Source organism: Pezoporus occidentalis, unplaced genomic scaffold (assembly GCF_034315485.1).
Source record: "Pezoporus occidentalis ecotype Australia unplaced genomic scaffold, CSIRO_AGI_Poc_V1 ctg16, whole genome shotgun sequence".
Classification (NCBI taxonomy): Eukaryota; Metazoa; Chordata; class Aves; order Psittaciformes; family Psittacidae; genus Pezoporus; species Pezoporus occidentalis.
In genome coordinates this window covers 2994248-3116143 of record NW_026913425.1, presented here as the reverse complement: position 1 = coordinate 3116143, position 121896 = coordinate 2994248, and the positions used below count along the sequence as shown (strand labels likewise).

General features: G+C 40.2%; 3 protein-coding genes across 4 annotated transcripts; 2 read left to right on the top strand and 1 right to left on the bottom strand.

The window, feature by feature from the left end:
• Positions 1 to 381: 381 nt before the first annotated feature.
• TENT2 (terminal nucleotidyltransferase 2) lies at positions 382 to 35073 on the top strand. Of its 2 annotated transcripts, XM_062612351.1 has the most exons (14): positions 382 to 578; positions 1145 to 1261; positions 3621 to 3870; positions 4847 to 4961; positions 5078 to 5169; positions 5940 to 6006; positions 8520 to 8589; positions 13783 to 13859; positions 15940 to 16068; positions 20362 to 20405; positions 24504 to 24640; positions 30804 to 30895; positions 33841 to 33920; positions 34812 to 35073. In XM_062612351.1, exons 1-14 carry the CDS (start codon positions 424 to 426, stop codon positions 34884 to 34886), a joined length of 1500 nt encoding a protein of 499 aa, XP_062468335.1. In that variant the 5' UTR covers positions 382 to 423; the 3' UTR covers positions 34887 to 35073. The 2 variants fall into 2 exon arrangements, with proteins under 2 accessions (XP_062468335.1, XP_062468336.1); XM_062612352.1 differs by lacking the exon at positions 15940 to 16068.
• A 5252-nt stretch (positions 35074 to 40325) lies between these two features.
• Positions 40326 to 86865, top strand: CMYA5 (cardiomyopathy associated 5). The gene is made up of 13 exons (XM_062612400.1): positions 40326 to 40624; positions 48125 to 59468; positions 61710 to 61805; positions 62490 to 62723; positions 64443 to 64465; positions 66383 to 66504; positions 70928 to 71077; positions 72070 to 72216; positions 75410 to 75554; positions 82904 to 83037; positions 83807 to 83906; positions 84993 to 85169; positions 86237 to 86865. Exons 1-13 carry the CDS (start codon positions 40455 to 40457, stop codon positions 86487 to 86489), a joined length of 13095 nt encoding a protein of 4364 aa, XP_062468384.1. The 5' UTR covers positions 40326 to 40454; the 3' UTR covers positions 86490 to 86865.
• A 7324-nt stretch (positions 86866 to 94189) lies between these two features.
• Positions 94190 to 95316, bottom strand: LOC134160338 (E3 ubiquitin-protein ligase Topors-like). Its single transcript, XM_062612275.1, has 2 exons — positions 95072 to 95316; positions 94190 to 94753 (listed from the first exon to the last, which is right to left on the bottom strand). Exon 2 carries the CDS (start codon positions 94748 to 94750, stop codon positions 94190 to 94192), a length of 561 nt encoding a protein of 186 aa, XP_062468259.1. The 5' UTR covers positions 94751 to 94753; positions 95072 to 95316.
• Positions 95317 to 121896: the final 26580 nt, after the last annotated feature.

Genomic DNA, 121896 nt, shown 5'->3' with positions numbered 1-121896 from the left:
GTTTATTCCCATGTATTGTGACTCTCATTGTGGAATGTTTGAAGCAAGAAACATATACCACTGCAATATGTTACGTTTCCTTGAGATGAAAACTCCTATGTTTTGTGTCATGTAATTTTTCTAAAATTAAAATGGAGGGGAGCAAATAATAATTCACCTTTAAACATAAAGTGCGTAGTAATTGTAAAACATAACAGCATGTAGTATTTTTATTTAGTGTCATGTCCAGAAAGGAAATAAAACTAGCCTACAATCACAATTCTTTTCAGCAATCTCTGAATATATATCCTAGATTATTTGGATTTTTAAACTAAGTGTTTAGAAGGTAACTAGTATTTCTTGTTGGCTAATTTATTTATTTTTTTTTTTCCCTCCTTTAAGTGTAGGTAAAAAGATACATGTGCACTTCAAGTAGAAAGGAGCATGTTCCCAAATCACTCCAGCTTGGGTTGTCCACCCTTCCCTCCAAAACATCAACAACGGAGTAATTTCTTCAGTAAGATTCCTGTGAATGTGCTACCCACTCTTGTCTCTCAGCAGCATCTTATTGAGACTCAGTTTAATTTGCAGAATGCAGTGTAAGTACAGTAAAGTTTTGATAGGTATTGGCTTCAGACTGTCTTTTGAAAGAAATATTTCTGTTTATGAAACATGTTTTTCACTGGCTTTAGCATTAATCTGCATTCAACTTTAAAATATAGGAAGGTGTCGTGTAAAATAGAGCTATGTAATTTCTGTTGATGACTTGCAAGTTTTAATGCTCTCTTCCATTGTGCATAATGCATAAAATGCCATTGCATTGATTAGAGTTAATAATCCACGCTTTAGTTTTAAACATCTTCAGTTGTATTTGTCACCATAGTCTTCTTTAAGGTCTTAAATTTAACAGTACCTTAAGTTAATTTGTTTGCTAACCCCTTCTTACACTTGTGCTGTGAAGAATTACCTTCAATTTTTTTTAAATGAAATATGTATGCTGAAGTATCTCTTTGTTTGAATAGAAAAGACAGATGTACTGCGTCGAAGAGAAAAAAAAAACAAAAACCAGGACTTGCTGAGTTTAACATTTGCTTAAGAAAAACTACCAACCCATAAAAAGCACCTTAGTTATATGAATAATTGTTACTGACTGTAATATTTTCAGGGCTGTTTTGAGTGATAACCTTGCAACTACTCGAGATGCTACACTGCGGCCAGTGGCTTATGTAAGTGGCAGTCCAGTACGTGTGTCTGATGCCCCCATGTCATTCCGAGGAAGAAAGTAAGTTCTTTGTGTGTACAATTAACTCCAGTCGTAATGTGCCCTTGGTGAAGCTCATCTCTTAAGAATTTCTCGTGCAACTTGCATGTTGTTAGAAATTGCAATATTGAATTTTTTTTTGATGGGCCATGTCATAGCCCTTCAAAGCAATCACGTACCTGCTTTTGAGAATTTTGATATTAAATGCCTTAGTATGTATTGTTTTTCTTTCCCGGCAGCTGTAGCCTTACAGAATTGTGATTTCTGTGTTTTATTTTAATACTATAGTAGACAGTAGTCTGTATGTGTTAGCAAATTGAGTGTTGTCTTCCTGTTAATTTGTCAGGTTAGGAGTAAGAGTGCACCTTCAATATTTTGTGGAAATTGTGATGTTTTTCTGGACACTAGATACACTAGATGTTTCTCCTGATTGTCTGAATTGTGTTGCCTTTTTTTTTTCCCCCAAATACGAAGTCCTAAATTCAAGTCATATGTAAGTTCCTTTTAAAAAGAAGAATTTTATGGAGTCATATTTTTTCTACTTTTAAAAAAACTGAACTTACTTGAAATTACCTATCTTCCTTTGTTACTTTAGTTACAACAGAGGAATTTCAGATGAATGTACAGTTTTACTTTTAACATTCTAGAAAAATGGAAAGTTTCTTATCAGTTCAGAAACAGTAGCTGATACGTGTTTGTAGGGATTTCCTCTTGACCAGTTTGGCTTATGGAAAGTTATGCTGTGTTAGGAGATTTGCAGTCAATTAGCAAATCCTTAGATCTTGAGTGGACTCTTAAGATATTTTTGGTGAACATGAGTTCATGCAAGTTCTTCCCAGTCAAAATAGGTTGAAACATTGTTATGTCTTGATTTAGTGTTACATTATGAGTTCTTTTAAGGTTGTGGGTAGGTATCGTTATCTGAAATTCTCTTAGACTTGAAAACTGAAATGATGACTTGAGGTCTTTTCAGTTAAATTGATGAAAACAGTTGAATGCTATCTTTCCAGGTCCCCAGACTGCTTTGATGCTGGCTTTTGTAACTACAAGAAATGACCATAATTTTATTCACACTTAATTCATTGATATATATGAATATTTGATTTCATGATTTTTTAATTAGAAAAATGGGTGAGTACCCACGTACAGGTTAACTTTGTGATATTTGGTGTATAAACAAAATGTAGAATAGTTAGGGTTGGAAAGGACCGTAAGATCATCTAGTTCCAACCCCCCTGCCATGGGCAGGGAAACCTCACGCTAAACCATGTCACCCATGGCTCTGTCCAGCCTGGCCTTGAACACCGCCAGAAATGGAGCATTCACAACTTCTGTGGGCAACCCATTCCAGTGTCTTACCACCCTAACAGGAAATAATTTCTTCCTTATATCCAATCTAAACTTCCCCTGTTGAAGTTCTAACCCGTTACCCCTTGTCCTGTCACTACAGTCCCTAGTGAAGAGTCCCTCCCCAGCATCCCTACAGGCCCCCTTCAGATACTGGAAGGCTGCTATGAGGTCTCCACACAGCCTTCTCTTCTCCAGGCTGAACAGCCCCAACTTTCTCAGCCTGTCTTCATATCGGAGGTGCTCCAGTCCCCTGATCATGAATGTCCTTGCTTATTCTTACTGTGGATGTGCCACAGTATTCAACACTGGCCAGCTTTCTGTACAAATTCTTAATGAAGAGTTCAGATGCCAAGGGGTTGTCTGTAAGATCACTTTAAATATATCTTTTCAAGTGTATTTGAATTCTGTGAGAAATTACTTAATAAGGAGATACAGACTACTCTCTGGAAATGAGACATGATGTTTATGACTGTGTAGCTTAATACAGTCATTAATTTGATTTGTCAAATAACTTTCTTTTTTGCCCAGATTATACAGTTAACTTGTCTGTACAATCTAAGAAACAGACAAATGCTACATTTTGAATGGCTATTGCGATGTTTCTGTTCCTTCCCTCCCCGCTACTGAATTTATTTTATTCATCACTGGGTATTCAGAACTCAAAAAACTTCTCACTGCAGTTGAATTGATTTAAAACAAAAGTACCTTTATGTAGTCTGTGCATATCTTTGACCAAAAAAAAAAATGTTGTCAGTGAAATGGTATGACCGACTTTTGCAGTTGTGTGTTCTTTCTTCCCATACCACATTTATTTCATCTAATGTCTAGGATGAGCATGCCTTTTGTTCTGCAGAATACTTGCTTTTAATAGTCGTGTAATTAAGGTGTGGTGTTTTTAGTTTGTAGCAACTGTCTTTTAATCATAATTTGGAGTTTGCAAACTAGAGGAATTACTGTCTCCCCCTTTTGTGTTTTTGCTGGGGGGTATTTTGTTTGGTTTGCATTTCATTTTTGTTTGTTTGCTTTTTAGGAGACTAAGTGAACAAAGTGTCCCATATAATGTCAAGCGGCACCGACTGCATTCACATCATTCTGAAACAGCTGGAATTAACCAAGCAGTGCTTTTACCAGAAGAACGTAGATACTCTTTTCCAGGATCATTTCAATCTCCACTCTTTCATGCACATCACGTCCCAGATTTAACTGGATCTGTACCTCTGGTTCGATATACTTTGTTTCCAGAACCTACACAAACCACTCTCCCTGTGGCCAAAGATAAGGTAGTATCTTTGTATGTCTGTGCCTTACATCTGCCTTCTGAGTAGGCAGGGTTCGATATCAATGAGGAATATCAGTAAATGTGGCTGCCACTATGGTGCTATGTAGCCTTCCTGTGTGCTTGGGTTTGGAGCACATTTTGGGGGTAGGAGATTTAGTTTCAGTACTAATGTCAGGAAACCTGTATGTCTGCTCCAAGAAGTAGAAATTGGAGGAAAGTTCTATTTGTCACCTGACTGAGGGTAGTGAGAATACTGATGAAAAAAGGCCACCCTAGTAATGTCAGAGAAGCTTGTTTTGAGTACATAGGATATTGGGCCTGTAAAGATGTTTTGTGCCTCTCATCAGGAGATAAAAGTCACTATTTTAGCTATGCTGTAATAGGAAAGAGGTTGTCTTATTTAGGTGGACGGTGGAGTTGCTACTCTGATTTTTTTTGTTCTTTTTTAGTTAAAAAACCCAAAACATGGCTCATCAGTCTTCATACTTCTGCTGCACCAACATGACAGATTTTTTTAGTATAAAATGCCTGTTGATTACAGCATATAAGTGTCATGAAAGAGAAACAATATCTCCTTCCACCAAAGATCTGACTTCTACCACATCTTCATTAGTTTCTGTGGGATAAAAAAAAAAAGCTAACTTTAATCAGTTTTAATACTTATTTTTCTTCTTGTTGCTGGTAGGCAAACTGTTGATGTTAAAGTCAGGAGATACTGCTTATTCCTTGAAAGGCTGCAGATGTTAATAATGCAGAAAATATTTTTCTGTGGGTAGACATAACAGATTGAAGGAATTTAAAAACTTTGCAGGATTTTCTTTTGGGGAGTTGTTCAATATGAATTCCAGTGCAGTTTAACTCTAGACAATGTAATAGGTCATGCAAAATACAGTCTTCTGTATTTCATGTAATTGCATCTCTTTCAGGAAAGGATGTTCATTTTTCTGTATCTTTACTTTTTGAATATGTATATCTAGTTAAGTCAGCAGGTTTTGGAGTTATTTCAAGCATGTCAACAACAGACTTGTGATTTGCACAAAAAAGAGGTCTGCAGAACACAACTCCAGAGAGAAATTCGGCGACTTTTTCCACGTATGTTTTGAATTTGTTTACTATCAATTTGAATGTTCTTTAGGCTTGTGGTTCTTCCTTCTTCTTGAACTATGATGCGTCACATCAGTTTTTATTCTGTGATTCCTCTATTACAGACAGCAGACTCTTTTTGGTTGGGTCCTCCCTGAATGGGTTTGGCACTCGTAGCAGTGATGGTGACTTGTGCCTGGTGGTTAAAGAAGAACCAGTAAGTAACATAAAACATAAATAAAGTATCTTTTTAAAATGTCTGTGCTTTTATAAGGCTGGATTCTAAAATGTGAAACAAATGCTCATATCCTTTTGATTATATAACGTATCTTTGCATTTATAATACCTATGAACTGTGGGACAAATAATGTTGCAGATACGAGTTTAACCCTATAAACCCTTTAGGCCAACAAAACATTTAAAAAATAAGCATTACCTTGCTCTGTATGTGGAAAACACACAGCAAAACAGGGAAGTAAGTTGCCTAGAATCATGAAGAGAATTTAGAGAATGCTGCCTCATTTTAGATGCAGGAAAAACTTGTAAGTTTTTTTTGTTCATTGTTTAGATTCATTTTAGTGAGCAGGTGTAAGTATGAGTTTGATATACAAAAAATCTGAAGTATTTTTGAGTGGAAATGTTTGAGTTGAGTTTATGTTGAGGAAAAGATGTAACAAAAAATCTAAAGAAAGCATAATTTTGAAAGAATGGAAGTAGCATTGCAAAGGAAGGAGAGGACTTTTTTGTGTAAGTGGGGCTATGTTTTCATAAAATTCTTTGATTTGTGAATGTCTGATAGTAGCTTTGCATATCAAATACAAATTGTTCTCTGCGGTGTTTACCACACTAAAGGTATATGTAGACTGTGGAATGTTTTGGTATACATGCTTATGTCTTACTCTGAGAATTAATTTTATTTGAAAAGCAAAGTGTGATTACTTGGAACATTTAAATGAGAGATACTGTAATTTTAATACCATATTCCAGGTAAATCAGAAGACTGAAGCAAGAAACATCCTCAGCTTAGTCCAAAACCTCTTCAGTACTAGCCTTTGTAAGTTCCTGGCTACAGTGAGGTGGTAAGATTACTGGCAATTCTGAAAGAGATATTGATGCACAGTTGTAACTAATGTATGTAATTGAATCTTATCTAGCTTCTAATCACAGTATTGTTTGGAGAAAAGCTATAAATGTTTAGTAATGCCACCTATCTTGGTGCTGATGGATAGTAATCAAAAAAAGTTAACATTTGCCTCGCAGACTAGTGGACTTCAAGAATGGATGGCATCTAAAATGACTGAATTGTGGACCCTGGTGGGATTGGAGGGCATGAGCAGAGAAGTAGATTTCTGTTAGGGACACCTCTGTCAGTGAAGTCCTTCTGCTTCTTTAGATTGCAATGCTTTCCTGGGAACAATGCTCTTAAGAATTTTTAAAATGTCACTCAGAGCAGACTGTGTAGAATTGAGGAGGGTGGGGGATAGGGAACCTTGATACCAGTGAAATAATTAACATAGCTGCCTAGTGAAGAAAATACTAAATGTTGACAGTACCAGTGCATATAGGCAAAACAGGTCAATTTATAATTCTTGTAAGTTCTTGTTTTGGGCAGTTCCTGACTTAAATGTGAGTACCCTTAACTTCAGATCAGCTTTTGTACCATCCTTGTGGAATTAGAAAAGACCCTGTCATTTATTGATATAAGTGACTGCCCTCCCCTTACTTCTCAGACTTGTGGTATGTTCTTTAATGCCACTCCTTATATTGCTGTTCTGAACTGTCCTGCAATGGTAAAAGGAAAGGACAAACAATAAGTTTAAATGCAGACTTCAGAATTTCTTTAGTGGCAAATGTGTGTACCTGGATCTCAGCAGCTTACTTGGAGAGACTTGACAGATCCATTATAGAATGGGTAGCTGATACTTAATGGCTTATTACTATCGTATATTGATGTTTACATTAGGAAGTCCAGAACTTAGTTTGGTTTAGCCCAGGATACAAGTCATTCTGGTGCTTTCTGAGAAGTACAGTGATAAAATTGTTGTGTTTTCAGTAATCAGAAAGAGAGCATCTACATAAGCTTACTTGTTTTCCAAGAGGCTGTATTCTGCGACAGCGCTTTAGACAAAATCAAGTTTGTTTGCTGGGGAATATGAGTATTGGAAAGACATGTTTATGTGTGTGATCCCTGAAGGATTTTTGTTTGTGCCATTGCTCATTTCTAATGCTTTTTTTGATGTTTTTTTTGATAATTATCTGCTTCTTGCAAGTGGCTTTGGTCAGCTTCATTTAATCAAAATGTTCTTTGGAAAGTAAGGCAGGGCAAAACACTGCTGATGCTACTGCTCTTGTCAGACTGTCCTAGTTGTGGGTATGTAGATCCAGAACCTCTTGGATCATCTCTTTATGATCTTAACATGGGCATGAGTTCTTAACATCTAGCCATCTGTCAGTGTGTTTGTGTATAGGTGCTCTGTGGACAGAGCTTATAGATGTTATCTGAAAATGTTCACCTGATTCAAAAATGAAAGGTTTTGCCATATGGGTCTTTCCATTTGGATTTAGTTCATTTACAAACCGTATCTCGACTGTGCTAAGGTTCATGCCTTTTGCCCAAATTCATATGTGACCTACAGGCTCTGCTTTTCTTTGTCTTTTCCATTACTTTCTTGGCTGCATTTCTTATTCAGGATCATGGGGACTACTAAATATACCCTGAGATATCGTTAAGAATAGGGAAATTTGCGGGTGATAACGACTGACAGAACAGTTTCAGGGAGCTTAGTGCAAAGGTGTATTTGGTGGAACTGTATGACTCTGTCACACCTTAGTATGTTCGGGTTTGGATGGTCTAGCATTAAGTCTATGTGTCAATAATGTGTAGATAATCACCTGAGAGGCAGTCCTGTGATTATATGTCTATTGCATGTCCTGTCACCGTTAAAGCAAAAGGCAGACAAAGCTTATATTTGGAAAGTGTTACAATTCAATAAGGTATGTATTTCTTGGTATGTACTTTATAAGTCAGATAAACAGTTTTTAAAAGGAAGTTTTAAGCATAATCAATGCATAGTGAAGAAAGCTGCATTAATTATTTATCAGTAAAATATATATTTCAACTGTAAGCAAACTAAGCACAATTAAATTATGTGGCTGATCATGTGCCCATTGCTGTAAGGTAGTGCTGGGTGTTAAGTCTCTGGCTCCCTTCTTTTTGAACCTGAATTGCAACTCTTCAGGACTTCTGTTACAAGTACTGCTCAGTGAAAGCACTGTAGAGCTGCATTCCTTATGTTCAAATTTCTTGAATATGCTTCCCACAGAAAAATCTTCCACTTATGTTTTTCTCTAAATATTAGACATTTTTCCACACACATTTTCCTAGATTGTATTTTTGCTGCAGTTGCTAAAGCTTACTTAGTTTAGCACAACCCTTCTGAGAATATTTTTTCTAAATTTAATAAGCTACTATTTGCTAGAAATCAGTCAGTATGACTCCACTTTAGGGTTTTTTTTTAAGATCAGCATCTTACTTGAAACTTGATTGCATATTTTTCTCCCTTTCAGCAACCTACATTGAGAGACCTCAGCTGATTCGGGCAAAAGTGCCAATAGTGAGGTTCAGGGATAAAGTCAGGCAAGTATTCTGTTCAAAACAATTTTTTAGATTCTGATGTGGTGAAGTACTCTGTATGTGTGCTGTCCAGGTGAGTAGTACCACTGAAGTCATGGTTTGTTTATCTATCTGTGTTGTCCTATAGTTGTTATATTGCAAATTTGTACACTTAATGTGCAGTCAGCTGATTTCTTTGGTGGCGTGAAACACCTCTCATGGTTAAGATGCTGTTAAGTTTGTGATGTGAGTTAGTAGCAGTATATCACACTTCTGTGGGTTATTTGTACACAGTGGACTCCAGTTGACAAATAGTTTATGACAAAACAATGGTGGGAAGAGAACTGTTGTGAAAGGTAATTGTGCTGCTTTGTAAACATAACTATTGAGCGACTTAAGGACTAATTCACAGTGTTTACACACAACAGTAAACTGTAGTTTCTTGTGATTGTCTTCTTGATTAAAAAAATTGTTTATTATTTAGAATAGTATATTCTAAAATAGTATATTCTGCTGTCTTCTAGGGAGGTATTCTGCATTTAACAAAGTAGCATTGCATGTTCTATTCAGTATGTCATTTTTTTTTAGGAGGTGGAAGGAATTGAGAGAAGTGGATGTGTTGTATATTACTGTGTTCATTGTATCTTCATTACAAAAAACATGAAAATGAGTAATCAAGAGGGATGTACTAGGACAGAGAACAATTTTCTTTCTTACTGTATGTGATAAAAGTATCTGACAGAGGAAAAAAGTTGTACAAAGCACTGAAGTTGGTTGGACGTCTGAGTAATGTTTAAATCTCCCTATATTTATGGGCTTTGATTTTATAAGGCTTACATGTATCACCTTCATGTAATAACATAGTTTGACTATTCATTGTCAGTAGGACTTTGAAGAACTCTCTTGTATCTGTCTCATCCTGTCTCTATGCTTCTGAAATTTTGCAGCCCTGTCTGTCTTTAAAAAACAAATAAGACCACTGTTCTGATCTCTCTTTATAAAAGCATATCACAATATGCTTTAAGACGATACACCTTTATCAGGACACAAGCCCTGGGGTGATAAAACTGAAAGTGTCATGTTCACAATTTAAACTAATAAATATCATCCGTTTAAGCTTTTCTTGCATCTGAGATTATGTAACACTTGTCAGAATTTTTCTTTATACTTTCAGTTACATCTGTTTCCATATTTACTTCTGTATACTTTCTTACCTTTTAAAAGTTTGAATAATTTTTATCTTCTTTCTCATTTAATAATGCAAATGTTGTTTCTCCCACACTTTCTGAAACTGCTGAACTTGTCAAGCCAAAGTTTGGGTTATACAGCTATATATACTATATAAAGTGCACATGAAGTAGTAAATTCCTGATACAAATACTGAATAAGTAGCGATTTTGTAGCAATTTTAAATTGGAGAATAAACTTTAAAAAGAAGCCTTAAGTATGGAAGTGGTTATTGCAGCTACCAGCCAGTCAGTTTCATGTCCATCCCTGGAAAGGTGATGGAACAGGCTGCTCTGGAGGTCATCACCAAGCATGCAGAAGAAAAAAAAAGAAAAAAAGTCATCAGGAGTAGTCAGCAGGGGTTCACCAAGGGGAAATCTTGCTTGACCAATCTAAGACTTCTATGATGACATGGCAAGGTAGTTGACGAGGGGAGAGCAGTGGATATTATCTGCCTTGACTTCAGCAAGGCTTTTGACACTGTCTCCCATAACATCCTCATAGGTAAGCTTAGGAAATGCAGTTAGATGAATGAACAGTGGGGTGGATTGAGAGCTGGCTGAATGGCAGAGTTCAGAGGGTTGTGATCAGCAGAACAGAATCCGGTTGAAGGCCTGTAGTCAATGGTGTTCCTCAGGGATCAATACTGGGGAACTGGGCTCCTCAGCACAAGACAGACAAGGAACCACTGGAGAGTCCAGTGAAGGGCCACAGGGATGATCAGGCCTCTGGAGCATCTCTCATATGAGGAGAGACTGCAGGAGCTGGGCCTGTTTAGCTGAGAGGAGACTGAGAGGGGATCTCATTAATGCATATAGATACTCAAAGGTGGGTGTCAGGAGGATGGTGCCAACCTCTTTTCAGTGGTGCCCACGGACAGGACGAGGAGCAGTGGCCATAAACCAAACCACAAGAAGTTTCACCTCAACACAAGGAAGAACTTATTTGCATTGAGAGTGACAGAGCACTGGAACAGGCTGCCCAGGGAGGTTGTGGAGTCTCCCTCTCTGGAGACATTCAAAACCCACCTGGATGTGTTCCTGTGTAACGTGCTTTAGGGGGCCCTGCCTTGTCATGGAGGTTGGGCTGCATGATCTCAGAGGTACTTCCCAACCCCATCAATCTGTTTCTGCATTTGTAGTCCATACTATCGCCACTTGCAAAAAAAAAACCAAAACCAAAAAAACCCAAACCAAACAAAAAAGAAAAACAAACACAACAACAAAAAAACAACAAAAAAAAAACACAAAAAAAAAAAACAACCCACCAACAAAAATCCAGCTGGTAACAGTCATGATATTCATATACCTTACAGACAGGATTTAAAGAATTCTTTATTTCCTACTAAATCAATGTATAATCTGCTTAAACTAGAAATTGCCCATTATATTTTTTCAGAAGGAAAAAACCCACAGTACTATTCACCATCTGGTTTCCTCCATTTTTTTTCTGGAAGAGGGGAGCAGTGGGAAATGACATGACTTTGGGTTGAGTTGTAGTGTTTTGAGTTTTTTTTGGGTGGAAGGGACTGTTGGTTTGGAGTGGGTTGTCTTTTTTGGGGGCTGGGGTGTATGGGTTGGTTTGGTTTGGTTGGTTTGCCCCCTACACCTCTTTGCAGTTATCTTTATATTACTTAACCTGCTGGCTCACCTGTGTTTTGTCTTTTTATGCAATTTTCAGTCTCTTAATTTCTTACCAGCCTTTGTCTTTCATGGACTTATATACATGCATGCTTATTCCATTCTTCACATTGGTTTTGAAAATGGGTTGGATATTCTGTACCCTAAGCTTGTTTTAGCCAAAACCAGAAACTAAACATGACAAGCTCCCTGTAAAAGCCAGATTTGATGCTTGTCTGCTGGGAGAATATGGTGGAATTCAATGGGTGGTGTCTCTGCATCTGGATCTAATGTGTTGCCAATGGTCCATATATTCCAGTAAATTGCCATTTCCCACTTGATTTAGTGAATGAGAAAGCATTCAGTTTGTGTTTGTTTTCCTTTCTCATCTTAAAGTTTTTTTTCTAGCGCTGTAGCATAAGGAAGATCCATTGTACCTAAAGACATATCTTGAATGCAGATTCTGCTGCCAGACAAGCCTTTGATTAATTAACAAGATTTCTGTACTACAGAGGATGCAAAAACTGCTTCTACCACATTCGATGTGCAGTTAACTTTTTTTTTTTCTCCTGTAGTGCTTTTAGTAGAACTTGAGTCCCAACAGTACAAAATCTTCACCTGCCATAATTGTAGTATCTATTAAATGTTCATATTAAATTACAAAATAACTGCAATGGAACTTGCTTAATCAGTATCTAGTAAATAGTAATCTTGTTAATTTGGGTTAATTGGAATTACACATGCAGCCTAACATTTTTCTTTATTATATTTGCACATACAACTAATATTATTACTGGTGTTTATGCTTGTTTTTACAAATGTCAAACAGTAGCTCTAGGTTGTTTATTTCCTATTCTATTATGTACTGTGCTCTTAAATCTAAAAGTCATGCTTGATATTAATTCATGTTTAAAATTATGTAGTATTTTTGATGCAAAGAACAACTTACTAGATTTAATGGTATAAAAAAACTTTCATGGGCATCACATTAATATTTTATCCAGTTTAATAAACTCAGTACAATAATTCAAAACAATCTAAAGGAGTATTCAAGCAAGAAGATACTATGTGAATGAGGCTTGGATGAATAAAATGGAAATAGCTGTACATTGCAAATAGCTACTTCTTTGTCAATAATAGGCTACTCTTGTTGGGAGATACGGTGTTGCTGTAGCTTACTGACTATGAATTTAATATCTGTTTTTTTAGTATTGTGTGTCATTAAGCTCTAGATGTGGTATGAGATTCAAACTTATTGTGATATAAATAAAGCAGGGAGTGCTTGTTTTCCTCTTTCTTACTTGCTGCTAACAGCATGAAACAGTTAATGAAAATTGTTTTATCACAAAACATGCAGTGTTTACTAGTAGACATTTCTAGTTTTAAAGTACTTACTGATTATCTCTGAAAATCATTGCAAAAAAGAGAGTCTTACTGTTTGACCTCTTCCAGTTCTCTATCACAGTTCATCAGCATGTTTTTCTAAACTAACACTTCAGAATCCTTCCTGGCTTTGAAAGTTGTCCATAGTAAATCATGTAGTGCAAGTCTAGTTTGGAGGAAGATTTGTTAAAAATCAAAATTTGGCATATTTAGTTATCCTAAGGTCTAAATTTGGATCTGTGTGTATTCTTTTTGTAAACCAACAAGTATATTTTTTTTCTAACAATGGAATTCACTCACTTGGAGTACTGTGTACAGTTCTGGTGTCCTCAACATAAAAAGGACATGGAACTGTTGGAACAAGTCCAGAGAAGGGCCACGAGGATGATCAGGGGACTGGAGCACCTCCCGTATGAAGACAGGCTGAGAAAGTTGGGGCTGTTCAGCCTGGAGAAGAGAAGGCTGCGCGGAGACCTCATAGCAGCCTTCCAGTATCTGAAGGGGGCCTATAGAGATGCTGGGGAGGGACTCTTCACTAGGGACTGTAGTGACAGGACAAGGGGTAACGGGTTAAAACTTCAACAGGGGAAGTTTAGATTGGATATAAGGAGGAAATTCTTTCCTGTTAGGGTGGTGAGGCACTGGAATGAGTTGCCCAGGAAAGTTATGAATGCTCCATCTCTGGTGGTCTTCAAGGCCAGGTTGGACGAAGCCTTGGGTGGCATGGTTTAGTGTGAGGTGGGGGGTTCCAGGGGGGTTGGAACTAGATGATCTTACGGTCCTTTCCAACCCTAACTATTCTATGATTCTGTGATTCAAGTACTATAAAAAAATTCAGAGTAGAAATCGCAGCATCAAAACTCTGAAGACAGTTTTTAGAGTACCATCACAAAGTTATATTCTCCACCTCTATCACCAAGCAGGTAATAAATACTCTGAAATTTAATACCATGATATCTGATTCTTTTTGTTTTCTCCTTCCCAACAGCTGTGTGGAGTTTGACTTGAATGTGAACAGTGTTGTGGGAATAAGAAATACATTCCTTTTGAGAACCTATGCATACAGTAAGTTTTTAATGTATTTTCTTGTTTCTATAAATTCTGCTTTTTGAAATTACATTTTGGTATTAATAGACTATTAAAGCTCAGTTGGGTATATTAGGTTACTATATATGTAACATTACCTAATTGGTTGCATCAGATAGTTTCAAGATACATTCATGTTACTCATTCTAAATAAATAGAGAAAACCAATATATGTTTTTAATTGAATATTATATTCAGAAGATAACAAAGATGCTTCATATTAAGGTCCGCATTTATACTACAAGGGTGCTAATTGATTCGGAGAAAACTCCAGGAACAAACTTGCCAACAAAGTTTTCAAGCTGACAAGCAGGTATTCTTTATTGCGGCGCCGGGAGACATGGGGGATAGCTCCTTCTAACGTGTGTCTCCCAGTTGCCACACAAGCCGTCCTTTTATAGTCACTGGGCATACCTACATATTCATGAGGCTATGTATGGATTACATAATTTTCCAGAAATTTCCCCGCATGCTAACAGAACTGTGGTGGTGGTCTCTGAGGGTCATTTACTTCTTCCAACAATCTTCATCACTTCTGGCAGCCTTTGAAGCACGCCCAGTAGATGCTCATACCAGTTTAATTGGTTCATTAGCACCAGAGACATAATAATCCTCCTATTTATCAGTTAGTTTAACTGTAGCCTATCCTGGACATCTGCGGTTCCCAGATACTCCTTATTCCTTTACCACCTTCTTCAGCTCTTGCATACTTCCATTTAGGGTAGAATGTGATTAGGAGAAGTTACCTTTACTAGTTAACTTTTTACTAATGTTTCAGTCAGAGTAGTTTCAGTGTTTTGTATTCACATTACTAGGAGAGTCTGCAACTTGTCCTGGATCAGTTGGTTAACTGTGATTTTTTTCATATATTCAGGAAGGCATATGCCTGGAAAAGGATTTCCTCCCAGGCTTAAAAAAGTTACGGAAATGTCCCTTATTCCTCTCAGCAAATCACTGTAGGACAGAAAACTTTCCAGCTGTGAAAAGAGCAGTGGAAGGGGTACTCGTGTCCCACCTTTTTTTCTGTTCTGCATTGCTGTCCACTTTTATGAGGCCAATAATTTTTTTTTTATAAATTTATTAATTTATATTTTATATATAATTAGTAACTTAGTTAATTTTATCCACAGATAATGCAGGTAGATTAAGCAGAGCTAGAAACTGAGGTCTGTGCTGTTGTATTACCAATTTTCTGCCTAAGGAGGCATGTCTGCAACTCAATTAAACTGTGTCCAGTTCTGGGCTCCTCAGCACAAGAAAGACAAGAAGCTACTCGAGGAGGTCCAGCGGAGGGCCACAGGGATGATCAGGGGTTGGAGCATCTCTCTTGTGAGGAGAAACTGTGGGAGCTGGACCTGTTTAATAATAAATTAAATGTACTCTAGGATGGTGAGTGACATCTCCCTGCAACAGACTGCTACTTTAATTAAAAGGCTGTCGATATTCCTCAGAAGTTTGGAAGATCATTCCTGATATATGGCTGTATTTATGTCTTTCCTCATGAAAGCATATATCTTGATTTGATGACTTCTTGCATCTAACGTCTCATCTACATAAAAGCCATTGAAGCCAAGGCAAATTTAAAATTAATGTTTGTATGCAGGGGTTACTACTTTTATAGATTTTGAGGAAAACTTAAGAATGAGCTCTGTGTCCTCCAGCTGGGAGAGTTCTTTTCGCTGCCCTTGAGGTTTTTAGAACCTAAAAAAAAATCAGTTGTAATTTGCCCTGACTTCAAGTTAATTAGGAAAATTAGTATAATGAACTGGACAGAACTTAAAAGTAGAATGTGACACTGCTGCATTGACTGATGCATCCAGTTTTGTCTTTTCTGCAAGTTACCTGACATACCCCTTGTAATGTGTTTTCAAATGGAAATATTGTTTTCTGATTTTTATAAGGTGCATAGTAATTGTAGAACAACTAAATAAATTCTATAAAATGATGGAAAAAAGATAACTTTGGAATAAAAAATATTGTGTTGATCAAGTAGAAACAAACATTGATTGCTGTCTAGTTAAATGTGGGTATTTTTGTGATGTATTTATTTTACTTGCAGTGGAAAATCGAGTTCGTCCATTAGTACTTGTTATTAAGAAGTGGGCAAGTTTTCATGACATAAATGATGCCAGTCGTGGTACTTTAAGCAGCTATAGTCTTGTGTTGATGGTTTTGCACTATTTACAGAGTAAGTATATATATATATATATATATTTTTATTGTTTTACATGTTGAAACTGCCCTTTGTAAGTTCATATTTATATAGTTCTCCTGTTCAATAACATTAAACACTGGCAGGAGTCATCTTCAACACAGAAAAATACAGAGGTAATGTGGGTTTACTCCCATTTCCTTAATGCTGCAAGTTGACCTGTTCTCTGAAGGCAGAGTTGCCACCTTCTGAAAGGTTGAAAAATAAAAAGTCAGTTTGCCTGCAGGATACTGTATAACTTGTGTTTCTTTTAAAACTCAATTTCTAGTTAACAAAAATCTGCTTTTTAAGAAAGGGAAAAACCTAAACATAATTTGGGGGGGTTTGTTTTGTTAGGTTTCATTTGGGAACTTCTAAGAAAATTCGAAGGGATAACAAATGCTGTGGGGTCACTTTTCTGTCATCCTTTGAAGGACTGAACATGGAAGACAGTGTCCTCAATGACACATGGGAGTATAGAATGCACTACCATGTGATTACATTTTTCCACTGATTAGTGTCTTCTGTAAGGTGACAGATGTCAAAGACCATTGTATCCCAACCCAAAAGTTGGGATATTTGCCTGTCAGTGGCAGTATCTTTTCTTGCTACTTCAGTATGTTGAAACATTGAATATCTATGTGGAGCTAGAGAGCTTTACCTCTGGAAATTCAACAAACCCATGCAGTCCAGAAATGTTTTCAAGGAATAGACTGAAACAAGCTGATAGAATGATGATCACAGAATGGTTAGGTTGGAAAGGACCTTAAAGATATCTAGTTCCAACCTTAAAGATCATCTAGTTCTATCCCCCCCTACCATGAGCAGAGACACCTTCCACTAGACCAGGTTGCTGCTCAAAGGCCCATTCAGCCTGGCTTATCCCTGTCTTTCCTCCTTTCATTAAAGGAAGCACATGTTTGTGATTTTTGTAGTTTGCAATTTTTGCTTAAGACTTAAGGCATCATTTAATAGATTGTTTAGCTTAGCATGAGTTTTTTGTTTTACTGCAGGACAGGTGTCTTTAGAAAGGAGCACAAGGAACCCCAGAGGTGTACATCTTGTGGTGTAGCATGTCTGTAGAAATATTTTCTTAATTCTTGTTAGTTTTGTAGTATAAACTGTGTATTTTGCTGCTTGTATTTATTTTGCATCTTTATTTTAACTTCTTTGTAACATGCTGATTATTTTTGTGTCATTTTAATGACAACTGGTTATTAATGTTTTATGGTCATATCTGTGGACAAATTACGTAGGCTCTTACTTTGGATCTTTCCTCTTTGTTGGTTTGTGTGGATTTTAATTTTTTGTTTGGTTGGTTGGTTTTTTTTTTTTGTTCGTTTTTTTGGGGGATTGTGTTTTGTTGGTTTTTTTTTTTTGACTTGGGTAGAAGCAATGTTTAACTCTTCTGACAGGTTGTTTGGCCTGGAAAGTAGATACTAGCTGTAGAGTGGATAGTCAACTATTTGTGGGTCTCGAGATTGTGTTACACCCACTCTGTACTAGAGTGGAAAGCCTTACATGATAGTTGACTTAAGCTGATGGCTTGCTTTCAGCTGAGCAGTATATGTGTGGCAGAGGGACCTAGAAGGGCATTCTGTGTATTTGAGATACAGTTGGTTTGATTGTTTCTGAATTCTTTGATGCCCATACTTGCGCTTGTTGTTAATGTTACCAGTCATGAGGACAGTAGGACATAAGGTAGTCTACTTAATGACTGTGTTGGGTTTTTTTCTCTTCATCTGCTGTGGTGGAATTCCATGGATTTCTTTGTTTCTGTGGAAAGAAAATGTGGCCAAGTCTGTGGTCACAGCTCTGAAACCATACTATAGGTGATGAAGTACTTCAATGTAGACCCTCAATACACATCAGGAGAAGAGGGGAATCAAACAAAAAATGTTGATTCGGAGGAGATGAAAATACAATGAACTTTAAAAATGCCAAAGTGATTCTGGATGTGAAGATTTCTATGCAAAGGTGAAGCATGAGCAGAAGAGAAAAAGAATCTTTACGTAGTAAAGATACATCTAGGCATTAGTGACCATCTTAACAGTGACTTGGTAAGCATTTGGTAGTATTACACATTTAATGGAAATAGGACTTTTTACTTGGAGATTTATTCTCCAAATCTTATTTTCATTGTATCACGGTTACTCTAGAGACTTGTATTGGGTGCTGTGTGCAGTCACGGATAGCCAATTACTGAGCTGTGCATTAAAGTAATTCACAAAAGGGAAGCATGTAGGAGTTACAAGGAAGTATAAATGTGTGGGCTTGCCAGAACGTTAACAACCCTGCAAGCATGAGGGCATTTGCTGTAGTTGTCTGTGGCAGCTGCCACAGCTGTCACTACAGTGAAGGGGGAAAAAAAAGTTCAAATAATCCTTTTCATCCTAAACTGTCATCAGTTAGCTGCCTGGGAAGGATCAACAGTCTGCAAACCAAAGAGGAGCCTTTTACCTGTGCCTTTGTCAGCCTTTTGTGATAAAAAAGACTGACGTGTGGCTCTGGATGTGTATCTAGCAGAAGCTAATTAGATTCTTGTGCAGATTTTAACCTGTAGTAGTTGTGTTGCTTTGGGGGGTTTTACATTTCTGCTACATGCATGTGATGCTACTGAGAGTAGCTTGTGTCCTAGTCATAGAATTTCTAATAGCAGAATTTCTAATAGAGATTTTACTGGTGAGGGTAAACAAACTAAAATTTAAAGCTTCCTTTTGCAGAAAATAGTGTCCCTGTCTTTACTAGGCAAATTTCTTTCCTTTACTACTTATCCATTTCCATGTTCTTATACTTGTAGATGTTTTTGGACCTAGAATTAGCATGTTGTGAGTTTATTTTGTAGATAGGTCAGTGTCTTGTACATGAACTTCCCTCCAGGTGACAGGTCCAACTATCTTGTACAGTAAGAAAATAAAAATTCATGTGGCAAATGCTAGTGGTAGGTGATAAGTTTTTTACCCTTAATTCCATCCTCTTAGTATAGCATACAGACCAAGATAAAATGTCTTGATTGCTTGTATTGCTCAGAGGTTTTTTCCTTTTATTTTAGTGTGGCAGAGAACTGGAAATTATCCAAGATGCTTCAGAAATAAGATGCTCTTGCATATTTTTAAACACCCACAAACAAAATAAAAATATTAAAGCAGCTGTGATCATATTCTGAGCAATCCCACTAGCTAATATAGTATACTCTTTGAAGATAACCTAAGCACATTCTGAAAATTCTGTCATTCTGCTTCTAAGTCCCTATGGGAAAAGGATCTGTAACATCTCTTCCCCTATGACACCTTGTCTTAAGGGTAAATTAAGTGCCAGGTCAAAATCCTGTATGCTGAACTTAAGATCATTCTTCCTAGTGAATGACGTAGACAAATCATTTAAAAAACTAACAAAAACATGCTGATAACATGATGTTAAAGTTTTAATATGAGGAGTGCTCTAACAGTTCTCTAGCTGCTGTAAGGCTTGAGTGGGATCTGAATACTTTCGGATTTGTTTCTGTCGATCTGTAGGACCACCTAACCTGCGAGACAGGGTCTTGTGTTTTGTTTTTTTTCTCCTTGTTCTTCATATCCCTATTAAGTGTGTAATAGATGCTCTCCCCATTCACAACATTAATGAAAGTTAAAACTGTTCAGTTCATTTTGTTTGTTGGTATCATTAATATATGCCTTATCTTTATAACCTATTTGCCATTTAGTAGAGCAGTTAACAGCATTAGACTTTTTATGTATTTTGAGGGGATTTTGCTAGCAATGCCTACTATGTATCTCGGGCATTTTATCTTTAGGTTACTTATGACAGTATGTAATACTTTGCAGCTGAAGAATGATGTGTGCTTTTGCAGTATCTGGAGACTTCCTATGCTATGATAGAATCATAATGTGTTAGACATCAGGAAAAAAAAATGAGTAAAGCTTTTTTTTTTTTTTTTTTTAATTTGGGGAATCTAGATGAGTTTCTTCTAGTGATGTTGTACCCAGCTGCTGTAAATTTTTTCATGTCTTCTACAGATAGCGGTATCTGAGTAACAGCTTCCCTTAGCTGAATTAACTCCTTGTACTCCCATATACAAAATATAGTAATAGAAAGATTTGTTGAATAACTTTTACTTTACAATATGCATGAAATATATAGATCTTAAGGTCCTTTCTGACCCTAACCATTCTATGATTCTATGTTTTTTAAATGGAATTTCAGTCCAACAGTTTAATGTAGTTGATACGATATTGTTTGCTGTGAATTACTTGAATCACAGCAACTTTATTTTCTTTTTTTTTTTTATAGCCCTACCTGAACCTGTCCTTCCATCTCTCCAAAAAATTTACCCAGTAAGTGTTTCTTATGAATTTACTGTTTCAAATGTGTATGAAGCTGCTTATCTAAAATACATGAACTCTTAAATATCACTAGTGGATTAAGTTAAACACAGTCTGTAAGCCTTATCATTAATACACTGAATATAAGCATGAAAAAGGCTATTGCTGCTTTTGATAATTTTTTTAGTGAAAACAGCCTGTTACATATGAGAAAATTTCACATGCAGTTGAAAATGAGTGCTAATGAGAGCCACTGACCTAGTTCTCTTTATGCTTGCCTGAAAATATCCCTGGGTCATCAGTAACTTTATGATTCTTATTTCATAATATGTCAAGTTACATTTTTCCATCCAACTGTGGTGTTTCAGAATTCCATACCTTCCCACAGCTGTTGAGTTGCCTGATATTTCTGAGTGCAGCGAATGAATGATAGATGTTTACTAAGGAGACCTTTGAGACCTCACAAAATTGGACTTTAGTCCAACAAGAAAACACCTTGTGGTACTTTGCTGTTATGTGCACATCATACCCTGTTGATCTCCAGAGAACTCTGTGAATCAGTATGCTTTGATCCTCTGCAGAATTAGGACTCTAATTAGTGACACTTAATCTAAGGAAGGTTACCTAGAAATAAGAGCTAGCATCTTAAATATTTGTCTGGAAACAAAAGAGCTGTTGTGGAATAGTTCTGTGCTGTAACTAACAGAAATTTCTCAGTTCCTTCCTCCTTACGTTTCCTGTCATATGCCACTTTTAAAATTTTTCTTTATATATAGTTGCCGTAGTTCAGTGTCCCTGCCTATGTTGGTTTCTGCTGTTCCTGAAAATTGTGCTGAGGTAGTATCAGAAAGTCATTCTTTCTTTGCATGTATTTCCTATAATGCTGAAATGGGAATATTTGATGACACTGTACATCAGGGAGGAGATACTGTGGTGTCAGCCATTTTGGGTAATTAGGTTAATCAAATGCAGAGGAAAGCTTTGAGATATAGTACTGCAGTTTTATTTCTATTTTGTAAACTTATGTAGGCATACCTGTATTAAATCTTTATGGTCTTTATATTTTCCTCTGATTCTTTTACCATACTAAGTACCTTCTTATTTCTTCATTGTCAGCACTCAAAAGCATTTAAAGCTGTTCTTCATTTCTTGTACATTTGGTTTCATTTCTTGTACACTTGGCTTTATCTGATGGGGTTTTAGAATTGCTAAATATGCTAATTATGTTTGCTTAAATCTCATATGCTGTAGTATTTTAAGTTTGGAGCAGCATGTAATTTAAAGAAAACAACTGTAAGAATTGGTAACTTTTTACTTCTTTGTTAAAATAATGCAAATATTTATATTTGTGGTTTTTACTTGTATACAGGCCTTCTGAGTACTATATAAAATTACTTAAATGATTAAAGCAAGTATACAATACCATAAGCTGAAAATGATTAAAGCAAGTATACAATATCATAAGCTGAAAAATCTAATGAATTTGTACTAAATGTAAGGGTTTATCCTGTGTCATGTGAAAGTGGTAATCACTTGCAGGTTCCTGTGTTTCTGGAACACTGTTGTAAGAATAGCTTTTTTACCCTTTTCAAAGTAGGGTTTTTTGTTGCTGTTGTTAATTACCTTGCCTTTGGACTAAATTTTCTAGGATTGCTAATAAAATAAGAATAATATTTTATACATGATTACTATAAAACCAGATCAAAACTATGGATTAATACTTTTTTTAAGTGTGTTAGAAATTGGGAGATATGTATTCCTAATGGAAACAACCAACCAAAAATAATTGAATTGTGAAAGTTACAGTTTCTTAATACTGATACTGCAAAGAATTTTGAAGTGAAAATGAGAAATATGCCAAAGCAATTCTGGTCTTGTTACAAAGCATGGGCATTATGGTTTCTGAAATGTTTTGCCTGTGTATTCGCCAGAGGTCAAAGCTTACAGAGAATGTTGCTTTTACTTATCAGTCTTGACCTTAAGGACACTTTATTCATGATTTGTATATTGATCACAACTATTTAATTTCCATTAGTGTTTGTAGAGCATTTGAATAATAAGAAAGCACTTCAACAGTTACAGTAATAGCAAAAGGCAATATAGCAAATAGAGGTTGTAGTAAAAGTTAATAGCAAAAAAGGGAAATGCATGTGTGTCGGTGTGTATATGCTTACATCCAGAAAACAACAAAGAACAGAAGGATATCAAATACAATTTTCAATACTTTTTCAATAAGACTTGTTAGCAGTTAATGAAATAGACGTTCACCCCAAGCTTGTAATACTGCTAAAGAAAATAGATTATTTATTATTCTGAACATAGTATCCCAAAGTCTAACTTTCTAGCTGCTCAGGATGCCAGCGTTTCTGTGGTGGCAGATTTTTCTTGCAGTTCAGAAGTTTTTTTTGAACATTCAAAGTTTAAAAAAAATCCACCTTGTTCTCCTTTGCAGAAGTATCTGTGGCCTCCAAATACTAGCTTACTTGTTTTAGTAGACATCTGTTGTAGTAATTGAATTGCATTTCTTGTATTGTATGGAGGTCAGCAGCCCTTGGTCTTGTTCCTTGCTTTTGGTGTCCATTGCCTCATGAGTTGTTATGCTGCTAATACTAAGTTCAGGTTTTGTGGCTCTTCTACAACTTTCTGTGGGAATGGGCAAGGAGTGACTTTAATACCTGTCTGATTAACTTTAACTGTATGTACTGTATAAGTACAACTGTTCGTTTTAATGATCTTTATATGCTCCATATCTGCTTTTCATGTTTGTCTGTACAATTTTGGTTTGTTGGATTGTAAGCTGTTAAATTCTGAGCTCTGCTAACTATAATATTTTGTACGTAAAGTTATATGATGTGAGAACAAGACTTGAAACTTTTTCTTAGCCGAAAGAATAGTCTTTTTTCAAAGAAGGTATTGCTCAAGATTCCAGGATCTTTTGCTAGAATTTGCAAAATAGGATGGGAATACCAAACTTTCCAGTCCTACTGGTTTCATTGCATACCTTTTTTCAGAGGAAGCACTGCCAGCTGTGAATGTGGAAATAATATCACAGTGTATAGTACTTCCAGTGATTTTCTAGTACTGTAAAGTTTGAGTTGTGCCTGAAACTACTCAAAATGCAAGGGATGATATAATAATGACTGAATAGGTCCCTACATTTAAATAGATATATTTATTTATGTGAATGTAAAGCTTGCTGTTGTCTATCTTCGGTTCATTTTTCTTGAAATATGCAACATTGCTCTAAATGTAGCATGAGGCTTTAAAAATTCTTCGTTTAACAAGAGAGCATACAGTCTCCTGCATGTACTCCAGTCTTTTAGAAGGGCCTGAAGGATATAATGAACACCTAAACAGTATAGCAGATCTAAACCCATGCTGATTTATTCTTGTGTAGATGCACACAAGCTGGCAACTGTGACTTCTGTTTTTAGAATATCTGACCTTTTCTCTCTCCTTTCCACCTCCCCAAGAAAAGCATACTTCAGCTTAAATGCTGCATTCTGTATATTCAGGGTATTTTGGATAACTAATTTCTGTTTTATTATTTCAGATAGGTTGTCTAGAGGAGGTGCTGTTGTAGTCCTTGAACTCATTAAGTGGGAGGATGCAGGTTCATACTGGAACTATTGGGTTTCGTATCCAATTTTACTCTATGCTGTGGGCAAAATAAGTCAGGCCTTCCATTTGGATTGTTTTGGTACCACAGTTACGGGATCTTGGTGATAATTGCATTAGCTTCACCTATCCTACCTCACTTAGCTGTGGCCAGCTCAGTGCAGGCTACCTTACTCAGCTTCTGCTCATGTGGTTTTGCTAGTGTGTAAGTGCAAGTCCAGTTCAAAGATTCTCAGTTAAAATTCTTAGGCAAATAGAGGCAAGGGATAGTCTCACATACTCCTATGCAAGATGATTCTGCCTGAATTCAGGGAGAATAACTAGCATCCAACAGAGGAGTACAAGAAAAAGTGTCCTTTGCTTATAAGTTGTCCTTGATTTCTAATAAGCGAATGACAGGCATCTCTTTTACGGTGACAAATACATCCATCTGGATTGCGGCTCGGGGAGGGAGGGGGTGTGTGTATCTATTCTCTGATTTTATTTTGGCAGGAATCTTTTGATCCTACTATGCAGTTGCATCATATTCATGAAGCTCCACGTGCCATTCCTCCATACCCCTCAAAAAATGGATCAAGCCTTGGAGAATTGCTAATAGGCTTCTTCAAATATTATGCCACAGAATTTGAGTAAGTAAAAGCTCATCTTAGTGTTTTAGAATATGCAAAGCTTTGATTCCTTCTATTCAATATATCAGCACTTTATAACTCTTAAGAGAACAGCAGTAATGCAGGAGTGATAACTAATATAGAGGAAATGAGTGAAAAGATTAAAGGGCAACTGGAATGTCCGTTAATCATAAAGACTGTCTGACATCTTCTGCTTAGCCACACATCCTATTGTCTAAAATAGCTGCTGGAAGTTAGAGAGCTTTAGCCTTTAAAGTAGCTGGGTTTTGTTATATTACACTATTCTAAAACTGCCTAGCCGTATGCGAGAAAGGTCTAGTCATCTTACTGGTAGTTTAAGTTACAGATTATGGTATGGATTACTAATGAATTATTAGTATCTGCACTTGTCATCTTCCTCCCAGGTCAACAGAAGTAACTGACCAGGAGGTAAATCACTAGGCCACACCTGGAGAAGAATTCTCCTATATACTTGCTAAGGCTTGCTAACCTTGTTGGTTTGCTAGAATCTGAGTTTAATTTTGGCATCTGGACTTTTCTTGTAGAAGAGAAGGAGAAGCTGAAGTTGTGAGGGCATCTGAGAAAGCTGTATATTACAGACATTCTTCCAAACTGTCACTTGAGAATTTTTTAGAAAAATGCTTGTATAAAATATCAAATGGTTGTATTTCAATAAGCTTAAAGATCTTCTGAAGAACTTGTTTGAGGCAGTTGGTTCATATATGTTGCTGTCCTGTGTATGTGCCTCATAACTATTTCCTGGAAGGAGAACAAAATGTGTAACTACTAGATATGCATTATAATTTTTGAAGTGTTCATATTTTAGTTAATGTTAGAAATGATCATGAAATCCTTAAAACATCCACATATGTAATATATAACCTAAATCCATATGGCCTGTGGCAATTCATGTACTAATTGCACTTTGTGCATGCTTACGCCTGATTCTGAGAGATTTTCACATAAAGGATTTTTCTTCAGTCTCTGCCGATAAGGGAATGGTCTTTTGTCATAAAAGTTTGTCCTGAGTACCTGTCTTTTCAGCTGGCCAAGGTGCTGTTTGCTAAATAGGTAAATTAGAAGACACAGCTGGAAGATAATCAAGTTGGACTAGAAGCTGGAAGATACGTTGGACTAGATGCATCCTTTACTACTTGTCTGTACAACAGGCTGTTAATCTTCTCATATGTGAAAGTAAATATCTTTTCCATTATTCTAAGAGATATGAAGAGTAAAAAGGCTGCCATCAGTACTTGAACTGATGGTAATTTCTAAGTATTATCTTTCATGATGTTCATGAGGAAAAAAATATCACCTAATCAGAGAGGCACAGGGGAGCTTCTGGTTAAAACCAAGTTTGAAAAAATGGACAACAAAAATAGGATAGTTGCTGACCTCAAGGGATGAAAAGATTTTTTTAAAACAACCAACCACCACCAACAACAAAAAAAATCTGGCTTGTTTTTCAAGTGTTAAGTACCTGTTAAGTATTAAAACCTTTGATACTCTGTTTAAAAAAAATTAAGTAAATAATACCCATTAGAATTCCTATGTTGAAAACGTTACATGGCTGAGAAATCTATCAGGAAATGATGCACCTAATGCAGCAACCTATATTATTTTTAACACTTTCGGCTACAGAAATAGAACTCAGTTAGGTGTACTGCTTACTTAACCATCTGTAGGTACCTGATAACTATAAATCCTGTTTGAAAGGAGTAGAATGTGTCTCGAAGATAAGAAAAGTCTGTATAGTTTCATAAAACCTAGTAACTGCCTGGAGAAGAGAAATCCAAATTAATGACCAAGTGGGGGAAATGTGGGCAGAACATGATGTTTAAACATTTGTGAGTTTGTCTGTGATAGCCAGCAAATGAGGCAAGTACAGTGTCACGCAGGCCACAGCTGATGGAAATGTTATAGGTGGGAATGAGGATAAGACTTAAATACACATAACACAGGGCTCTTGGTTTTGCCTTTTATGGAGGAACTAGTATTTTACTCCTGAATGTGTTAAATAATTCTTTGATATAATCAGTAATTTTTTTTCAGCGTTTACTTTCCCTGTAAAATATTTACTAATGTACAGAAATTTTAGATGATACTTCAGATGCTGCCTGTTAAGTTAGGTTACATTTAATTAGAATAGAATCATCGAATAGTTAGGGTTGAGAAAGGACCTTAATATCATCTAGTGCCAATCCCCTGCCATGGGCAGGGGCACCTCACACTAAGCCATGTCATTGACCTGTACTGTGACAGTAAACTTCCATTATTGAACTGTAATGTGTTTGATGAAAAGATTACTAAGGAAAATACTACTACCATTTTCATGAAAGTGACTTTTGTAGTTTCCTGTCTATGGAGTAGGACACAACACTGCCAGGTTTGATACACAGGATCTGATTTGCTGAAAGAAGAGCATGTAGTGAAGAATGATCAGATCATGTGTGGAGACTGTCATTTTGGACAGATCCAGTCATTGATGCCACTTGCCTGGAACGCTTAACTGATCAACCATTTCACATGTTTTCGTCAGAAAGATGAAGGGAAGATGGAGATGTATTTTTAAAACACATTTTAAACATAAAAGAGGTTGTTTTAAATTTCCACCTTACTCTAGCAAAGGCCAGTAGGTATTTCAGTTCAGATTCTGTGTTTTATTTTACTTGATGTAATGAGTAATATTTAAAGGCAGGATGGGCCCAAAGAGCAGAGCACAGAGGAAGAAAGAGGAGCCTTGCATGCTCTGCAGCCATGAATAAGTTCATCTCCTTGTGCTCTGTTAATTTTTGTTTTTTCTTTATGCTTTTAATCTGCTTTATTTATTTAGACTACAAGCTGTTTCAGAAAATTGATGATTACTATGTATTACCGTACAGGACCCATTCCACAGTCCTGCTCTGGGGTTTTCAGTGTGTCCATAAGAAGTAATTTGTATTCTCCTTCGTAAGTTACTGGAAATGTGATTTGGAAATTGCTGCATATGCTGGACTTACTATGTATGGCAGAGCTTGAATTGCTGACATTTATAATTAGCTTACCATAAGAATCCAGGTCTGCAAAATGTTTCTCATGATACAGCTGGCTAGAAGTATGCTTATAACTCCATTCTAACTTTAAGTATTTCAAACTATCAATGGTCTGCTGATCACACAGTGAATGTGACCAAGTGAGAAAATGTATGGAGGTGTTCTCAAAAGAAGGTATTTGGAAACTGGTCCATGTTTACCAGGCCCTCTGAAAAGAGTGTCTGATTTCATTTCTGTGAGTGAAGGCAGCAGGTTTTCACTTGGCTGTCTCTTTACAAAGTGAGACCTTGAAGCAAAGCCTTGCTCCCCTGAAGTTACTGCTGGGGAACCTAGAGACTGTCCTTTGGGACGGTACTTCTCCTCAATGTGTTATTTCAAGTTCTGTATCAGTTGTTTGAGATCACTCAATGATTAAGTTGTATTTGGTGGACATGATAAAAGACTGGCTACACCCCATGGCAGGGCCGTGGAACTAGATGATCTTAAGGTCCTTTCCAAACCTAACTATTGTACGATTATTGTGACAAAATATAAAATACAGTTGCTCATGGCTGTCTTCAGGGTAAAATTGGTCAGGAAATGAATCATGTGTTTATTAGTATACTGAATTAAATATGCTGGCAATCTGTACCCATCTTAGTGTGTTTGTGCAAGTGGCTTTGGCTTTTAAGAAAGCTCTGGAAAGATAAGCCTTTTAATCTATTTGTGGTGTATTCATACACAAGTTACACCTGGAAATGCCTGGTCTTTTTCTTTTCAATTCTTGATTTCTCCATGAGAAGCACATACCTGCTACGGGCAGTGACACGAGAAATAACTGATAATTGAAATAGCTATTTAAATGGTTATTGTTATCTTATGGACTGAAAGTGTGTATGCAGCGAATATTTGCTTTGTGCTGTATCGTGGTTTAAGCTGAACCCAGGACATGCTGACACCAACGAAGTTATTTTGTGCAAGCCAAAATGGTTAAAATGTATGTACAAATCATTCACTATTGGCAATTCATTTCTAATTCAGGCAGATTTTAGTACCAAGGCAAGGCTAGTGAAGGTTTAATGAGGCTATTAGTAGCTGGTTTCAAGTTTCATATTAGAAGCTGTTTAGATAGCTAAAAATGACACTTTTTTTGTTGTTGTTGTCATTGGCTAAACCAGTATATTATAAATGCATATATTTTTTGCTGAGGTATCAGGCCAAGTATAACCTAGAGAAAAAGGAAGTCGAGAAGCATTACATGTTCAAAGTGAAACAATACTGCCTGGTTTAACCAAACACAGATCAAGTAACTTCATTGTATGCCTTTCTCCAAGCGCCCTTCCTCTCCCTACCCCCACCTCTTCTCCCTGGCGTGGATCTCTCTGATTTTTAAAAAAGCTTTCAGAAAAGGCAGTCAGTTTCTCTTCATGACCAATGTTCTGGAACTGCAGTTAAAGGTTCTTTGATGCTCTAGTCAAATACTTTTTCCCTTTAGCCTTTGTTTGTTTGGGGTTTGGTTTTTGTGGGGTTTTTTGAGCAGTTAATCTGAATTTCTTGTTAAGTTTATGCTGATGACAGTTTATTAAAAAGACATGATAGGAAAGTATTTGGTGCTTCACAATGCCTCTTACTTCTGCAGAAGTATTCTACTATGAGAATTAAGGACAGCGAGAGTGATGGGTTAGAATGAAAATGTTAGTTTTCATTGAATTCTAGAAATGATCATATCCTGTACTACTTTTCTGAAGAATGTATGAAGAGAAATCGACACACTACCGTGGATGAATAAGTAATCTGGGGTATCCTAAGACATACTTCATGTACTGTGTCCTGCACCTTTTTGAAATAGGCCCTATTCATATTCTTAAATAGAAAAATAATGTACACGTTCTATGGAAGCGTGGTTATTCGAACAGCTGACTTTCTTAAGTAGTTGTAATCATGAGTTGTATCCAAGATAATCTGTACAATTTACAAGCATGGATTTTTAGCTGGTGTAAAATGCCTGATCACCACCAACCTAATGAAGTTATAGCTGCTAGTCCTTGGCCTGAAGAGCACAGAGTTCTTCCAAATATAAGTGATGAATTACAGACTCTATTTTCATTTACAATTGAGATTTACTGCGGGGGGTTGATGCACACAGCCAAGCTCCTTTCTTTGCATTATGCCAAAAGATTGATTCAGTCAGATCGTGTCAGGTGTATATAACATCACTACATCTAGAAATATGTTGTCTGGCAATTTCAGAGCACCATTTAGTGAGGGCATTTGGTGACACATAACTGGTGATTGAAGCGTTTCGCTGGTATGGTATTTCTCTGGTTTAGTTAAGAGCAGCTGAAAACTGGCTGGGTAGGTAAGAAAATAAAACTGCAAGTGGTTGCTTTGGCTTCTGTTACCTTTGGTGTATTGTTGGGCCAAGCATCGTAACAATTATAAAGATGCTTGGCATATGGTAAAGATTGCCTTGTAAGCATCCTGCTGTTTCCTCAGTGTGATAATTTCCTATGGTTCTGTTATTATAAAACTCTGTGCAGAAAATGGTAGAATATCTTCAGACATATATCTGAATGTATTGGAGTTCTGCTGTTGTACTTGTAGGAGGTCTAAAATTCATATCTAAAATTTCAGTATTAGAAAGTATTAGTGTGTTATAATACTAGGTTCGTTGCACCAGGAATTCTGTAAGCAAGCTACGTTTATATGGTTTTATACTTTTGAATATCTTCTTAATGGAATGCAGTATGTGACTTCATCTGCACTTTAACTCTTTGTTTCTTTTCTCCCTACAGATAGATTTTAGGCTGTAATTTTTTTAACTTTGAAATAAATGTAGGTGTCCATATTAGAACTGATGCTGTTTTTTGAAAAAGTTACTCTGTTGTGACTATATGATACCTGTGATGTTCTGGTTTGCAGATGTTTTTGTAAGCAAACTTCTGTTTGGAAATTATTTCCTAGCCATTATTCCTTGCTTGCATAGTGAATTACAAAGCTAAGACTGTCACACTAAGTTACTGATAATTATAAAGAACTGTGTTATCCAGGCTTATGATATAGCAAATCGACCTTTTTTTTTTTTAATTTAAACTGATATTAATTTAAAATCAAGAGTGAAAAGTTCTGTAAATTGTTTTTCTTTTCCATAGTTGGCGCAATCAAGTGATTTCAGTTCGTGAGGCCAAAGCTATTCTCAGACCTGATGATAGTGAATGGAGAAACAGATTTATTTGTATAGAAGGTAAAATGAAAGCTGCATTACCATTTTTAACTGTTAAGACACTAAATGCATAAATTGGTCAATTAAACTTTACCTTGGTTATGTTTTAATAATGCAAACATATTATATTTATGTAGAAAATTAAATAACCAGTGTAAACAGTTCTGGAAACAGTCCCACCAAAAACATTTGAGAAGGAAGCTTTTAGTTCTATAGCGTTTAAAAATAGCTCTCCTGACCTTTTCTTCAAGAGCACTCATTACCCTGTTACTTTTGGAACAGGGATTAGGACTTTGACAAGGAATGTCCTCTATGACAGTAGTGTACGTTTTCCTGCTCTGCAAACATAATCATCAGTTTTGCCAAAATTAAGCTTCTGAAAAATCATAGGCACATATTCATATTCACTCTCTAAGAATATTCTTTGTGCTAGAAATGTTCTGGTATCCCAAGTCCTAGCAGTGACTAGATTATGTGTATGTTGATCCCCTTGTGGCTACTATTTTTGTCTGGCTTATGAATGTGCAGTTTCTGCAGACTCTTTGATGACTTCCAGAACTGGAGGGTAAACCCAGCCTAAGTTTTGGAGTTCAGCCTTCTTAGTTAAGTGCAGGCTGAACTGGGCTGTAGCACTATACAGCTAACCTGCTTCATGGGATCTTGATGGCTTTTCAACTGTTCTGGGAATCTACATGCTAAAGCTGAACAGTTAGCACACATAAGAGAGAAAGCTTGGACCAAGGAAAGAAAATATAATAAACCATGAGAAGAATTCAGTTGTTAGGAAAACAGAGTAGAAGGGAAGGAACTGAGAGGTGCTGTGTAACTGGAAACAACACAAAGAATGAGAATTGGAACACAACAGGGGAAGGATAAAAAAACAAGGTGGAATGGGAGCAGAATTAGAAGTAGGTGATTTAGGACACTGGGTAAGGAGCAAAGTTTTGAAGTAGGAGAGATGGCCTGGATTCTGGCCTTACATAAATGCAGGCTATTAGGATCAGGTCGAAGTTTTAGGATAATGCTTGGGATATGTCCCACCTCGGCAGTGCTCAAGGCCAGGTTGGACAGGGCTTTGAGCAACCTGGTCTAGTAGAAGGTGTCCCTGTCCATGACGGGACTGGGGGGTGGAATGAGATGATCTTTAAGGTTCCTTCCAACCCAAACCATTCTATGATTCGGTGACAAAAAGAAGAGGAGCAAACTACCAGTCATAAGGGGAAAAAAAAATACTCTGAAAGATAACTGCATGTTTGACTGCAGTCTTGAGAGTTGAAAAATGTGAGAATTGGAGTATCTGCACAGCTGAAATGATTCAGGAGAGCATAGTGTGGGCTTTGGCAAGGCTCTGGTCTGAATGTGGGAGGTGATAATGCTGGGCAGCTGTGTCTGCTGCTGTCACATGATGCTGATCCACTGTGTTGTGGGGGGAGCTGTGTGTTTTAACCTCTCAATTTTTTAATGAAATTACGAAGTGGTTCAGTATTTAGGTTTTCTTTCTTCAGGTTGGAAATAGAATATCAGCATGGAAAATAGGCACTTTAGAATTTTTATTAAATAAGCTTGTTTACACACAACTTTTAATAAAAAGTGCATTTTGCATTTGAACTATCAAAAAAGCAAAATTATCTAGAAGATGGTATATCTGATTCCTCCTTATTACAATGTTCTTCAAGACTGTATTGAGAGTGGGTTTTAGCCTCACATACCAAGCTTTTACTTCTAAATTGGAAGGGAAAAAATAATTTCCTATTTCATCTTGAAGTACACTTCATGCTTTTACAGCTGTTAAGCTAAACTGGTTTAACAAATTCTGTAGATAAAATTCTGTGTACTTTGAGAAGAAGCTTTTAAAAGCTAGCTAAACATGTTATTATGTTTTCCAAGTCTTTGCCAGATTTTCCATTTAGCAGACTAAAATTTCAGTTATTGGTATTACTACATATATTAATATTTTAAATGTAGTTGTTTATAGCTTACACAAGTCTGTAATTCTGCATGGAGCACTGATTTAGGCTCACTGAAAGAAAAAATTGTGCTCTGTTTTTATTTGTGTTAAGGTGTATTTCTGTGGTTCTGTGTCCCTTAAGGACTTTCATACATTCTGCCAGTGTGAAATATACCATGTTTCTTAACCAGTTCTCTAGTAAGGCAAAAAAACCTATAAAATCTGTTTTGTAGTGGATTGTAATGTTTAGTCTCTGCATCACAAATTTTTTAGTATCTATTGCTTTAACGTTGGCAACCCTATCAGTGGCAAGGAGTACTTTTGTAATCTTTCAGTTAAAAAAAAAAAGTTCCAAAGTATTAATGATGTTGGCAACAGGAAAAAACAGGGGTGGGGGAAATACCGCATAAATGTGCATCTAAAGTATGTTAGAAATCCCAAATTGTTGATTTATGAATGGAAACTGTAGAATGGGGATGAACTGATAAAACCTATTTTTACAGCAGTTGAAACATCTTATGGAAAAATTTATTATAAATAGTTTACTGTATATCCTTGTATTTCACTAAGAAGCTGTTGAATGAGATGAATCTGAAGTGAACAGTTCCAGGAGGCATGTGTAGTAAATTTCAAAACATTTTAATATGCAAAATCATATTCTGCTGTGTCAACACAGACTATTAAACAGTAACAAACAGTTACAGATGCATAACTTTATCACAGGAGAAGTATGCTTCAATAGATATAATAACCTGACTTTATTATGAACTACATACCATAGGAGCATCCAGGGTACAGGGCTTGTTTTTTTTTGGTTTTTGTGGGTTTGGGTTTTTTTTCCCCGTTAATGTTATGTAGAAATAAAGATTGAGGAGCAAAGTGAAATCAACCACTCAAAGCAGTCTTGTGAAGCAGCGATATGTTGACCCTTACAGGTTTTGTCTGAATACTTGATGGGTGAAGACAGCCTAGCTGTAGATTTCTTTAACACTTTCAGTATTTGTGGTTTATCTTGCAGAGCCCTTTGATGGGACAAACACTGCTAGAGCTGTACATGAAAAACGGAAGTTTGATTTAATCAGAGGTCAATTTCTGAAGGTAAATATTGCATCTTGTTTAATTTTTCCAGTCACTTTGGTTTTCAAGGTAGTTAGACAAACACTAGCATTGAGCCTGTTTCTCATGTTTGTTTTAAGAATATTTCTAGGTTTTGTACTATATATAAATAGAAATATTTTTAAAAAAACATCTGGAAAATTATTTAGTAAGAGTAATGGCAGACATTAAGCATCAGGCTTAAGTCCATAAGGAGTGACAGTTGCATAAAACTGCAGTTGTAAGATTAATATCCTGCACGTATTTTAAAGAAGCCTAAGGAATCTGTTTGTCTCATTGCCCTTGAGAGATTATTCTTCTTGTGGTTTTCATTGTACATTGTGGTTTAAGTGTATCCTGCATAAAGACAGGAGGGTCACTGCAGTTATTTGCAGGTTCACAGCCTTTAGATATGTCTTGGAATTCACACTAGAATATAGAAGAATATTGAAATAACCTATTTTAAAGCCAGTAAAGTTCTGGAAATGTCAGTGTGTAACATCTCGTATCAGGAAATTTGATATGTACGAATTTGCAACAATTATTTTGCAGTCAGAATATCAATGTAATACTTAAATAATGTTACAATCTGAGTCTCCACAAATCCACTCTCTTCTTGAAAAGCTGTACTTTTCTCAATAGTTCATTGCATTTTGTATACCTTTTGGGGTTTTTTCTTCCCTGGGAAAAAGAAAAAAAAAAGCCAAAATCAAGAGCCAAGCCACACAAAACACTCAAACCCCCCTCTTTTTCTTTTTTTTTTCATGAAGGGTAAAATACCAGCCTATATTTGTGGCTCTGTGAGGCTTACTGCTTACAATGGTATTTAAGTATTAATGGCAGAGATTTATTTTTTTTTTCTCCTTTTAAAACCTTGTACTTTTTTCCCTGCAGTCTTGGCATTTATTACAAAACAAGAAAGACCTGAACTGTATATTACCTTTAAGAGCAGCCATACTGAAAAGATAACCAGCTTCTTTCTTCTTACTGGATCCTGCTGAAAGAAAAAGTCTCAAAATCAAGAGGCAGTTACCCTATGGGTAGTTGTCTTATAATGTGTTTTTCCTTGTAAACTTTAAGAAAATCTTTATAAGAAAGATTATGTATTTCATTATTGTTAATACAGCTGGTCATTAAAAGATAAGTTTTCTGAAAATTCTTGTGTTGTCTATTTCTGGAAGAAACTTGCAGCAAAACAAAAGGTTTTAAGGAAAATATGGGAATATAAACATTAATTCAGACATTTTTAACCATGAAATAAAGATATTTAGAGCTAGACAGTGTGTATCTGACCATATCCTTAAGGCACTGCACACAGCACCTGCTTCTTGATGAAGAAACAGCCCATGCTTTGCATCTGCTTAATTGCAGTAAGCACTTCTGCTCAACTTGGCACTTTCCAGTTTTAAAAGCTTCCCTTTTACATGAAATAACAAGAAACAGTTTCTGAAAATCAAGCTAGATTTGGGTTTGTGGTGTTCTAGATAACATAAACTGTAATCTAAACTGGAATTTTAAGCAACAATTCTACTGCTAAGAAGTTGAAATAAAAAAGGACAAATCGATATACATAAATGCTTCATATTCACACAGAGTAGCCAAGATACTTTTTAACGCTTACTTTTAAATATTTGAATTAGTAGTAATGCCCGCTTTGGAAAACAAACAAAAACATCACAAAAAACCCAGTCAGAACACCCCACAGTCCTACCTCTGCTACACTAAGCTGGGCTTATATTCTGATTTTGTGTGTTTTTAAGTTGGTTAAATTGAATTTAAATGAGTAACCTTAAATTTTAGCTTTTCCAAAAAGGTTGGGAACTTTTTTACACCTCCTGAAGCACAATTTATGCTTCTCATGTATTTCTTATTGAAGACAAATTAATTGCTAAAATTGTACTTCTAATTTATTTTTTTAAGTTTAATATTTTGTATGGTGTCAAATGAAATAAAATTTATATATTGAAGATACATCTTATTTTTCCAGTATTTATACTGCTTATTTTAAAGTATTACCTATAATAATGTAGAAAAGGAAATGGTTTGTAAAGCCCTTGTTACAAATCATAAACTTCTTTCTCTGTATTCTACATTGTGTCTGGGTTGAGGTGAATGTTGTATCCATTGCTGTCTTTAAAGAAATTGTGAAAACCCATGTAACTGTAAAAAAACAGTATCTTGTGCAAACTCTTAAAGTTTAATTTATTTAAAGTTTTACAATTTAGAAGGTCTAGAAATTGTAAACTATTTTCCTGCTGTGAGGTTACTTATTACATACTTCATCATGATCTAGTCTAGGTAAGATTTTGGCTTCTTAAATGAGCTTCCTTCTGGAATTTAAACAATCTTTCAGTTTTAATCTGACTCTAGCACCTCAATAAAATGTTCTCCCTCCATGTGACTGTTTCCCCTAACTGCCCTTCCTCTGTATAGGCTGGTAGACTTGGTTTCTGTGAAACATTCACTTTGATCTGCTTTATGTAAAATGGAAGCACGAGGTTTTAGTACAGCATGATGTCTGGATTCAGAGGTGCTCTACAAGCCATAGGTGGCTTCTGGGGAGAGAGAAAGCTGGCCTGTTTTTTAAAAAGGTGCTGGCTAGCTGTCTAGAAAACTGAAAACTACCAATGCAGGCTAACTAAGAAGGGACATACATGTTCAAACTTGCCAAAAGTGTATTTCAGGTGAGCTGGACATGCAGCACCAAACTTTAAGCATGTCTGTCTTATGAGTTTGCATTGCATCACCTAATGCGTGAGTATCTCACACCTTGAATTATTTATGTTTGAAACTGTTTCTTCCTAACTTAAAATGGACAGTTGAAAAGATTGCAGTACCACTGTGCAACTCCATAAAAATTGACACACCAGCTCAGTGATCTTTTCAATACAATCATGATCTGTAACCAAGGTGCCCTGTGTCTCTCAAAGCAATCCTTCTGCGTTGGATTTTTTTTTTTCCTCAAGTTTGTGAACTTCTGGTAAGCTACATCAACAATTAGAAATATAAAGCCTAGATGGTAGTTTTCCCTAATTGTTTAGGGTCAAGTCTGTTTGCTGCATCCTCTCTTAATAACAGGCATCTCCCTGGTAATTTACTGTGTTACCTAAACAAGGTACAAGGTGGTTTAGGTTATAGAGAAAGAGGCTAGTGGCAGGAGGACAGAAGTAGCAGTGCTGTTGCATGCTATTAAAAAAAATCTGAGAGTTCTGGAAAATAAACCTCACCAGATAGTGCATTGTATTGTTTTCCTGTCAAGGCAAACAAGAGCAGCACAACTTTCTGTGGGTGAACATAACGATATTTGTTAAATGGTAGGCTGCAACTTTTGTCAGAGCAATCCAAATAAAATACCACAAAATAAATGGTTTTGGGGAAATGAGTAGGAGCTGAACTTTAACTAACTTTGGATTCAGTTTTGTGTAGTCTGAAGTTGTTCAGAGATTTTATGACCTGGATTTTCATCTACTCCGGGCCCACATCCAGAGCAAGAAATCCACTAATGGCTGTCATTAATCTTAGTGTTAGTGTGAAGTTTTTCCTTCTCAACTTCAAAATAAAGGCATTCACACACCTATCCCTTGGCATGCACACTAGCAAGAATATTTTTTTTTTCCAAGGGACCTTGGGTAAAAGGTATTTTTCATGACTGACCAAGATTTCAGCATGTGTGCAAGATGCTAACTTAGAATGGTTTGGGTTGGAAGGGGTTTAAAGACCATCTAATTCCACGCTTCTGCCATGGGCAGGGACACAGAAGCTTCTCTGAGGCTTCTTACTGCCTTGAAATAAAAATGCTTTTCTTCAGCTCCATTATTTTAGGATTAGATTTGACTGCTCATTTTGGCATTGGGTTTGCCTATCATTTCTCACTTTATATAATGTCATAAACTGCTACATTCTCATCTAGGATTTCAGGAACAATCTTTAGTTCTCTAGCAGTGCTTTTAATTAACAGGCTCAGAGGTGTATGGGAGGACTAATCATTAGCAAGAGCTATTCCCATTCAGTAACACTAGCACCAGAACTGTCATAAGTCATATACTGTGAAACTTGAAGTTTCTCTTCTAGCCCTTTTGCTTTCACTTCTTCTAAATGTGATTTTTAAGTGTGCTATCTGTACCTTAAGGTGTTCTGAGAGTATGAGAGGTTATTTTTAAGAAATCCTTTGTGAAGAATTCAATATAAACCAATTTCAAAGCTCGAATTATGGGCTGACATGGTTGTTAGGGAGAAATGGGCAGCCATGGTAAAAGGATGCAAGATGATTTGTAGATAATCTGAAGTTAGCATTTGTCAATATTATCCCAAATGCTTATTTCAAACCAATGCTTTACTTGAACTTGGGTCACTGGGCTCTATTCATAGTATACTTGGTGTTAAATTTGAATCCCTCGGAGAATGTCACTCTGGATTTAATGGCCTGTACTGGCTCTGAGTTGTCTTGTGCATTTGTAGTGTTTATTTTTGTTAAGTTTGTCTTGTTTTCTCTAATTCTTGTGTGTTTTGATAAAATCTTTCCCTAGTTGATTTTAGAGGATAATGTTTGTAGGAAGAGTATGAAATAACACACTATTTTGGTCAACTTATGGGTCAGATTAAATTATGAAAAGTACAGAAGGGAAGGCACTAGGTCTAGACATAATTTATTCTGGTAAAAGTATACTCACATTCCTCTTATTGTGCTGAAGACATCTTCCACTAGACCAGGTTGCTCAAAGCCCTGGCCAGCCTGGGCTTTGTAGAACATTGTAATGCTCATCTTTCACGTATAAAGAATGTCAAGCCCTCTACATTAATTTTCATTGTGCTGTCCACCCTGTCTCTGTGCTTATGATAAAATACAGAGTTTAAGTTAGTATCTGCTTCAAGTAGAATCATTCTATATTCATCTAGTTCCAACCCCCCTGGAACCCCCCACCTCACACTAAACCATGCCACCCAAGGCTTCGTCCAACCTGGCCTTGAACACTGCCAGGGATGGAGCATTCACAACCTCCCTGGGCAACCCATTCCAGTGCCTCACCACCCTAACAGGAAAGAATTTCCTCCTTAGATCCAGTCTAAACTTCCCCGGTTTAAGTTTTAACCCGTTACCCCTTGTCCTGTCACTACAGTCCCTAATGAAGAGTCCCTCCCCAGCATCCCTATAGGCCCCCTTCAGATACTGGAAGGCTGCTATGAGGTCTCCACGCAGCTTTCTCTTCTCCAGGCTGAACAGCCCCAACTTCCTCAGCCTGTCTTCATACAGGAGGTGCTCCAGTCCCCTGATCATCCTCGTGGCCCTTCTCTGGACTTGTTCCAACAGTTCCATGTCCTTTTTATGTTGAGGACACCAGAACTGCACACAATACTCCAAGTGAGGTCTCAGGAGAGCAGAGTAGAGGGCCAGGATCACCTCCTTCGTCCTGCTGGTCACGCTCCTTTTGATGCAGCCCAGGATACAGTTGGCTTTCTGGGCTGCAAGCGCACACTACAGCTGGCTCATGTTAAGTTTCTCATCAACCAGCACCCCAAGTCTTTTTCCACAGGGCTGAGTTTGACTGATCTATAGCTAGCTATTTATTTGAAGAAAAAAAAAAAAAGGGGGGGGGGGTATATTAGAGGTATACTGTGTTTACAATATTCCATACCTGAAATAACTTAGAAGTTCTTTATTTAGAATCAGAGTTTTGATGGCTCTCCTCCTTTTCTAAAAAAAGAATTAAAAAAAAACCCTCATTACTTTAGCTAGTACAGGTTGGAAATATTTCCATTTTATCCATGAAAAGCAGTGCATTTTCTGTGGAATAAAGTGTAAGCAGGGCTTAGCCTAAGCCCTACAATGTAATGTAGTTTGTATTTGCTTTAAATTAAAATTAGCTCAAATACACTCAAAGAAGACATTTGAAATGTTCTGTGATTTAGCACATCAACAAATATTTGGGTACAGATATAGTCCATGTGTTGTTAAAAACTAGAGTGCATCTGATACCTCTTACAGTATGGTATCATTAAAGGTATGTGTCCTAGGCTTATCCCCTAGTAATTACAATTATGGAATCGTATTTGACCCCTCCAGCTCAAATTTGAGGTATTCTGGGTGTGTTCATGGATGGAACTTGCTTTTAAATGTACTAAATGCACTTTTTCTTGGGGCCACAAGAATTACCCTTGTGCTGCATCTGTACCATCCCCCCGAGGGTTTGCTAGAGGTGGCACGGGAAGGTCTGAGGGATCCCCTTCCTCCCTGCCGCTGCCCGGCTGCCCCGTCTGGGCTGCAGCACAACCCCAGCGGCAGTGCTGGGCAGGTGAAGGGAGTGAGCAGCCGGATCAATGGACGTCAGGTTTTGCCGCATGTCCTGGCACCCGGTTGGTGCTAGGACCCAGGGTAGGATCAGCAGCGGCTCGCCGCTGTAACCTCGCTGCCTTCTATTTAAAGACTGCCCTGAGTCAGGAGAAGCGAGAGCTGCTGGGGATGACAGTTGCTTCAGGCAACCCTGGGGAGGGCAGGGTCGAGGGTAAAAATCACCGGCGAGGGCCTGAGCTGGGAAGGATATGGAGCGGAACCACAGTGCCGAGTGCGACAGGGCATCTGAGACCTCCTCCTTCATAGGGGATGAAGAAGAGGGAGAAGAAGAGGAGGAGGAGGAGGAAGAAGAAGAAGAAGAAGAAGAGGAGGAGGAAGAGTCTGTGGACCCAGAGGAAGCTGAGGAGCTGACTAACAGGTACTGCTTCCCCAGGGACTCACAGCCTTGGGGGGAGCTGGCAGTTGCACCCCAAAGTACGAGCCCAGCGAGATGCCAGGACTGGGGTGCAGTGCTGGTTGTAATGCCTTTCCCCGTCCTCTTCCCCAACTGCTGTGGGGATGTGGGGGGAGAGAAGGGGCTGTCTGTTAATTGGGGTTTTTTGGTTGGGTACGGCCGTAACTGAGTTTGTGCAGTAAGTGCCTGCCCTGAGTTCCCTACAGGCTTTTCTATTTAAAGATCCTTTGGCGTGCCAGCTGAAGTGGCATCTCCCTCTACTCCTCCCTCCCTGGCTGACTGTTTGGCACATATCAATCTTAAAAATGGTCTGCAGATTAGCTAGTCAGGGAGAAAATGGTCAAAGATTACAATAGTGCATTGATTTTTTTTTCCTTTTGACGCCCATTCTTCCTTCCCATTTGTCCCTCCCTCCTAAGTCTCTTCCTCCCAAAAAAGGCAAAAACCTTCCGTATGTCTCCCTCCACTGCCGGTTACAATTTGTGTGGCTGATTTTTGGGGTAAAATGAGAAATATTTTACCACTTTACATTTTTCCTTCCTTTTTTCCCCTTAAGTCTTGCACAAAACAGTTTGTTGTCCTAGCACTGCGGTCCTACCCCCAGGAAAAGAGCCCGTGACTGGCCACCTAGCGCATGGCCCTGGTCCTGCGCAGAACGGGAGCCGTCTGCAACCTGATCCACACACACAGAGCACTCCGGCTGTGCCAGCGCTGCTGGCTCCGGTGCGAGACCATGGGGTCTGAGAGTGCCCCGGCACATGTCGGGTTGCGAGATCTCCTCTCGAGTACAGCCTGTTGGGTTTGGGTGGATGCTGTAGGCAGGACAAAGACATTACTGTTGTCAGGCATAGGTATCTCCAGAAGCTCTTCTTTTGAGAGAGAGATTTGGGTCATACAGTCCCTAAAACCTCACTGCTGTGGAGCTGTCCTGCATTTACAAACCACTCTTGGTTTATCAGTTCAAAGCACTTTCTGACATTACTGTAAGTTACTGGGAGAAAAAAGATGGCAAGAGAAAGTTGTGGAGTCTCTGCACAGTCTAACCCACTGCAGGTGCTGTGGGAATGAAAGCCAAACAGGGAAACACAGCCCAGGACAGCAGGAAAACCTCCTTGCAGAGGAAATAGAGAGCTGTTTTTCCAGAGAAAACACTGGGACACCCCCAGTATGTAATGCTGCATTTCTTCAGCGGTGTATGCTGTCTCTTCAGTCCTGTCCTGGCAGAGAGAGGGGTGATGTGCTGAAAAACACTGCTTGAGCGTGGGTGCAACTCCATGAGAAAACCCGTTGAAGATGCTGGAGTGGAGCTACTGGCTGGACAGCTAAAACACAACTGTGTGGACTCTGCAATTAAATGTGAATAAAACTCAAACTGTAAAACATGACTGGGAGCGGCTGACTTTCCCCTTAAAGAGAGGGAAATCTGTGGAGCCTCACAGTTATTTACTGCTCATGCTAGGACAGCTTCTCCATGAGTGTCTGTTAACAGCTCCCTGCAGCTGGGTCTTGCTGCTGGCTATCAGCCTGCACAGTTGCAAACACGGGCACTACATCTCACTGCTTAATTAAAACAGCAACCATTCCCTTTAGCTCTCAGTTATATTAAGCACTGCAGAGTTTATGTCTATCCTTAACTGCCTTACTAATAAGAGAGGCCAGAGTCTACCAGAGAGGTTTTTAACAGCTGTGCTCAGTGGTAACTTTAAATCCATTTGAATAGTTTAATTAGGTTAAAGGCAATGTAAAGTTTGGGTTTGGCGTAGATATGGTGACTGCACCAGGCACTCAGCAGTGGCTCAGTGAGGTTAAATAAAACCGACTCTTCAACTGCTTAAATCTTGTTGCAAATGTCAGGCGGTTGTTGAGATTAAGGACTTCTCCTGTGCCGAGCGCCTGGGCAGGGCTCCTCGGAGGTGCTGGCTAACCACGAGCAGCTGGTCTGAGCCCCTGGGACATGCTCAGGCTGGAAGCTAATTATCTGTTGGCAAACAGGTTTGCAAGGCGCTGTTGCAGAACAGATCTCTGTGTCTGCGTGTGTGCTTTGAAAGTGCATTTTAGGGGAGGTGTGGCCGATATGCAAATTTGGCTGAAGACAGCCTGTCCTGGACTCTGCGGTCACTGATTTATTTTTAACAACCCCGAGGTCTCTGCTGCTTTTGTCTCTCTCCTCTGCACACAGTTGAACAGTACCTGGTTGTGCAACATTGCAGTGAGTGGGGAAATTCCCTGTTGGCTCCTATCTCCAGCTTTCAAGCATGCTAAATAGCCTCATACCTATTTTATAAGAGAGTTATGCAGCAAGATGACTCGCCCAAGGTCAGCAAGTACTGGTGTGAAAGAAGCAAAAGAGGCCTGTTGTTCCTCTGGGACACCAATGAGCCCTGACCAACCCACTCTGCTTCCACACCAGTCCCTCTGCAGCAGGATGGGGAATAAAACTGTGTCTGAGTTTATGACTTGCCCCCAGATTATGATGCATGCATGTAAAAAGCAGAAGAGTTTTGGTTTCACGTCTTTCTTACCCTTTTTGGTGTAATTTTTAAATAATTTGGTTTCCTAACACAGGTTTTTATGCAAGTAATGAAACTGACATGCAGCATCAGAACCTATTATAAAGATGTGATAAGGCATCATATCCTTGTCCGCATAAATCACTTGCTGGTCTCCAGAGGATTCATGCAATATTTTCTTGCCTTTGGTTGTTTTACTGTCTGAGAAGGATTGTGGCAGGTGTCTTTTGTTTCTAGCTACACATGGAATGGATCGTCTAAACGGAAAATATTTTGAAAGCATGTATGGTGTGTTTTAAGGTAAACATGAATACAGAGTTAATAGGTTTTAATTTTTATATCGATAGACATGAGAATTAAGCCTAGGTATACAGAAATAGTTTACTGGTTAACTGGTTTGCATACCCGCTGGAATATCTGTGTCTCTAACTGATGGTTGAGATGATCTGACACATTTCTGTCCCTCAGACAGCTCCCAAAAGATTTCGTTTTGCAGTGGGAAGGTCTCTGGATGTGTATGTGTGCAGGGCTTATGTAAAAATGGCTCTGTAGCCAATTTATACGTGTTTTCAGGAAGCTGGTTTACCTGGAATGGGTTTGGGACTCATTTCATGATGACCTAGGGCCAGTAAATGGGGAGAAAATCCTGGAGTTCTATATTATTATTATCATCATCATCTTTATTTGTGTTTATTGAAGCAGTACTGCCACAGGAAGATCATAGGTATAGAAGCCTTAGAGCTAAGTCTAGCTTAGCTCTAGGTGAAATGGATGAGAGGGCAAGCACAGCGAAGGGGACTGCCAGCCACGTGACAGATGCTGCAGCACCCAGGAGAGGAAAGAGATAGGATGATAGCAGATGGGATGGTGAGAAGGCGAGTGCTGGGGATTTGCCTTCCCTATGAAAAGTTTTCCATACCCTCCTCACAGCAGAGAAAGATGCAAGGAAAGGGGATGTGTGGGTTTTAGTTTCCTAAATGGGATGTGGCAGCGCCTGCCTTGGGTTGGGAGGAAGGCTGCAGGTACTGGTGCAGGGAATGCAAGAGCAGAGGGAAGTGGAGGCTTCCGTTTGCCCTGTGCATGCTGTCTCCAGAACGGTGGGGCAGAGGTTCCGGCAGAAGGGCACATGGAGCAGCTAGATGTGGTGGAAGATGGGTTTGCTGCAGCTGGCCACCCCACCACGCACCCCAGGCCCCGCTGGCACTGGTGACCGGGACCTCTGTGTCTTGTGTCTCAGCAGCCTTTTAGATGATATTAACTGAGTCCTTGATAGAGGTCTGCCTTGCAGTTTGGGTCTGAAATAACACACTTCAAGGAGTTGCCTATTACATCTCAAAGTGATTAAATCACAGTGTAAAGGAAGTCTTGCACCCAGACCTAAGTGTTTGTTCAATACCTGTGCTCCCTCCACAGCCTGTATGGTGGAAAATCCAGAATGCAGCAGCAAGGCAGATCTCTGGGGCACAGAGGTGCTGTGGGGTCTCAAGCAACATCTGAAGTTGCAACCAGCAATGCCAGTGGCCATGCCATGAGTTGATGTCTGAAAGAAGAGACCAGCACCCCAGCAAATGTTCCTTCCCAGACATTTACAAGGGTCGGGCATGGAACAAAGTGTGTGAGAGAGGCCCAGCTCCTGGATCCCAGCTACTCTTAATAAAAATCAACTTTATATCAAAGCGAGCAGCTCTCTTACTGCTTTTAGCTAATTGTTCATTTGAACTTGGACAGATGCGTGTTGCCAGAAGGAGCATCAGAAGGAGCCAGAAGTATCAGAAGGAGCACACAGAAGGAAGAAGGAAGTAGGCTAACAAATGAAGGGCTGGGTTTAAAATAGTGACTTTCTCTAGCTTCTTCTTCTCTTACTCTGAAGAAGAAGATGGACAAGCGGTAGCACTAGGAAAATTCAGAGCAATAGGCAGAGACCTCGCTGAGCATATTGATTGCTGTTGGGGGAAAGGAGCAGCATGGTAAAGGCAGAAGCTGCAGGAATTTACAGAACCACAAACACAGAAAAGCAAGTATTTCCTCAGCTGAGAAGGCAAGCTGGCCAATACCAGTGTCCACCCCTCTGCACTGTGCCAGCAGGGCTGAAGTAGGAGCCTTCAGGGAATGAGAGATTTGTCACTGCACGCTGCTGCCACAGCTTGACATGTTGGTCATTTTATCGGGGTTGTTTTCAGCTTGCAAGGAACAAGCCGCAGCAAGTTTTGGTGGCAGCAGGAGTGACGAGGTCTGATGTGCAGAGAGCGAAGGGAGGCTCGGGGGGATTTTAGAAAGCTGGTGGCGTGCGGTGCTTCTCGCGGGCAGTCGTGGTGTAGCACAGATGGACAGACCTCACTCAGCGTGTCTGAATGCAGCAGATGGGGAGGTGGAAACTCCTCTCTGGTACAATACATAAGGAAGCGTGTGCCCCGCCTGCCAGTCCGGACTAGAAAGCTGTAATCCCCGTGGGCAGGGCGCAGAAGTCATAGTGAGAAGCAGAGACCTGTGAGAAGCAGGGGAGGCAATAAGAAAAATTGGGTTCTGAGCCTTTAAGACAAGAAGCAAAGAACCAGTTGTCAGTGTCTCCAAGAATTAATAAAAGGTTTGCACCAGTGCCCTAGCAGTGAACAAGCTGACAGCACATGTGCCGGCAGGACTGGGTGTGAACTGTGTGCTTGGAAAACAGGTAGCACTGGCTCTTGTCCCTGGGTGTCAGTGGCTTCCTATCTGCATCTATGGATCTGAAACATGGCAATGGCAGACACCTCACTGACTAGAGAGGGATCTTTCAGCTACTACTGTGCAACATGCAGATTGTGTATAAAACTAGGGCACCATTTGAAAGTGTATTGCGGGGAAATGTTTAACTTACGTGTCTTTCCTTCTGGCCTTGAAGATATAAAGCACCATCTCATTGTTGTGTAGAGGAATACGGATTGTGACTGCGACATTGGAAATGAGACAATGTTGTGACTATTTCAAGCTTTTTGCATAGGCAGGGCCAGGGCAGCCCATTCTTACTCACTATTATCTGAAGTGGGAGTGCTGCTCTGTTCTGTGTGGGGTTTTATTTAATAACACCAGGTAGTGCAGAAAAATAGGTTTAAGTAACAGCTGAAAGCTTCCTTGGTACCGCTTTATTTTATTTATTCTATTTTTATTTTGCTATGCTTCAGACAGTCTAACACCAAGTCATGATGCCGGCAAAGAAAAAGCTAGCAGCAAAATTGGTATAGATTTGTTTGCCTTGCCTCTTCCTCTAACCTGTAAATTTTACCTTATGGAGCTAGCCTTGCGAGAGAGTGCTGCACCAAGGTAGAAAATCCACTGTATGTTCTGGGGTTTGTATTTGTTTAAGGGTTGATTGGTTTTGTGTGCTTTGCTTGGCTAAGATGTGATTATTTAATATTGTGCTGTCAGAATCTTTTTGAACTGTGGGCTTTAGTCCAAGCTGTCTTGCTGTGCATGGTCTCCAGGCCAGCCCAGTCACCACAGTTGGTTTTAAACCCCATCACTAGAAGATGATACAACTGCCTGGTCAGGCTGCTCTCCCACAGGGTGACCTGTCTTCAGTTAGTCCTGAGAACATCAAGACAAAGACAAATCCATGGGAAGATAAAACCAGCAGTCCCAAGTGTCAGGATTATCTTTCTGTTTGCAATCAATACTGAGCAGTTTTGCTGAGTGCCCTTCACAAGAGCTTTGCAGGGTTCGCTTGATGAAGTGATTATGGCTTTCCTCAGGGTTCCCTCTTCTCCTCCTTCAAAGACATCTGCCTTCTGCCAGGTGCTCTGTGCCCTCGAGAGCTGTGCTGACTGCTCCTCAGGGGTGTCCGCCGCCTCGGTGCTGGGTCGCAGCCCGTGGCAGTTGGTCGGGTGGGTTCTGCTTCCCTGAGCACGTGATGAGGAGCCAGAATTCTTCAGCCTTGCTGAGGAGGTGCTTTACCCAAATTGTCTGGAAAGTGACCCTTCCCCTGCCCCGCGGAAGTAGGGTGTCGTGGCCATAGGTTTACACTGTCCGATGGGATTAACAGACTTCACCACTTGGTGCGCTGAAGCCTCTGCCTTTGCCAGCAGATACTCTGCCTTTAGTTCCATCAGCTACTAATATGATTCCCTGAAATAAACTACTGTCTACTCAAGAAATACTAGGGTTGAGCGTTTTGATTACCTTTTCTATGCTTTTTTGTTGTAACTACTGCAACCTTAAATTAAATTTTAAAATAGCATTGTATTATGTCTTTTAATTGCTTTTACTATTCTTTAAGCTCTTATTTCCAAGGCTGTTTTTTTTCTGTGTTCCCTGAAAATGTTTCTCTTGCCTTTTTTTAAATGAGAGATAGATATTTGATTGCAGCATGTGATAGTGAATTGATTATTTATCATAATATCTAGAATAAGGTCTATAAAACATTGTTAATTTATTTTAGGGAGGGCTCAGTATATTTTTGTTGTTGAATATATTTCAAATTACTTAAATACGTAGAGTGTTTAGAAGATGAAACCCTAGGATATCTAGAGGATAGATTCTCTACTCCTTTGAGCACTGTAGAATCATTTACACTTTGGCAAAGCAAGTGTGGGTGCTATTAAAACTCTGACAGTATCTTGTAAGTGTTTAATGCAAAGTTTAAATTATACCGTGAGATAACCACACACTGGAGAATAGCCCCAGAATCAGTTCAATCTCACTTTGGCAAAACAAGGTCATATGAAAGGCTGTTTTTCCTGCATTGTCGAGAGATTTAAACACCTCCCCTTCATTGAATTAACCTTGCAACATGCAGCTTTACAAAAATTTGTCTAAAATACATTTGTCAAAGGAAATACAATTTTGCTTATGCTTGTGTTTCAAAATTTATGCACATGAAGTATTTTTACATCTTCAAAAAGTATTTCTGTTTACTGCAGTAATTTAATTTGTTGTGTGTTTTTACAGCTTTGTTTTTCTCTTTTGTTCTTTTTGTTTTTAGTTTAAAAGATGTTATCCAAAGTGAAGATGTGAAACCCAAGCTGCAGTACATCATGACTAACCCTTCCTTTTCTATGGTAACAGTTCAAAGTGAAGACAGCGGGATAACCTGGGAAACCAGCTCAAGCAGGTGTTCTACTCCCTGGGCCTCAGAAACTAGTACAACTTCTGATCTTTACAGCATGGAAAGTTCACCGGTAGGTTCTCCTCCAGGAAAAGTTATCTTTATTATGGATGAAGGTAAGATTGTTCGGAAAAGGAGGCGCAAACCTTCAAATAGGGCACCGATGGCTATGAGCCTGAAAGGAGGCCAGGGCAATAAAAAACGTGACTCTTCTGGAGTGCAGAGGCAAGAACCAAGAACTGTTCTAGGAGATGTGCAGGCCTCCGTGCTGAATGTTGAGCAGGTGGAAGCACAAGATACAGATGTGGAAATGGATGACAAAGAAGATGCAGAGGACATCGTAGAAGAGCCAGTAAAACGTGCTCCAATAAGATCAATATTTAGAGAGAATAGACTGAGAAAAGTAGGGCCAATCCTTGGAGGGCCAGTACAAGCTAGAATCCAGCTGTTCAACTCAATTTTTGGAGGGACTGCGCCAGACACTGGGGCATTGGAGAAAACCAGAATCCAGAGAAGCAGCTCAGTTTCAGGAGATTCTGAACAGTTCCTTGAAACATCAGTAAAAGAAAGATTGCAGAAGTTCCGTTCACTTTCAGAAGCAAAACATCCTAAACTTTTTCAGAGAATAAGAAGCAGAAATCTTGAAACACCATCGGAGAGAAGAAAGGAGCAAAGACAACAACCCACAGCACATGCAAATCAAAGCTATTCTTCACCAACAGTGCCCCTTGAAAAGTGGCTTACTGCGAAAGATGATGTTTCACCTGAAAATATTAAACCCACTAAAACGAAAGATAAACCAAGCAGATTTTCAAGCTTTGGTGGAGAAAAACCTCTTCAACATGAAGAAAGAAGAGACTCGGACAAGTCTGGAGAGAGAGACTTGCTGAAGTCCTGCCCTCCTGAAGAAGCCAGGAAGCCGCAAGATCATTCACCTGTGGCCAAAATACCACAGCAAACAACTTCCATTTCATTACAGTCTGGTGATAAATCAGAGAAACAAGTGCCTCTTCCCTCGGCTGAAAATGCGAACAAGAAACCAGACCAATCCCTGCTAAAAGCATCGGATCATCTGGATGAACCGAAGGAGCAGGAACTTCAGCCCAGTTCTGCACCACAGTCTGTTTCAGACAATTTTGTGGAGGAATTAGATAGGCAAAGTACCCAGCATATTTTGCCTACAGCATCTGTGTCAGAACATCCTGAGTGGGAAGCACAGAAGTCAGCAGCTGAGTCTCACTTACCCAGTGCTCCATCAGCTAAATCCAAATATTCCACTCTATCTGAAACAGGACAGGAGGATGTTATTCCTCAGTCACCAGAAACTGCACAATCTGAGTCTGAACAAGTGTTATTACCACATTCTGCAGATGAAACAGAGAAGAAAGAAACTGAGTATCCTTCAGCAACAACTGCACTGTCAGAAACAGAGCCTCCAGGTCTATTGTATTCTGCTAAAAAGAAAGAGGATCAAAAGACCCCACCACTGGAAACCCAAAATGTTCACACAGAGAAGCAAACAAAGTCTGAACAAGACTTTTCATCCTCTCTTCAGAAAACAGAGAAGGAAAGAATCAAACTAAACCCACCTATTCCTGAAAAGATAGATTCTAAATATTTTGGCATTTCATATCCTGTTCACACAGAAACAGAAGAAACTCAGAAAACTCCAGCTATAAATAAAGCAGTAGGTTTGGATCACCCTGATTTTTCCATTGAAAAAACCAAACAAGCAGAGAATGTGCAAATGGAGATGAAGCATCCGGATTTCTCATATTTCAGCAAAAATCCTTTGGAATCAGAGAGGACACAGATGGAGACAGAACATCCAGACTTCTCTTTTCCCAAGAAGGAAACAGCAGAATTGGAGAGTGTGCAGATGGAGGTGGAGCATCCGGACTTTTCTTTTTCCAGGGAAGAAATGGAGAAATCAGAAAGTACACAACTTGAGACAGAGCACCCAGATTTCTCATATTCCAGAGGAGAAATGGTGGAATCAGAGAGTTCACAGCTGGAGACAGAGCATCCAGACTTTTCTTTTTCCAGGGAAGAACTGGAGAAATTGGAAAGTATGCAATTTGAGACAGAGCACCCAGATTTCTCATATTCCAGAGAAGAAACAGTGCAATCAGAGGGTTCACAGCTGGAGATGGAGCATCCAGACTTCTCTTTTTCCAGGGAAGAAAGAGAGGATTTGGAAAAGGTACACCTGGAGACAGAACACCCAGATTTCTCATATTCCAGCAAAGAAATTGCAGAATCAGAAAGTGGACAATTGAAGATGGGGCACCCAGATTTCCCATATTCCAGAGAAGAAATGGAAGAATTGGAGAATGCACAGATAGAGATGGGTCATCCAGACTTTTCTTTTTCCAGGGAAGAAGTGGAGAAATCAGAAAGTGCACAGCTAGAAATGAAACACCAGGAGTTTTTCTTTTCTGGGGGAGAAACAGAGACAGAAAAATCTGTTCCTTTTGAACTGAAACAGCCAGAGTCTTATTCCCTTGAAGAAGCAGAGCAAGAAGAATCAGCACAGCTCGCACAGGTATCTTCAGATTTATCATGTTTGATGGAAGAAGCAGAGAAAGAAAACACTACAGAAATCCAGCTGGTACATCCAGATAAAGCTGAGACACAGAAAACTGGTTATATGGAAACAACACATTCGGATTTACCATATCCCATGAACAAATCAAAGCAGCAAGAACCGGCAGAAGCAGATTTGGACAATTCTCGTGCATCATATTTTGGTGATAAAGGAGAACAGCTGCAGCCTGTACAGCAGGATTCACAACCTAGAGGTAAGCTGTATTCCTGTGCCAAAGGAGTGCAAGGAGAAACTGCTCAACTGCACTCAGAGCACCTAGTGTTGTCACATTCTCCTGGAAAAGAGCAGCGACATAAAACCTCACAGCTGAGGGCAGAACAGCCAGAGACATCATATTCCACTGGCAAAACAGAACAACAGGAAATACTGCAGCCAATGTTGGAACAAGGAGATTCACCATATTCCCAGGGAGAAACAGCACAGGAAACTGTACAAAGAGACTCAGAAGGCCCAGAGCCATCACGTTTTTTTAGTAAAGAGCAGCAACATGAAAATGTACAACTAGCTTCAGAAAATCAGGGTTTCTCATTTACCACTGGAGAAGTAATGCAACAAGGAGTGGAGACAGCATCTTTGGTGTCCTCTCATACGACTGACAGCACAAAGCCCTGGGAAGTGGCACAGATGGGGCAGGAGCAGTTGCTTCCCTCCTGTTCCACTCCTGGTAGTCAGCAACAAGAAACATCACCACTGGACATGGTCCAGCCAGATATATCATATTCCTCTGGCAGAATGGAACAACAAAATACAGTACAAAGAGAGCTGGAACAGCAGGAAACAGCCCAACAAGAAGCTATGCAAATGGAAATGGAGTATTCGGATTTGGCAGAAAGTTGGCAGAAAGAAGAGCCACAGGTCATAGACCAAATTACTTTGGCACAGCAAGAAATAGCTGAACCAGAGCTAGCGCATCCATCTTTGCCATATTCTTCCAGTGAAAAAATACAAGAAGAAATGCAAACAGAGGCTGCATATCAGGAACAGACATTTTATGTAAGTACAGAAATGCAGGAGGAAATGACACAACACAAATTAGAGCAACCATTTCCTTCACATTTTACTGGCAAAACAGAGCAACAAGAAATAGTACTTCGAGAGCTGGGGCAAACATTTTTGCCATCTTCCAGTGGAAAAGAAGCTCCATTGGAAATGGAAATGAGCTCAGAATATCTAGATTTGTTCAGCAAAGCTGAACAACAAGAAAAAAAGTTGAAACATCCGACCTTACTATTTCATTTGAAGCAGCAAGAAACTGCACCAGTGGTGATGGAACATCCAGATTTTTCATGCAACAGTGGTGAAACAAAACCAGGCAACATCGCAGAGCCTGAGTGGGGACAATCAGAGCTCTCACACTCCAAGAGAGAAACACGACAATCAGAACATTTGGATTCACCAGGAACCCTGGGTGAAGAAGTACAAGATGAAGGAATGGAAGTAGAATCTGAATACCCAAATTTGTCATGTTCCGATAGCCAAAGAAGCCAGCAAGAAACTTCACAACTGGATTCAAAATATCCAGACTTGCTATTTTCCTTTAGTAAAGCCCAGGAACAAGAAGCTCAAGAGTTTGAGTCTAAAAATCAAGAATTGCCTGAAGTGGCCAGAAAAAGAGCTTCTCCCCCAACAGCACGAATAGATTCAAAATATCCAGATTTGACATATTACCATGGCAAACCAAATGATCCAGAAATTGCAGCATGGGAAATGAAGCATCCTGATTTGTCACATTCCACTGATGAGACAAGCCAACAAGAAGTAGTACTGTTGGATCAGAAACAGAGAAAAATTTCTGTTGGCAGAGAAAAGCAGAAGCAAACCACAACACAACAGTCAGAGCAAGACAAGTTACCACATACTCCTGGTAAAACAGAACAATTAAAACATGCCCAGAAAGACTTGGAACAACCAGATTTATCATTTTCCATTGACAGGTCAGATGATGAAATGGCATCACAAGAGGCAGAGCACACTGATGTGATATATCCTCTGGACAACACAGAGGTACAACGAAGAGTACAAGAAACAGAGCAAACCTACCCCTTTGGAAAAGCAAAGAAAACAGTTCAGCCAGAAGTGGAAATTCCACATTTGGCCCATTCTGCGGGTTTGGCAAAAGAAGAAGAATTGGCAGAACCAGGGCAGGGAGGTTGCAACTTGCCTTATTCCCTTTCCAAAGCAGGAGGATTGCAAACTGCACAGGTGAAACCTAAACAGTCTGTTCCCTTGACATGTTCCCTTGACAAAGAGCAGGAAACGACTCAGCTGGGGTTGCAACAGCCAGATGCATTCTATGTTCATGACAAAACAGAGCAACTCCCAGCTGCCCAGCTGGAGCTGGGCCATGCAGACTTGGCATCCCCTGCTGACACAGTGGGTCTGCGAGGGATGGAGCATACAGTCTTGGCATGCCCTAACAAGGGACAGTTTGTCAGCAGAGCAGAGCATCCAGGAGCTGCAGAAGAGAAACTAGGAGCCCCAGATGCATCATCTCATAGTGGGAAAGTGGAGCAAAGAGAAATGGCAAAACCACAGCCGAGGCATCCTGATTTACCATATTTCATTGATAAAACACAAACACAAGAAACTACACAACTGGTGTTAGGAAACCCAGATACATCACCTTGGCCAGGCAAAACAGAACAAGCACAAACTGCACAAGAGGAGCAGCCAGGCTTCTTGCATTCTTTCAAAAAAGGTGGACAAGGCAAGAAAGCACAGCCAGAACTGGGACATTCACAGTTATCGTACTCTGTTAGTGAAACAGAACAAGAAACTGCACATGCGAAATCAAGCTGTTCAGATTTATCTGCTAGCAGATTAGAACACCATGAAATCATAGAATCAGAAGCAGAAATAATGGATTTATCATGTTCAATGGATGAAACACAGCAACATCAAATTGCTGAAGTGGATTTGGAGTATCCAGATATATTGCATTCCACTGGCGCTGAACAACAACATGAAAAGATTCAATCAGAGCAGGACCAGCCAGGTGATTTTTCATCATCTCTGATCAGAGAAGAGCAATGGGAAGATGGAGGAATGCAGGCAGAACACCATGAGCTGCAGTGCTCTATGGGGAAAGCAGAAGGCCTGAAAAATTCTCAAGCAAGATCAAAATATACAGATTTGTCATTCTCTGTTGGCACAGCAGAACCTCATAAAATGACACAGGCAGAGTTGAAAGGACATGATTTGCTGCAGCCTTCTGTCAAAACAAAACCATCATGGGCTGCCCCACTGGAGTCTAAACATCCACGTATCTCAGATGCCACGAAAGTACAGAACCCTGATTTGTCCTCTTCTGTTAGTGAAGAAAAACTACATACACAACTGGAGATCAAACAGGAGAGGCGAAGCTGTACGTTATACCCAGAAGAAACAGTACGACTGAAATTGCAACAGCCAATGATTTCAGGTTCTAATGGCACAGCAGAACAACCATATAGGGCCCCACTGGAAGGGGAATTCCCAGAATTCTTGTATTCCTCTGGCAAAAAAGATCAACAAGAAATGGCAAAACAAGAGTTGGAGCATTCAGATTTATCATATTCCACTCATAAACCGCAGCAACAAGAAACCACACAACTTGGGTTAGGACAACCAGAGTTACCATCTTCCCCTGGGAATACAGAACAACCACAAACTGTTCAAATGGAAGCAGAGCATCAGGACATGCCACATTTCACTGGCAAAACAGAACAGCAAGGAACAGCCCAAACAGAGCTTGAGCATCCATATTTGTCATATTCTAGTGACAAAACAGAGCAGCCAGCAGCTACACAGTGGAAATCAGAGCAGCCTGTAAGACCCCATCCCATTGGAAAAACAAAGCAACAAGGTATGGCACATCCAGAGTGCGAGCTTCCCAGTTCATTATATTCTACTTGTGAAACACTGTCACAAGAAGCAACACAAATGGACTTAGAACAAGATTTAACATGCGCCTTTGGTAAAACAGATGAAATCCAAATTGAGCAAGGTGAACTGGAACATACAAGTTCATTGCATTTTTCTGACAAAAGAGAACAAGAAATGGTGTCACCAGAGTTATGGCATCCACAGCTATCTTGTCCTGTTAGAGGAACAGAAGAGAAAGCTACTCCTCGGAAACCAAACTATCCAGATGTGTCATATTCTACTGGTCAACAGGAGTGCCATGAAATTGAGCAACCAAAGGTAGAAGAAATGGATATATCCTATCCAGCTGGCAATTCAGAGCACTCGAAACCTTGCCAAGAAGTATTGCAACAGCAAGAGCTTTTGGAGTCCTTCAGCAAAGTAGAGGAAAAGGGAATGGCCCAGCCTGGCTTTTTGCAGTCCCTTGGTGAAGGAAAGCAAAAACCAGCTTCACAGCTAGACTTAGTGCAACCAGGTTTATCCCATTCACTTGCCAAACCAGAAGAACAGGAAACCACACAAGCAGGGTTTGTACCTTCTGATTTTTCATATTCCACAGGAAAATCAGAGCAGTCACAACCAGAAGAACTACAATCAGAATGTCCAGATTTCTCATATCCTCTTGGCAAGGAAGAAACTCATGAAATGAAGCCACCAGGTTTATTGCGTTCCCATGGCAAAGAAGAGCAACCACAGACTGCCCAGCTGGGACATCCAGAGACACCATATTTCACGGGTAAAACAGAGCTGACAGATGGGGCCCAAACTGAACTGCAGAGCATTAATTTGCAGTACTCTGTTGTTGAAACAGAGCAACCAGAAAAAACTTCTGTATCATATACCTCTGGCAGCATTAAGGAGCTTGAAACTGCAAATCTTGACTTTGAGCGATTGGATTTATTATGTCCTACTGACAAAGTAGAAAAGCATGAAATGACCCTACTGAGAGCAGGACATTCAGAGAAGCAAGACAGTGGGCCTACTTCATTTCTAACTGCTCAGCTGGAAACTGAACAACAAGATTTTTCCTTTTACACTGAGGAAGCAGAGAGTAAAAAAATTCAACTGTATTCATCTCTTACTGAACACACAGTGCCTTTGGGTGTTTCACGTTCTGTCTCTGAAACAAAACCAGAAGGAAGTCCAACTGGAGACCTGTCCCCCAAGCACTTAGATTTATCTTACACCTGTTGTAAAACAGAGCAGTCAGAAACTGCTCAGCCTGAGTCAGGCTTCTTCTTTGTAAGAAAAGAAACAGAGAATACAAAAAATGAACATTTGCCTTTGGCTGCACAGTCAGAGGCTGAACATGTAAATTTACCTGAAATGGAGAGAGAACAGCCTCCGCATTACTTCCATACATCTATGCAATTAGAATCTGAACAGTTAAATTTACCATATTCTACAGATAAAACAGAAACTCCAGAAAGTCAAGAGTATTTAACTGTACCTTCAAAAATGGGGTCTGGACCTCCAGTTCCATTTTATTCAGCTGATGAAACATCTCGGCAAGAAATTCCACCTTATTCAAAACCAGCTTCTGAGTATTTGGTTCCCACATGGTCCTTTGCTGAACAAGAAAAGCAAAGCATGCAGCCAGTTATTTCACAGTCTGCACAATCAGAGTGTAAACATGTAATTCCACCATATGATGAAAAAGAATTGCAGAAAACTCAGCTCTGTTCACCTAAACCATCAAGCCTGCAGACAGTGCAGTTGGAGAGTACATCTCTAATGCACACACAAGGCCCAGATGGGCAACAACCTCAAGATAGCTTGTTGGACCCAAAATATTTGTCATCAGAGCAGCTAATAAATCCCCCTGAATTCCCTGCTGAGCAAGATAAGCAAGAAATGCAACCTGATGTGCAGACAGTGCCAAGGTTGGTGACCACAAAGTCAAAGGTAACTGCTGTAGCAGACTGGCAAGCAGTGTTATCAGAGTCATTTGTACCTTTTCAAGCATTACCTGAAAAGTCAGTATCAGTGGCTTTCACTGATGATGAAGAGAAACAAAATATTCCACCTGTATCTGAGGTAGTAGGCATGCTTGGAAAGCAATCTAACACAGTTTCAGGCATTTATAGTGAAGGAGAGTATAGACATGAAATGCAACGATATTTTGCAGACCAAAAGCATGCATCCTTAGAGCATCTGGGAGCTGCTTCATCAGATCTTGTGAATGAAACTGTGACACAAAGAACTCAACATTATTATGAGGGAAGCCTTTCTTCAGCAGAGAGGAAGTCCATTAGCTCTAGTTCTGATGAAAAGCAGGAACCAGATACTCCATCCTTTGGGCTAGCTAGCTGGCTGGCAGAAGAGGTGAAGGCTCGCTCAATTAGTCCAATAAGAGCTGCAGAAGTAGACAGGAGAGAAGATCAACTTTCTCCAAATGAAACTTCTGATCTTGGATTGAAACAGTTCCCAGATGGAAGTTGCACAGAACTTACCGTTCATGGTGCTACAAAGAATATAGGACATATATTTAAAGTTTCTAGTTCTGTGTCAAGTGCAATTTCCTATGGAATGTCCTCAGACACTAATCACAGAACACAGAGGTATGATGTACCATTTCTGGTAGGAGATAATCCAGGTCCAGATAAAGTTCCAGAGCATGAAACTAGTACTGGAAACCCTGCAAAAATGGAAGCAATGAAACATCCAGAGGTAGACACTGTATCTGAAGTGCCTGAACATTACCTGAAAGGAAAAGAGGAAGAAACAGAACAAGCAAGTGTTTTAGAAGGCAGTCAGCATGCTCCAGAGACTACTGAACAAAAAGATTTGTTTAATATCATTTCAGAAGGTTATGAAATACTCAATATTCATGTTCCTACACATATTTCTTCTGTGGATCAAGAAGAAAGTAAATACATGCCAGATAAACTAGAATACTTAGAAACAAATCCTTCATTTAAAAGAAAAGTGGCTGATGATAGCCATAGAGCCCAAGCTTCTGCAACAGCCACAGAAATTTCAGAAAGTTCAGTGTTGGGAAAACCTGCAAGCCATGAACCAAAAGAACTGGTGAAAAATGATGATGTTGGAGAAACTGAAGAAATGCAAGAAAATCCCATGTTGACAGAAAACAATGATTATGCAGTGTTGGATCCTAATAATGGTATGGCTGATATGGATTATTTTGAAAAATATACTTTGATTGATGACAAATCCCAAGTTAAGCCACATTTTGAAAGACCAAGGTCATTGTTTGTTGTGACAGAAGATCCCAATGAAGCTGTGGAAGAAACCACATCTTTTAAAGAAAGCACTGAGGGAGATACTTTGGAAGAGGAGTTTTCCTTACTTGAGGATCTGGATGAAGTCTTCTATGGTATGGTGAAAGGAGAAAGCAAAATTCAGTCTTATGCAGATGTTTCAAATCCTTTACCTTTACAGAAATCAGTTGATACTAGCAGCAAAAGTGCTACAACTTTAGAAGATGAACGGAAGTCACCAGGGACCCCGCTCTTTGATTCAGAAGAAGGAGTGCTAGAAAGATCTCTGTTGTTCCCTACCACTGTTGCTGCAGTTAATCCAGAGCTTCTAGAAGAGCCACCTGCTCTGTCATTTTTATATAAGGACCTCTATGCAGAAGCAGTAGGAGAAAAGACAAAGGATGAGACTCCCTCTGATGAGGAAAGTGGTAATTCTAATGCATCTTTCCCTAGTAGAAATTCAGACACAGATGATGGAACAGGAATATATTTTGAAAAATACATTCTTAAAGATGAAATTCCAAGCAAGGCCACAAGGCCTGAAAAAGATCAGATGCCAGAAGATGAATCCTTTAGTGGAGGAATTTCAGTTCAGATTCCTGAGAACAAACACAAACAGGGTCCTGGTAATTTTGAGCATGTCAGAACTGAGGTTCTGCCTGAAATGAGTGTTGTGGAGAGAGGGAACATCCAGGTTGACAGTGACATTAAAGCAACAATTTGCAAACCAATGCATGCCATTCCTTTTGGAAGCAATGTAGTTCTTTCAGGTGCAAGAACTGACATGAGTGAACAAGGAGAAGAAGAAAATGTACCTGTAGAAACAACTGAAGAGCTGCCAGAGCAATCAAGTCATCAAGTGTATGGTCAACCAGCGGATTATCAGGGAGCTACATATCAAGAAGCTGGTAATAAGCAGGAACAACAGCACAATGTAACAGCAGTTCCTCAAATGGAAAAATATGTCCCTTTTGTCAGGGCTCCTGTTGAAGACAGTGAAGATGATCAATATACTCAAGAAAATCTTTACTGTGTCCCTACCATTCAGCAAACAGAGAAACCAGACACTCAGCAAAGAGAGGAGCAGCACCCTGACGTTTATGAAGATCTTGCTGAGTCAATGGACTATGATGTAATTACACAAGAAGAACTTCTGCAAGATGAAATATCATCTCAATTAACACATGAGGAGCTATTGTTTGAAGACAGGGACTCCTTTGAGCATGCTGGTGATAGTTATGAATTTGTTGATGAACCAGAGCAAAGAACACCTGTTGAACTTGAAGATTCAGGCTTTGTGGTGATGTATCCTGAAAAATCAGCAACAAACATTCCTCAAGTTGAAAGCCCAAAAAGAGAGCTAAAGAAAGTGCAAGCAGACACATATTGTTACCACTGCAAATGCCCGATATCTGCTATTGACAAGCTTTTTGGAGAACATAAAGACCATGAAGTTACAACACTAGATGATGCTGCAACCAAGATGAAGGTAAGAATTAATTTGGGTGAGGGATGGAGATACTGAGGCAAATTTCTCCAGACCTCCTGTGTTTTCAGGGAAGAAACTTCAGAGAGCAGTTCAGAGTCTAAGTCACAGTATCTACGAAACAAAAACTATTCCTAAAGACCTGTTAGAAATCTTGAAGGGAGACTATCCTATTAAGGTATTCTCAAGAGTCCTAAACTTGATAAGCTGTTATTTTTATTTGTTCAGAAATTTGAATGACTTTGTTTATATGTAGCTGTTACCAGACTTCTCACCTTTTAGCCTCCTCACCTGTGTAAGTTTGTTCTGGTTTCTGTGTGTAAAGGGAGAAAGAGTGTTGTTTCTATGAAAAGGTAATTTTAGTAAAGGCTGTTCATTTCACCTGACAAGGTAGAGAAACCTCCATATATGGGGACCAGTATCATCATAAATACTCCCTGTCCTAGTTACTTGTACTGGTTGTTTGGAGATGTTAGATAAGTTACACAGATCTGTTGAAACACCATCCTCATTTGCTGTTCAGTTCATATTCTTTTCTGCCAATAGTGTTTTAGCTGTAGCACAGGTAAGACAAAACCTATTTCTTTCCACTATCGCTAGGCTGTACCACTCTAAAAGACAGATAAAAATACCCTCCATTTCAATAGCCCAGTCCTTTGCTATAAATATTAGTGAAAATGCTTTCATTCCTGCAAAGCTATTCTTCATTAAATAGCAGTTCTTGTGAAAACAACATGCATGTGGTGTTTCACTTTTCCCATATCAGATTTGTTCAGGTACAAATATACAAATGTTCCTTTCTTGTTTACCAGCTATTTAATCTCACCCCAGTATCTGAAAAGTGAGGTCTCTTTCCTGGCACATGTTTGGTTGATGGTAACACAAATTTTGTATAATTTCACTAAAATTCCAGAAGGACTTGTATCGATAGTATTTATGTTATCTTTGTGTTGATTCATGTGCAAAAAATATAAACTCAAAACAGGAGGAGTCAATGTGGCAGTTTCAAATATCCATATTTACAAACTGTCTCCATGACAGCAGAGTTACCTTTTTATATGGCCACTCATGCTTGACTTAGCCACTGGCAAGTCAGTAATAGAGTCACAGGCCTAGCCATCCCTTGAATGTACCTGCATTGCAATGAGTCAAGTTAAGCTGCAAATAAACATCCCATGATATTGCTTCCTGGCTGTGGAGCACGGACACAAAACCAGTACTAAATCTGGACACAACACAGGTTTGGCTTCACATGATTTCCAGCACTCAGGGCTCAGGTTACTCTGAGATGGCATTTGTATGTTTCTTGTTACTTCTGTTCATGATTACTGAGAAAACATTAAGATAACAAAATACTTGTCAACTGAATTTTAACTGTAGGAGTATAACTTTGCAGTAAGTGAAATGAGCTATGATGACATCTGTCAGATTTTATAGGTTATCTTGACAAACAGAAGTTTGCCTCTGAACCTTGGTGATTAGCCCTAAGTATTTATAAAGTGAGGCTCCAGTTGTACAGTTCAATGTGACATTTATAATTAATGGAACATCATCTGATAGTTTTCAACAGACCTAGCTGTAGAAGCTTGCCATAATAGGAAGCTGTTACCAAAGGAAGTTAACCTTCCTTGTACATTTATGCCAGCTAGTTAAACAAAAGTATTCTTATAAATCATAAATTGCATCTGAGCAGATGGCCAGCTTGCTTTCACAAGAGGTCAAGAAGGACTAAAAAAAAGTTCTGAGTCATCTCTAATAATTGTTGTCCTTTGGACTGCTTTTCTTTCCACATGTAATTCAACCAGAGATTCTGGTGAATTCTGGTTTATAGACAATGTCCTTAAAATTCTGATTAAAAAAAACAATGACATTGCATAATCTAGCCTCATAATTACCTGCATTATCTTCCTGTTTATGCTCCTGTGATCTCTTGAGGACCCTCATGAGGCTCTGAGCACCCTCTGTCCCTAGCAGAGCTGCATTGGAATTTGTAACTTTCAACAGCTTGTATTGACACTCAGCACCTTGTTGAACTGAGCTCACTTTTTTTGGTTTGGAAACAGTTTTGTGACTGTTCCAGCTGCTATTTCTGTGCTTGTCTTTGTAGCCAAGGTGATACTTGAACTTAATTTAGCGATTGTTCCGATAGTTGGCTCATGGCAAAGGAAAAATACCTAAAAAAAAGGTGCATGTAAAACTTTATAAAATAACATGCTTATGTTGCTGAAATATTTTAAATTTCAGGATCAGTTAAGTGAATTGCTAAAAGCACTGGAAGAAAAGTCAATGAAGATTGAAGAGTTTGTGGGTGATATTGAATCGCTATTTAACTCTGTTGAGGTAAGTCCAGTGATTATCACACTAATTTTCTTTCCTTCTGCAAAATTACTTCTGAAATATGCTTGCCTTGTTTTGGAGTGTCATTGTTTCCACTAAAATGGACTGTTTCTCCAGTCCTCAAATTGGCTTCTCCCACTGGAAGGTGTTAATTTCAGGGGAAGAAAAAGATTGCTTTTTTTTTGCACATTATTGCCTAGTAGAATATGTGACTGCCAAGCACTGGAGGAAAAAGTTCCATTAATTTTGTTTATGCTTATAAAAAGCTCACACTGTTTGTGTCTTTGTTCAGAATACTGTGCAAAGCATTTAAATAAGTTGCCCAATGTCTTATGTTGTTAATGCTCAAGTTCTTAAGTCTAGAGGACTGTATTCATTTCTGTCTAAAGTATGGATTTTTAGCTATTTTATAGTCAGACTTCCTGACTCAGTGCTTCAATATAGAAGTTTAATTTTAAACAGTAACAATAAAAAAAAAACAAACAAACAAAAAAACAAAATACAAAACAAAACAAAATCTGTCATTGTTTTTAATGTACTTCTCTAGCATTATTTTTTCCAGATGAGCTTGCTTACAGAAATAAAGTTCTCTTATTGCCAGGATGCCAGAAAGCTTCTGGTGGATGGCTCATGTATGGTTAATTGAGAATTGCTGTGTATTCATCAAATGTTGTTTTTATTTTGCAGGAAAATTGTAAGAAAAATGCGGAGTTATTAGAAAAGCAGAATGAAGAGATGCTTAAGAAAATGGTAGCACAGTATGATGAGAAATCAGAGAACTTTGAGGAAGTGAAGAAGATGAAAATGGAGTACCTGTATGAGCAGATGGTTAACTTCCAGCAAACTGTTGATACAGCAAAGGAAACTTTGGAGACAACAGTAAAAGAAATGGAAGAGCTAGATGGATTTGTTTTCCTAAATGTAAGTAAAAATGGCTTTCATGCTGTAGCTTTTGTGATACTAGTTAGGAAATCACTTTTACTGTACCTAGACTAAGAATGAATTGTTTACCTTCCTTTTTATTTTTAAATATAGCTAGATCCTGCAAGCTCAGCTATTCCACTCTGATAGATCATTTGCTTTTGTCATGTGAAGGCTCAGAAAGAATTGCAAAGATGATGCACAGGGTGAAAATTTGACTTGTGCCATTAAAATGGTTCTTTTTGGTGAAGAGAACGCTAAGAGATGGTTTGATAATTTATCTAGAATTAATTATCAACAGAGGAGTGTGAAATACTAGAGTAAAACGTACTTTATGAAAAAAAAATTAAGGTAAAACAGGAAAGTGTAATTGAAGGGTTGTTTGAAGCAGAGTTGTTGAGTTGTGGGGTTAGTGTGGGTTTTCTTAAATAAGCAGACACAGACAGTAGTTACGCACTCCAATTACTGAGGCTGTGATAAATGCTTAATGCTGAAAAACAGGGAGTGGCTGTGTGGTGCTTAGCTGCTGGTGAGGGTTAAACCATGACAATGAGCTAGGTGTAGGAATGTGCATTTGAAGTGCATGCCTGTAATAGTCCTTTCTGGACATAAAAACCACTCCTTGTGAATCTGCATGACTGGAATTACCTAGTTCATACAGTCACGAGCTGGTTTCAGAGGGTGTTGCTGGTTAACCATTAACAGCCTGATCCTCCAGGATTATTCTTGTGCTGCAAGGCTTGTCCATAAGGCACTGACACTTCCTCCTCTAAAAGTCTTCTCAGCAGTCTCGAAGGGGATGGGACTTCTGTGACAATAATCCTCTCCTGTTACAGAATTACTGCACAGTCCAGAAGCTGCAAAGAAACTGTCCTGGGAAGAAATGTAAAGTTCAAATTACTGTCTAAAACTGATCATTCATGCAAAATAAAACTGCTTTCCAAGCACAAGCCCCCAGCCCGTATACCAGCAGTTACAGAAATGGTGGAGCAATATTTGGTTTCTCCCCTGCTCCAAGCTGCATAATGTCTTAGTATCTTGTAATCAAGTGAATATTGTGGTAGATTGGCTATTTTGGGGTGGATGAAAAAAAATGCTTATTTTCCTGAACTTTGTGAGGTACTGGATCAGTGGTTTGGCAAAAAGATAACTTTGTATTCTAAAATTCTTTTGTCAGTTGTTAACATTATTAGGTTCCCAGTCTGTTTCTGTTAGTGATAACAGGCATAAACTTTTCTCTCCGTGAGCCAGGAAATGTTACCTGAAGTTTCATGGAGCATGGAAGAAACCCTCACTCCATGAGTATAGATCTCACCCAACTTTTATTAGTAAAAAGTTCTGAAGGAGATTTCATCCAGAATTTGAATTGTTCTTAATGCGCAGGTGATTTCTTCCCTGTAAAAGCCTTCGTTTAAGAAGGTATTTGACCATGCTCCCATCTTTAAACCTAAATATTGAATATTGACCCCTCGGGTTCTTAAAACCAGATTTAGACTCTAATAGCCTGCTCAGCCAGAGCTTTGAAGTGAAATATTCTTAAGGATTCAAATTCTCTGCTGGCATGAATAAGCAGCATCACAGGCATCATCAAGTCAATAAATCTGGCTGTATTTTATGCATGGGGAGAGAAGCAAGACTGTTTGATGAGTGGTTCTTCAACATTTTCAGGATTTCAGGATTTTGAAAGCTGTTAATGCATTTCTTTTTTTCCTCCTCTAGTCATCTAAAGAATTAAATAAAAGGTATATGAAATATGGGTTAACTGCACTGTAGTGAGTATTAGGCCTAGCATGCTGAATGCTTCATTTAGTATTTGCAAGCTTTGAAAACACATTGCTAATATAGTTTTTGTAGGTTTTATACTTGCTGCTGTAACTGACTAGTTTTGAAGCATTTTGCACGTGTTCTGCAAAACATCAGTTAAACAAATAGCATTTTAAAATGTCAGCTCAATTTTAAATCTCCACAGAGGCATTTTTAATAAGATTTTCCTTGTAGTTGTTATACACAACTATACTAAAAAAAACATTCTGGCCATGCTTCCATCTCTTACACATGAGTGTTGTGCTCTTTTTTCACTAGTCTGGTTCTGTATTACCTGGTCTCTGGAAGATTATAATGCAAAATGTCACTCACAAGGCTGGGGTTGTTGGACTGTATTTCTGAGTACAATTTCAGAAAAAAAAAAAAAGAAAAAAAGAAAAAGAATAAAGATTAAGTAGCTTTCCAAGTCTTACCAGGGACTATGGACTGATGTTTTCCCACACCTCTTCCTTGGCACTGCCTGATGTGTGCCACACAAGGATGATGCCTCATCACAGCTGCATCTTGGCCTACCTTCACAGACCAGTAAATGCATACAGTCACAAACACCTCTCTGCAATGTGTGATTTCCTCAAGGGAGTCATTTTGGTAAGGCACATCCTTTATGAGAAAATATAAGCCTGTATTTCACCAATAACTTTTCCAAGGTGAACTACAGATATTCAGACAGGCTGGCTCCAGGCTCCTCCTATGCAAGCCTCTAAATCTGCTTTGCTGATATCACCACTGACTTTGCCCAAAGGTCCTGGGTATTGTACAGTGCATATCAGACATAACCTTGTCATTGCTGCCTCAGGCATCGCAGCAATACATGTGATGACATGGACTGGGGTATAACAATGACACGAGGGTTCCAGTTTGCAGTCAACTTACAAACCCAGGTCGGTGGTCTGAAGAGAATGTGCCAAACACCCCTTGATGGTTTCTATTAATCTGCAGAATTAGGACTGTAAATTTGGACTCACCTGTTGTAAATCAAAATCTGAGAGTCTAGCCACATACCTGCATGTAGTTTATTACATAAGAATAGAGCAGGTATAACGGGACAAAACAGTTTTCAAAAGCTTTCTGTATACTTGGTCTTTACTTGTTTACTTACACACTAAACATAGGTTTATTCTGGTTTGTGCATGGTAATTACTTTGCTTTGAAATACCTGACTTGCTAAAAAATGCTAAGAATGAAACTATATAACAATGTGTGTTTTTCTAAAGAAAGTATATTTTATATTTGTTGTGCTTTGTTAAGATTATGCAGAATCAATTAATTCAGTGACTGAAAAAAAAGGGGGGGAGGAAGGTAAAATTCAGTGGCCTTGAAAAAAATAATCTTTCATTTCCTTGAAGCTGCTTCTGCCTCAGAGTTAAAAATATGTTGGTTTTTCTTCCTGTAGTGAACTCAGCAAATACGGTCTAATTAAGTGAGATCTATCTTCCTCCTCATGTCACTTGTCACAAGCAGCTGCTTTACATTACATATTTGGAGTCAGCTGCTGTAATTTAGCTCCAAAGTTTGTAACCTTTAAAGGCACTGTGTTAGTAAGTCCTAAGCCCCATGCTCTTGGAAGTCTTACTGTGAACTTCAAATCCTGACATTCTCATGGGTTAAGTGCATACAGATCATATGCACAGCACTCTCACTGCGCCCATGGTCTGAAATCACAGCATGCTGTAAATGTTCAAAATCAGGAAAACAGCTTCTCATTGCATGTGGTCCTCAAGTTCATGGGAAATACTTAAGAGTATGTTGCATGGTCTTTGTTCTGGCCTTTGAAAAACTATGTGGCCATATAGAAAAGAATTTATACAGACAACTATGTGTTTTCTTCCAAATAGGTTACTTTGTGCAATGGATACCATCCTCTCCTTACAAAAGTTGCCCAGTGCTTTTTCACTGTTTGAGCACTACGCAGATAGTCCAGGACAAAGCAACCAGCACTCCTTAAAACATGTGGCTGGTAAGAATCTCTGAATATCATCTTTACAAAAGCTAACATTTTGGCAATACTTTGGAAATTTGAGGAAGCTAAAAACAGAATCTATTTGAGAAGTATAAATTTGCAAACCATGTAATTAGCAATCAGTATTGAATGTAAAATGAAGCCTAATTGTGCACAAGTGTTTGGCTTATAGTAGGACACAGCAGCAGAGAGAGAATTGCTAAACTGGGGGATTCTTGCATCACTACAGACTAGCAGGTCTCTATCTGTGAATCTCCTCTGGCTAAAATTGCTATTCACTTGCAGATGGGGGTAGAAGAGCCTGTCCTAGGGTATCCTGAGCTCTCTTCCTCCAAGGGGGGCTGCACCAGCATCACTGGTGTAGGGAGGAGGTCAGGGGCCTGGTGGCCAAGATCCCTGGGAGGCACATGAAACCCCCACAGGGCATGAAGGGAAAGTGGTTATCTGTACCTGAAAACAGTCCCTGCTTCTGAGGGCAGCTGTGAAAACGGCACATGATAAAGAAGTTTATTCATCTTTATCTGATATTTTGTGTCCTGTCTGTGTAGGCTGCCTGCTCTGCCTGTACATACACCTATAGAAATTATCTGGATCTTGACTCCTGTCAGTGAGGTGCTTGTCAGCACCAATTTGTGGATGCATTTTCCTCATAACAGGGTCTCACTCCAGTGTTTCTTTCTCAAGAGAATGTTTGCATCCTGCTGCCCTGCTTTGTCACCACCCATTCACCACCACATGCACCATCACCATCACAGTCCTCTCCAGCTTTTCTAGTGAAGCCTCTTTCTCACATGTTTGGTCCCTGAGCACTGGAACTAGACTACCAATTTCCCTAAAGTACTTTGTTTCCTGTCTGGTATTTCAGGTGCATAATGGGACATTGGATAAGTGCTCTCTTGTGCAGGCTCTCCAGTGTCTAATAACTGCTGAGTGCACTCAGGAGTGTCACTTTAAGAGATCCTCTCTCTTCTCCACACCATCGCTTTTACTAGACCTGAGTATTTCTGAGACCTTAATGACCTCATCAGATTTGTATGAATTTGTCTGCAGCACTCCAGCCTTCTCAGGTGAAGTTTGATAGGCACTTCTGCAAGCAGCGTTACCTTGGTGTCATTCTAGGGGGAAATCAGATAAAAAGATCTTTTTTGTAACCCACTGTTGGTCAGAGTTAACTTAGTGGTGCACACGTGCAATGTGTCCTGGTTTAGTTCTAAAACCTACTCTTGCAGTCCCATGGGTGCAACCATTCTTTCCCTCTGGGCTGCTACTTATGGGCAAGGTCACCCAGGAGGACAGAAACATTGTGCCATGCTCTATTTCCTTTCCTCATAAGTCACTCCAGCATGGTTTTCTTTAAGCTGCTGAGATCACTTTTCAGTTTGATTTGCATTAGCTACTGTGTCTGCTGAACACCAAATGGCTCTAGACCAGTTTGACAAACTGGGGATGAATGACTGTCCACTAGAAAGCAATCTTTGAAATGCCACATCCTTCACACTTTCTTCTCTTTCTCTTTCTAAGTACTTAGTTTTCATTCCTCACTTCCGTCACCAAGTATCCCAATTGTTACTGTGATTTTTAGTTTGGTGAGCAATAGACAATTGTGGGGTTTTTTCCCTCTCCAAGATTACACCCTTTCTGAAGGCAAACAGAGGTAAATGCCTACACAAAACTTTATTTGGACTCAAACACCTTGAGTCCATCATTTATCACATACTGGAGGTAAATGTCAGACACTCTCAGAATATTTTTTGACTGAAGCCATTTGATGAAATACATGTGAATTTGCCATTTCTCCAATGCACATATTTTGCTTTCAGAAAGTATAGTCTTTTACTGAACAATTTCATAGAACTTTATATTCACCACTCTAGAAACTTCTTCCTTCCAAAGACTCTCCACTTCCAAATTTTCCATATCCACTAATGAAAAGTTCTTTTTCCTCAAATTCTTCCTCCTTTCATGTAAACCATCTCCATTAACAAATGTATAGGCAAAAAAAAACTTTTCAGCGTGTTGTTGGGCATATTGGAAACCAGGCTTTGACACAAGAGAGAAGGAATAATTTAAAAATGGAAAAATTGTTATTTCCAAAGCTTGCCATGAGTTCTGACCTTTTATATCAGAAGGCCAGCACATTTGTTGATTGCAACAATCTTCCATTAGTGCCACAGAGGAATGTAACTACTCTCCTTCTTCAATCCACACAGCCAAAGAAACGTTATTCCTCATTACATTGGAAAGGAATAAACCCATAAAAACCCGTAAAACATTTGGGATTATTATTTTTTTTCTGGGGCCTGTTAGGTGGCATGAAGGAAAAACTTCCTTACAGCATCGCGCTTCTATGAAAAATGAACTGATGAGAAATCATCACACTCTTCTGTTGAAAAACACGATTTATTCAAACTTGTGGTGCAAATATTTCTTTGACTAAACTTAATTTACAAAGGGATCAGCACTTTGATAACAAATAAATGTTCTGTTTCTGAATAGTTCAACTTTTTGCTTTGAAATCATTTGCTTTCAAAAGTTTTCTTCATACTATGCAAAAAGAAAATCAGAAATCAAATGTTTCTCAAGGTAACCAAACTGAATTTTGATCTACAAATTTTGTTTTTTTTTTCTTTTTTCTGCAGAAGTTTCATTCATTAAAATAGCTTCTGTTCTGATTGGGCATAATAATAAATCTTGCAGTTGTGGGGTTCCTGTGATCTTACATAGTGGTTTCTAGGCAACTTCACAGAAAAAAAGCTTGTTTCCCTACCGGGTCTGCTGAAAAGAAGTCTTCCTAAAGACAATCAATTTTTAAATTGACCAACTCTAGAAAGTCAAAAGACAAAATGGAGCCTGTTTTTAGCAATAAGAAGGATAATTTTTATTTCAATGGGAAACAGATGTAATCCTACTGTACTGGTAGCTCTCTGTATAAATCATGAGGAAACAGTCAGCATCTGCATTTGCCTTGTTCGTGCCACAGGGGATCATCATCATCATTACTGTGAAGATAACTGAAAAAAAGTGAAAGCTTTCTGCTGAGATTCTGAGAATTCATGCAATATGGAAATTTACTGGGTGAAGAAATAGAACCATGTATTTTCATTCCCTGCAATCACTCTAACAATGAACATCTTTTAGGGCTTTTTGTTTCTTTCTTCCCCTCCCTCTTTCTTACACCATAATAGTAGAGGGGAACAATATCTCATCTGGAATAGATCTGTGCCAATCAGGAGATGAAGTTTATATGAGATCTGGGGAGCCTTGGAGGTCTTTGACATGTGAGGGGTGCTTCTAATTGTCCTATGGGTTTCACGTGCTTTGGCAGAATTCCGGTGCTCCTGTGCACCAAGGATTCTCTGTCCGCTGGGTCTGTGGGGAAAATGACCATGCCAGACAGGAGCACCTAGTTGTGCATCTGCAGTAGGAGTCCACCTCTGGGCAGATGTGGACCCAAGGAAGCAGGAAGCCTCCTGCTCCCCTGTGCTGTTGAGCCTTCCTTTGCACATCTCTGCTGCTGTCAGTGGATTTGACACACCGCGTTAAACCTTTCCTGGTATGGCAGGTCCTTTCCCCTTCCCACTGTTCTGGGATCAGCTACATACATCTGTCTCTGAAGGAAGCTTTCTTTTTCTGCAAGTTTTCCGTCACTGAGCTATCCCATGTTCTTTGTTACAAACAACTGCTTGCTGTCTCTGGTTTCATGGGCATCCTCTTCATAGTGTGTCCTATTCTGTGATGCCTGTGCTGCAAGGTAAGGTCACATAATGGAGAAGGCAGTCATCCAAAGGAGCCTGCCTTAAGCTCCAGCGTCTCCTGGATTTTTCAAGGAGGTGGCCTGAATTATCAGGAGTCTCTTGGGGTTTCGTCAGCACATGTACCTCAAAGTGGAGTTCAGAGCTGGAGAGCTCTCCCTGTGACTGAAGAGAGCAGGTCTCTTTGGGAAGGCAGAGGGATTGCTGGAGCTATAAGGCAGGCTCCTGGGGACACAATCCTGTGTCCCCAGGATTGCCGCAGCCCTGGGAGCCTCCCTCCTGAAGGCTGGAAATGAACAGCCATGCAATGACTCATCTGCATGATAGTCCTGCCCCAAGGGGAAGAACCCCAAGTGCTGGGAAGGGTGTGGGCGCAGGCTTTGTGCTAGGTGCAAGGGCTGATAGTACTAAGAATGGATCTTATTTTGTCCGGACTGCAAGGGAAATGGACAGATTGCAACATTGAACAATTACTTTATTCTGTTCCTAGTCTGGGGGGACCTGTTGCTTTAAAACTGAACCAATATTCTGTATCTCATGTGCTTTCTGTAACTGCTCTATGGAAATAAGCAACCTGAATGAAAATAAGCTACTGGGTTGCCTCACAAACCTGTAGGTAATTTGGCTGAAAATGAAGGAGTTTGAATAACAATGGGAGACTTTCTCAGCCCCACAGACGCCGACTGTCATACCTCAGGAACCAAACTCGGCCACCAGCACCTCAATTGCTGTCTACTGGGCTGTGAACAATGGGGATGCCATTGACTGCTTCCAGGTCTACTGTATGGAGGAGCTGCAAGCCAACAAAGATGCAGGGGGTGAGTAAGGTCTTGCCTTCATGACAGCAGGAGTCTGGGGTCAGCAGAGGGGAGGCCAAGCTGCAGGGGAGGGCCCAGGACACAGAAAGAGAAGGCACTGTGAGGACCTCATGTGTATCACTAAGGGTGGGTGACAGTGGAGGAGAGTGGACATAGATGCCACTTCTGCCCCCCCTTTTTGTCCCCCAGAATGCAAGATAAACATCATGGTCTGTATAGTGCAGGGCAGGTGTTTGCAGAGAAGCAGTAACATCACTGTTGAGGTGTCCTTTTATTGAAGCAGCCTGACCTTCAGAGAGGATGTGTCCATGCTGCCCCATGGGTGCTCATGGGGACTAATAATAGAGCTCCCAAAGGGGTGGGCTTCATTGAGTTTTTAGGGCCCTGCATGTACTTTGGGAGTGTGTCCTAATAAATGACAGGAAAAGGTAACTAGTATTTCCACATTTGACAAAGATTTATTTTTTTTTCAAAATGACATTCAAATATTTCAGATATTAAATATGAAATCAAGAAATAGGATTAAATTGTTCATTCATTAATAAGATCAGACTGATCATAAAGTCCTTATAAGCAGCTGGGCTCTGCACAAATCCATGGGTGTCTTTGTGTGTGGGGGATTGTGTGTACTGTGTGCATACTAAAGTATGTTAAGGGTTTTTTCTAGTATCTAACTTATAGCTAGGGGCTGTGAAGTCCATTTTGAGAAATTGTTATGTTATAAAGCAGGTTCATAACCAAGGTTCATAACTGCTAAAGGTATGTCCCAAATTTTCAATCTAGTCCTCAGTAGAACTGAGAGCTGTAATCTCCCCTTCCCATCAATGGCATTTGAGTGCACTCAACTCAGAAACTGTCAAAACTGACTCAGAGTAAATGCTTTCTCTATTTGTTTTTTAATTGGCTGTTTTTCACATGTTATTTGAGAGGCACAGTCATAGTCCCCACCAGTGCAACATGAGTGTAATGTCCTGTGCATGTGTATGTTCTAGCTTTGGTGGAAGAGTACAGAGTGACAGTGAAGGAGAGCCACTGCATTTTGGAGGACCTGGAGCCAGATCACTGCTACAGTGTGTGGGTCATGGCTGTGAATGGCACAGGCTGCAGCTTACCCAGTGAAAAAGCCATTTTCAAAACAGGTATGTATATATTTTGGCATTTGATTGTTACAAGCAACACATCCTTTCAGAAGTCCAGACCAGTTCTTCTGAAAGAGAATAAGCTGCTTCGTTTAGCCCATCTGGCAGATAGCAGGCAACTTATGGTCATTTCTCTTTTTGCTAGGAGATAGTACATAATTGCAGCTAGAAGGAAAATTGCAGGCATTCAGATTTGAAAATTCAGATTTTCAGTCTCAGGCCTTGTGACAAGGGCACTGGGCAAGCGCATTATGAATTTGAGCATGAGTGCACTGCAACACTCTGGGAAAGGCACCCAGCTGCTCCCTGCTGCTGCTTCTCCTGTGAGAGATGGAGGTGACAGCTGCACTTCTTGCCTCTCTGCCACCCTTCCAAATACATCTATGTTGCATTGATTTACACAATTAACTTTTCAAGAGAAGGCCAGCTTTACTAAGCTTACACACTGCATCTAGCTCAGTGGGACACAAATCTCAGGTGTGGCTGAGAGGCTCTTCAGCTGCTTAAGTAGTATAAATTAAGATGAGTAATCAAACAAGTACTGTTTATGAGCTTCATTTGACTGATTAATTTTTTGAGCTTTAATGTCTTTAATAATTTGTATTGACAAAACTATTGCATCTTCAGTTACGAGCAAGGTGAAGCAGCTTGTGTCTGAGGCCCTCTTGACAGATAATTTTTTTAGAGCTACAGTGTTAAAACAATCATTCTGTTCTTGCAGTCACAAAATACAGACAAGGGTATTTAACAATTTCATAATGAAATAATTTTGTATGAGACTGATGAAATTACTTGGCAGCAACCAAGCCTTTTGCTTGATTTACTAGACTTCAAATTTGTTGATAATTCTCTTTGATATTCAATTTACTATTCATAGCTTTAGCAAATATTAATTTCCAGAGAATTCAAAGCAGAAATTCAAAATTTATGGCCTCAACAATTTAATTGTCAGCATGGTGCAGAATTCCTGTGAAATGGTCAAATAATAATGAGTTATTACGAGCTAATAAATCATAATTTCATAAGGGGTTCTCACCTCTCTAAAGCTGCTGTTTATAAGAACTGTCTTTGCCTTTTGGTATCAGGCTCACCATTCTTTTTCCCAAAACTGAAGCTTTCTGAAGTTGTTAATTTTTCTTAAGTCTTTGATGCCTTGCTTTGGCCTGTTTCTTTAAATAAACTAGATCAAACAAAGGCTCACTAAACACCTTCCTTCAAGCTGAGCTGAACTCCCTCTGGAGTGCACTGAGCCTCAAATGGACCTGCAGGACACTGCTAAGCACTGACTGATGCAAAACCCCTGCATGCTGTTATCACAGAGGATGGAAAGATGAGCACTAAAAGTGGAAAGCAGTTCTTTCATACAGGCCCAGCTACTTTGATATAAAGTTAGAATACTTTGATTCTTCAAGTAACCCAATGAAATCAGAAGCAATAATTCAGAGTGTATTTTTAGTAGTTCAGATCAGAAGTTGGCACATACTAGAAAGTAATTTGATGGTTTATACAATTACAGGAATGTACACATTAATAGCCCCTATAAGGTTTCTGAGTTGGGATTGCACACATGGAGGTGGCAGTGGGCCTGGGAAGTTGTGGAGAATTCAGGCAGGTGCTGCTGCAACATCGCCCCAGCGCCTCCTGTCTCCTGCTTCTCCACCTCCCAAACTCACAGCTTGTCTTCCCCTCCCCTGGGGAACATGCTGTTTCGCAGAAGTATTTTCCCTGAGGGAATGATGCTCAAGGCAGCAAGCACCCCTCTACCCCCCCTCCCCATCCTGTCCATCCCAAACTGATCTCCAGATGAAGGCTCTTTGCAAATCTAGAGACATTGTTTAAACAGTCCAAGCACAGTAACAACTTATTCTGGTGTGCTCGCTCTATCCACTCTTTAGACAGATAATTAAAAAAGAAAAAAAAAAGGAAAAAAGAGCTTGATGGCTTGGACATCCTGATTGCTCATACATAAATGGGGTATGTGTTTAGTTGTTGAATGCAGGTATTAGAGGATTTAGCTATTATTTTTTTTTATTCCCCAGGAACAGATGTATTTAAAACCAGACAGTAATCAAATATTTCAGAAGATAATTAAGTGACTGTTTCTAAGGGAGGTACGCAGATGTATTGCCAGATGAGAATCTATTCCATGGAATCATTGTTCTGCTGAATACCTACCTAGGGTGTCTGTTCCTGCAGTAAAACAAGTACATCTTAACCTGAACAGCTAAACTAAACCATGAAATCATTATGTACTTCTGGGTGTTTTTCTTTCCTTTTCTGCTGAAAACAAATTATTTTGCTTATAAAACAGAATGTACCCAGAATGCTTGTTGCAGTTCTATAAGATGATGTTGTCATAAAATTGTCTAATTTCTGCTTTTGTCTTCTCTTCTGCCTCCTATTTGGAGCCCTGTCTCTGTAAGAGCAAGGTAGCATTCTGTGACCTTTTCTTAATTAATAACCTTTCTTTTAAGAGTTGGCATTAAGACTGTTTATATGAGTTTCAACAACAGGTTTTTAAGGCTTGTTTATGTTGGTTTTCCCTGTAAAGGGAAAGAGAAAGTGAGTACATCTAATGCATTTTCAGCTTACAATGTTGGATGTGCAGTTTCATACATTACCTTTAGAATACTTGCATTCAGTGCATTATTTTACATTCTGTTTTCTGTCTTGTAGTTGGTCCTGTAATTCTTAATTTGAGGCTCTAAAAGAGAAATGACAGGAGCGAATTTTAGAATTTCAAAAACAAACAGGACATAATTAGACAGAAAATCAGCATCTGCCTGTCAGTTCTGCAGCATCACATTTGTTTCTGATTCAGTTCAAGCAGAATCTGCTGAAGACATGATTGAGGTGATGCAGGGAGAGCTGTAAGCAGTACTGCCTTGGTGCTCTGCTCATTAAAGATTGGCAGAAATAAGGAAAATGTATTTGAAGAAATGCATAAAAATCTACACATGCATTCTAAAGATGTGCAGAAATGCAAGAATATTCGCAGTGACTTTCCCAGTAGGGTTTTTTTTCCTGTAATATTGCCCTCTGCCTTTGAAACACAAACAAGCAGATCAATGGGCAAAACTAACTATTCCATGGGGTTCTGGGGGGAGATGACTCTTCCTTTCCCTCGGCAGCATCCTCCTCCAGCTGCTGGTGCCCTCCCTGTGGTATGGCTAACCTGTCCCTGTGTCCCCAGCGCCCTCAGTCCCCACCATCAAGGCCGAGGACTGCACCGTGTGCTGGGACACGGCCACTGTCCGCTGGTGCGCTGGCTCGGCGTCGGTGGAGTCCTTCACCCTGGAGTACTGCCGACAGCACTCGCCAGAAGGAGAGGGTCTCAGGTCAGTGCTGTGGTCAGATTAGGCAGCTGCTAATGAGTGTCCCCTGGACCACGGGTCATTGCACAAGAGATTATTCTGCCTTCAACCACGGAAGGACAAAATCTGCTTCTGCATGCTGAGGAATTCACAAGACAGACACTAATCTATGAGATTAGGCTGAGACATAAAAATACTTTCTTTTCATTCTGCTTAACCAGGCAACCGCTTTCATTTGGGGCCAACCCCCTAGGGACAGTGCTCTGTCTGTAGTCATCCAGAAGTCGCAGGGCCGTGCTGTCAGGGAAGCAAGCACTGTGCCACAGCTGCCCCGGCCCCGGGCAGGACAGGAGAGAGCAGCTGAGCTCCATGGAAGGGAGTGAGATGGAGGAGCCTGGCCTAGTTTGCTCCCTGCTTTGTGGTGAACAAGATAGGATCCTGCTTGGGGCATAGTGAGGGTGATGTGGGTGTCCCAGTAACACTGGTGACCCATCTGCACTGTCTGGATGTGCAGGCAGATGGCTCCCAAAGCACTCCTGAGCTCAGCACTGCCAGGCTGTGCAGGCATGCTACAGGGGTCAAAGAGCAACCCAAATTGCAGCTTTGAGATTGGGGGTGGTACCTGCTTCTGCCAGACCCTTTCTGGTTTCCCCTAAGCTAAGCCTGTGCTGCATAGAGGAGAGGGGGAGGAGGAACACAGGCACCACTGAGCCATGAAACCGTCCACTATGTTGAACTGCAGAGAAAATCATGTGGTGCTCTGTATGTCCTCTGAGATACTGGTTTGTTTAAAAAGAATGACAGCAACATTCCAGCAAAGTACAGTTGCAAAGGTCTGAGATGCTCTGGAAGCAGGGGGTGACTTGCAGTACTGCTGTGGAAGAGCCAAATCCCAGCTGAGTTTGTCTTCTTCACCTCCCGGGGACTGTGATTGAGATCTTCACCCAGGGGCTAGTTTACATCTATATCATGGAGGTGTGGCAGAGAGGGAAGAGCTCCACCTCCTGCAATCAGAATAAGTTAAGTGAAATACGGGTTCACAGGTTTCGGTAGACAAGTACGACAGTGAAATTGTGAGTGCGCTGCTCCTCACAAAAGTGGGCTAAAAACTGGAATAAATTCTGCATGGCGTGGAGACCTTTTTTTCATGCAGTATCAGTATGCTGCATTGATGCAAACAAGAAGAGGTCTTACCCAGCTCTCCCGGCTCTTGGAGAGGAGCCATGACCTGTTCTGTTTCATACATATTTCATGAGGTCATCAGGTCCCTGTCAACTTGCCAAAGTTGCTATTGGTCAGAGATAATGTAGCTTGTCCCAAAACCTGTGCTGCATGTTTGCCCTTGAGTTTCTTTGCTGTTAACTGGAATTGCCTCTTTTTCTCAAAACTGAACCAGAAAATATGCCTGTTTCTGCAATCTGTGAGTGAAGTGTCGATAGCACCAAAAAGTTCGCTTGTGTGGAGATAACTGTGGCAAAAAGCTGCCAGAACTGACCCATTCCCTTTCTCAAGTGACCTTGTGTGAAATCTAACATGTTCGTAATTATACTGAGTCACATTTGACTTTTTGGCTTCCCTGTGGGCAGAATTTTGCCTTTCATTATGACAAGCATGAAAAATTCCCATGGGATAAAATAATGAATTTTCTCAGAATTGCTGTAATTTAAAATTCTGTATTTGTAGAAGGACTCTGACCTCTTTTTACAGTGCCAAAGGCCATCTTTTACCACTTCTTTTTCCTCAAAGTAATGCCCCTCTTTTGTTTTTCAAAAGCAACCCCCTGAGATCAACGTGGATAGCTTCCGAAATGGCACAAGATGTTACAGTGATGGAGAAATATGTTTTTTTAGATTTCTATTTATTTTTTTTGCTAAAGCCAAGGAAAAGAAGAGCCTGCTAATAGATGGGGCATACTGGCTGTATTGCTCCCATCCAAGGCCACTAGTGTGCAAGTTAGGACTAGAAATCAATTCTTTATGTAGCTGACATAGAGAGAAGCTGCATCCTGGAAATACTTGTAGGGAGCTTAATGTTCCTGTGTCTAGTACCTGTATCAGGTAGCACCTGTATCTTTATGCACACCTAGCATTTTCCAGGGCCTGCAAATGCTGTAATTTCTTCTGCTTGCTTTCCTTGAAGGCTTCAAGTTTGTCCTTCGCAGGTTTCCTGAGCAACATGCATCTTGGGGACCAGCCCAAACATGGAGCCCTTCAACAGGCAGCCTGTGCCTCACATGCCTGTGGCAGCCCTGTAGCTGAGCTATTTCCCCATCCTTGGATGGGAGTTCAGACATATTTCTCAGCAACCCTGGAAACTTCATACAGCTGCAGTGGGGGCACAGCATAAAAGCAGATGTTAGAAAAGAACATCCAAGGGTAGTCCACTCTGCAAAGCTGCTTTCACAGGTGTCCTTCTGGGAATTCACCCAAGGCAAAGGGCACTGCCAAGGGAGCCAATAGGAAGAAATGCCCCCATTGAACAGCAGAGGAGTGTGAAGCCCCTCATCTGGGCTTCAGCATGTCACAGAATCACAGGATGGTTGAGTTGGAAGGGAGCTTTGGAGTCATCTGGTCCAGCACCTTACTCAAGCAGGGCCACCTGGAGCCAGTTGCCCAGGCAGCTTTTGAATATCTCCAAGGAGGTCTCTGGAGCCGTCCTGCAGTAGCCCCCAGTACCCAAGAAGAGAGTTTGCGCACACATGGAAATAAACCATCATCAAAAGTTTCTTTCAAAACACCATTTTTTCCTTACTGGGTTCTCTCTCTGCTTGTCAGCTTGTCACCTGAAGGACATGGTTTCACAGAAAATTATCTTAAATCTTCTGCAATAACGAGTCCCTGGCCTTCTTCTGTAGTTTTAAATCTCCTTCCTAGGTTGATTCTTTTTCCACAATCTTTATGAGGCTTTGAAATGTTTCTTTCCATTTCCAGAGCTCTGCTATTTTCTAGCTGTTCAGCCTCTTTGTGTTGAGAAGTCAGTGGAGCTGTGGGTGGAAGATGGAAAACTGTGAGAAATGTAGTCCAGGGATTAGGCAGAAATCAGTATAGCATGTGGTAAGTTCATAAAAGTGGAAGTGACTGTCATCCTCTCTGCCAGTGAGAGAATGGCACTTGTCGCAATTGGAATTTTCTGTCTACATACACACCAGGTCCAAGGCTGGTAAAAAGAGAGCCAGCCTCCTTCCTGTTGTGTGTGCACATGACTGTCCTCCCAGCTCAGGAAATGAGGTATGGAAAATAGGGAATCTTCTTCCCCCTTCTGCTCCTCCCCTCTCTCAGGCCCTGTGCTGGATTTACTGTCTCAGATAGCAGTGAGGACCATTGTAGGTGGTTCTTCGGTGATCTAAACTGAAACAGCCAGAGCTGGAGCAAGGGAGGAGAATGGAAGAATGTGGCACAGCTGGGAGTCGACTGAGAGCTACTTGTTCTTTATTTTTGGCTTCAACGCCTTCTTTTCAGCTCATGGTGCACCTCTTCTGTGTGCTTCTACATGTATCTTGAGATGTTTAAATACTTTCAGCTCTAACTCCACATTGATGGTAGCAGCACAGGTCTGGAGGTGCTGTTTCAGTGGGATCTTGGGGGTGGAAATGACAATTACAGCACAGAGGGCGTTCTGAATCACTGTGAGGTGTATCATTTTCTGAGTTCATGCAATATTAAAAAATATCCCCTAGACATTGTTTCCTTGAAATATATGAGGGTGCTGATGAGAGAAACATGCATCAAAACACAGCATCAGATTTCCCTAAAACCAGGGAAATCATAATTTTAACAAACAACTGCTATTATAATATTCCTTTGCAATTTAAAGGTGAACAAACATGTAACTTCTTTCTGTTCTGCTTTGAATAGCACATACCTGAAATTTGGAGACCTCATCTTGAGACTTAGATTATTCTTAGAAAGAGAGACATTAATAAGACATACTTAAAATGTTTAACTTCAAATGTTTTTTTAATTTCTGTGCACTGAATTTTGTATCATGATACCAAGAAATTGTGGGGACAGTGCAAACTGCACTAAATTTTGTATCATGATGCCAAGTAATTGTGGGGATATTTAGGCTGAAGACCATGATGCCTCATACTTTGATAATAACATCATTACATTTCCAATCATCTATGGAGTGGGCAGATGTATATAAAGTAGAAAATAGCTGACATTAGAAACATTGTAGGTGGATTTCTTTCTTTCATGACCAAAATTACAATTCAGTACTTAAGGTGAGCTTAAGTAAGGTCTAAATGCAAAGCTTGTTACGAGAACTCGGAAATGAAACAGGCTTACCCTACCTCATTCAGGATGCATTTTCCCTTCCCTTCTCCTACGCATGACCTGTTTGCTGTAAGCTAAGCACTAATCATACTTTCTCCTCATCCTTGTTTTTTAACACTGATTGTAGGGTCAGCCTGAACCATGACAAACCAAAATGACTGCTGAAGAGCCCTCAGCATTCACTTTCACCCTTCTCCCCATCCTCAAAACAGAAAAAGAGGGTACAGATAACAAGACCTGTTTCTTCTTTACACACAGCCTCTTGCAAGCTTGGATGTGGCTCAGAGTATAGCAGATGAAATTTCTTCTTGTTGGCATATTCTGTTTCATTAGTTGGCAGCAGCAGGACTGTTTTTTAAGCCTTAATCATAGCTAAAATTGATAGTCTCTTATTCTTAGGCAGCTTAGAGCTCGCTAAAATAGATTACCAAGGAGAGAATGCTATTTGAAAAATCTGATCACTGTTTTACTGACCAGGTCTGCTTAATGTCCAGACTTTTCTGTTTCACTATTCCAAGTGAAAAGAGGCATGCTATTGCTCTCAGATTTAAATATGAAACCAAATTCTGATGTGGAGAATTTCAGACTTGAAAGAGACCCAAGTCTGAACTTTGATAGCTGACCCTATTCTGCAATTGGCTGAACCCAAAATTGTCTCTAATACCCAGGCTCTGGGATCCAGACGGCAGAATATGAATACCCAAGTTCTACTCATCACACCAGCACACCAGGATGTATCTGTCTACTTGGATTTATAAAAGATTTTTTTGTTTTACTAGTTAATAATCAGTTAAAAAGCACATAGTGAAAAAGAAGATCTAATTTCTTTGGAAGGATACTGACTTACACAGTATTTTCCAGAAGAGAGAGCCATACGGATGGCATCACTCTGCTGAAGACCTGTTGATCTACATGTTCCCACAAACAGCTTCTGACAAATAGCTTAGTGTATCCTCCCTTCATCTCACCTGTAACTGTTTGCTCAAAACTTCTTTCTGGTGGTCTGTGCATTAGATGCACATCAAAGATGTCAGGATGGTGCTTTAAGGAGCAGATTGGGTGAGAGATGTCTACAAAGCCTAGACAAATTTCTTCAAAGCCTAGGTGCCCGGTTTTCTCCTTCCTCTACTTCCATCCCAGTTTTCCTTTCTCTCACTTCTGTTACATAGGCCTTCTTGCTCAGTTCCCATCTTGTATTTTTCTTTGTGACTCATCTTTCTTTTTTCTCTTGTTTCCTGTAGTCAGACAAGCCTTTTTGCTCTTTCAAGTCTAAAGGTTCTCATCAGGCAGCTCCTCAGGTTCCACCTCTTCCCTGAACCTTTCACTAAGAACTGACCAGCCTGCGAAACTCCCAGTGCCTTGCTGAAGTTCTTTCATGGTCAGGACTTGCATTGGTCTTGGAGGTGAAGCAAACCCTTCAGTTGCTACTGTGTTTAGCTAAACCGCTTGTTTTTACCACAGCAGTCCCAGCACTGATGTAGCACGTTCCCCAGAGGTGGCATGGCTCCACGCTGATGGCACAAGAGCCCCATACTCTCCAAAATTCTTTCAGATTGAAAAAGATAGATCACAGGAGAACCCAGTGCTTTTTCTCAATGCTTTCAATCATTTTAATCTCAGATGTTAGTACAAGAATACCTGTTACAGACTAATAAGGATGATGCACCAGTCTTTCCCCACAATGCCATCCTCTTAGTCATAGAGGTCTATGTAGTGTTAGCAGGAATTTGGTGTGTGTAGGGCTGTGGGATTTTGCTTTTCTGTGAGAAATGCAGCAGAGGCAGGCATGTGAAAAGTCCTGATGGATGAGCACTGATTATTCTTCAGATTGTACTGCTCTCTGGTGGGACACATGCAGAAAAACAGTCACTGCAAATGAATAGCAGGGATATGATCTGACTGCTGACTTGCCTGCCTTACATTCTCTGGGGTCACAGTAATTAGTGCTGGAAAAGGTAATTTGTTTAATCTAGTTTTTGATAGAGACATTATCTGCAGGAGGGTGGCCATCCTGGGCTCCACTGTAAAACCTGAGGTGAAAAGTGCCTTGCATGTTCTCCAAAGAACTTCAGCTCATGAATTTAAACACTTGCTTTGAAGATTCCTATAAGCATTTCTGAGAGGAAATTATCTACTTTATATAGGTAAATAGTCTTTACCTGCAGGCATACAATGCAGAGGGTATATACTGTCAGGATCCAGTGTATGAGAACTTTTTAAGCCAATCTTTCATACTCCTGACAATATAGAAAATAAAATTGGCATCTTTCTAGTCATCCAAAGTACTTTCACTGGCACTTCAAAGCGCATGTGAAGCAGACTTGAGTGGGTGCTGACTCTTGCTTTCCTGCAGCGTGTCAAGACATCAGCGCTGAGGATGCGAGGCTGGAGCTTTTGAGGCACCACAAAGGGGAGACTTAGTCAAAGGAGGGCACTGTGCAGAGGCAGTTCCCCTGCTGATGCCTCTTACAAAACCAGCCTGTTAGAGTGCATGGTATTGTAAGGGAGACAGAGATGAGGCTTTGTTGATGAACAGTTTGTGAGCAGAGAGTCCATAACAAGTGCAAGGTTTCTGTGTGGTTTCAGATAAGGGTATCCATTGTTTTGGATCTGGATCATTTGCCCAGACAGTGCAAACACAGCACATACATTCACTATCATGCAACTGAATTAATTAAAAGGGCTTTTCTTTCTTTAGAAGTTTGTTCATTTTGTAAAGCAGACTTTTCACAGGAGGCAGATGAGAATTTGGTTCTGTGCTGCTTGCATTTTATGTGATGATTTACACTGCAAAATGAACATAAAGTGAGCATTACACAAAATGACTGCACTGAGTGAGAATGTGGTGCAGGAACAAAGGCCTGAAAATTTATCAGGCAAAGTAAGGAGGATCCCCCAAGTAAAAGCCAAAGCTCCTGCATAACCCAGTTGTTTGTGAAAAAAGTGTTTGCTTTTCTGATTTGGAGTTTTTCTGTGGTGCCTGTTGTTTCAGTAGTCAACAATACCATTAGGTGTCCTAGCTCTTTGCACAAATTAGTCTTTCCTGGTTTGGCTATATGATAAATTTTCATGTATGAAAATTTTCAAAATTTGCAGATCTTTTGCTGGAATAAAGAGGCCTGAACTGAAAGTATCCCTGGAGCCCAATGTGAACTATTTCTTCTACTTGAGAGCTGTCAACCCATTTGGGACAAGTGAACAAAGTGAAGCAGCTCTCATCTCAACTAAAGGTAGATAACTGTTTGCTGATAGGATACAAAACCAATGGGATGGAGGGGCAAAGCACCCAAAGATGGAATTTTCCTCCAGAAGCCATACCTAGACTTTTTGATATGGGAGTGAGCAAGTTAAGATAAAAGACTGTACTTCATCTGCTTAAAATTAGCACAGTTAGGTACTACTTCAGTTAAATTTTTGTATATTTATGTAAAACTGATGTGACCACGGTTAGCAAAAATATTGAATTCTGTCAGAAATATGAAATTATTAAATATTCTTCAGGGGTCTCAGTTTGCTTGAGTTTGGCAGAGTTCATTCTGATAAAAGATGCCATGACCTTAAGAAAAACCCTCACAATTAAAACCTTATGGACGTTAGGTTTCAGGGATGAGGAAGCATGCAGAGCAGTTTTAAAGTTTAATTTATTATTTAACCTTCAAGGTTTCCAGATAAATAGTGTTAAATCATGTATAGTTCCTCCAAACCAGTCTCAAAACTCAAATTTGCAATTTTGAAAAAGCAATTGATTGTTTTTCAGACTTCTCAAATACTGAAAAACTACTTTATCACCTAGCTACATTTCTGAATATTGGACTGCCATCTCAATCAGGCACAACCTGGAAGACCTTGCATTTGCACCAAATTTTCTGTCACTCCTACCTGCCAGCAGGCACAACTCTGTCCTACTAAGATGGCAATAACTGTTCATTTTATGAATCATCACATATTAACGTGGCCAGCCTCTTAGAACTGGTGTTTCTTTGTCACTAATGATTCCAGGAACTCGATTTCACCTGCTGAGTAACACAGCCCATCCGGCTTTGCAAATCTCCTCTAATCCAACAGTGATCCGCCTTCCTGAAAAAGCCAAATTCACTGGGTGAGTAGCAGCATGATGAGCAGGATCACCCTGTGGGGTTCAGGATGGGTGCCTCACTCTTATTTTTGCCTTAGATTGCTTTCATATAGCACTATTTTATAAAATTGAATTGTTTCAGTCATGCAGCCCCTGGACTTTATGTGATTGACCCCCATTTCAAGCACTGCAATATCTTGATAAAGCCAGCAGTAGCATTGAGGTAGATGGTAGGAAGAGTTCAGTATTGCCAGAAAATCAAAGGCAGTGGTACATCCTGGTACTTCTGGGTTTGCCTCAGTCTGTGGTGACTGCTTAATCCTTCAAAGCACTTCAGCCTCAAAGCAGTTTGTTGCTGCCTCAAGGAGGCCAGATTTGTGGGCTTATTTTTTAATATATTGTGGCTGAAAGTAATCCATCTTCCATACTTTGCTCCTTTAGTGAGGACATTATTGGCAATGTTCTCCAAAGCATTTGTGGCTTTCTAGAACTCGGAAATACTCCTGGGATATGCTTAGAAGAGTTGTACCATGCTAACTCCATCCATTGCAAACAGGATTTTTTTAATTTATTTTTTTTCTTAACATATTGATATCAGTCCCATCACAAGCACAGGTTCCCTTGTGTAAATTGTGCAATGCTGATATGGCTTCTTAAAAGGTAATGAGCTATTACTGGCTTATGAACTATTTTTACTGCTGCAGCTGAACACACACAAGATGTTTGTCACTGTGTCTACTTAAAATAACCATACTTTGTAGTTTGAACAAGCTTTCTAAATTTGACATCCATTTTTTGCCTCCAAAGTCATCTTTTCCACCTTTTGCTAGCTTGTCATGGTTTACCCTGAGTTATATGAAGCCAAGTCCTGGTTTCATATATTTTTGGGTTAATTTGTATGGTTTTACTCCTTAAGATGAGTCCATCTCAGCACAAAGGTGAACTTACTCTCAGTGGCAACATTCAAGTCTTTCATAAACCCCTGCAGTCAGAAGAACACAATGAAATCCGCTAGTAATTCTAGATGATGCTGCATGATGTGACTGAAAGAGATATCAAACCAATATGGCTGGTCCACCAGCACACTCACTTTACTGTATGCCCAAACAGGTTTCCTTCAGTCCTGGGTGAGCTGCTGCCTGCTCAGGGACGTCATTACTGGGAAATCATTGTCTCTGGCTGCAGAAGGTACAGGATTGGGATTTGTTACAAGGCAATATCGCAGAGCAGCATCCTGGGGATGAGTGATATTTCTTGGTGCATGCGGTGCTGTCCTACACCAACCAGGTAAAGCTAAGTCAGTCTAGCTGCTTGGGAAGTTACTTGTTCACATAAATAAAGCTGGCCAGCTTCAAGAATCATGAGCAGAAAGGATTGTTCTGTTTTCTTTCTGCAAATTTGGGTAATAAGAAAAGGATATTTGGGTGACATTGGGTTTAGTGTGTGATGTCCCTCCTCATGGGAGGGGGGAACTTAGTGATCTTAAGGTCCTTTCCAAGCCTAACTATTCTATATTTCTATGATACTAGAAAGGAACTTTATACCTCCTCTTAATTAAAATAAAATCTTATGAAGTAACTTAAAAAATAAAATTAATCTCAAATTAATTAGACCACATTAATAAAGACCACTTTACCACCTCTCACCCATTCAGTGAATAAAACTTAAAAAAATTTGCCACTGCTTTGTCATTCCAGGTTGATATCCTGAACTGCTTCACAAAATCCTAGGAAGTGTTTTTATTCCATAAACGCAGTCTTTTAGAATCTATTTCCATCTTCAGGAGATGTCAAGCCTCCACAGGGAATGCCTTCTCTTGCCTTGTTCTGCACAGTGATAGGCACTCAGCAGTCACTGTGGCAGGACTGCAGGACCACTGCCGTGGTGTAGGTAGTCTTCATTGGGCCAGTGCCTGCTCGGAGGTTTGTGAGACATAACCCTGTTAATTGTGTAAAGATGCTCTTGATTCAAAATAAGTGGTTCTTTTGAGGGTGAAATCATATAGATGCATGAACATAACTAGCTAAATGAAACATCTGAGATACAAAAGGTTTTGCCAAAGCGGAGTTCATGTTCAAATCCCCACAAAGATATGTAATAAGAAAGATATAAATGAATATGATTACAGCAAGTCTGCTTTTACCCTAAGAGTTCAAAGGTGCCCAGTGAAATGGCAGGCAGGGCTCTGAAGCAATGCCGCGTTCTTTTTGCTCACATACTGAGCAAAATGCTGTTGCCATGTGGTAGGCTGCTTTACATAGCCACCTGTTAATAGGTGGGAATTAAGCTGTAGGTTATTTCTGGTAAATTGCCATGAAGACGCTCACTGTATTCTGGTTTCCATTTTCCCACAGCTTTCTGTATAGATTCCTTCACAGTGGTGTGATGAGCGATGTTCGTGTGACAGAACACCCAGCCAGGATTGGCATCCTATTGGATTACAGTGACAGCAGACTGTTATTCTTCAATGTAGAGAGAGGGCTCGTGATGTTCACCATCAGGCACAAATTCACTGATGCTGCTCACCCAGCCTTTGCCCTAGAGAAGTCTGGAGCGCTTACCCTGTGCACAGGCATGGAGCTGCCGGAGTTCGTGAAGCACAGCTAATCCCCTCCTTCACACTCTCAGGAAAGCTGGTAATTACAGTGTCAGGGGACAGGGAGGGGAAGAGGGGTGCCAGGGCGGGATGTTCAATCTTCATTGATGAATGCTACACACAGAGCTCTCCCCAACATCATCAGTTATTGTAGTTAGTGCTCAGCCACATAATCACCCTGAGCCTGGTGAGAAAATCATGTCCTTCAGATGGAGAAGCACCTAGTGCTATACACAGCAGTACTTTTAAGGGGATAAACAAGTGTTGTTAGATATAAACATGAAGCAGGGGAAATGTACTTTCCCTGTGAAAATAATGATACTGCTAGCTGTCTTTTTAAAGTGTATGATGAGCCTGCATATGAAATAAATGCATTTCTCACTGCAATATATATGAAAGTCATCATTTCGTCATTTGCCAGGACAGTCAAAGGTGATGTTTGAAAACTGTGCAAAGATTTCAACAACTGAAACATTCTGCTGGTTAATATATTTTATGTTATTGTTTGCCAGTTCTTTAAATGCACAAGTTAAGAAAACTTGGAAACTTAGAAACCTCCATGTTTATAAAATGGTATGTCCCAGCCTGGTCTTCATGTCAGTCATACAAAGCGTGAGTTTACAACACCTACCTGCACACAGCAGACTAACAGACAGTAACCTAACTGTGTCAGCAAGTATCTGTGCCTGTGAATACCTACTCAGGAAACACATGTATGAGGAACCTTAAGAGTAGTGGTAAAAGTCTTCCTCTATGTTTTTCAACCTCAATTTGTTGGGTAAGTGGTTTTGATGGTGTTGCCACCTGGGACCTTAGAGAACAGACAAATTACCAGCGACTTGTGTGGATCACTCTTTTTTCATCACTGGTTTTTACCTTTGCACTCACAGATTTGATGCTCCTAATGTCAGGCTTGTGGACATTTCCCTGCGTCTGCCCTGCTTTCTCTTATCTACACTACCACCAGCATCAATCACAGAAGCAAGGTGCAGTGTTTCAGGGCTGTCAAAACAGGCAGGCTGAAAATGGTTGACTTCACAGAGGAATAGGATGCTGATTTTACCCCTTGGCTTTTTCAAACCATTTTTCTAAGTACTTCACACGGTGGTGGTACAGCAGCTTTCTTGCCTGCCCCCAGGGCTGAATGCACAAATGCCAGTGGTGCCGAAGAGCTCCAGTGAAATGGGGGGGAAATTAATCTTAAGGCAGGCAGGCAATGCTTTTCATGCTGTGCCTGCTCTGGAGATTACTGCCACAGGGGAACTGCACTGCCAGACTCATTTCTGAGCTCAGCTGAAGAGCTGTACTCCCCGAAGTAAAGCAGATTTCAGGATCCTAATCGAGACAGTTTGCCTATAACGAGAGGATTTAAATGAGCTACAGGGAAGCTTCTGCTTTTTATGCTGAGAAGAGGTGCCTGCTGCTGCTGTTTAATTTATGATTTAACACCACCAAGGCGTGTGCTTGCTGCTTCAGCCTGCTATATGCTTCGTGTCCTAAAGAAGTCACGCTCCATGCTGTCGTATCAGGCTCAGGTGAAACGGTTCAGACAAGATAAACAAGATCCTGTGACCATTTATTTTAAGCCAGAGTTCTTTTTGGCATTTCAATTAAAGAGTGCCAGTTCTGAGTCCTTGCCAGGGAGAGAGTGGAATGAAAAAGCAGGGTACTGCCCTGTTGGCTCAAGTGAGTGTTTTGTAGAGGTGTGGAGGATGGTGAGAAAAATGTCCAGGATTAACTTGGAAAGGAAGACAGAAAGGGTATTGGGGGTAGCATTATCATGAAGGCTGAGGAGGAGGCAGAAAGCTCACTCAGGCTGGAAGCTCACACAGAGCAGATGGTGGTAAACTAAGAGGCAGGTCAGTGGTGCTGGCAGGGTGCATTCCTCAGGCTCCCACAGCCAGTGAGCTCACCTCAGGTTTGGTTATCTCCAGAGCTTAATGTGGTGTTTTAAACTAAACCTGAAAAATCCCAGCACTGGGGCAACTTTATCTGCATTCTCCTCCCTTTGGTTACTGCTAACCCAAGTGTGGGATTGCTTCATGGGCACAAACATGATGTATTGCCAAGGGAACAGTGAGAAGGTAAGCAAAATGACATGAAATGATTTAGGTGGCTTTTTCAATGAAGGAAAGAAGCAATTGCTTTGCTGAAGGCAACTGTGTATTAGTAACTAGTGGTTTTAACATGAAAAGTGAAAGCTCTGCCTGTTGTCATGCATTATCACTCAGATACTACTACAACATTTGAGCTTGACAAAATGTTTTTATTGGAGGTACCTCATCCTTAGAAATACTTGATTCATTTTGAAAAGCTGCCTGAGTCTTTTTTCTTGATAATTGTTGTATAAGAGTCAGCTTTTATGTTGGGCAGCATCAAAAACTGTATTTACTGTTTATGTGAAAGCCAGATAAATTATTTTAAATCAAAAATATTCAAAGAGCCAAAATAGAATTAATGTGAATGTCTAAATCTAGCCTGCATTAAGCTATGTGCAATGAAGAAATGCCCAGGGAGAATATCCTGTTCAGAGAGATGACACAGAGTGCACACTGAACAAAAAACAATATACAAGAGTTAAGATTCAGTACAGGGAGAAAATTCATACTAGTGAGGAAAGAGGATCCTGAAAGCCACCATTAAGCTGCTAGGACTTACAAAGCATGGTGCAAACTCTGATGCCCTTGGAAAGCCAAGAGGTACATCTGCTGTGATCTTTCAAATGCCTTGTGTACATGAAGTGGCACTAAGGTCAGAAATCCACTTTCCCAAAGGTAACTGTCTACAGAGGCTTGAATGTACAGTGTGATCCATATGACTTTGCATTCATATGAACTGAGATTTTGAAGTTTGTTTCATTCATTTTTTTTCTGGCCATCATAGTTTGTAGCCATATGTACTACAAAGAAAGACAAAAAACTCCCAGTCACTGTATTTTTCTTATGCTTCATGAATTTAGCATTAAGAAATACCTCAGAAACAGTGTGACTTATTTTTCAGCAATGCATGTTAGTTAGCTTGGCTGATAGTAACTAAGATTTTGTGCAGAGTTTGGTCATCGGTCCATGTTTAGATTTACACAGAAATATAAGACTCACACAAAGAACTGTAAAAAAATTAGCCAGTAATGTTTATTTTCACCCCCAAAAGTACAAAAGTACAAAAGCTGATGCCTAACACTGTAAATATTGTTAATAAGCATTTGGACTGAGCAGAAATACATTGAATTAAAAGGAACAATCTCTTTTCATTTCAGTAGGTTTCAGTTAGGCTCATAAACCCTTGCACACTGAGACAAGAACATAGGCCTGACTGTAAGAAGAGAAACATTAATTTCTACTGTCAAAATAGTGCTGAACTGGAATATTGCTAGTATCAGTAGTATTGATCCACAAACCTCACTTAGGTCTTTCTGCTCCAGAGAGAATTTAATGTTTCCACGCAATGTCAGGCAGAGGAAATTGGCAATGCGTCTGCAAACCACAGCTTGTGTGGTGCACGTGAATGCAGACACAACTTTGCTTTTCCACTAGCTCCTTTTAAAAAGGGAAATGTCACTGAAATATAATGGTTTGTACTGAAAATGGTCTAGTGACACCTTATTTTAGACATAGGTACATTAAACCCTACCCATACACTGTTGTGGAACTTAATTACATGTTATCACTAAGCCTGTTATCACTAAGACATAGACCCAGTAAGGCACATTACCACTAAATTGTTGCTAAAGCCACAGTAGTGTGATATTGTATGTGATATCCATGTGAAATATCATTTCTATTAGCACTGCAGGGTTTTCAATAGATACGCAAAGATGGATTTAAGAATATGAAATTATGATTTTTCTGAATAATCCTCATTTCAGCATAATAAATAGGACCTCTGCAGTGTTAAGGTTTAAATTGGATTTGAAAAATCACATTCTGTGGTGAAATCACAGTCCCATTACTGTCATTTTGCTGATGGACTTAGTAGCTATCAGAAAACTTAGTACGCTCAAATAGTCACACAACTATCAAGGAAGTGATAGCATCTCTTCCACTTCCAGCCATGCGCTGTGGAAGAGAGATTGAACTCGAAAGCTTTGAGTTGGTCCAATTTTCTGCCACAGTGGAAAGGTAGCATTTGCTGACCAGAGACCACTCCACAGCACAGTACCTGGAAGCCAGTGTGGCTTTTAATGCTGGGGCTGGCAAAAGGAGACCTGTATCTGAGCATCACTTCATATAACCCAGCCTTCTAAAGTTGTAAAAATCTATCATCTCACATCACTTCATAAGCCTGGCTCAGAAGGCACAACTCTTATTTTCATATTCACCACAGAGAACTACATTTTGCAGTAAAATTAACAGAGGTTATTTTACCTAATTCTGTAGTTGTCTTTTAGATATGTGTCTGTCTGCTTTTGGTATCTTTTAAAACAAAAGAAAATTACAGAAAAAATTGTAACTGTAGAATGAGAAAGACAGCAAAAGAAAATTGCTAAAAAATTATAGCTGTAAGATGACAAAAAAAGTAACAAATAAACTCTGACTACGTTGTAACAAGAGTGGGAGGTTTGCTCCTGCTCCAACAGAATCCACTGTTGTTGGTGTCCCACACTGGCTACCAGTATCATTATCTTTACATTAAGGCTTTTTTTCTAAAATGTATATTAATAAAAACACTATATTCAAGATGTGCCACTAGCAGTATAAATCACTATTAAATGACTTGAGAAGTAATCTATATCAATATTTAACATACCAAGTGAGGGCTTTCCTTTCAAAACAAAGAGAATGTGTTAAGTTTTCTGTGGTTCAGGCACAGCAGACCTAGACAGAATCACATATTAATAGCTTGCCCAGGAACAGAAAAAGCATTACTTTCTGGAGCACAGAAGCATATTTTGAAAGTTAAACCAGGACTTAAGCTCTTTGTGTCACCCAGCTATGAAAGCTCAAGTTTAAAATTGCATTTTTTAGTTTGGGGCCATATATTTCTATTTACACTTCTGCAGCACAAACTGATGCTACGTTCTGCGATTGCAATGCAGCAAGACTCAGATTTGCTGCATGGCACTGCAGTTATTTCTGCACACATTCAGTAAGTTCATTGAAGCCTGCATGGGTTGGGCTGATCACATGTGGCAGTTAAAGAGCAATAAATGACACAATTTCTCAAAGTGCAGGATTCCCAGAATACCTGCATATCCACTATGGGAAAATGCCACCATCTTTTCTTCTAGTTATTCTTCCACAGCTGCTGGATACTGGAAATCCCCACAGAAGGACCATAACAGAGTCCACCCAAAGAGTATTTCTGCTTCAAGAAACATTCATGCTGGAAGGGCTGACTTTGCACCTTAATTATGCCTGATGTTCTTCTGCTTAAGTTAACAGGACAAAGGCAGGTAGGTTACATTCACTTTACCAGAAAAAAAAACAAAAAAACAACAAACCTCAAAAAAAGTTCTCTTCTTCAGTTACTGCACTGAGTACCATGCACTTGCACCCTGCTGTAAAGAAGCATTTTTCGTTTTTCTACCAAATGCTTGCCTTCTAATTCTTATTCTTTAAAAAAGCCAGATCTCTGCTAACAGCAAAACAAGGTACAAAAAATCCCAAGTAGTTATACAAAGCTCTGTCTTTGTAATCACTTTTATACTGTTGGTTTTGAAACAAGTGTAGAAATAATTTGGGGTCTTCACATTAGTGAATCTCTTCCCTTAATTAGTATAGTTTTGATCTTGAGTTAAACAGATTGGCTTTAACTTTCCAAGCTTAAAAGACTTTTGTAGGCAAGTATTTGTTTTAAGGTAACACACATGCTCTGGTCATATACCACTTTGAAACTGCAAGGCAGCTCTACTATCTGCAGTGCAGTAGTTATGAAGGCCATTAAAGATTATGAAGTAATGGTTTCAGAAAAAGGTGTTGTGGCTGTAACACTTAAGAGAATGCTAACAAAGTAGAAAACCCATGACTGGCACCACCCATGTGTAGACAACAGGATGTTAGCATATGGAAGCAAAAGCTTGGAGATGTTATAGAATCTTCACCCAACAAAGGTGTGAATGCTAAATTTCACTGCACAAAGGACCAAATAAGCAAGAGATATATGCTGGATGTTAGGACCAGGGTCTTATTTTTGTCAACCTGTAGCAGATGTGTAACTGCATGTTTAACTCATCTTTTCAATGTGCAATTAACCAGACTGTATATGAAACCAATGGACTGCTTATGCGCAGACTCGTGGCACTGAAATGAATCCAGAGTGTCAGTTCCCACACTACGGCTTGACGTAGTCTGGTTCCCTGGATACCCCCCGCACTTGAGAGCTGTGGAACAGCTGTCCTCGATTCACCACTAGCTTCAGCTGAGGCTTCCAGTCTGCTTTGTAGACAAAAGAGAATAAACCAACAGACACAAGGTTAACCGTAAGAGGAAAGACAGATGCTGTCAGCAGGGCCAGCTTCCTCAGAACTGCCACCAAGGGAGCTGCTGAAAAGGACCATGATGCTGGAGGCAGTTACACTTTCTTAGTCCCATAGAGGGACTAAGACATCACTCCTCTCAGCCCATGGCTTCTATAGTTAAAGGAACAAAAAGACAGTAATGACAAAGGGCAAGTTTCAAATCAGGTGGCAGAAAGTGTAGAGAATGTGCTGGCACATGAAAGAGCTGTTCTCCACGAAGCAGTAACTCCTAACCACAGCAAAAAATGGTAGCTGCAGTGTGCACTCACCTTACAACAATTTTCAACATGTATGTAATTCTGGAAGAGTACAATTACTGTTCTGCAAGTATTACTGAAATTTTCACAGTCCATTTTTGACAAATAATCTTTTTTTTTTTTCTTTTTTAATTAAAAACTGCTTCATATAGAAGTTCTTCACTTTCTGTATTCAACTAGCACTCTGTATTTCCTGAGGTGTGCTCGTACCATGAATCCAGGCCAGATCTGGTACAGCAGAGTACACAATATATCATCCCCCCTGAATGATGCCTCCTTGACTAGCAAAGCCTCTTTGGTTGGCTCACCACTGTGGTAAGTCACCCAATAGCTTGTTCAATCCTTCTTTCCTGAACTACCCAGTATGTGATTACTTCTTACATATCAAATGTTTATACTCTGCTTGCATTGTCCTTGCACCCACCAAGAATAACTTCTATAACCAGTACATACAACATCTACAATAAGCAAGCTAGCAGCCATAGCAAGTATCATGTTTTCCTCTCATTTTTCCTGCAGTCTACAGCGACAACACTGAATTCTGGTTTTGCAAGTGTCTAATCCAGTGACTGCAGGAGTGTGAGAAGCGCCCTCACTTTCTCCTACTTTATACAAAGTATGCATGTATGGGAGTACATCATACAAGTATGGCTTCACAAGAAGGACTGGCAAATTTTTTAAAACACTTTTTTCTCTGATCTCACTCCTGGAATGACCCTGGTGCCCCCAGTGAGTATTAGGGCAGTTTTATGCCAGCACACGAGTTTTCATAACTGAAGTTGAGAGGAAAGGCATTTCATTATCAGAAAAAAAAGGGCTGTGTGGAACTTCTGTGGAGAACAGCAGAAGACAGGGCAACATTTCTGAGTCACATAATTGCAAGTTACCCATTAACTCGAATAAGATGGGTCTATATTTTTCATTATATATCCTGATTTACTGAACAGTGCCATTCCCTCCTGAATCCCGAACACTCAGAAGATCGGCGCTCTGATCTTCACTGCCTTTCCGCGAAGGCGAGCAGCCGCGCCCCCAGAGCCTCCAGGTCGTAGCGCCCGACGGGTGGCTCTGCCGGGCCGGCCGGGCCGTCCCCTGCATCCTGCCGGGCGGGGGCGCCGGAGCGCCAAGGGGCTGCGTCACCCGGCTGCCGTCGGAGCCTCCTCACAAAACCCCTTCTCACCGCGGGGCTGCGGGTGCCGAGCCTTGAGCGCAGGTGCCTGTACACCTGGGCCCTGGCCACGGACCTCGGCGGGCGGGCGGACGAGCTCACCACGTACTCCTGGTAGTCGTCGTCCGCCCGCACCGTGTGCAGGAGGCGGTCGAAAGGCCTCCTGCAGAGGGGGCACACCGCTTTCCTGGCGGCCCACTGCTGGATGCAGCCGAAGCAGAAGCTGTGCAGGCACCCGTCCACGTACGCTGCATCGCCGATGGTACTCATGCAGATGGCGCACAGGACGTCTGCCGCTGCTTCCTGCTCCCCTGCCCGCTCCACCTGGCTGCTGCCAGCCGTCATGGCAGAGCTGCCCTGCTGCAGGCGCTCCTCAGGACTCAGCACCATCTCCTGCAGGGAGAGAAGTTCAGGGCTTTCCTGGTGCTAGCAGTGGAAACGGAGACAAAGACCCGGAAAGCGGTGGGACAGGGGGTAAAGGGCCTCCCAGAGTGGGCTGAGAAGTGGCAGCAGAAGCAGCGCTGGGGACAGCCAGCCCCAAAGGCTGCCCTCCCTCCCTGCCTGGCCCCCCGGGGACCGCCAGCCCCAGGGGCTGCCCTCCCGCCCTGCCTGGCCCCCTCAGCTCCCCTCAGAGACGCTGCCCAGACTCCCAGACCCCCACTCCTCTGCCCCTCCCAGACAACCCACACGACTGGAGCTGGCACTGGGTACCTGAAGGAGGTGGTCAGGAAATGCAGAGGAACTGGCCAGGAGTCCTCAGTACTGCCCACTGCCACAGACAGCTGCGTGTGGGACACAGAGCCCCCCAGCCACACAAAGCTCTGCACAAAAGCGGCACTCCAAGAGCAGGTCCACGGTCCTGGTGGACCACCAGCACCCCAGGTCCTTCTCCGTATAGCTGCTGCCGTCACCAGTGTGTACTGGCTCTTATTCCTCCCCAGGGGCAGGAATTTGCAATTGTCCTTGCAGAAGTTTTGATGTTCCTTCCACCTTATCACCTTCTCCAGCCTTTCAAGGTCCCTCCGCTTGGCAGCCCAACTTCTAGCATATCAGCCTCTCCTTACAGTTTTGTGTTGTTAGCAACTTTGCTAATGGGCATATTCTGAGGTATATTCTAGGGTATATTCTGCCTCCTCTTCTAATTCATTAATAAAGGCATCAAACAATATTGGACTCAGTATTGAGCCCTGGGTTAGTTACCATCTTCCAACTACATTTCATGTCATTGATTGCCATGCTGAATCCATCTGCCTGAGCTCTCAACAAAAGTCTCCTCTCTAACCCCTTCTGAAAACCCTATTTTAAGCTTCTGCAGTAAAATTAGTACCATATAATGGAAACTTTGCTTGTAATCACATCTCAGTAGGATGTTTGAGCTTCATTATGACATTCTGGTGAGGCAGATCCTCAAAATTTTATGGAGGTCTAGTGCCCACTCAGTTACTGCTTAGCAACCAAGAGCTTCTTCAGGAGAAAGCTAATCTTTTGCAGCCTGGGAGTTGGTTGCTGTGACTTACACTGAAGAAGGAGGAGAGCTGAAACTATGAAGTGAGTGGCTTTCAGCACATTCATCTCCAAGAAGATACCATTGGCTTTATTCCTCACATAATGATCTGTGTCACTACCTGACCTAAGCACATCTCAAAGCCAGCCACTGCCTTGAAGATTTCCCCAATGTTCTGGGGCAATAAGGAAAGCTCACTTCTTTCCTCAATAAGATTATTGCTTATAGTTCTGTCCTGTGTCAGAATCCAAGCTGTTCTGAAAGTGTTCTGTTTTATACACTTCAATTTACTCATTTTCTCAGCCCAGGTAGCATTAGCCCAGCCTTGAGAAACACTGGCCCCGCACATAGTGAGGAGCCAGGGCCAGCTGAGTCTCACTACTTGCTTGATGTAGTGGGGGTCTCTCACCTGACCTATAAAATTACCACAGGATACCTGCTCCATAAGGTGCAGTGTCTACTGATCTTCTTCTAGTGCTCTTTCCCTGCCATGAAAACAAGACACTGTACATGAAGAGGAGACAGAAGTTTAAAATGTGCTTCTCAGCTGTGGTTCAGATGTTCTTTATGTTAAAAACTGACTCTGAGTCTCTGATAACATTCTAGCTAACTCATGCCACACTTCTAATTTTTTTCTGTCATTTTTATTGTCCTTTAATAGGTCCATTCTGATGTGTGATTTATTTTGCTCTAACATTTCTTAGGGTCCTTTCTGTAAATATTAAGAAGTTGCCTTGGAATTCCTTCTATAAATACTAAGGCAGTCTTAACCAGCATCTTATATGGTCTCTGTGGCAACATTTTGGAGCTATTTTTAGGCCCACAGTCTTGAAGGCTGGTGTGCAGAATTCATCATCTCTTTGCTCCAGGAGATTTTCTTGCCCAATAGGATTTTAAATTCTGTAACCTCTCTGACAAGCAATCTGGTACTTGGTGTTCCTTATGGCTCCAGATTTTAACTTGTGCCAAATGTAAATGTTCCTTGCTATGAGATAAGCACTGACCTTTCTCACAAGTGGCATGCAAAAACATCTATTTCCTTCTAGTCTGCAGATTTTACATTGTTGTGTCTCTGCTCAATCCTTGTCTAAATTCAATTTTTATTCAACTTTCTCAGAAGTTATATTTTCCCTACCTCTGAACAATGACTTTTCCTTCTTTAGATGCTCTCCAACCACTCTGCTTGGGTTTTTTTTGTTTTTTTTTTTTTTTGTGGTTCTGGCTTTTTTTTGTTTGGCTGGGGGGGTTTAATGCCATAATACAAGAATCTGTGCCTAATATAAGAAATAGAGTCCATCTAGTACACAGTCAAAAAGAGTTTTTTTCCTTAAGTCTTTCTTACATTTATTTACCTCCACAAAATGTTTGCCTTTTGTCCAATAGAACAATGTTGTTTGGCTACAGAACCATTGCTGAAATACTGCTGCAAAACAAATCTTTCCCACCCTGTGCATGTGCAACTACATATTCTTACCTAAGTTCAGAGAATTTGTTCTTGTTCTTCAGAATTTTCACCCGCTTTCTATTGTTAGGGTAGTTTTGGGCTCCACTTCTGTCTTCCAACAGCCTTTTGTCACTGCAACTCACCAGGCTCTTGTGTAGGTTTCTGTTCCAGCATCCAAACAGTTCAGGTTGCTCTGAAATAGCAGTGGACTCACAACAACTCTCCTGGCCTCCTTTTCCTACTTGTTACAGTAATCCTTCTTCCATCTGGGTCTTTTGGAGATGAGAAACACTTATTTTTCCAATAAGTTTGTAAATAATAGGGATTTTTCAAGAGTCTGTTTTGTTGATGTCTCTGGTCACCTATTGTCCATAAGGGGGCAATGTATTGCAAGAACAGAAGTCCTGAGATGCGTGGAAGTGTAGTCAGGACCCAAGATTAGGTGTCGTTACTTTTCCCACTGGAGTGTCTGTTTTCCTTCATCTGATAATGAGTTTGAAGGATCCCAGCCCTGTGGTGTTACTGTTTTAAAAGATGTTATTACATCTGATGGGTGTTGAGAAATTAAATTTTGTTCAAATGTGGCCTTCAGTTAAAACAGTTGAGCTGTGTTTTTGTTTTGCTCTAAAGACTGAGCAAAGCATATTTGTAAGTAAACAGGGCAAAATTGTTTTCCTTTCCAGTATGCTCTACCAAGAACTAGTACAAAAATATTGCTCATCTGAAACTATATGATTTTGGAAAAAGAACTTTAGCAGAGATTACAGGAGGACTATTGTGTCAGCTCACTGACTGTTCATCTACTTTTATGCTCTCATAACAGTGCTCTGTATAGAACTAGCAAAGGGAAAGATAATTTTACACCTCATATTGGAGTTTGCCATTCTTGGACCAGCCTGATCCTTCACATAAAATAAAGAAGCCTTTTTGCCAAATGCCATCAGTACCCAACAGTTGGGATTAGACAGAAGATGATACTCCAGTGATACTCTATTTCCTTTACCTGTACTGTAGTTTTGGGAGTGTGTTATAGCAGTGCACTGCCAATAGCGCTCTTTGGTTTGTGGCATCCAGGGCACCTGCCTGTGCTAGACACAGCCTTTTTTTTTTTTAGTATTTTTTATTATTTTTTGTGGTGCAAAAAGGGTAGTGTGGTCCTGTGCATGTCACAGTGATGTGCACTTGCACAGTTAGTTTATATCATTTTCTGTCAGAAGACATAAGTGATCATTCTCTGTCCTGAAAAGCATGTAGTTATATGCAAGAAAAGACACTATGTGATAGCTCCAGAAGGAAAATCATGCAGAGAAGACCATGTCAGTCACACCCTCTTTTCTGCTGGATATTGACTGAAAGATCTAAGGAATTGTCAGTATCCAGATCCACATAGCTGAGAACAGTGCCTGTGAATGGAACATAAGGAATTGCTGCTGTTAAGCAAGTCTCTAACAGGTTTTGGTTGGTTCCAGCTGCTGACATCTGAGAGTCCACTCTGAGCAGATTTTTGGTGGTATGGTAATGTTTCTGAATGCATGCCAGAAACCGTAGCAAAAATACCTTCACTGTGTTAATGACTGAAGTCATTAGTGTCTACAGAGGCCAGGTTCCCAATGCCATTTAAATACCAGGCAGTCTCAGTCACTCCTGATCATCTCTTTGGGAAAAAAAAATCATTTCTTTGCTGAAAGCACGATGAGGAGTGACCTCACAATTACTCTGCCATTTTGTGGGGTTGGTAATCTTGGTGTGGAACATAGCACATCTTCCCTAGGCTTGGGATGAGCTATCTGGCAGTCTACTCTTTTATGCCCCAATGCTGCAGGTGCATAAAAAGATACTTCAGTCTTCATGATGCTGTCCATTCCCCTCTGCACAGCCTAAACCTTTCTTTTTTTCTGTCCCTTGTCCTTTATAGGCAGCAGCAGCTACCACCAATGGAGCTCTGGTCTATTTCTCCATTTGAGTTTTCTCTTATGCCACTTCTTGTTAAATGTGTCACAAAATCCAGGCCAGGCTCTGTGCTGGCAGAATTCCAGCCTTTTGGAAGAGATGATGGATTCATATTTGTGCTGCCCAGTCTGAACCTTTAGCCCCAGTAGAACATTATGTAGGTAGTTAATGCTTCTTGGTTGGCTTCACATACAGCCACACACATCCCTGCCTCCCACCTGTGCCTGAGACACTGGGCCTCAGGAGACCACTGTGTGGGGTTTTGTAAACTGCCCCCACCACACTTCTGCTATGGCTACAGCAAGCCAAAACAGAACAAGCACTAAAGTTCAAAAGTGTATCCTTAAACTCTTAAGTGTATACAGTCTCACTGACTGGCCACACAACCCCTCACTTGAACATATTCTCTGACTTTTAATATCAAATATATGTTTAAAATTAGAACCAACAAGAAGACTAAGGAAATGGAAGAGGGAGATAAAATGATTTAAAGTTCTAAAACTGAAAAGATTTTTCTCTTATGAATTTGATATGCAGAACAGATGGTCCTCAAAAAAAAAATAAAGTTCAGGCAGAAGAAAGGAGCCTAGAAGGAGTCTTTATCCTGCTCCCACTGCATTGAGACTGTAAGCAGCTGAAAGGCTAATCAATTGATTCTTTTGTTGAGTGGAAATGCCAATCCCTTAGTGGTTCTGTCTGCAGAGAAAAGACAAAACTGCTGTGTTTTTTAATTCAGAGTTCCTTGTTTCCAGGTTGTTTTTCGTTCTCTGTAACCAGTGCGCAACAAAATCACATCATGTGACACTGAAACACACAGCCAGTTGGAAACCTTAGCCAGCTTTCTTAGGACATATTTTTATTAATAATCTAACTGTTAATAGCTAGATGATTTGATGTTGTAATGGGATTGTTCCTCAAGTGAAGCAGTGAAGAACAAAAGGCAAATAGTAAGATCTCATATTTTCTTTACCCTAAAATATTTCTGTTTTCAGCCCTCCAGATATTTGCTACACAGGTCAGTGTGATTCTAAACAGCTGAATTGTTTTTCTTCGGAGATTGCTCTATAAAGCTCAGCTGTTGTTAACTAAAACATTAGGCTCTGAAATTTAAAAGCCATTAAAATGGGTTTGACCTTTAAGAAATTGGTCTGTTTTAAAAAACTAGTATTTATTTCCCCCCTCGCTCCCTTCCAACATTGCACAAGTGATAACTGAAGGACCAGTAATTCATTCAACTGTGCTAAATATTTCTTGAAGTGAGTCTATTACCTGGCTTTGTGGGGACAAGAAAATTTGTCAAAAACCTGAATTGTCTTATTTTTCTTCTGTATCCAGAGCTCTCTTAAGTGGCTTTCTAATCAACTGGGAATCATTTTGAAAGTGGAAGCCAAGCAAGTGGTTCTCCTGTGCTCCATTTTTATTTCAAGTAATTGGGTTATTAGCAATTTATTCTGTCTTGGTCCCTTGCCGTTCTTTTGTGGCAGGTCTATGATAGTGTATTAACAAGGAGGGCTGCTTCTAGAACTAATATTCAAAGCCTATTTCAGACTGAACTGGTTAAAAACTTAATGTTTACCAGATGCCAGAAGGAGAATACTTTAAGGCATTTCCTCTTAAATAAGGGTTTGGCCCCTTCATCTTGCAAATCAAAGGATGCTTCCTCAAAGCAAATGCTTTCTGTTCCAGCTTTGGTATTCTGTTTTGTACTGTCCCTTCCATGTTTTTCATTTGGCAGTACTGTAATTACAGGTCGGCCATGGACACATGTTCAACTGAGGGAAAGGACAGATCATGAAGCACAAGAGTCCTGTTGAATTTTCAAGAAGCATTTTTCATGGGTGATTATCCTGTTCTCTAAGCTTAAAATTTCAGTGAAATTACAAGGCTCTACTTTTTCTGATTGCTTCTGAGCCACTATCACAGTGATTTCAAAAGGGAACAAAACAGAACAAGTTCGTTCCAATTGCATTACAAACAAGGGAATGACCTCACAGTTTTATCTAAAGGGGCATCTGTCAAATTCAGACTGCAGCCATTCCAGAAACAGCCATTCAGAAACTGCTCCATCTCCTCTGCAGAATAAGTCCCCTGATCTATAAAACCATGTTCTACCTATGTGTAACTTCACCTTTTCACTTTGTTGTTTCTTGGTGTTTACAGTACTTTGTATAAATTTCACCTCCTCTGCAGAATCAGTCCTCTAATCACCTATATCCCCTTCATGGCTTTGTAAGACCTGACTTTAACAGACCTACCTCCTGGTTTATCACCTGGTCAAAGGTAGGCAGTATATTCCCATATGTTCACAAATCCTGTGTACTAGGAACAGCAGGCAGTAAAATAATTTTAAACTATAAAAGATAATTAGGAAGTATCCAATTAATAAGAGCATTTGCCCAGAGGCAAAGGTAGAGGAAACTGGCTTTGATGAAGAATAGGTTCTGCGTGATCTGTTCATGGTTTTCATCCTTTGGCTGCTCCAAGTACATGTCTGGAAAGGGTCTTTTCTTTCTGAAAAGGTGCTGGAGATGGAGTATGCAGGAACTGTACTTCAGAACATTGTCACAGAAGGTTCTTGTATACTATAGATGTTCCCACCCTCCATACATACTTGTATATTACTGATTTGTGATACCTCTGCATGAGGGAAGACCACTTTTTGTAATTGGAGTTGAATAAAAATAGCACTTCAATGTGAAAGATATTTTCTGGGGTTTAGAACATTTTGATTTCTGGAAACAGACCACCTGCTGCGTAGGACCCTTAAGTCTCCTAGCTAATAATCTTCTCTCCACTTGGACTAATTTTAGCTATTGCCACTTGAAACTTTTAATGGTTTCAGCCACCTACTGCCTTAACGCAACTTTTCCAGCCACTCTCTAGCACTCTGCCTGTTCATATATGTGAGGATTATAAATAGTTTTATTTGGAAAATGGTCACTGGAGATGGAGGTGGAGAGACAGGAATCATCTGAGAGTAAATAGATTGTTAATTCCCTTCTGAGCACTGAGCTGCTGATTCATTCCCAATCAGTTCCCACACAGCCTGGGCTGAGTCAGCCCAGAGGGTGTTGAATAGTCAAGAGCAAAGACAATTCAGAGGATAATGGTTCTGCAAAGACCAAAACAGAAAAGTGATTCAGAAGGGGGAACTGAAAGAATTAAAACACATACTGGAGAGAGAAAAGAAAAAAAGAAAGACCACAAAAGAAAGGAAGGAAGGAAAGGAAGGAAAGGAAGGGAGCTAGGGAGGGAGGGAGGGAGGAAGGAAGGGAGGAAGGGAGGAAGGGAGGAAGGGAGGAAGGGAGGAAGGGAGGAAGGAAGGAAGGAAGGAAGGAAGGAAGGAAGGAAGGAAGGAAGGAAGGAAGGAAGGAAGGAAGGAAGGAAGGAAGGAAGGAAGGAAGGAAGGAAGGAAGGAAGGAAGGAAGGAAGGAAGGAAGGAAGGAAGGAAGGAAGGAAGGAGGGAGGGAGGGAGGGAGGGAGGAAGGGAGGGAGGGAGGGAGGGAGGGAGGGAGGGAGGGAGGGAGGGAGGGAGGGAGGGAGGGAAGGAAGGAAGGAAGGGGAAAGGAAGGAAGGAAAAGAAGGAAGGAAAAGAAGGAAAGGAAGGAAAGAAAGGAGCACCTAAAACCAAAACAACAACCAAAAAAAAAAACCTCCACCAAGAAAAAAAAAAAAAATAAAATGGTAGTAAAAATAGACAAGCAACTTCTATGCTGCCACCTCTGTGAGAGAAACAAAGGTGTTGAGGGAGCTTACAGAAGAAACAGATGAATGAAAGCAAAAGAGTGTATGAAAGAGGAGGGAAGACATTAAAAACAAAACATAATAACAGTGTGAAATCATCTGGGGACAGCCAAAAAGGAGAAAGGATGTAGGCAGAAAATGGGCTCAGAGCAGGGACAGAGTTCCAGATGTGTCTCAACCTAGCCACTGACTTTCCATCCACGTAAGCGTGCACATAAAAGGTTGCATCTTTAAATGTTATACCACACATATCCATGGGTAGCAAGTAGCTGAAGTGGGAGCCTACAGTCAAGGACTTTCTATCTTTTACAGATCAAAGAGCATGAGACAGGGGAAAAAAAAAAAAAGAAGAAAAGAAAAAGTTTGTTTGAGAAATGAGCATTCTAGAGACATGTGAACAAATTGGGAAGAACATTAATCCAGATTATACCCATGCTTCTCCCTTGGGATATGCTGTCAATTCAGTGAAGATGGTGAAGCTCCTCACCTGAAGACTCTCAATAAACCTGTGGGACATTTCTGCAACCTTTTGTTGCTCTGCTGCTTCAAAAAGTGCCCTAAGCCTCTTCAGTCCTCATACTACAGTGCTCTTAAATCTCAAGTTCAGTGCTGCAGCCTCTGGGCATACTTGGGCTCAGGACAGAGACTTGGACACAGTAATATAGAATCTGGTTTTCTTCTTCTTAAAGCTTCTTATTTTAAAAATAGTTTGTCTATATTTAAATATTTGTATATATTTAAGGAGGCCATTGGGTAGTTTTGTCAACACCAAAACAGGAGATTATTAGCAAGAGAATATATTGACTTGCAACTGGCAGATTTAATGCACAGTAATGGTTAAGATTTAGACACAGATTAGCAGTGCTGATCCCAAGGCTTGAGGACAAGCACTTAAAGGCATGTCCGTGGATGCATTGCCACCACTGTCTGTACAGAACTACATGGCCCACTTGACCGAGATGCCTAAGTTAGAAGTGAGTTTGCCCAGAGATGTGTGTGAGGTAAGTGGAGAGAGGTGGCAGCTGAGAAGATGATTTTGCTTTCAGTTGGACCCATTTGTCCTCTGCACATTGCTCCAGTCCCTTTACTGAGTCAAAGAGCACTTGTATTCCCAGCCTTATCACCTCAGGCAGCTCATTAAAGATAGGAGGGTATGAGTCCAAGTCTGTATCCCTAATTTAGGTACTAAAATAGGTGTTCAAGAGAGGCTGTGCAAGTTCCTCTCAGAGTATATTGATTGCTTACATGAAAATAAGTTACAAGTAATTGTGATGTGAATGTTTGTGTAAAAATTAATCCCACCTCATTTCTCTAGGGAGCTGAGATAGACTCAGCATTGCATCTTAGCCTGCTGTGTACTGCCCTAACTCTCAAACACTTTCCAAAACTGATGAAAAATAAAATTAACAGTTCTGGTATATTGTCCATAATGTCACTTTTTCTGCCAAAGGCATAGACTGGTATGATTGTGGTTCATGGTCTGGTGAGCTCTTGAGGCTTGTTTAGAGGTTGTTTTCCTCTAGTTTTGCTGTGCATCCATATCAGAGACTGCAAACTCTAAAAGCACCCTTCACACTTTTAGTAAATACTACTGAGCTTTGAGATGCTCCCTAGTTCATTGCATGGTGTAAGAGTCTCAGACCAGCTTCTGAGAAAGCCACATCTCATGAAATGTTGCAGGACCCCAAAATGGCAATGCCTGTCAGCCCTTGCAATGCTTCTTACCAGCTGTAGATTTAAAAAACATCTTACTGATTTTTTATTTTATTGTCAAAGAAGAAATTGATTTAAGCCCATAGAAGAAAAACAATTGTCTGGGAAAAAAACAAGCAAGCAAACAAACAAAACCCATATCTACAAGGTGCCTTTGATAACTTTGGTCTGCTAATGAGAAAGGAAAGTGTCAAGTTTTTCTATGCCACCAGTACAGGCAGTGGACGCTGAACCTGCCCTCGCATACGCCTGTGTTTCTGCAGCATGCTGCTCAGTGCCGGGAGCTAGTGGCAAGAAGAAAGAACCATGGATCTGGTGAAGAGATCCTTGTGATTACAGCTTAAGTACTTATATTATGGGACAGTCAAAAAACAAATGTGCCTTTGACAAGAATTTTTTGTTTTGGTTGTCCTGCAAAACCAGAGGGTGCTGATGACAGTGGAATAAAAGCCATACTGATGTGGCTGAGATGAAATGTTTCCACTGAAACACTGCCATTGTCAGTGGCATTTCTGGAGGGCAAACACTGGTGCAAAATGATGAAGTTGCACTGTTTGTGAGACAGAGTGACCACCAGCATTTCCACCATTACTACCTGGTGCAGGCTCTCAAGAACTGTGTAAAGAGCCCAACTGTGTAAAGAACCCATCCAACATCAGCTCTTGCCACTTTGAGGCATTTTTAGGGTGGAAGATGCCATAAATTCACCATGGTAGCATGAAGCTAAATCGCCTATGGGTTACTAATAGATGGTCTGCTAACCCAACGGATGGAGCCAGTGAGTGTGTTAACTGTATTCCTCTCATTTCATCAGGATTGGGAGACATGGTGCAGAAATGTCAGAAGCATGGGGAAGAGGCCAGACTCAGAGGGTCTGAGGAGCACAGGCATCTGAGCGCTTCAACCTCTTGGTTTGCATGGGGATCAGCATCATGCTTCAGTGCCTTCAGGGGCTTCACAACCCAATGAGGATGTAACATGATGATGAACTCTGTGGTCCTCTATATCGTGTTTTGCTTGTTAAGTGTAAAAAACACTGTCCACAGATTTAAGGGGCAAAGAATTTTTCTTCCCGTCCTCCCTCCTCTTGAGTGATTCAATAAAGATTGCCTTCAGCAGTAACACAGAGGAAATCACTTTTGATCTTAGTCATCCCATTTTTACCTCTTGGTAAGAACATTAGTTAGGTCACGAATTCTCCAGAGGATGCAGTAATAGAGTCAAAATCACCCACCCCAAAATGTCAGGAAATAGAGCCAACATGCACATGAGAAAGAAAAAGTACTGGGTAAGAGTTGTGCCCTCTTCTTTTTTTTTTCTTTTTTTTTCTTTTTTCCTCTCTCTAATAGGAACTACCTTTAACTGACGTAAGAAAAGGATGCTTAAAATCAGTTATTTGGTTCAAAATGCATTATTCTTCTCACATGAGGATTTCTGTCAAGTTGAAGGCTTTTAAAACAGTGAATTTACTGTACTTCATTAATCTGGTACCACTTAGTAGGCCACTGATTGGTACAATATGGGACAGCCCCAAGAAATAGCACTGCTATAAAGGCAGGCAATAAAACTCTCTGATACATCAAATGTTACCTATCTTTACATGTTTGCTGTTGCATTTAGGATAAAACTTGCCAGAATTAATCACTTCAGAGAAGTGAAACCTGTTAGCTCTTCTTTTCTGGAGAGAAAAGTGAGGTGATACTGCTGCCTGCATCCCCACTTCCAGAGTACGGATGTAGGCAGGCTGCTAGTGTAGCGCTACAGAAACTCTATACGCAATCATGCTGCCTGTATCAGGACTGACCAGACTGCAGACCCTGCCATCAGTACTGAGTGGTGGTGAATTCTGCTGGGTCAGTTTGAAATCACCTGGCTTAGCCTGGCGTTGAACAGAGTCATGACTGCTCCGCAGGCACCACTCAGCTCTGCTTGTCTTCTCCATGGGCTGGAGGGCTGAAATCTCCGTGAGAAGTATATACTGCTCATCTCCATGCAGAGCTCTTTGCAGAGTAACTTCTTCATGTCCTACCATTCTACAGGCTTAGGGCACTCTTTGCTCAGCCTAGTCTCACACATGGATGGCTCAAAGCCACAATGGCAGTGCAAGAGCCTCCAAGCAGATGTGGGGCCTGGGCATACCCCTCCTTCTACCGTTGCATTGTGTACTTTGCACTGCTACCTAACAGTTTGCTCTGGGACCTGCAGCAATTCCTTTGCTGCTCTCCCCACAAAGCTATCCTGGATTGATTTGCCAAAAATGAACAACACAGTAATAGGGACAGGAACAGAAATGTAAATATCTGTACCTTTTGAAACGCTACATCAGTAGGAGACATGTCAGCCTGAATTTTATCTTGCTTCACAGTGCCTTTTGTTTGATAGCTCTTACGCTGAACATGACAGGCATTTTATAATTTACCCGCTTGAACACATGCTTAACTTCAGAGAACTGTTCCCATAATTGGAGTTAAGTCTATGTTTAAGTGTGTTGCTCAATCAGTGACCGAAGGCTAACACCGAAACATTGATTCATTATATAATAAGAATTACTAACACCTTAACACACTAATAAACTGCTAATTGGTTTCTGCCTTTTTGCACTGATAGGATTTAAGACAAAAGCCGTATACTTGCAGAAACAATTTGGGATTCTTATTAAGCAGAAATGAGTGGAGTTGCCTTATTAGATTTGACTGGAAAAATGGTGTTTGTTTTTACTGATCGTGTAATTGATTGTGTCCATGTTCTGTGGAAAGATTTTTTATATCAGCTAGTGTCTTAATGCATTAGGAAAATTTAGAAATCAAGTTTTTTCAACAGCTGAATGTTCCGTGGCATAGTTCTGATCTGTGTATATGCTTGACAGATGTGGACCTGGAATATTACTGCGGCTGTCTTTTGAAAAAAATATTAAGAAGAAATAACAGTAAGCAGGGTGGGGTTTTTTTAATACATTCTGCCCAGAAGGCAAAATGATTTTATTTACTTAAAGCATTAATTTTCTGTTCAAAATGGGACATTTCAAAAGTTGGGGAGTGCAGGTATCACAAATAAATTAAGAAGCTTGCACCTTAACATGAAGACAAGTGGAGATCCCAAAAAGACTGAGGGGAAAAAAAGCAATCCTCAGGGGAAAGATAGTGAAGAGGCACTATCAAGTTAACAAAGTAGGGTATTAAGATAACCCCTTGTTCACCTGGAAGAAGTGACAAACTTGTCCACGAGTGTATGGCTTGGGATATATTTTCACTCTGTTCTGTGGGATGAAGGTCATTATGCAAGGGCTGTGTCTAAGGACCTAAGGTAATGCTTCCTATCCATCTAGAAAGTAGAGGACTGGCTTCAAGGAATTCAAACCTACTATATGCAGGATGCTTGATCATTTGGAAACTCAACCAGAGAGAGAGATGCTTCTACTACAGACTACTACATCAGTATGCTGGATACCTGAGTATCCAGGGTAACTGAAGTAGGCTCTTCAGTTACCCAGTGGCACATTGGAGTTAAGAAGTCAGCTAGGTTTTTGGGGTAATACTAGAAGAAATATTTTCTTCATATATGTATATATATATATATATATTTATATATGTTATATAGATATAATAACCACTGGGTTAAAGTCTTAAATTCTGAGGATATTCGCAGTTCAGAAGAGCAGAATAAACAGTAACAGAGACCTGAGCTAAACCTACAAGTGAGAACAGTAGGTGCTCTGGGGAGCAGATCCTGACTTGAGCACCACCATATTTGAAAAACCTCAGTACAGGTCCTCTGTCAGGATGCTTTCAGATCCTCTGTCAACACTCTTGAGCTGATACAATATACAACAGCCCCTTTACAAAAATGTCTCTTTCACAAAGCTGCTATTCTGGAGAAACAGTTAAGAAATAGAAGAAAAAAAAATTAAAAAGTAAATGCTCTCTATTGCACTTATTTATCTATTTTACTTTAGTATTACCCAGACTGGGCGCATTTTAACACCCTGCTTTCTTCACTTACTTGCAAAATTTTTTAACTGAAATACCTCCCAAGGCCAGCTACATGATGTTGGTGTTATTTTTAGCAAAGAATAATGCTTAATGGGGCAGTGCTAAATGAGAACGCCAGGGCTTGTAGCTTTTACTTGTCTCCCAATCCTGATGGTGCTGCAGACTTCTAGAAGCTCCTTGTCTCTGGTCTTCAGATGCCAGCTCTTCAACTTGCCTCAGCCTGAGACACGTAGAAAAGATTCTCTCCTGTGTATTCAGGACCAGCTATAACTGCTGGGTCACTAAACTGGAGATTTTATACCAGTTACAAAAAAATCAAGGGAGAAAGTCCTCATCCCGTGTCAGCCAGGGCCCACTTGTAGCTTCACTTTTATTAATGGTGTCATACACAAATCGGTGGAGCCAGAGGCTGCTCAGAAGCTATTCCTTTGAGAATATCTTGCTCTAGTCGCATAGCTTACGAGCACTGCCACCTTTTTGTGCTGCTTTTCTTTCCAGTGGGAGTGAGGATGTTTGGAGTAGGAAGCACTGTGAGCAATCTGCATGGTTTTGGAACATTTTCTCCTTGAAGAGATTTAACACTGAGTTCCAGCTCTCCCACCAAGACACCCTATAGCAGCCCAGATGAGATTCTAATCCTGCCACATCATCAGTCTAAACAGGGAGAAAACAGCCCTTATTGGATTGGGTAAGATTTCAATTAAAATAGATGGAATGCTAAAGCGGTACAAATGCTTAAGCAGTAAAGTGAGGACAGGATAAAAATGAATGGTTCTAGAAACCATCACTGAGAGAGAAAGAGTTCTTAAAGGAACCCAAGAGCATAATATGTCATATCTACCAGGGAGAAAAATAAGCAGTACAAAAGGAAAGCATACTATTATGATGATAAAAAGAACTATGTTAGAGTGATAGTCTGCAGACTCCAACATCAAAATTAGAGTAAATAATTTCTTTTCCCAGAACTGTGAAAGAGCTGTTTCCTCTGCATGAATAATTTGTTTACCAAGTATTTTCTTGTGCTCTTCATTACTGAGCTGTTGCAAAAAACAGTTCTGATTTGTTTCTTGGAATCCAGTATTTGTCAGAGTAACACCTGAGGCTTCCTATGAGCCATCGGCCTGGAGGTCTGTACATTACTGAAGAAATCTGGTGTTCTTAGTCTGGTTAATACTCCTGGACTTGCAGAAAGTTACAAAGTGTTTCCTCTTTGTGTGTGTTCCTAAATGACTGACCTTCATAATACATGGTACAAGTCACTGTGAGGTAGAGGTTCATGCAGTGTGGGGATGTAGCAGCCTCAAACAGCTGTCTCATTATAGTTCATGGGTTTGTAGTAGTCCAACTAAACAGCTAGTTTTAGAGACCACTAAATATCCCCTGCCCAGTAGAGCAGTCTTTGAAGTCTAGACATAAATAACCTGGGAAGGCTAAACTATACTTGGTATGACTGCATAATCATTTGCATGTGCATAGTGGAGCAATGTGTGGATAGTTCTTGCTTTTGGAAAGCAATTTCAATGTATCACTGCTTCTATATCACATACCATGCAATGAATAGCTGAACCAAGAATGCAAGGATGCAGGAGTGAATGTGCTTAAACTCCATTAGCTCCCAGTGTGGTCACTCAAGAAGACGCGCTTCTTGGGTGAGGCTCTGCAGGCAGCAAAGAAGGAGAAACTGCCTGATGAAGGGTGAGGAAGTGGGACAGTGTCATAGTAAGCATGCTTAGCCCAAAGCAGTAGTCTGATTAGCTTGTGAGTACTCTGTTTTAACTAACTGCTTGTATTGCTGTTGTAGTGGATTAGACTGCCCCTGCATCCTTGCTAAAACCTAGAAATGCTCCTCTTTTTGCCGCTGTGGTCTGACAAAGCTTTGCAAGCAACATGGCCTCTCCTTGTACACAAGGAGTGGGGGGAGCTTCCCCACTTCTGTTTTCTACTGCTGCAAAAATGCATCCCCTTTGCAGGCTCTAGTTATTATATTTTTCTTTCTTACTCTGATTTGTGTCAAAGAAGACACTCTTCTGATGCAAAACCCCCTTCTGTTTTGTGGTGTGCCCTTACTCTGTCACATCCACCTAAGCCAAGCAAAAGCAGGAATAGAGGAATGGGATCATGTAGACATACTCTGCCACATGAGCTCTTTTAGCTGTTACCCATCTACTTGATCTAAGGGCTTGCTGTGGGGTTCTGAGCTTCATTTCACCGTCCATGAAAAAAAAATATTCTGACCATTCTGACCATAAATTGCAATTAAGAGAACAGGAGAATTTCAGTTCCCCTTTTCAAACAACCAGCAATAGGCATCTATATGAAAGGCTGTTGCTTCTGACAACAGCCTAGCAGGGCCAAAATGTTCAAAATGATGACCTGATCTCCTTCTGTGTCATGAGCAGCAGCTAGTGTTGTTTGCTAGGAAGCTGTTTTCTGAGCATGAACAGGGAAAACTTGAGCCTGAAAACTCAAAGTTCTTGCAACCCTTTGTGCCATGAAAAGGGCACCAGCCCAGACTCACGTTGTTTAGAAACTGTAAGAGTTGAGCATGCCTAGCAGTGTTAAGATCAGCATCTTGTATTTGTTGTCCATTTAGAACAGACATCAACACATACAGTGTCTAGATTTCAACCATTTTTATTCCACTTTTTGAGGGAATTTTGAACAAGCCTTTCTCTTTAGGAATGCTACAGCAAACTCAAGCTCTGTGCCATTTTTAACTCTGCTCCCTGCAAGAATGTTACCTTCCCCCAGCCAGCAACTAGTTTTTGGTTGGATTTCCTGCCTTTGCCCTTTGCTTCTAGCCATCTGGTCATACACCTTAAAAATGTAATGTGCTAGTGTTTCAGCTGTCTTATACTACACAGAAGGTATAAACATAGGAGAAATCAATGACCTGAATTTATAAGCTGTCAGAGAGAGAAGAAAAGTAAGTGTTGGAAAAAGGTACATCTGGGCAAATAGGGAAGTAGGGTGTTATTCTGGGCCTACAAGAGAAATGAGTTTTGTCTTCAGTAGCAACTGGTCTCAATTTTTATTGAGGTAGCTTGAACTGATTGTTAAGGAGAAGTGGAAGGACTGAGAAATGGAAAATTTTCAACAATTCAAATTTGTTAGACTTGCAAAGGGTATCAGAAAGATAAGGGAGAATGAACTTTTTTTGCACTGAATGTATTCTATAAACAGCTTTTGTACTAGGTTTGAGAAATGGCCAGAATGGTTAAGATACTCTATAGTAAGACAATGCAGGAATTCCTTGTGAAGTTATATTCTGCCTTCTTACCGGTAATGGATGCATGAAAAGGCTAAATTTAATCACATTTATATAGCTGAAACTTCACTGTGGCAGTCTGGCAGCAAATACAGTGTGTCCCACAAAAGGCTGTGCCGGAAGGATCACCAGTGAGAATTCCAATACTACAACATGCTAGAAAAATATGTATCATCTTTCAGGCTTAAAGCAATAGAAATTGCAATTTTATATCTGGATATCCTCTCAGATCCCTAGGCTTTATTGATAGGTACCTAGTGGAAAAACTGGGAGAGTACCAGGAATGTAGTCTGGAATTTGCTGAGTTTAGCTGTAATATGTCCTACTTGTTGATAATGACTGCAGATGTCTGATATCCACAATGGGATTTTATTGCAAACCATGGGTGCAGTTAATTCTGCTCTGGTCTTTTCCAGTTGTCATGAGTCTTTATTTTGCAGATTTGCTATTTTTGAAACTTACCACTAGAGATTCAGTTCCTGTCATAGCATATAGATATTATTGCCTTTAAAATATTTTAACTCAAATGCTGTTCTGATTTAACAAGAAGAGAACTGCCTCTGGTAATGATATGTAAACTTACAGCAGCCCAAGAATAATGACCATTTTGGACAAGCAGTATTGGTTCCACACCTCTCGAGAAGATAATCCCTGGGAAGGTTGTGTGAACACCATTCTGTGCATTCGCCTGAGTCAGGTCTTCACGCCTCAACAGATGTCTCATTCAGAAGAACCTGTACGTAGATAGAGGCTCTAGAAAGGGGCACATCCAATGGGCTTTCAGGAAAACAAGAAAATCCCTAAGGGTTCTAGTGCAGAGCAAAGGTATTAGTCAGATAAGTTGTTGGTATCCGTGGGTTGCAGGACACACTGTGACAAAGGTGAGGACACAGAGCCTGGAGACTTGCTTTTTCCTGCATTTGTACAGCATCATCCCAGAGGCCTGCTCCATGACGAAGGCATTTGACTGCCCTCTGCAGTAGTAGTGGAGCTAATTTCATTCAGTGGTCACTTGCTGAAACTTGTGAAAACAGCAGTTTTTAATTGGAGCTGCTATTTTAAAATAGTCCAATGCTTACCATGAATTGCCAGCTTCACCCATCATTGAGATTTAATGTGACACTCAGGAGTATTTTCACCACTTTTTCTATCTTCTGAAGGTGTCTCATTACAGTCTCTGAAAGTCTTCTCAGATCTTCCCTGCAACAAGCCCATAAAGCTGTTGATGAGATACATTCAGTTGTGTTTACAGCCAGGTGAAGAATTACTCTGTTCCTATTAGACATTGTGCTCCTGGGAAGACACAAGAATTTCTTAAAGGTTTCAGTGGTAATCCTCTTCCAAACTGCTGTGAGACTAAGAGCTTTGGGCAGGAAAAAAATGTTGTCTCACTCACCCAAAACCAACCAGTATTTCCTGAGTCCAGCCATATCATCTAAAGTGCCAGTTCCTGGGACTCTGATACTTAATTGTTAACAGAAATTCAAACAGCATTAAGAAAATATGATTGGCAGGTCCAGAGAAGAGAACTGATGGAGTCAGAGCAAGGTGCTGGACCAGACGACCTTCAGACATCCTTTCCAGTTGATACCATTCAATGATGTTACTGTTGTTAAGAACAGGCAACTTAACTACCATCTTGCAATTCCTATTGCAAGCTCAGACCAGCAAGCTCTTGGCTACTCTGAAGTGGGCAGGTTTTAAGAGAAAGTGTTTTGTCAGAAAATTCCTCATCAGCTTTTATATTGCATGCTCAGCTATGTTTCAGTTAGGTGTGTTCCCTGGGGGTAGCTCTTAATCAGTGTTGCCCAGTATTTTTTGATGATCCAGGTATTCATCAGAATTTGTTAAGTCTGGGTAGGTCATTTTCTGCCATCTGACAGTTTAAATGACCTTGCTTAAATCTTTGTAGGTTTGGTGTCTCTCAGCCCCATGTGCTTTACCTATGATAGGATTGGATTTACCCCTAAAACCATGTAGTGCATTGTTCTGATCTTTTCAACCTATACCTACTGAGCTGACCTTGTAATGCTGTCTTATATAAAAGGGTTGTTCTGGTAAGCAAGATGAAGTCTCTGAATTATTGTGTTTTTTTTTTCTTTTCATATGGACATGCATTGCTCTCTCTGGCAGCTCATTTACTTGTGGGTTAGAAGAAAAAACTGGGAGAGAATCACTGCTTCTTAGTCTATTCAGCTCCTGTCTATTCAGGTACTTGTGACCTATTGTGCTCATGAAGATACTGAGAATCTACACTTGCTTAGCAAGTGTCTATCTCACAGGTAGCTGAATGATCCCTAAATATTCTTTGACTAAATATTTAGTGCCAGATAACCAGCTGAACAATTTGATCCAGGCTTCCACTCATCTATGCATAGCTTGTATTACACTCGCCAGCAGCAGAACTCATGACATCTGCTACAGTGGATGTGGGCTGGGAAATGACATCACATACAGCTTGCAGGATGTGGTCAGAAGAAATCCTCACAGACATTTCTGGGTCTTCTTTCAGGAAACTGCCTGAGATCAGCTTAATCATTATATTCTTCTGTAAGTGTGTCTCATGGGGGACTGCATCAGTTCTGACATACTTTTAGTTCTGACATTTCAGGTTTCACCCATTTTGAGTGTGCTCTTCCCTTCATGTATCAGTCACAGGCCATAAGAATAGTAGCTGGCTTTTTTGGATGATATGCATTTGTTTCACATAATTCTCAATTGGTGTCTTCAATTGTCTTTTAACTGCATGTTATGAATGAGATAGTTTCCCTTACCTAAACATCATACAAACAGAAGTTAAGTCCCTCCTTGGTGTTAGAAACTTGCACTCCTTTGAAGAGTTTCTGAAGCCCCTGTGACACACTGGTATTGTACCAAGTGAAATTTGTGCCAAATAGGCTGTACAAAACCTCCATTCTGTTTCAATGGTCCAGTTAAATCTGTATAGACTTTGTCCAGACCTAGCATGCATCTTGCCTTTGCAGCTTGCCAAAGGTTTTGAATCATGCTTGATTCAAGGTAGCCCCTCCAGCTACCAAGGAATGTGACCCCAAGTCATTCCAGCCACGAGCTGAGGTTCATCTTTGAACAGTTTCCAGGTTTCTTGTTATAATCCAGCTGGCATAAGCATTGCTTTGAATATAGAAAGAATATTGCAGATATCAAGCTATAGATGCCACTTCTCCTGAGGAGCTCTGCAATTCAGGTGTGATCTCAGGAATGACACTCTGGTCACCCTCACTTGGGATCTATTTCATCTGCTTTGATTCACTCTGTCTTCCAGTCAGGCTACTCCATGTTTTTCTAGTAATATGACAGACCTCACCTTTTGTGGGGTCTTCATTACAGCTGCCTCTGTCCTGCACCCAGATTCAAAGCACTTGCTCTGCATACACTTCAATGCTAAGAAAGTCAGATCCCAGGGCAAGTTCCCCCTTTTACTGCTACTTGCTTACTTCAGACTACCTGCCTCACAGTTAGCAAAGACATTTCTACTTATTTTGATGAAGTATGGACACTTCTTCCATTTCTTTATAAACACTTTCTCTTGGCCTTTGTACCTTCCAGCTAGTAATGAGACATACCAAGCGTAAAGCTTGATTTCTGGCACTTTGTTTATTCTCACTTCATTCAGACGCCATTTCCATTAAGTAGTGGAACAGAACCCTGCGGTGTTGAATCTTTCTTCTGCTACTGTGGTAACCTACTCCATTCTTTCCCCTCTCCCACCCCTCAATGCTATGGAGTTGGCTTTTCCTTTTAGCTATTTGTGTTGGCACCTCAGGCAATAGCATTTCAGCCCCAGCATTCTTTCCAGGTCAGGAACAGCAGGGAGTTTTCCTTCTGACTGCTTCTGATAATTTCTTACTAGGTGAAAGAGAAGAACTGTGTGCCCTGAGCTCCCAAATGGGCATTGATTTACATCTTTGGAGTTACAGGTCTAGACTGCCATTTGAATAATGACATTTTGAAAGTGCAAATACGTCTTTTTTTTTTTTTTTTTTTTTAAACCCACATTCTGTCATCCTTCTCAATCAACAATCTAAATGTTTTGCAGGTGGGAGCTAGCTGTCATGGCCCCTGGGTATAACAGTTTGTCAGTTACTGTTTTTTGAGATCTAATGTTGAGAAAAGCAAGTATCTCTTAACAAAACTTCAGGGGTGGGCTCCTTTAGATGACCCTCCCAGTTGTAAATTAAAGTGCTATTTACTGTCTGTGTAGGAAATTAGCATAAGAAGGCTAAGCACAAGACCCTGTGAAAGGGGCACAAGATTTTAGTTTACAAATCTCTGGGTAAATTGCTTATACCCACTGACACTCTAACAAGCACATATTCCAAAGCAGCAAGACATATAGGAAAATTTCCTGACTTTTATTCCAAGTTTTGTTATCTGTGCAGCTGTGGTCTGTTGTCCTGTTGGGAGAGCTGAAGAAGAACAGCACATGCACCAGACTGTACTTCTGTTGTCATTCCTCCTGGCGTCAGAGCTTGGCTTTATCAGAGCACAGGCTCTCTGGTCTTAGTAAACAACACATTCCTCCTTGTTTACCGGCTCTATCTCTTACAGTCATGTCTTTGGCTATGAGCACAGGCCATTCTTCTAACCCTTGTTCTATTTTTTCTCATGCTTTCACACACATATTTTCACTTTATTTTAGAATTGTAATATTTCTGTTACAAATCTCTGCACCTGCCAGGAGGTATCAGGTTAGCTTGAGGGTGAAGACTTTTAAACCATACCATATGGCAGGCTTTCTCACCAGGTGTAGTTCCATTATCACACAGTAATACCCATACAACCCCACTCTGGGTACCTCAGTGGTACTTGGTTTCACAAAATACTGAGCATATTTTATATTATTTAAGAAGTCACAAATTCTTGATATGTATGGAAGGTGCTAGGCCTGAAGAAGTCTATTCTAAGAAAAACAACTGAAAATTAAATTGGAGGGGTATGCCAGTAGGAAGCCACACTTCAGGTTGGTTCACTTGGTGTTTACATCCAGAGCTGGCTTCTCTGCTGGAGCTTCAGCCAGGATATGAAGCAGCCATGACTGTTTTTGTGATGATACCTGCCTGGGTTGAGGCCAACATTCCCAACAGAGAGACACTGTGCCATCTGCTATTTTCAGCACAGCAGAGGTATACCAATCATTTTCAGTGAACAGAAATGTTGGAGTGGTACAGCAAGTAGTAATACTTTCAGTCTGTTAGCAGAGCTTCCTTCATTCTTTAAGAAGATGTGTCCTTAATCTTCTGTAAATCGTCACTGGGCCTGTCTTTATTTAAAAACTACTCCTGTTTCTGCTGGTATGTGTGTAGAAACCTATTTCTTGAACACTGAGCTCAAAAGATCTCACTGATAAGTTGGCAAGCTTCCAGAGAGTGTCATGATGAAGTCCTTGTGAGCCATGTGCTGCAAAGACCTTATGTGAAGGATACCTGTTTTCTTCTATTATTAATACGGGTTACAGACAAAGGACTTTGACACTAAGTATAGTATAAGTAAATAAATTACATGCAAAAAAAAAACCATCTAGCATTGTAGTTATTCTATGGTTTTGTATAAAACCATGTTCTCTTTATTAGCTGTAAAAATGAAATTAGAATCATCTGCAGGATTTTGCAGCAATTCATTTAATTTCCTGTTTTCTGAGTTATTTGACTTCTAGACCATTTGTTAAAAGGGGAAAAAAAAACACTGACTGTTTTCTTTGAAGATGGTGCAAGAAACTCAGGAAACTTAAATTTCAAAGATTAGCTGGTTCATAAGAGGAATATATTTTACCAAGTCCATGTATGTTCCAAATAGTGAACTGACTGTCAGCAGAGCTGTGGCGACCAGCAGCCTCCATCTGTTTCAAAAAAAGGAAGAAATAATGTTCTTCCCATATGTTGAGGGCCAGGAGAAAAGGGATATGCAAAATGGTTGTGTAACAGTGTTAGAAAATAGGCACCTGCCACCTTTAACATATCAAAATAGTTGAGGTTTTCTCTCCTCCCCACTGCCTCTCAGTCCCACCTCCACCCTAATGTAAAGATCAGGCCTCTACTGATGAGTTCTTCCCCATCAAAGCAGTGCAACTGTTTTCCTTCCCACACCCCATATCTAGAGCCAAAACCTCCCCTTCAGGGAAGCACAAGTATGTTGTTGCAGAGTAGCAAAGCCATCACATCAGGTTTGCCTACGGAATCATAGGTAAGGGGTTTAGCTCCCAGTGTTCGATCTTAAGCAGCTCTGCCCTGTCCCTGTGGAGTCCCTGGGACTATACAGACCATGGTCTCACTCTCATTACTGGACTCCAGTCCTCTGGCCTCTGGAGTCCCTCAGAAAAGAGTCAACAAAAATGCAGCAGCATGAATGGGCCAGATGTACAAGCTAATCCTAATGAGGGCTTTGGAAACATTCACATGGATTCCTCTCAAAGGCTAGATGCAGCAACAAAAATAGTGGTGTCCATAATGCACGTGGCTTCATTCCTTCATCACCTGCTCCTAGGGCCCCATAACAGATGTTGTGATCCATCCAAGTTTCAGGGTTAGGAAGGAAGAGCACCAGCACAATCTCACAAACAAGATTAAGCTCCCCTCCAACTGCTGAGCAGTTTCAGCAACCCCCCCCCCCCCCCCCCCAGCAAAGGCCTGAGATCAGATCCGGTGTTACTATGACTTGGGATGCTGAGGGAATGCCCTAGCTGCCCTAGTCAACAAATGCCAAACTCCTGGCTCAAAACACAACACCTTTCTCCATGGCTTTCACCTTACCTCCTGGGGAAGAAAAGCAGCCAAGGAAGAAGTCACCTTGGAGAAAAGCTTTTATCTGAGCTGAAAGGCAAGATCAGAGAGAGAGGGATTAATGAGCTCATTAGCAAACAAGTTGCATGCTGCTACAGACAATAGCAATACCTAATTTCAGGGACTGAAACCTTTTGATTTCTCCCTTATTTGTAGGCCAGATCCCTTGAGTTATTTACTTCCAGGACCAAGCCTTAATTGTGTGGCTAAAATGCAGACCTAGTGCATGCAGATGAGCTCTAGTCTTATGAAAGCTGGGCCAAGGAAGCCCAGTATCTCAGTGCTGACAGCCCAGAAGACGTGCTGTGATCATCCAGTCTGATCTTTTCTAAAACTCAGGTCAGATAAGCATCCTGAATTAACTTCAGCTTGCATTGCAGCAGATCAGTTAGGAAACCAGGCCTCTTCATTTTACAATTTCCATGGAGATGGAACCACTGCAACACTGCAAAGAGGTCCCCAAACCTAAACATTCCCCCTGTGAAGAACGCAGTGCTGTATTTCTGGTTGACTTTATCACATCTCAATACCTGGCTATCCAATCTGCTTATACCATTCTCTGCCAGAACAATGAAAATTAACAACCTATTTCTGCACCCTTACAAGTATTCTTAGCCTGTCATCAAGAACATCCAAACCCCCCTTTTATTTTTCTAAGCTGCACAGATTTGAGCTCCAGCAGTCTTTAGTAGAAGGCATTTTCTGATCTGTTAACCAGTCCTAGCTCTGCTCTGACAGCCTCTAATTTACCAGCATCCCTCTTGAACTGCAGGTATCAGGAGCCAGCTGAGCAGTCCAGGAGTTCCACCGGTGTCAGACATACATGTGGCAACTTCTCTGAGCTGGATGCAGGCCCGTTTTCACATTCTCCTTTAGCACTTGTGGCCCCCATGTCACACAGGAAGCTTGCAATTAGCTAAATATTTCCCACAACCCCACGTCCTTCTTCAAACCGCTGGGATGACTTCCCTTATCCTGCAAACCTACACTATGCTTTGCAGTCTTCAATGGATGATTTGCCATTTAGCTGCATTCAAATGTACTGTGTTTGCTTACCCCACACAGTCAGCCTGTCTAGGTTCCACATGGTTATATCTTTATTTTGCACTCCTTTGCATTTGGGGGTATTTTTTACCATCTGTGCTGCTAACAGGCAATGTGATAGAATATAAAAAGTGTATTAGTTATTCAGTCCAGGAACAGCAGGGAGGGTGACTACTCTTCAGCTTCTTCCTTCCCTTTTTTTCTCTCTCTTGTAGCTGCTGCCATTTTCCTGAGTATCAGGATTGTTACAAAAGAGTAATGCAGATGGAGAAGAGGATGCTTTGGATTACAGTGAATGTGGGATCTGCTCCAGAGCCTCTCCTGGGTGCTCGCCCCCATGCAGTCCACAGGAGGCAGTGCATGGACGAAAGGAGAGCCACCTTACATGCATAGATGAAGCATTTGAGCTTCCTCTGCAGGTGCATGGGAACATGTTTTAAGCTAGCTAACCAGTTAGCCGCGGCAGCTGTCTGTGTGGGCTCACCACTGCCATACTCACCCAGGCTCTTTAGTAAGCCCTAGGTTGCCGTGACTGCTGTGCTAACATCCCAAACCCATCTTTGCTACTGGCATAGCCTCAGTTTTGTGTTATTACACTCAAAAGCCATTCTGGATTCAGCAATGCTATATTTTTTAAGGTACTAAAAGCACTGCAGAATCAAAGTCTGTAAAATATACCCCAATGTCTTTTTTCTTTTGCCTTTTACTACTGAATGAATTAATTAGTATAGGTGTAAGAACTACGGAAAGCAGAACAAGCTGTATGAACTTTCTCCAGTCTGTTCAGCTCCCAGAGAGTTCTCATCAGAATTCATCCAAATGTCATCACCGGTTTGCTTCTTTCAGAAACCTACTATTCCTGTATGTTTAAAATGATCCCGTGGATGTGCTGTTCATCTGAGCTAATTAAAGCCTGTAGACTAACAGGCACATTTTGCTCCTTTTTCTATCAACAAATGCTGGAGAAGCTATATGTGCAAAGATGTGTGGTAGATCTTGGGGTTATACTATGGCAACTTTATCTGTAATAAAAGGGATAGATATGAGCTGGTACTGTTTATGGCAAAACCAATTGTAAGAGTTGGGTTTTTTATTTTAATGTTTCAAAAATAACCTAATAATTTTAATTCCAGGAAGGGGGAAGGAGGAATATTACATTCTCATCTCTTAAAATAGTTTCATTCTTATAGAATAGTTCATACTGTATAGGTTAACATTATAATTTGGTTTATTAACTCTTAGAAATATTATTTCCCAGCTGTTGGTATAGGGCTTTTTTTTAAAAAAAAAAATCAAATATCTGGGGGTTATAGTCGAAGAATTCTGGCCAGGCATTTATTATAGCTCTGGCTCTTAAATCTACAGTGATAGGGTAACTAAATCTATGGCTTTGAAAACTCGCTCTTTATTCTGTGTAATGAGCTATTAAGCAAATGAAACAATGGAGAAATCTAGTCAGGACAGTGTTGCCATATGCTCTATTCTCATTTTTTTACGTTGTAGCTACCTTCACAACATACTAAAGACTGCAATAATTTGAATGCAAATACATACAAGGCTGTTTTAACCCAGAATGTTGCACATAGACATTTCTGCTGAGATTTAAGAAAGTTGTTCTTTAATTTTTCTTGTGTTTAGGTACTAGTTCATCTGTGATCCTCTGTTGCGATCAATCATTTGCCCTGTTGGCTGCAATCACTTTTGAAAACCTAAGTGCTGTTCTCTGCTTGGAGCATGGATCAGCAAAGGATGTTCCCATAGTATATATTAAGACCATATTGGAATGAAATGTCTGCGTAACAAATTAGACTTATAGACAGATGGATAAGACAGGCAAATAGATGAACTGGGGAGAGATCCAGTCCCAGCTGACATATGTTGAATCAATATTAAAATAGCTGTGTTAAACCACATGGTTTTTACACTGTATATGTTGACAGGAGTTAAATGGTGGAGAATGAAAGCAAGCTTTTGCCAAAGCAAGGTAATGGGAATATTTTTTCAGTCATGATCTCAATAAGCCAAGGACATTGGTATACCAAAATGGACAACATTTGCTACTTAATACACAGTACTGGCTCAC

Coding starts and splice junctions, on each gene's coding strand:
- CMYA5 (XM_062612400.1), top strand. CDS start 40,455: ATGGAGCGGAACCACAGTGCCGAGTGCGACAGGGCATCTGAGACCTCC. Junction 75,555..82,903: donor CCAGAAGGAGAGGGTCTCAG/GTCAGTGCTGTG, acceptor CAAAATTTGCAG/ATCTTTTGCTGGAATAAAGA. Junction 83,038..83,806: donor AGCTCTCATCTCAACTAAAG/GTAGATAACTGT, acceptor TAATGATTCCAG/GAACTCGATTTCACCTGCTG.
- TENT2 (XM_062612351.1), top strand. CDS start 424: ATGTTCCCAAATCACTCCAGCTTGGGTTGTCCACCCTTCCCTCCAAAA. Junction 1,262..3,620: donor ATGTCATTCCGAGGAAGAAA/GTAAGTTCTTTG, acceptor TTTGCTTTTTAG/GAGACTAAGTGAACAAAGTG. Junction 3,871..4,846: donor TCCCTGTGGCCAAAGATAAG/GTAGTATCTTTG, acceptor ATGTATATCTAG/TTAAGTCAGCAGGTTTTGGA.
- LOC134160338 (XM_062612275.1), bottom strand. CDS start 94,750: ATGGTGCTGAGTCCTGAGGAGCGCCTGCAGCAGGGCAGCTCTGCCATG.